General features: G+C 33.5%; 17 protein-coding genes and 1 long non-coding RNA gene across 29 annotated transcripts in view; 8 read left to right on the top strand and 10 right to left on the bottom strand.

Annotated features, from left to right (window-relative positions):
* Positions 1-1617, bottom strand: part of LOC7481750 (flavin-containing monooxygenase FMO GS-OX-like 4) — a 4209-nt gene extending 2592 nt beyond the window's left edge. Inside the window, exons 1-3 of the mRNA XM_002318967.4 lie at positions 893-1617; positions 666-736; positions 1-73 (exon numbers count right to left, since the gene is read on the bottom strand). The exon at positions 1-73 is cut by the window's left edge and continues 83 nt beyond it. Coding sequence (XP_002319003.4) covers positions 1-73; positions 666-736; positions 893-1460 — 712 coding nt within the window. The 5' untranslated portion in view covers positions 1461-1617. The remainder of the gene's footprint in view (positions 74-665; positions 737-892) is intronic.
* Positions 1618-5032: 3415 nt separating this feature from the next.
* On the bottom strand, positions 5033-11611 carry LOC7481749 (probable cellulose synthase A catalytic subunit 3 [UDP-forming]). 2 transcript variants are annotated; one of them, XM_052446368.1, is made up of 14 exons: positions 11204-11611; positions 10612-10814; positions 10131-10514; positions 9939-10050; positions 9675-9837; positions 8945-9211; positions 8511-8856; positions 8257-8394; positions 8048-8173; positions 7731-7943; positions 7369-7645; positions 6689-6885; positions 6231-6581; positions 5033-6136 (listed from the first exon to the last, which is right to left on the bottom strand). In XM_052446368.1, the coding sequence occupies exons 2-14, from the start codon at positions 10690-10692 to the stop codon at positions 5552-5554; spliced, it is 3240 nt and encodes a 1079-aa protein (XP_052302328.1). In that variant the 5' UTR covers positions 10693-10814; positions 11204-11611; the 3' UTR covers positions 5033-5551. The 2 variants fall into 2 exon arrangements, with proteins under 2 accessions (XP_052302328.1, XP_024439473.2); XM_024583705.2 differs by having other exon boundaries at positions 11292-11611.
* Positions 11612-15013: 3402 nt separating this feature from the next.
* Positions 15014-16805, top strand: LOC18104024 (uncharacterized). Its single transcript, XR_002977318.2, has 3 exons — positions 15014-15180; positions 16141-16201; positions 16571-16805. It is a non-coding gene; the product is annotated as an uncharacterized LOC18104024 (long non-coding RNA).
* Positions 16806-19550: 2745 nt separating this feature from the next.
* On the bottom strand, positions 19551-20429 carry LOC7473276 (nuclear transcription factor Y subunit B-4). The gene has a single exon (XM_002318965.3). The coding sequence runs from the start codon at positions 20355-20357 to the stop codon at positions 19908-19910; it is 450 nt and encodes a 149-aa protein (XP_002319001.1). The 5' UTR covers positions 20358-20429; the 3' UTR covers positions 19551-19907.
* Positions 20430-27938: 7509 nt separating this feature from the next.
* On the bottom strand, positions 27939-28771 carry LOC7473275 (nuclear transcription factor Y subunit B-4). Its single transcript, XM_002318964.3, has one exon. The coding sequence runs from the start codon at positions 28709-28711 to the stop codon at positions 28280-28282; it is 432 nt and encodes a 143-aa protein (XP_002319000.1). The 5' UTR covers positions 28712-28771; the 3' UTR covers positions 27939-28279.
* Positions 28772-34698: 5927 nt separating this feature from the next.
* LOC7481748 (probable methyltransferase At1g29790) lies at positions 34699-37143 on the bottom strand. 2 transcript variants are annotated; one of them, XM_002318963.4, is made up of 2 exons: positions 36828-37143; positions 34699-36436 (listed from the first exon to the last, which is right to left on the bottom strand). In XM_002318963.4, exon 2 carries the CDS (start codon positions 36348-36350, stop codon positions 34944-34946), a length of 1407 nt encoding a protein of 468 aa, XP_002318999.3. In that variant the 5' UTR covers positions 36351-36436; positions 36828-37143; the 3' UTR covers positions 34699-34943. The 2 variants fall into 2 exon arrangements, with proteins under 2 accessions (XP_002318999.3, XP_024439257.2); XM_024583489.2 differs by having other exon boundaries at positions 36776-36838.
* A 5017-nt stretch (positions 37144-42160) lies between these two features.
* Positions 42161-47635, top strand: LOC7481747 (uncharacterized). Of its 2 annotated transcripts, none has more exons than XM_024583184.2 (4): positions 42161-42321; positions 42444-42491; positions 43860-44630; positions 45431-47635. In XM_024583184.2, the coding sequence occupies exons 2-4, from the start codon at positions 42486-42488 to the stop codon at positions 47366-47368; spliced, it is 2715 nt and encodes a 904-aa protein (XP_024438952.2). In that variant the 5' UTR covers positions 42161-42321; positions 42444-42485; the 3' UTR covers positions 47369-47635. The 2 variants fall into 2 exon arrangements, with proteins under 2 accessions (XP_024438952.2, XP_002319531.4); XM_002319495.4 differs by having other exon boundaries at positions 43800-44630.
* Positions 47636-57753: 10118 nt separating this feature from the next.
* LOC18104023 (zinc finger protein GAI-ASSOCIATED FACTOR 1) lies at positions 57754-61353 on the top strand. The gene is made up of 3 exons (XM_024583993.2): positions 57754-58234; positions 59248-59644; positions 60160-61353. The coding sequence occupies exons 1-3, from the start codon at positions 58066-58068 to the stop codon at positions 61115-61117; spliced, it is 1524 nt and encodes a 507-aa protein (XP_024439761.1). The 5' UTR covers positions 57754-58065; the 3' UTR covers positions 61118-61353.
* Positions 61354-63562: 2209 nt separating this feature from the next.
* On the bottom strand, positions 63563-70397 carry LOC7473273 (E3 ubiquitin-protein ligase JMJ24). 7 transcript variants are annotated; one of them, XM_052446236.1, is made up of 14 exons: positions 70137-70397; positions 68897-69652; positions 68647-68789; positions 68466-68565; positions 68213-68345; positions 68060-68114; positions 67180-67870; positions 66725-67054; positions 65830-66294; positions 65656-65728; positions 65191-65276; positions 64370-64489; positions 64144-64214; positions 63563-63858 (listed from the first exon to the last, which is right to left on the bottom strand). In XM_052446236.1, the coding sequence occupies exons 2-14, from the start codon at positions 69449-69451 to the stop codon at positions 63759-63761; spliced, it is 2922 nt and encodes a 973-aa protein (XP_052302196.1). In that variant the 5' UTR covers positions 69452-69652; positions 70137-70397; the 3' UTR covers positions 63563-63758. The 7 variants fall into 7 exon arrangements, with proteins under 7 accessions (XP_052302196.1, XP_024439755.2, XP_002318998.4 ...); XM_024583987.2 differs by having other exon boundaries at positions 68472-68565; positions 68897-69523; XM_002318962.4 differs by having other exon boundaries at positions 68897-69523; positions 70137-70396.
* Positions 70398-79279: 8882 nt separating this feature from the next.
* On the top strand, positions 79280-87020 carry LOC7481745 (acyl-CoA-binding domain-containing protein 4). The gene is made up of 18 exons (XM_006375687.3): positions 79280-79583; positions 80019-80089; positions 80712-80775; positions 80862-80942; positions 81921-82115; positions 82228-82305; positions 82589-82699; positions 82847-82913; positions 82994-83055; positions 83265-83404; positions 83763-83889; positions 83970-84084; positions 84406-84494; positions 85076-85159; positions 85243-85431; positions 85542-85691; positions 85878-85937; positions 86490-87020. The coding sequence occupies exons 1-18, from the start codon at positions 79425-79427 to the stop codon at positions 86673-86675; spliced, it is 2028 nt and encodes a 675-aa protein (XP_006375749.1). The 5' UTR covers positions 79280-79424; the 3' UTR covers positions 86676-87020.
* A 1310-nt stretch (positions 87021-88330) lies between these two features.
* On the top strand, positions 88331-93349 carry LOC7481744 (PWWP domain-containing protein 1). Its single transcript, XM_024583818.2, has 2 exons — positions 88331-89473; positions 90620-93349. Exons 1-2 carry the CDS (start codon positions 88504-88506, stop codon positions 92983-92985), a joined length of 3336 nt encoding a protein of 1111 aa, XP_024439586.2. The 5' UTR covers positions 88331-88503; the 3' UTR covers positions 92986-93349.
* Positions 93350-94720: 1371 nt separating this feature from the next.
* On the top strand, positions 94721-95881 carry LOC7481743 (protein SRC2 homolog). The gene has a single exon (XM_002319492.4). It carries the CDS (start codon positions 94904-94906, stop codon positions 95771-95773), a length of 870 nt encoding a protein of 289 aa, XP_002319528.1. The 5' UTR covers positions 94721-94903; the 3' UTR covers positions 95774-95881.
* Positions 95882-104783: 8902 nt separating this feature from the next.
* On the top strand, positions 104784-107778 carry LOC7473272 (autophagy-related protein 18a). Of its 2 annotated transcripts, none has more exons than XM_002319490.4 (4): positions 104784-105571; positions 106189-106396; positions 106734-106860; positions 107559-107778. In XM_002319490.4, exons 1-4 carry the CDS (start codon positions 104849-104851, stop codon positions 107644-107646), a joined length of 1146 nt encoding a protein of 381 aa, XP_002319526.2. In that variant the 5' UTR covers positions 104784-104848; the 3' UTR covers positions 107647-107778. The 2 variants fall into 2 exon arrangements, with proteins under 2 accessions (XP_002319526.2, XP_052302481.1); XM_052446521.1 differs by having other exon boundaries at positions 104784-105576; positions 106194-106396.
* Positions 107779-108743: 965 nt separating this feature from the next.
* Positions 108744-113160, bottom strand: LOC7473270 (putative protease Do-like 14). 2 transcript variants are annotated; one of them, XM_024583876.2, is made up of 11 exons: positions 113020-113160; positions 112810-112924; positions 112627-112728; positions 112345-112533; positions 112048-112175; positions 111120-111331; positions 110847-110928; positions 110505-110647; positions 110019-110139; positions 109420-109512; positions 108744-109147 (listed from the first exon to the last, which is right to left on the bottom strand). In XM_024583876.2, the coding sequence occupies exons 1-11, from the start codon at positions 113035-113037 to the stop codon at positions 109031-109033; spliced, it is 1320 nt and encodes a 439-aa protein (XP_024439644.2). In that variant the 5' UTR covers positions 113038-113160; the 3' UTR covers positions 108744-109030. The 2 variants fall into 2 exon arrangements, with proteins under 2 accessions (XP_024439644.2, XP_002318995.4); XM_002318959.4 differs by having other exon boundaries at positions 112345-112524.
* A 425-nt stretch (positions 113161-113585) lies between these two features.
* On the bottom strand, positions 113586-114678 carry LOC7481741 (probable histone H2A.5). The gene is made up of 2 exons (XM_002318958.4): positions 114365-114678; positions 113586-114027 (listed from the first exon to the last, which is right to left on the bottom strand). The coding sequence occupies exons 1-2, from the start codon at positions 114569-114571 to the stop codon at positions 113797-113799; spliced, it is 438 nt and encodes a 145-aa protein (XP_002318994.2). The 5' UTR covers positions 114572-114678; the 3' UTR covers positions 113586-113796.
* Positions 114679-119302: 4624 nt separating this feature from the next.
* Positions 119303-120764, top strand: LOC7473269 (agamous-like MADS-box protein AGL80). The gene has a single exon (XM_024583006.2). The coding sequence runs from the start codon at positions 119450-119452 to the stop codon at positions 120143-120145; it is 696 nt and encodes a 231-aa protein (XP_024438774.2). The 5' UTR covers positions 119303-119449; the 3' UTR covers positions 120146-120764.
* A 5772-nt stretch (positions 120765-126536) lies between these two features.
* Positions 126537-129599, bottom strand: LOC7473268 (luminal-binding protein 4). The gene is made up of 7 exons (XM_002318957.4): positions 129466-129599; positions 128792-129062; positions 128468-128679; positions 127657-128379; positions 127389-127543; positions 127225-127307; positions 126537-127077 (listed from the first exon to the last, which is right to left on the bottom strand). The coding sequence occupies exons 1-7, from the start codon at positions 129515-129517 to the stop codon at positions 126591-126593; spliced, it is 1983 nt and encodes a 660-aa protein (XP_002318993.4). The 5' UTR covers positions 129518-129599; the 3' UTR covers positions 126537-126590.
* A 1207-nt stretch (positions 129600-130806) lies between these two features.
* Positions 130807-135618, bottom strand: LOC7481740 (formin-like protein 11). Its single transcript, XM_024583322.2, has 4 exons — positions 132899-135618; positions 132616-132806; positions 131854-132089; positions 130807-131759 (listed from the first exon to the last, which is right to left on the bottom strand). Exons 1-4 carry the CDS (start codon positions 134602-134604, stop codon positions 131031-131033), a joined length of 2862 nt encoding a protein of 953 aa, XP_024439090.2. The 5' UTR covers positions 134605-135618; the 3' UTR covers positions 130807-131030.
* Between the last annotated feature and the right edge of the window lie 6748 nt (positions 135619-142366).

The raw sequence follows: 142366 nt of genomic DNA, 5'->3' as shown, positions 1-142366 counted from the left end.
CCTCTTTGGCAAGTCCAGCAATTTCCACGGATATATCAGCAGCGCTCGCAGAAGCTCCTATCAAAATTATGATCTGACAATGGAGGAGCATTGTTTAATAAAAGAGAGCACGACGCAAACAAAGATAACAGACTAACAGGTTAGGCCAAGAAAAGGCGTAAAATGTGACATACATTCACAGACAGGAACAAAAAATTTACACAAAGTTTGCTGAGAGTTGCATCAACAAGAACCAAATACAACAAACCAGTTACATTCAGAATTATTCTTGGAACTTCTGACACCCCCTTGACAATCTAAGCATCCATAACACAAGATTGTACGCCAAATATTTCAAAGTACACAACTTGACTTCCCAAAATTTCACAAGAGATTGCCTTTTACGTACAAACATGTACGTAGATGACTTTTCTAGAAAACTCTCATTGCCTGCAATTATGAAACTCATTCCTTTATGAAAAGCCTACACATCTGATAAGCTTGCAAACAGTATCGATCACACCGATATGCAAGTGTTCACGTTAGATTTTTCCAGCAGAAAATATTGCGCCACAAATACATGAACCAACCAGTGCTTGAAAACACCATAATGTTTAGCCAGTATCATTCTAGAATTAAAATAGATGTATTATGAGATAAAGAGAAGTACAAGATGCCATACATACTTGATCCCTGAAAGGCTCAGGAATACGATAGTTGTGGCTGTGTATCTGCTTCCCCGGCCACAAATTGATGCCTGAAACCATATCAATGGTAGTAACGAATAAGAATTAAGAAGACTAGTAAAGAGTGAAGGCACCCTCACACAAGTAAGAACAGGAAGGCAATAAATAAGTAATCATAGTACACAAAGCGCAATAAAGTACTGCAGAATCATACTACTGCTAAATACCAGGAATTTCAGCGATACGAGGTTGGGTGTAATGTCCAACGCAAACAACAACAGCATCAAAATCCTCATGATCAGCAAAATCATCACCTCTATCATTATCATCAAGTCTCTTCCTTTTTGACTTCACTTTCCATTTCCCACTATCAATCATCTCTACATTCACCACCTCACACCCAAACCTCACCATCTCTTCAATCCCAAATTCCCTGGCATAATCCTGCAAATACATCAACACTTCTCTATGACCCGGAAACCTTCTCGGGTCTCTTCCCTCACCCTCTCGGGTCACAAACGGGTAGTCCATAAAACCCATCGTCTCCCTTGGCAAGTTGGTCCTGAGAGACTCGTAGAGACTTGAGTGAACAACAGGTCGGGTTAGGTCAAGCCCGAGAGGGTCGGGTTCTACACGGGGATCGTACATCCAGAGACCACCAACTTGGTCATCTTTCTCAAAGACCACCACTTTGTGACCCTCTCGGTGGAGCTCACGTGCAGCCACCAGACCGGCGGCTCCTGCCCCGATCACGGCGACGTGGTGGGAGGAGAGCGAATTCGGTGATGCTTGCATTTTCTTTCTCCAGCTCAGGGAAGGGGCACGCCACGCTACAAATCCATAGTTGCATCGCAGCACACTGTTTTGATGCTCCCTCAAAAAAAGTCAACGTCTGAGTGAATAATTGGCTGTCTGCCTGTCCTTTTCAATTTCTTTCCGTCAATGGTGAGCGGAGACGGGAGAACGCAATGAAATATCTGCATATTTATTTGGATAAACTGTAAATTAGTATTACTGTTCTATTAAGAACATTTTCGCTTTATTAGCATGTGTTTTTTTCAAAAAAAAAAAAAAACTTGGCAATTTTTTTATAATCAAAATAGCACGTTTTTTCTCTTTTTATATCTCCTAATTTGTGTTATTTATCTAACAATTTATTTAAAAAACCATGCTTTTAATAGCTACAAGCCTACAAATTTAAAAGTCGTGTTTTTTTATTACAATATATATAAATTATAGTTTATAATTTCCATGGAAGCCACCAGGTCCATGGCTTGTTTATTTCCATTGAAGCCGACGACCCAGTCAAACATTCTTTAGCATGACACAAGGTAGTTATCAGGTCATAAACACTCATGAGATGCGTGCGTGTTCCGATGGGTGGTTGGTTCTAGCGGATGACAGCCAGATTCAGATGATTGCTTTATTTTGATCCCCCTGTCGTGCAAAAATATTTAGAAAAATAAAATGATTTAAAGAGTCACATATGACATTGTCATTCTTAAGTTGCGGCTGTCATTTGAAATTCTCTAAAATTATAAATTTGTTAGACACAAAATTTAATAATAAAGAAAAGAGAAAAAAAAATCGATAATAATATCATCAATATTATTAGAAAGATTTTAATAAAATAAATCTAATAATATCAATAAAAATCATTAACAATTATCATAGTATGTTATACAAGCAATTTAAAAAGACAAGTGAACTCTAATATTTTAGAACAGCTTGTACAATCCATTTTATTTATTGATTATGATATTGTTTAATGTTATTAAATTTATTTTGTGAAGATTTTTCTAATGGTATTGGTAATAACGTAATCAAGGATTCTTTAACATCATTTGTTTTATTTGTTTTTTTTTTCTTTGTTTTCTTTATATTTTGTGAAGAGATAAAATAAAATAGTTCTGAAGTCACACCAAATCTTCAAATACGATATCATTGGTGCCGAAATAAAATAAAATAACATCAAAGGTCACAATCGGGGAAGATAGTGGGTCACAATCAAGACTTTGAGTTCCATCAAGAAGTGTACGAATATAATTTAATGAGATCTGGTAGTGTTTACAATTCTCACAGGCTGTGAAAAGCTCTTGTTGCTAAATGTTGAGGACTCACAGCTAAAGGATTCGGAAGTCGATGCATCTCTTGTCAAAAATATAGGAAATACTAGTCATGTGACCTGTACTATGTAACTGAGGAATAATTGTTTTTAGTAAAAAGAATAAAAATAATTGTGTTTTTAATTTTTTTCATAAAAAACCAAATAATAAATTATACAAATATCTAATTAAATAAGTTGTTAATCTGCGCCTTGTTAAAGGTTATGGTTTTTTTATTAGAAAAAACAGGAGTGCATATTTTTTATCGTTTTTTTAATAAAAAAAAATCATAATTATAAATCAAGAAGTTTATTATGTGCAAGTGCTCATACCGATGAAATTATAGAAAACAAAATGAAAATTTTTCGGTAAAAATAAAATATAGATGAGCTTGATATCCAAAAATAAAATTGTCTAATGCAAATGTATTTTTCTTTGTTACAAAGCTTATATTTTACCACAAAATAAGTTTTTTTATCCCTGAAAATAAAATTAATCTATATAAAGCGCAAAACAAAATCATGGAAGATGAAATTATACCTCACAATCACGTTCAAAATATAATGAAGTTAGAATCTTATGCCCATGTTATCGATTAAATGTGTCGCCGTTTTAATATATCCTCCCATATGTTTTAGTTTTAATATTTAAAAAGTGTTTTTTTCCAGTAAACATCAAATTTTAGACTTCCTAACACGTCAATAATTTTTTTTTAGTTAGGAAAAAAATTTATCTGACCTATGGCATCGGTGAGCTTATTTTTTTTCTAAACTTAAAAAAAATATTAAGAACAAATATGAAGATGGTGGTATGTTGGACTATATATTTTTTAAAAAAAAAAACAAAGCAACTAATTTAATTTAATTTAAAATCAAACTCCCTTTAAAAAAAGAAGCATAAATTTAACAAATATGATGAATTTAAAAATTTGTGATAGCTTGGGTTATTTTCAAAATTAGTAAAAAATAACAGAGCATAATCCCCAAAACAATAAAGGATAAAAAACCAGGCAAATCTTCAAAACTCGGGTTAATCGCTACATCATGGGTGCACAAAAATTATCCATAAGGCAAAAAAATAATCCATATGACACTAGTAAAGAACTCAAAAAAAACTTGAGACAGATCATCAAGCCGATTGGGTTGAAAATTTTCAAATAACTTAGACCAAATTTAAAATGTAAAGAATAGACACCTAATATGATATATATATAACAAAAAAAAATCTCAACAAACCCAGTAGCCAAGTCAGGTCAACAAATCAAACACGTGATCTAGTACATGAAATTGAGATAACCCTATAAATAGAAAGAGAAAAAAATTAACATTTAAAAAAAATGCTTTTAAAAAAATTGAAGTCAACTCAGGTTAATCTTTTTAATCTTTCAAATTCATGACCCGAGTCATGAGACTGGAGTGACATCATTAAAAGCAAACTAAAAAAAAAAAAACATAATTCTTAATCAAACATATTTTGAGGGAAGGAATTGAGAAAGAAAATCAATAAAAAACACAATGCAAAACAAAAACAAATAGCAATTAAAAGAATTAGGACTAAATCCAACATAAAAATTAACCAAAATTAAACTTATAGGGAAAAATTAAATGAAATTAAATGTTTAGGGATGTAATTGAAAAAAAAATTAATTAAAAAAATGATTAAAAAAATAGAAATTAAAAGAATTAGGACTAAATTTGACATAAAAATTAAATAAAAATAAATATTTAGAGATGAAATTGAAAAAAAAAAACAAATCAATCAAAAAAACAATTCAAAACAAAACAAATAGCAATTAAAATAATAAAATGACCAAGGATAAAATTAAAAATAAAATTCAAATAAAAATAATTAATATAATTAAAACAATTACAATTAAAAAAAAGAGATTGAATAAAAATAATTGAAAGGCTAGTAAAGTATAACCTGCATGCCATCCAAAAAAAAAAAAAAATGAAAAAAAAAAATGAATTAATGTCAAATCAGGCCGAACCTAGACGCACTAGATAGGAGAAAAACACCACCCAGAAAGAAAAAAAACACTGATATGTTATACATTAAATAGTAATTTCACTATTATAATCCAAGGCATGTCTATAGTGGTTTTCCCACGGGATTTAGTTTCGGTTAATAAAGGAATCGAAAGTGTTTTTCCTTGAATTACGTGGCAGGATTTTTCACAGTTCAAATATGATTGCCATTATCTTTGTGAAAGACCTGAACTGAAATGAATATGATACTAGAAATGCTGTAAACATTGATGTCTGAAACAAAGGGGTGAACAACAAGCCCCATGAAATCATATGAACACTATACTTTGCTTCTGTAGTTTTACACCTTTTACAGCAGGACAAATCCCACTTTGTTTCATTATTATAAAGGAAATGAATTTGAGGAAATGGGAGAGACTCGTGAGGGTAACAATTCAGAGTATACAGTTGCTGTTCACCATACCTCCTCTTCCCTGTATAAATAAATTGAACTAAAGAAGAATCAAAGAGTATTTTGTAGTTTCTGCACGACTAGTTGCATGACACCAGATGAAAGCTTTGGCACTGAGGCACCACCACAGCCGGCTAATCTTCTTGACCCCTTTGGAATTCATTGGCCGAGGAGGAGGAATGAGATGTTCAAAAAAAAGATCCACGTGAAAACACACATTCAATCTACAGCTTGCAGGCTTCACCCCACCCTGCGTGTTCTGATTGAAGATTATCAATTCAGATATTCGTTATCAACATTGCTGGCCAATTGCCTGATGAGCAAATCCTGGTGCATGCTAGTTTAATTACAGTCCAGTCCACATTCCTCCAGAAGTGGACCGTTGGACTTGGCCAAGAACGGATCGATTCGAACCCACAGAAGCGAAAAGATGGAAGCAAGCAAAATTGACCACACAATGATGATTGTGGGAGTTCTGTTCTGTCGGCCGAGTAAACCTTTCAGGAAAGGATAAAGGTGAACTATCACCCAGAATGCAAAGAAAAGCTTACCAAACAGAGGCCCCCATGACTCATACCCATTATTTATAGCATTCGAGACACCAGCCACGACTCCAACCAGGTTTATTATCAGCAATGTTGTTGGTGGGATGAGCAACGTGGTCCACTTAAATGCATACAGCTCTGAGAACTCATCGTCGTCTCCTCCTTTAGACGTAACAGTGAAGTTCGTATCAACACCAGCTAGAACCTTTAAAAGCCCCTGGAACACTGCAAATAGATGTGCTGATACCCCTCCAATCACCCAAAATTGTTCGTTTCTCCACCATTCATCAATACCAACCCCACTCCATCTCATTTCCAGTATACTTGTTGCGAAAATACAAATGAAAAGAGACAAAAACCACAGGCTGGCAGCATTGCTGAGCTGCAAGTTGAACCAAAAAAAAAAGATTAATAAATAAATCTTGAATAGTTTATACCATATTTTAAGCAGAATTTAAACAAAACCAAATCAATACCTCCGGAGTGATAAATTTCCCAGTAAGCAAGCACACTGCAGGAAGAGTACAGTACGCCAGTAGAGGAATGGATGTCAAAGGATAAACAGTAGCATTTATGTAAGACAGACGCTCCAACCACTTCAAACCCCCTCCATATCCGTACCAAAGAGGACAGTGCCGGCTCAAAAATATCTCAACTGATCCAAGAGCCCATCTAAGGACCTGGTGTAGACGATCAGAAAGATTAATGGGTGCCGAACCTTTAAATGCTGGCCTAGAAGGAATACAGTATATTGATCTCCATCCATGACAGTGCATTTTAAAGCCTGTCAATATATCCTCTGTAACAGAACCATAAATCCACCCTACCTGGAGACGGAAAACAAATTAATGCTGAGCTAAACCTGGCCGTCATAAAGATTATATCGAGTGCAAGGTCTGAATATCCAACAAATAAATCTACACATTCTTTTTACCTCTTTGCCCCATTCTGTTTTATCTTCATAGCCACAGCTAATGACATGGATGGCTTCTTTAAGCAGAGATGCAGGGCTGGCACTTTTCAGCGTGCCACCATCCTCTAGCAGGGTAGACGCTACAAACACAGAAGATTGTCCAAACTTCTTTTCCAATTTCTGCTCAGATGTTACATCAACACTTTCACTTTCAATTCCTGAATTCAAGCTTTTTGAGTTTAGAAGACAAAATTATTGATCCAGCAGGACAATCAGTAAGGACCAGGACCGCAAGCAGAGAAAAGAAGCAAAATGAATCCTCCAACAAAAACTATGTGCTTAAGAAAATCTTGCAGACTATCACATCAAACTTTCTTCAACAAACAAATGAGGAGTCACATAGAACTTAGTTTAAAATCGCCCTGCAAACACTGAACACTTCCTAAAAAATTACATGTCTGAATTGTCCTTTGGTTGCATTCTAGAATCAGCCTTTGCCAACAAGAAACTGGCAATCTTAAAGAAAAAGATCAGCAAAAACATATTGATGTGGGAAATCATAATCTAGCTTCGTTAACATAGGATATCTAGATGCTGTTTTTTAGCTCAATTTTTAAACCTATTAGTAACCATAAACAGTGGAGGATTTTGAAGCTATAATTAGGCCAGGATTTGAAGTGTAAATTAGTTACAAATGTTACCTTCAATTCCCTCTTCAATACCCTCCAAAGCACCCACAGGTTCAAATGTCTTAGAGTTCCTCTTCTTTAACTCGGACTTAGGTTTGTTTGTCTTCTTCTTCTTTTTCCTTCCCGAACAGAAGCATCCACAGCACCACTTAGGCAAGCAGTTGCATGTCCTCGTTGGTGGTTTCTTTGTTTTAGGAGCATCATAACCATAAAGCGCGTGCCTTCTGAAAACACATCCAGTCCCGACATATATAGGTCCTTGAATGCCATCCAAACCTCTCATATTGATCTGTAGTGATGGAGGAATTGTGCATTAGACAGACAAATTTCAGAAGCAATGAACAATCCAGAAGTTCTGATACACGAATGCTTACATCAAAGAATACAGTGTTCCGGTTGGCATATCGATCACTCCTGTCAATGCCATCAAACCTCTGTGGGAACTGGACATAGCACACTCTCTTTCCAAGTAATGGATCCACCATGAAACACATTGCTTCTCTAAGAGCCTTACTGTTATTGATGTAGTGATCACAATCCAAATTCAAAAGATAAGGAGCATTTGTTAGCACGGCAGAGACTCTGACCTGTTTGACAGATGAGCACATGAATTTAAATAAACATCACATCCCGATTAACTTCACATGAACATGTGAAAAATCCAACGTCTTTTCCCTTTTGAGTTACTCACCAAAGCATTCATAGCTCCAGCCTTTTTGTGGTGATTAAATCCAGGTCTCTTTTCTCTGGAAACGTATACCAGACGTGGTAATTCATTTCCATCAGTGTCATGCCCTCCACTTTGGCCAAGGAAAACCTATGAAGCATTGAGAAAAATTGTCTATTCAAGAATGGAATCACTATCAGAAGTGCATTAAATGACGATAGATATTCACATACCTGAATCATTCCAGGGTGATCACGAACATTATTCCCAGGCCATGGAGTACCATCCTGCATTGTCCATCCATCTTCTGGGACCTTATGAGCCTTGGAAACCAAAGCATTGATCCGAACTTTAAACTCTTCATACTCTCTCTGCAATTGGAACAAGTACAAGGGTTACTTTACAAACTGGCCAACAAAGGAGAAAAGGGGAGGGGGAGAGAGAGAGAGAGAGACAAAAGAAAAAACTTTGGTTGAAGCCTAATCACCTTCATTGCTCTTCGTTCCTTGACAAATGAAGCCTGCACCTTATCTTTCAGATAATCTATCTTTTGAGCAAAATAAAACTCCGGTGCCCGAGGTTCAATGCTAAATTTCTTACAGAAAGGGACCCATTTCTTTGCAAATTCAGATGTTTCTGACAATGCCTCAAATGTCAGCATAGCAGCACCATCATCAGAAACGTAACACGAAACCTTGTCAACAGGGTAATCCACTGCAAGAATGGACAGAACCGTGTTTGCGGTCACCAGAGGGGGCTCTTTCAATGGATCAACGGTACTAACATATATGTCAACTGGACAAAGCTGAGAAGCCTGGCCTTCCTTTTCATACCTGACAAACAAGTTACGGCCATAAGTTCAACTAATGTCTCGCCAGTGGTTTAGTTGCAGGAACCAAAAGCAAATGACGGATTTCTTACCTCAGAGACAATCTATCGAGATAAGTTTCCCTGTCAATAGGGAGCCACTTTGGGAATTGATCAAGAATCCATGAAACAGCGAACCAAATCTCACAGATCACAGATATAAGCCATAAAGCAAATGCATCATTCACAGGATGTGTGACTCGATAGTGGAAGAAGAACCCAACAACAACAAGTCGAACAATGATGATCATTCGGTAAGGATTGATTTGGCTGGACGGAAGAGGTGTTTTTCGTGATAGTGGTTGCCTTGCCTCATCCATTCTGATCAACAAGGAATAAATTTTATTTCCATAATCAGTAGTGCTTAAGATAATTGACATTTAATAAGCTAGGAGTAGGAATTTGAGAAGGCAAAGAAAAAGAAGAAACTAAGAGCAATTGCCACTGATATTCTTCTACAGTCTATAATAATTGCCAGCATTTTAGCAAGAAGACTCAAGTTTAAAACACAAAAGAATGCAGAGTTTGTTATTATTTTAAATATAATTAAATTTCCATTAAAAACTAGATTAAAACTCTTAGGATAAAGAGAGACATACAAAAAAAAAATTATGGTTGAGTACTTGAGTCATATAGTGGAATGCAGAAGCTAAGTTAAGAATAACAATCACCAAACCATGCCAACTAATCTGGAACGAAGAAGAATAAAAAAGCTTAGAGACAGTTAATTATGCAAGGAATTATAAATAAGTGAGGCTTCATGTAAGTTGGTGCTAAGGCTTACAATGGGAGATCGGGATCATCACCATCATAGTCCCCGTTTTCACTCTTCATCATCTGCAGATTGTCCTGTTTTTGCTTCCAGCTCTCCATCCTCTCCTTCCATGCAATACTTCCATATCCATAAGCAGCCAAGTCCTTGGAAGGATCCATGGATCTTGGTTGCACTGCAGCAGCCAATTGGCTTTCAATTATAAAAAAAGAAAAGCCAGGATCCCCCAATTTGACTAAACAAGCAATAAACAATCGGCAATGTAGAAATGATTACCAGGAACGGCAGAATCTGAAAAGGGGAGGGGGTGGATCCTTTTTCCACTGCCACCAATAGGAGCCATGTATGAAGGGACCAAAGCATGTTGTTCAGGAGGAATGTCATCAACCTGCAAGTCATGAAGGATCATTTTTTTAGTACAATATTTTTGGAAAACCTTAAGACAGGACAGGAAGCAGAGCTAGGTACCATTTGACCATTAGTAAGGAGAGGGACTTGGGGCAGATCGGGATCATAGTGACGCATAGATTCAGGTCCTCCAAGACCACCATGGTGCTGCATATCGTGTCTGTTGCTATTCCTTCCATCGAAATTGAACTCGTTTTCCAAATCATCAATGCCATCTTCTTCTTCATCCCCATGGACTCTCGCACATCCTTTGAGACGCTTGAATCTAGTCTTGCATTGAGGGCAGACTTGATTTCCTTCTCTACGCTCATACTCGTAACAAGTTCTACAAATGGGGAAGGCACACTCGTTGCAGGCCACAAAAAGCTCCCCGTCCACCGTAAGCCCCACATCATCTCCACATATCTGGCATATTTGCCTGCTCACTCTCTCTAGCGATCTCGGCTGCAACCAAAAATTAACAAGCAAAATGTGGAGTTGAGACAGGATCAATTGAAGGAGAAGAAAAGGAAGATGTAGGGAAAGAGAAATAGCTGCTTACAGCAGATTCTCCATCTCGACGGATAACAACAAGCTCATTTCTATTGTGAGAGCCGGCCACCAAACCTGCACTCACTTCCATTGCGGAATATTCCTCGGTAGCAATCTGTTTTTTTTTTTCCTTTTCTGTTCTTGTTATTTATGATGGGATCGGTGCCAAAAGAAAGGCAGATAAACAACTATTCATCTTGCTTGCTAGCCCTTCTGTTTTCAATTAACAATCAAGCATTTAATTAAAAGCTCAGCCATTAATCAAATCACGATCAAGTCTCCAAATCATTTATCTTTATTTTAATCCATACATATAAATAATTCCATCCACTTCATTTGATTAATTACAAGTCCTCCTCGTACATGCCAAACCACACAAAGGAGCAACAATATCTTAGCTCGAACTAATTCAAAAACATACGTCAGCTTAAAAGCAAAAACCCACATTCAGAAACTGATTAACTTACAAGAACACGTTGAATCATGTCAAGATTTTGATGATCATGTCTTTACTAAAACAGCATAGTTTTAAGCAGTAAGATTTTGAAATTCTGTTTTGCGAAAACTGGAAACTTGGAGGGAAATCAAGGTTTGTCAGCTACCTTTTCTTCTACTTAAAAGAGTACAATTCCCAGTGCTGTATTTAGAGATTCAAAGACAAAGACAAGGCAAGGTAAAGGCGAGGCTAACCTTGTTGGCCCTCTAGCTCCTCTTCATTTTTCAGAAGAGGGGAGATTTAAAAGCAAAGAGACAGCAGTAAAGTGGGAGCTTTCAGAAGAGATGTCGTCGGTAAGGAGATGTGGTTGGTTTTTTTTTGGGTGTAGAAAAGAGTAGGAGTCAGCAACGGTAAACAACCACTTGCAGGGGTGAGAGACAGAGATGTGGTACCATGCAGTACGCTAAAGACATGCACCGACAGTCCCTCTCTAAAGTAAAACTTAGAACATGGCCACTGGTTTGGTTTGGATCTACCTTAAGCTAAACTAAATCATCTTCCTCGTAGAATAAATAGTTCCAAGGAGACTTTTTTCTTTAATCCTGCGATGAACTATTCCTAAAACCACATCAATCAATCATTGGGGTAATTATAGATCAGTCCCTAGTTTATATGCTCATGAACAGGTTAGTTCTTGATCTTCAAATTCTTGCTAATTTCTCCCTATACTTACTTTGGTTTCCCTTCATGAAATTAAATTTATTACGCTTTCTTTTATGTAAAAAAAAAATTCAATTTTTTTATAGAATATGCTCAATGATGATGTCAAAACTAGTTTTAATTGAAATGAAAATTTTCAATATGTTTGAGTCAATTAAAATGCTTTTAATGTAATGATAAAGTCAATAGTTTTTACTTATTTTCTTAACTAATAAAGCAAAATACGGACAAATACGTCTAACAGAGAGAGATATTGAGGAGAAATTAACAAGACTTTAAATGAAAGGGACTTATTTATGACTAATTACATAATTCAGGGACTGGATAAAAAGATTTATATTCCCCGGATCATTTAATCCCCTCCAGCTCACAAGATGGGTCCGCCTGTCTCTCAATAATATCGGAGGAACTGCTATGACATATTTAAACGACAAAATAAATAAATAAATAAATTCACTACGGTCCATCTCATGGCATTTGGTGGCTCGATAGGCTCAGACGACCTAATGCCCTGCCGTGGGTATCTTTAGCCGATCTTATATTATATATTTTTAGTTAGAAAAAAATAAAATAAGAGGTTGGATGGAAACTTAGTTCAAGGGAGAAGAAGCAGCCTCCGGGATCTGTGCTCTCACTGGTGGGCTGACCGAAGAAGACACTTCACTGGTATTTTTTAGGGTAAAATGGTTTGTCTTTTTTCACCTCATTTATCACATTTATCTGTGTTTGGTAGAATGGTAGAATTTTTAATGTCTTGGAGTTTGTGTAGTGAAGAAGGTTTAAAATATTTTTTATTTTAAAAAAATTATTTTTAATATAGTATATTAAAATAATTTGAAAATATCAAAAAAAAATTAAAAATAATAATTAAAATTTGAGGGAACACGTCCTAAACACACAATAAATAGTGTTCGAGCTGCATTTCGATGATTTCTATTTAAAAATATATTAAAATATTATTTTTTTATTTTTATTTTTATATTAACATATCAAAAAAATAAAAAAAATACTAAAAAAATATTAATTTTAAGTTAAAAAAAAATTACTAGTAATATTTAACTCTAAAAATAGGAGTAACCGTTAAGTGTGAGTGTTATATTTTTTTTTTAAAAAAAAGAATCAAAATATATCATCGACGTAGCTTGGTTTTGATTAATTTGGTTAAATTAGTTAAATTATTTTTAAATTTAAATACATAAGCAAGAAAAACAAAACAAAACATTATTATTTTAATAAAAATAATTGATCTGAATAAGCATTCCTTGTGAATAACTTTGTCACACAAATATAAAATTCATCATAACAATTATGTATGATTGTACTTAAATATAATATTAAAGTATCTAATAATCTTTTTTGCGACAATTTGCATTGCAATGGGCTATGTGTATTTTTGTTTATAGAGCCCATATATATTTGGACCTGTTTAGGGCTTTTATCACGCATATGTTATCTATCACTTGGGCTTGGTCTTGGGCTTGGGCTTGGCCCTCTCATCAACGAAACCAATTCACGACTTTGACCACCGAGGGAAAGAGACGAAGAGGTGGGAGAGGAGAGATAGTTCTCTCTCTTGCTGCGTGCAATTTTATGTGCAAGTATCAGACTCAATGCTGCCACGTAATAACATTTTCCACGAAGGAATTATTCGCAAATTTCCTTCTTATCATTTAAATTATTTTTATAGAAAGTGTTATTTTCATGTGAAAAGGTGAAATATAAATTCTAACATTATAATTATAAAATTATGGGTCGTGGGTTTGCCCTAATGTTATTTAGAGTTTTATTTCTTAAAAACAATTAATACGTTATAACATGTTTGGAATCATTTAAATTAAATTAAATTATAAAATTTTAATATAATTTTATGTTTGAAATTTTTTATGGGTTTAGAATTGAATTCTAAATAAAACTCAATCTCTAAAAATGTTATAAAAATAAATTAGATATCAACTTCTTTTATTTACGAATTTTAAAGTGAAGAAATTTAATATTAAAATTAACTCTTCTACAATATTTAATTAGCTTTTTTTTGAATTTTTTTTTTTAAAGAAGTAAGATGAAGGTAATGAAAATAATATAGGAAACATAATAAATTTAATTTAATCTTTTTTAAACATATAAATTTAATTTATTTAATAATTAAATTCGAATCAAAGACAATAATTGACTTTTCTTCTCCAGACGTTGGCACATGGATATATTGATTAAGAAAAAAATAAATAAATCAAAGAATAAGAAAAAAGCACCATTATCCCAAGAAAGTGATGGCTAATTTGAAAACAGCTAAAATAATTATAAGGCTTATGTGGCCCAATAGTTGGGCATGCGACTGTTAATTTGAACAGAAGGCCTGACCCGAGCCCAACTGAATTGTAGTCTAACCATTGGAAGTTAGAGACTTGAATTTGGACCCCGTGGCCTTAGCTAAGGCTTCAATATGAAGCTCAAATCTCATATTTTTTTTTTAATTTTAATTTTAATTTTAATTTCTTATCCACGAATTTCTATTACCTACAGCTTTGTCACTTCCCTTTCCCTTTACTTTATCCTATAAAAATGATGCAAGGATCCACAATAAAGAAATAATAATAAAAAAAAACTTTATAAATGGAAATATTAACTAATAAAACTAAAAAAAATCATTAAATTACATTGAATAGATCAAATTATAGTTGTGAAGCAAATTGCGTTTTAAAAATATTTTTTTGACTTGAAAAATATTTGTTTTTAATATCAACAAATCAAAATTATCATAAATTATTAAAATAATCATAAATTTAATATTTTTTTAAACTAAATGTAATTTTAAAATACAATTAAATATAATTTTAAATATAAAAATAAACGGTGTAGAAAACATAAAAATTATGCTTAAAAATAATAATATTTAAGTGGATGATAAGAAAAAATTAGGAGTTTATAATAGAGTGTGTGTGTGTTATATATATCATGTTATCTAAAAATATCCATCATATTGTTTTTTTTAGATTAGAAGTAATTTTTTTCTAATAGAATTTTATGTAATCCATGTTTAAAAAATTATTTTTTTACTGTTTTTCTAATGCGTGAAACACATAAGGTAAAACCTTAAAAATATATTAAATTATTGTAATGAACAAAAAAAATTTATTCTATTATTTCTTGTTAAATTGTTAATAAGTGCAAATCCAATTTTTTAACCAAGAAAAAAAAGATAAAAAAATAGCGATGCTCCCTGTAGTTCGAGAATTCTAATTGTGTCTACTAAACGATGCCGTTGCTACTTTCTCCTTGGAAATAACACTTTCCTTGACCCCTCCAAAAACCACAAAACCCAGAAATTTACCTTTTCACTTACACTGGAAAAGAGCTTCAATGGCATCCTTGTTGGTCTCCATCAACTTCTCTATGCCTCTCTCCGCCCCTAAATTCTCATTCAGGGTAAAAAATCAGTCATGCCCATCTTTTTAAAGCCAACAATTCTTATGTTTAACTTATTCTTCTTGAGTTTAATTTCATTTTAGTGATGAAAGAATTGGGATTTCATAGTTGAAAGGATCTCCCTTTTGTGACTGTGAATTTTTGTTGCTTATTCTTATGATATCATTGAATAATTAAGTGGGTTTTGTTTTGTTTTCTACTTTGTTTTTTCGAAGAGTGGTTTTTGTCATAAAGGAACGAACTTTATGGTGGAAAACAGTGCTAGAGACAGTATAATGAGGTTGAGGTGCTTATGAATTTGTTGGGTCGTGTTGTTTTTTTTTATTTAGTTGGTGTTTTGGATGTGATTGAGGAAAAATTAAGGGTTGTTATCTTGTAGGATTTGGAGTTTGATCGCCCTTCTGTTTCCTTTAAAGATATGGATAAGTTACCTGAAAATGTAGAGAAAACTATAATCCTGATGGCTCTTTCGAAGGAAACTATGAATGCATATTGTGTGAAAAGAGATGAACCATTGTAGATTACTTCTCATTTTGAAATTTTGAATACAACATTGCAAACCACTGGATGTAAGTATTAGTTCGTTGTTGGAAATGATGAAATAGCTAGCATTGAAAGAGCAAAATTTATGAGAGGGGAGCATGTAGAAAATCTGTTTGGGTACAGTAATCATCCATCTCCAAGAGATTTGAGATTGAAGTTTAGAGAGGAGAAATGTTTTCACATTAGAAGCCAGTTAAAAGATTTGAGATTGAACAACTTTAAGCACAATATTAAGTAAAATTGTAGTTTTGTTACAGAAGCTGATTGGTGGGTTAATTACGAAGTCTGTGCTTGTCATTTGTTTCTAGCTATTGAGTACTGGGCGGCATGAAAATTAATTATCAATTCTCTTATTGAAAACTAACAATTGGGTGAATGAGTTTGCGCTTTGTGATTTTTATGTGATTTTCCTTCCAGGAATTACAACAAAGGAAATCAGCTTTTACTTGACTATCAAGCCAAGCAACAACCAGGACAGGTATCTTAGTTTCACGCCAGCTACCAAAAAGAGTTGAAGAAAGATGATTTATCATTTTCAGTTGATAGTTTAAATCATTTTTGCATGTCATGGTAACACAAACTTCGAAAATAAGTAACTTTTATAACATGATATGTTGATTTCAGTTAGTTAACTATTATAACATGATATGTTGATTTCAATTAGAGGTGCACCATGGAGTGAGGTATGTAAGAGTTTAACTGAGTAAGGAAAACTTCTTGTTAAAATAAAAAAGGAAAGGAAAGAAAAAGGAAAACGGTCATTGGAAATGCTAATAGATAATGCATAAGAAACATTTAGGCCTGCCCTTAACTTGCTCTCTTATATGTCTTCAAATTTTGTTTACAGCAACCAACCGATTGGTCCCTTGCAACTCAATTAGAGAGATACTTTCTGTGAATCAGAGCTTCCGTGGATATCGAACAACACCCACCAACCTTTATTACGAACTTGTTTCTAGTTGTATGCATGTAAGTTCTTATACTCACAAAACAGTAACTGGTTATTGGGTGGGACCAGATATAGATGATGGTTGAGGATTTGTAGAAGCTTTCGTTAATCAAATTTCTTGATTTTTTTAAAATCATGAATGCTCTGAATGGCTCATTACTTAATTCTCTTACTGTAGAATTGATGTTGAATGTGAAATATCAGAAATATCAGAGAATAATGAATTGCTTTTGATAATTAGACCAAAGTACTATAATTATGAAACCGTCCCTTTGCTTTAATGAAAAAAATTTCATTATATATATGAATCTCCTCTGAAATTTTATGATGGTGTGTTGGAATTAGGAGCCATGTACTTCAGCCCAAACCACAAGAAAGAACAAAAGCTTGCTTACACACCTACCAAGATATTCTGTTTTATGTTCTTGATGATGTTGATGGTGGAGATTTTTTATGAAATTCAATTTGAAGTGATTATATCTGTTTGTTTCAGTCAGAGCTATGTTATAACAGCATCATTTTCTTGGTACTAATATTGCAAAAGTTTTGGCATGTTCATGCTGTGGATGGAATACTTGATTTTTGTTTATACCCATTGTCATTGCTGAATGACACTGGTGTATTTTATCTTGCATCAATTTAGTTCCTGGGACCATTGAGGATCAAGGTGAGGATTTTGTTTTCAAACTTGAAATACGAATGCAGCTCTTGAATTTGTGTCGTAGGGCTCGCAACAATTTGCAATAATGCTGCACTTGCTTATGGCAAAGCTGCTGCATTGCACATGGACAACCCATGATCATATTATCCTGTCCTGTAAAATTGGTGCACAAAATGTGGTCCAACGCTTGTTCGGTTTGGTTTAATTCGGATTCACTGTTGCCAAGTGCTTTCCAACAAGCAATGTGGTGCAACCAGGTTGTGAAACTCAATGCCGTGATTCACGGTCGGAGCCCATGGAAGCAGCATTGATTGAAATCATTCTATCATGAATGTCATTACCTAATACTGCATTGACATATAGTTGGTCCCAGAGTCTCGAGGTTATCAAATAATTCATTGTATCAAGAAAACCCTTAATGATGTTATTTGCGTTGGTATAGTTGGCACTTAGAATGTTTTCAAGTTTCATCCTTTGTCTCTCACATTTTCTCATACCATGTATGATTTCTCTCATTTTATTGGGAAACAACTTTAAGTGGGACGTCTGTCCTTTCCTCTCCCTTTTCTATTAAGAACAACTAAGATTCCATCTTTTGTTGAAACAGATGATAGTTGAGAAGTGGTCCCAAAGAATTTAATGAAGCCCTTGGTTGTATACTGAAGCTTGAAACCCTAACTCAATTTCTAACATTAATTTATCAGGGTTCTATCAATCATCTTTTTATGGGGAGATTACCGATCCATTTACTGGTATAGTTAAAAATAAGCATGCTTCAGATTTTGATAGGATTTTCTCGACAAAACACGTTATGTAAAGCCTCAATATTAGTGGTCCCGATTCTAGGGCTATGCAAACTCTGAATCTAGTACATATGTAATCTTTTTTAGCCTTAAGTTGACTAAATAATTATGCATCTGGTAACTTCACTTGTATTCCAGAGGAAGAATAAAAAAACAGGTTACAGCTACTTCTCTTTCAGGAAAGTGCGGTGCATAAATGAGCGAGAGGATTCAAGTACGTATTTACAAGAAGGAAATTCTTTAAAATAATGTTACTGTACATATGACTTGGTCAATCGTCTCCTTTTCTCCCCTCATTCATAGTACATGTAAGTAGAAGGGGAGAGATAAGGGTGCACAACAGGACTGCTCAAAGAGCAAATCTGAACTCAGTAAGAACAACAATGGGAGGTGCAATCATTATTTGCTAATTTCTTGAACTACATCTGGTTAATGCTGGAGAACAATTGAAATGTATACAATCTCCGTTTAGGTTCTTGAATTCCATCTCTAGATGCGGTTTCGGTTCGAAGGTTAATGGAGCTGCCTTATAGGTCGGCATATTGCTTGATTAGCATGCTTTAACATCAGGATTTATGGAATAGATGAACAAATATTAATGAACGCAACAGCTGGTTCTAGCAAGCTGCTGTAGCTGTCTTTTGGTCCGATATTCTTCATGATGAAAATCATCAAGATTGAATTAGATAAAAGGGATCAAGATTACACAGAGATATTCCATTTACAGAATGGCGGAAGCAAAACAAGCGAGAGCTAGCATTAAAGCCAAGCAAAAAATTTCTGCGATCTGCAAATGGCACTTATAGCTAAACTATCAGTCACTGAGCTTACTTCTCCATCTGTTAATGTGCACAAAACTAGTACTGTTTGGTTCAAGGCAGTGCTTGAATTTTTGGCTGGCTTTGTGTCATGTATATGTATAATCATGTATAATCAAGGTATACTAGTAATAAAACCAGTACCGAGTGACATAATACACAAGCTATAAACAAGAACAGCACTGTTCTTCACCCATGCACAACAAACAGATAGATGTGGGTGTGGATGTGTCTGTGAGAGAGTGGGAAAGGAGGAGAACGCTGGACTGATGCTATAAATTAAGAACAAAGAAGAAACATAATTTCATTTTGATTAATGGTAGGAGTTAAAAAGAAAATTAGCTTCCATTATATATTCACTGAAAACAATTTTTTTACTGCAATCTGAAGTACTCACCTTCGTATCTGAAATCAATGAACAGAAAATTAGAGGTGTTCTTACTCAAAAGCAACAAAAAATAGTTTATTATAGTTTGATTAGCCTTATAGTCCTGATTTCTAAAATCTAATTAGATGTACAGTACTTATGAACAAGCCAACTTGTAAATGGTTTGAGTGTATTCAGCAATCACCATCACATGCATCAAGCTAAGAGATTATGTGAAAATTAATACTAGAAGCAAAATCTATGGTAATTAAGTGGAGTATGCCATCTAAAGCATAATATAGCTAAAATTTTACAGATTTTTCTCCTTGAGGAAATAAGAAAGAAACCCTAAACTCATGACAAAGATTAAACATTATACCTCAGAGGAGTTACTCATGAATTCACACAAGAGTGAGTCAAAGCTTTTGCAAGTCAAGAACTTCAACTATTGCATTTTGTCAAGAGATCCAAATCTTTATCAAGCAGGCAAATCTCCAAATTCCTTTATCTTTTTTGTTCATCAGTATCTTCATCTTCTTCTACCTCGTTATCTTCAATATTCATAAAGAAAACTGAGCAATATTTCTCAGGATGGATTTGTGAAAGAGCTGCCGTTGCCCTTATCAAGAATCCTAAATTCTATTCCGTTAGGAGCTTCAATTTGCTGCTGTGGTTGGAAACTTATATGGTTGGATTCTTCAATGTCTTGTTCAGTGCCAGAAGCTTTGTGTTGATTAGCTGATCTCTCCCTTTCAACTTCTCTATATCTATGCAAGTACCTTACTATAGCCTCGGCATAGTCATCAAACCCTAGAGAACCTAGAGCCCAACAGATGTCATCTCCGTTCACTGTCTTGCGATTCTCCTTATGACACTTGTCGGATGCCTCACCGGTTACGAAACTTATAAATTCCGTTGCACATTCTTGCATTGTTTGTTTTGCTTCTTTGGAAATCTTGGCAGTTGGGGGCAGGATTTGCTTCATAATCCGACCCACGTTGGCAATAGGCAACAATTTATCTTGCTCCTCCTCCATTTCTTTTTGGTTTGCTTATGAATTTCTTCTTTTCTTTGCAAACTCTCATGTGTATATAGATGCATAAACACATGTGTATCGCTAAATAAGCACATGGCCATGCATCACATACCATGTGATACACAACATATTGATGCTACATACCCATGTTGTCTTTTTAATATAGTCATATATATTATTAATTCATAGATACGGTTTAAACCAACAAAAATTAAATAATAAATTGTTAATATCATAAAAAATTAAATTAAATTAGAAACATTCTTATAGTCTTTATAGATAATCATTTTTTGAATGAATCACTGATTTTTTTAATCTATTTTTGAATTGAACGGTGAGTCATGTTTCTCGATATCTGTAAATAAATAATTCCATAGTGTTTATAGATAAAATATTATCGAAATAGCCATCATCAAATTATGAATCCATGATTCTCGAGATTTTAAAATTAAATTTAGAATTGATCTCTTTGTTATTATAAAAACTATCATAACCAAAACAACTTACTTTACCAATTGAATCTGAGAAAATATAACATGATACAACTTAAAGGGTTGTCTTCATATACTCTCCAATTATTAAGTAACCTAATTATAATTTTGGAAGAAAAAACAACACGAACAAAAGAAACGAAAACTCTATTCGTTGATCAGCAGCGTCTTCTTTGCCAGCTAAATTTGAGAACATGGCTTGGTGAACATAAACATTATAGTAACCCTAGCTAGCAAATTAACCTAGCAAGTCCCCAAGCTGCAAAGCTTATTTTATGGTCCCCCCCTGTAGAACCTCTATTTTAAACTCCATAAAATCTGCAACCATTTCTGCTTTGCAGTGTCTTAGGATTGTTCATATAATACTATTTTCTACTATCCAAATGAGTGGACTCCGTTTGTGCACGTTTGCATTTTGGGGATTAACCTAAACACAGTACCTAAAAATAGAACTGATTGGAGCCCTAGCTAGTGCCAGGGTCTCTGATTACCTCAAGCTTAGGTTAGTTTTAGGTTTTGTCTCTCTATCTTGCGGCAAAGCATTTGCATTATGAGTATATATGAACAGTTTGGTCGGTCAAATTAGTGGGAATTCAAAGTTTCAGATATTGATTTTTGCAGAACTGAAATTAGGTCTCCAAAGGGACTTCTAAAAATTGAGATTCTTAAATCTCTGGAAGGCTGATCGGCACTGCCAAATCTTGAAATGGGGAGGGATGTTTTTTTCATGGCTAGCTATAGTACTGCCTAAATAATCCAACGATATTGCACATTCTGTTTTCTTAATTAATGGTTAATTTGCACTAAATTAAAATTAAAAAGATGTGCATGGAAAATATAAAAACGTGCTCAGATGAATATATAAAAATAAATCGGTATTTTAGATAATTTCAAAATAAATTTCTATATTTTCAAAGCTAATTTATGTTTTTTGTGAACAAATTAATTAACTCTGATCAAATTTTCTTAATAAATAATTTAATTTGTAGGCATAGTATATATGGAATCGAATCAAGCTCATTTCTTTTTTTTTAGGCATAATGGTACAATAATTGATAAACTATATATATTCAACAGATATTGCACTAATTAATGTAATTAATTAAATCTTTGGACGTGCTTCTTTAATATATAATAAGGTGAAATATTGGTGGGGCATGTAATCTAGATTTTCGGCACGATATATCTTTGAATAAAATCCAGTACGGTCGATTAACAACCGTCCAATTGGATAAATTAATACTTAGTTTCTTTCATATTCTTGTAATCTGATTTGATCATCATCCTTTATCACTAATGCGTTAGACCAAAGTAGTAACATTGGGGTCGTCAGCCATTAATTAATAATCCAATAAATTCTTCAAGTTCATGATCATTCAAACATGCATGTTAACTTTAATCATTATTTCGGCAAACTTTTTAAAATCTTCATAGCTTTGAACATATCTCTTGTTGTATAGGTTTATTTCTCATTATATTAATTTCTCATAAATATAATGGGTAGCTAGTCAACCTTTTAAGCTGATTAAATAGAAATTAACTTAATCTTAATACATGAAAAATAACTTAAGAAAATATTTTTGGGTTCAATCAAGCCTAGACTTATTAATTTGGCTCGAGACTAATCCTTAATTTTTTAGGCAGAAAACATGAAGGTCAGAGCTCTTTCGATAATCATGTTTTTTGAAAGATTGAAATTGTATTCTCACTCTTTCTAGGATAAAGACCACTTTTACCTGGTAATCACTTGATCAATCACTTGTTGGTAACCTAAGAATACATGTCTAACCGTTGAAAGACATTAAAGCAGTATTTAAGAACGCGATTGAAACCGTGTTTTATAAAAAATTAAATTTTTTTTGTTTTCAATTATTTTTTTATATTTTTATATTGTTTTGATGTGCTGATGTAAAAAATAATTTTTAAAAAATAAAAAATATATTATTTTAATAGATTTCAAATGAAAAACACTTTAAATTTAACCGTTAACACATTCTCAAGCCCAAAAAAAATACATAGCGAATGCAGGTGCGCATGCTCTCAACGGCTTAATTTCAATGGTCAACCTATGAGCAGTAACCATTTGAACATAGCCATTGAAGCTAATTAATGGAAAATTTGGTGAATAGTATAGATAGGTACAGCTCTTGTCGAATAAAGACTGCTTTTTGATACGTACTATTTGAGGTTTTGTTCACTTAAATTAAGTTTGGCTCGAGTTGATGACGTGTTACTGGAAGAACACTGGCGGAGTTATAGAAAACTCGTTCGAGGACCCATTTCTAGGGTTTATGACATGTTTAGGGTTTCTCACAAGGGACAAGAGAAATGGATAAACAAATGGTTAGACGCACTAAATATATATCTCACAAACCCTAGCTAGCTAGATCTTTGGAAGTCATCTTTTAGGGACCTGGAATTGAATACCTTTTATGCTGGCCATAAACTTTGCTGAGATTCCTTTCTTTTTTAGCACCTGATTACTCAAATGGGCATCTAATGTGGTCTAGTTTCCTTTGTCTATGCCTTCTTTATAGTTTAAAGAAAGAAACGACTTTTTCACTGATAAAATATTTCTGCTCTCTTGGCGAATCAGGATCCTTTCTTTCATCCTCACTCTCCCGTAAAAGCTCGAGAAAATACCAGTGAACTAAATGCTAGTGGGTAGGAATAATCTTTTTTTATATTTTCCAGAGTTTATTATATTAAATCTCCTATCAAAGTTGAAGGCAAGAACTTGTTTCAGACAGCATTATTCTTTTTGCCCAATTTCTTTCGTTAAAGTTAGCTTGCATATATCCATATCTGCGATTGCATTGATCAAGACAATTCATCCTCGTTAAAATTAGGGTTTGTATGATTTGAACTTCCATGCCTATAGCTAGCTAGCTAGCTAGCCCAGCTCATGCATCTTTTTTTACTTGGAAAATAACTTGGGAGAATATTATCGTCAGTGCCATGCCTTCGATGTGTGGCATGCATGAATTAAATTGTTTTTCTTCCTGTCGTTGATTAAAACTATTTCAGTGAATGGAGAATATGTTGTCACTAATAGGAAATATGAAGCCAACATTGTGTTTGGTATGGTATTTTATTATTTTAGGTTAATTTATAATAATATAATCGGGTTAGCATGGGATCCAATCCTAATATACATTGAGGGTAAACAAAAATTAAATTTAAAATTCATCTAGTTTAACCTACTCAACAAATCAACTCGCAATTCATGGATTCAATCAAAATTTATATTAAATTTTAAAAAAAATAATATTATTCTGATAACTCATGTCAACTAATCTACCTTGTAACTCAAACTTTAAGTTGAGTGGAATAATAAGATTTATTTTTAAATGAGATTAAGATTAGCAAGAGTATCAAGTTATTAGTTTATGCGCAGTGACATTAAATTCTTCAATCAAGTCTTCATAATTATTCTCTCGAGCTAGGGTTTTTTTTTTTTCCTTTCATACATGGAACAATATTTGGACCTCGATCGGCTCATTTCAAATTGTTAAAGGGCTCTTATATTGAAGCTATTTTTTGGACCAAAGACAAGTCGTCGTATAATTATTGAGTGCTCACACATCGAAGCCCGAATGCTGTCTTGAATGCAGAAACCCGTTATGGTAAATAAGCAAGTCGATGGCTTTTCTCTGCTCTTCAACAGAGCAAGAAGTAGTTGGGCCATCAAAGCCCAAAGATCAATTGCTTTAATTATGGGCTTCATGGGACTTTTATATAAATGAGCATTTTTTTTTTTGTTTGGCAAAGAGGAAATGGTTAGATTGCCTCTAAACAAATGCTGTCTGGAAATATTTTCTTTTTATCTTATGATTAAAACTAAGCTTATATTTTAGAGCCAAGAAATCATTATTTTGATAATAATTTTTTTTAACTTCTTCGTTGAGAACAATATTTAAAAAAATCTATGAATTTTGAATGCCATATACACTTTTTTTATTATTATTTATTAACGTAAGTGTTCGGATCAGCTTTTCCGCACCTCGATTAATTCCACGGGTTCTGATTCATGACCATATAAGTCTTCAGTAGCCATCATATTAACAATTACAGGGAACAAACCCTTTAATTTCAAGTCTATATTATTGGACATCTAGTATTATTAGAGAAGAGACTATATTTTTTTGAAGAAACTTATCCTAGGTAGACGTGTAAACTACTTTAAAAATATCCTTAGCGTAATTATTATTATTTTTTTAAAAAAAAGAGCCTAATCTGCCAAATAAAAATAAGATAAAGTCAGCATTATATATATTTACAGATACAGACTTGCTTACGATTTACGATTTCCAAAAGGATTATATAACTTTATTATGATTTTTAAAACTACAAGATTAACCTATTTTCTTTAAGAAAATACAGGGACTGACTTTGCAAAATTCACCAGAGTCGGTCAAATACAAACCTTCGCAGCACGGGCAAACTTATAAAATCAATTTTAATATCTTAATATTCTTATTAATCCAAGTAAATCAAAATCAAAATCAATTTCGGATATTTTTCTTATTTAATATGTAATTTTTTTCTTTTTATTTAACATAACGTGTGTTTTTATTTTTGTATTTTGCATTGGTATAATTAATTAATTTCAAATATTGATTTTGATTATTTGAGATCTAATTATAAATTAATTTACATAGAGAAAATGATGAGATCAAACGATAAATTATTTGATGTGTCTATGCATGCCACCTCAAAAGAATAAATGATCATATTTTAAGGCATGTTGAACAATTATGATCGACTTTAAAGTGAAACACAATCAGTTAAAAACATCGCCGAATCTTTTTTCTTTAGAAGAAAGATCGATGTTATACACTCCATTTCAGTGCATCATTTGAAAACTATGCGTATAAGATTGGTTAATTATTAATTATTATTATTATTATTATTTTTTGTAAAAAACTGTCATTTATTTTCTTAAGGTTGTATGGAGAATCATAGTGATTACTTATGATAATAATTCTTGAAAAACAAACATTAAAAAAGAGAGAAATTGTGGAAAATAGCCATTAAATTAATTTCTTTTTTAAAAAGCAAAAATCCATGTGGAGAATAAGAATGTTGTAATTAATCTTATTCTTTATCAATAAAATGTTAGTTTAGCGGTTAAGACACTGTTATATTCATGCAATGGTGAGAATACAAATTTGATCCCCAAGAAGCGTATTTATTGAAAAGAGCAGCCACGAACTCCGAATGTGACTAGTCTCACCTTTTAAAAGAGTGTGAAGATAACTAGGTAAAAACAAAAAAAAAACTTATTCTTTACTTTGTTTAATTTGACTATTTAGTTTCTTTAACCAACAAATTATATTCTGAATACGTATGCACTAAACTATAATCAATGGAAAAATCCCTATTTTGCATATATATGTGTGTGTATGTGTGTATTATATATGAACTACAGATTAATTATAATATAATTAACATATGACAAAAATTAGTGAAAAAGATTTTAAATAGAAAACATATTTGATAAAAATGACTGAAATCAATATTTTTAAAGAAATAATGCAGTACTTAGACGTTCATATATATCCATGTCTACGTACGTATTACATTTACTTCCTGTAGATCTGCTTGTAATTTATCCATCCTATCAGGCACTCCAGCTCAGTCTCTTATATGATCAAGCCTGGCCTGTCTCGTAAACATCAGTAACAAGATTAAAGTTATCGAAGGTCAGATCATAAGGACTACAAATGATTAGAAAATTTCCCAGAATCACAACTGATCATCAATACATTATTATGATCTATGCTCATGCATGACAGAAAGAGGTAAAGGTCTTGTTTGGATGCCAATTATACACACACACACACACAATGAATGCAAACTAAGAGATTTTTCTTCATTTTTGCTGATCTTCTGCATATTGTTTATATATATAAGCAATGGCTTGCATATAAACATAAACGTATCTACACAATCTATGAGTCAAAAGAATAATTTGAACCAATTAGAAAGATTGTGTAACTAAGAAGATCACCACAAAGTCACAACTTGTAGTAACATTTTATTTTGCAAAACCATATAGTTAGTATCGCGCGAAACATGAGATTAGAAAGACATTGAGTCCAAATGCTAAGAAAATTTAGATGCAAAGATCATGAAATACTCATGAAAACTTCATGGTTTATGATTAAATGACTTGTTCATCCGATTAATAACAATAACATAATCAAATTCAAAGATGAACTCTACTTCAATAAAATCATTTCATGAAGAAAAAAATAGTTCAATAACTTTAATCACAACTAGCAGCTAGCGACTCAGCTTCATTTCTTTAATTCCAACAGGAATTGAGGAAAAAAAACAAGAACCAAGCCTTCATAATTGCTAACAATCCCTCAACATTTCATTTTAGCATATCAGATCACTCACCCTTAACCGGTGAACTAAAATATTTGATTAGCTAGTTAACTTGCTATAAGACCTGCAGATTTGCCGTTTTCCACGGAGTCAGAATTACAATAGATCATAGCAATATCAGGTTCTGGTTCATCCATTTTCCTAATTCAGCAACCAGTAACAGGGAAAAAATCCCTTAACACAAAACTATATAAGAGCAAAAGAGTATTTTGTGTAAGCAGGAGCAAAGCATACCCCACACAAGAATTTTCCAAAACAAGAGTGAAGACTGAGCTGAATGATCTCTCTCCCTGTCCGATTTGGATGTGCTACCCAAGATTACTCCCTCTTCTTCACCAGAAGACAATCTACATCTAGTTCTCACTAAAACCTTGCAAAATCAAGGAGCTTTAGGACTGGAAAATGATAAACGTCCTTAGAATTATATATGGGATTGCTTGTGATCAATCACAAAAAAGGCTATTTTAACTGTTATATGAACTACAAGCTAATTAATTAATCACTTGTTAGTGGTTGATATAGGGAATAAAAAGCCATATATATACAAGGTAGAAATTATCCTCTAAACTTTAATTTTCTATTCAAGCAAATCCAAAATCCAAAGCCTAATTAATCAACATCTAAGATTATATACAGATTTTTCTCCTTCTTCAATGAAAAAAGAACAAAAAAAAAAGTAAGAAAGAAGAACAGATTTAAGTTTACCTCAGAGAGTAGCAACCGGATTCATATAGAAGAAAATTAAAGCCCTTTATTTCATACAGCTAGATATATATGTATTACACCAAATTATGTCACAAGTTATTAAAAAACTCTGATCTCCTCCATATATATGTAATATTGCCTACGTTTTGATCTTCCACACTTCATCTCCATCATAATTAAGAAGTAGGCCTTAGTATTTCTCAAGATTGGTTTCTGAGAGAACTTCCATTTGATCTTCTACTTCATCCCCATCATACGAAGTAGGCCCTAGTATTTCTCAAGATTGGTTTCTGAGAGAACTTCCATTAATTAATTAATTGCAGTAGCTTCTTAAAGAAACCTAAACTCTAATATTGTTGGTTCAGGAATCTGGTCAGTTTGCTGCTGTACTGCTTGGCAACTTGTATGGTTGGATTCTTCATCTTTGTTGACCTTTTCAGTGTCAGTAGCTTTCTTTTGGTCAGCCTTTTCCCTTTCAGCCTCCCTGTATTTGTGCAAATACCTTACTGTAGTGTCAGCATAGTCATCAAACCCTAAAGAACTGAGAGCCCAACAGACATCATCTCCGTTCAAAGCCTTGCGATTCTCCTTTCGACACTTGTTAGAAGCCTCGCTAGTGACAAAGCTTATAAACTCTGTTGCACATTCTTGCATTCTTTGCTTAGCTTCTTTCGAAACCCTTGCTGTTGGTGGCAGGTGCTGCTTCATTACCCGACCCACATTGGCAATAGGCAACAACTGATCTTGCTTATCATCATCCATTTCTGTTTTCAGTCAGAAATATTATTTACTCTTTGTTTTTGCATTCTAGCTACTTATAAATAGACGTGCCAATGAATGCAAGTTTATGTGTAATGCATACACACGCACAAGCATGTATATATGAATGCACACAAGTGTGGCATTCCCCCATCACATGACAATGTGACATAGAGTTTTTATATATATTTTAGAAGTTGTGTCTAATTTATCTTAATTTAAAAAGTTTTTGTGTTTTCAATTTAAATAAATTTTGACGTTATATTTTCAGTGTCAAACTAATTTAAACACATCGAACTTCATGTATCTAAATTACTATTCATTAAAAAAAATCTAAGAAAAAATAAATGCTAACAATTTTTTTTATAAAAAAAACTTTATCATATAGATATATGAAATAGCTTATACATGCAACATATATCCATATCTTAATTTATGTTAAAAATATTTTAAAAAACAACCGCTATCATAATTTCAAACATTTTCTACATTTATATATACATGTATATCATATTATGAGTTACGATTCTCGATACTTTTACATGTGTATTATAATCATAGAGTAAGTATTGCATGTGTCATATAATATAATATAACATACCCTTCATCAAATAACGAGTTACTGTTCTTGATATTTTAAAAAAAGTCAAATTTAAAATTGATTTTGATGAATAAACTAAAGATTATATAACAAAAAAATAAGACAATTTGCTTAAATCACCAACGCAAATATTTCTAAATATAATAATTTGAGTTACATGACAAATTTTATACTCGTTGCATTTATTTACATTTGCCAAATTAGAATCCTAGCAAGCTTGATTCCGAGCTACAAAAAAATAAAATTGTTGTGGGCCCCCCTGGAGTCTATTCCACATGCATATATATATAATATGGAAATTCTGTGTGCTCGCAGTACTGTACAAGAAATGCTTATATAATTCAGTTTCTTCTATGAAAATGAGTGGACTTCGTTTGTGCACGTTTGCCTGTTTAGGGCCCAAGACGAAGAAAATAAAAAAGAAATTTGTTCTAAAAAGCATTAGTGTTTGATTACCTCAAATTGAGGTTAGTTTTTAGGCTTTGGTTATCTATCATGGCAACACAACATTTCCATTATGAGTTTAGACTGTTTCGTTGGTCGAATTGATGTAACATCGAAAGCTTTAGAGCTATGCTAAGTACGACTCAAGTTAGAATTTCCTTTCAAGGGTTATCTATATCCCTACAAAAATAAAAATACAAGTTCTTACTTATTGAAAAGAGTAGCCACGAACCCCGAACAAGACTAGCCTCATCCTTTAAAAGGGTATGAGAATATCCTGGTAAGAACAAAAAAAATCTCGTTATTAAATTTATTCTAATGAATTAATCTTGAATATTGAATTGCTAGTGCCATTGAGTTGATGACAAACCACCAGAGAAACTGGAATAGATCACTCGACTATCTAATCTGGATTTAAAATTAAACCATATAAGAATTGTTCTGATATGATCTAATTGATTTGGACGATCCAAAACAAGTCAGATAACTAATAAAAAATATGGTGTGATTTTAAAAAAAAATTAAGATGATTTTTTTTTAATATTAAGACGATGATGTATTGAATTAATATGGACTTCACAGCTTAACTTGCTAAATTTAATATCCGAGTGGATTCTACTGGATTTAAAAGTTTTGTTATTTTAAACTATTTTCTAATTAATTATATAATAAAAAAAGATATTCATAAAATTAAACTAAAATCAAGTATAGAGTAAATATCAAATATTTATTTAAAAATATGATATCCTCATTTAAAGAATATGGGACAACTTCCATTATGTAATCTATGGTACTGTAGTCTTTCGGTAAATGAATGGGGAATAACATGATGACTGAAAAGAAGGTTGGTAAGAAGGAATGTTTCCAGTGACTATTGGTTTCTCTTGAGAAAAAAACGAAAAGAAAGAAGAAGCTTAGTTCCACAATTATTAGATGTGATGTAAAGTAATATAAAATTATTTTCACTTTTATGTTTTTTTGGTTAAAATATATATATTTTTAATATATATGTTTGGTAAGATGGAAGTCGAGCTAATCCTAGACAAGCATATAGCTACCTAGCTAGCTAGTTAGTTTAGTATGATTCCTTGGATACGTTATTTATGCATAGCCGGAAGCCAAATATTTTTTTTAATATAGAGAATATCAGCTTAAAAAAAAACAAAAAACAAGTTAAATTTTAGCGAACCTTCTAAACCTAGTTCAATTTAAAAAATTATAACTTATTAAATTATGGACCCGAGTTCAACAAAGAAAATTAAATGTCATTTAATTTAATTTTAAATGATGAAATAATTGAAAAAAATTTATTAATAAAAAAATAACAAAACAAAAGTTAGAAAAGAGAGAATAAAAAATAAGACAACATCAATTTAGAAAAAGTGGAAAAAACAGGGCAAACCTCTTAAACTTGGTATAATATTTAAAAGTCACATCCCGTGAAAATTTTTACCCAGATTTAATCAAGAAGAATAATTCTTAACCAATTTAATTTTTAAGGATGAGATCGGTAAAAAATATATTAATAAAAGAACATGCAAAAGCAACAAAAAGAACGGGGATAAAATTTGATAGGAAAAACCCAAGGAAGATGCAATTTAATGAAAAAAATAAAATACATATCAATTAAAAGAACAACAACCAAATTTTAAAGATTAAAAAAATCATAGGGGGTGAAATTGAAAACATCTGTAAAAACCATGCAAATCCAGACAAATATTTTAAACATAGTCAAATCTTAAAAAGCTCGAAACCTATGAAACTCTGGATCCAGGTCCTATCAAGAAGATTACTATAAGCCAATTTAAAAATATAAATTTAAAAAACTTGTCAATGCATAAAAAAAATATAACAAAAAAAGCCTCGAGAGAACCCAACAACTAATCTGGGTCAATAAGTCAAACACGTGACCTATAACATGAAATTGGGATGTCTCTAAAAATAAAAAAGCAAAAAAAAAAAAAACACTGCCACATTTTAAAAAAAATGCTTTAAAAAAAAGACAGAAGTTAACTTGAACTAATCATTCAGATTTATTATCCAGATCATGAGACTGAGGTTACTCCATTAAGGCAAACTTGAAACAATAAAGAAGCAAGATTCTTAATCAAACAAATATTGAGGGATGAAATTGATAAAAAAAAATCAATGCAAAACAAAAAAAAATAAGAATTAAAAGAATTAGAACTGAACTTGATATAAAAATTAAATGAAATTAAATTTCTAGAAAAAAAATCAAATGAAATTAAATGTCCATTAATAAAATGATTAAAATAATAAGAATTAAAAGAATTAAGATCAAACTTTACATAAAAATTAAATGAAAATAAATGCCTAGGTGTGGAATTGGAAAAAAAAAACTAATCAATAAAAAAACTAATGGAAATTAAAAGAATGAGAACCAAATTTGAAAACAAATTAAAAAAATCAAATTATCATGGATGAAATCAAAAATAAAATTCAATTAGAAACAATCAATGTAAATAAGAGAAAAAGACTAAATCAAAAAAAAAAATGAAGGGATTGTATGAATTTTTGCATAGCTAGCATACGATCCGAGAGATGATGAGAATGGAAAGAAATAAAGAAAAGAAAAGAAATTTTAGGCCAAACCACGCCGAAACAACATACACGTGTCATCTATAGTGGAAAAGGATGTCGGGACAAATCAAATGATGTGGCGGCGTCACAGTTACAACCGCCAAAGCTAGCAACACACACTGCCATAAGTCAACAGAGTGGCTGACGCGTGCGAGGCATGCATCAACAGCTTTTTTGTTTTGTAAAAATCAAAAATGTCTTTAGGATTAAATAATATTAACAAACAAAATATGATGAAATTACAATCAAACTCTTGAAGTTAAGGCTAAGAAATTCAAATTATAAGGGTAATGTAGTAGTTCAACTGTTCTATAAAATTTAAAAATACAAAAACACCTTTATCCAGAACACAAACTACTATTCTATATATATATATATATATATATATATATATATATAATATTTTTATTATTTTTCTTTATAGGTATAATTTGTGCATGACCTTGTTTATATAAAGTATTTGATTGTTGAATAATTTATTACGACACGTAAACGGGATAACTAAAGTTTTTGGATTTGTAAAAGTAATTATCAAGATTTAATGTTAAATTATGGTGTTTGATTTTCGTGAGATATTGAGACTTCTATTTTTATATTTGAACAACTTGTTTTTTTTTTTTATATTGTAACCATTTATTTGATTATCATATTATACACCAATACATTTTTAAAATACATAGGTATTTTAGAACTTTGGTTGTTGTTAATAATACAAGTTATATGTTATTTAATAATGTTTTGGCGTGTGTGTGTATATATATATATATTATCTATTATAATTTCTAATTATTTTTAAAGGTGCTTGGCACAACTTCTATTTTTTTTTTAGTTTTTTTAAAAGTGTTTTTAGTTTGAAAATATATTAAATTAATATTTTATATAGTTTTAATGACACTGATGTTAAAAATAAAAAAATTATTTTAATATTTTTTTAAAAACAATTATTTTAAAAAAAAACATTACACTGCAATTTCAAAGATTCTTATGAAGCGTTTGGGAACGCGGTTCAACCCGCGTTCCCAAAAAATTTAAATTTTTTTTTTTACTAAAATTTAATATGATTTATACGTTTTGGATCGTTTTGATGTGCTGATGTCAAAAATAATTTTTAAAAAATAAAAAAAATCATTGACATGTATTTTAACACGAAAAGTTATTTAAAAAGTACCCACAACCACACTGCCAAACACACTATTAGTCGATCACCATCTTAAAGGTTATCTCTACCTTTGTTTTGTCATAATAGTTCTGCCATAGCCTCATAGGACATGCCTCCACTCTTTCTTCCTAAATAAATAGGTACGAATCAATATTCTCACCTTTTTTAGTTCATTTTACGATGACCATATATGGTTGAAAAATTATTCAATATATTAGTATTAATGAACTTGTAGTAAATTATATTTTGCACGTGCTCATTAATTGAGCTTGTATGGTATGGTGGATCTTGTCATCTAGAATATTGGGAAAATCTTGGAATAAAATGCAGCACGGATGATTTAACATCAGTCCACCTAAATAATAGAAAATTTCTTTTTATATTCTTTAACAAAAATAAGATTATTCTCAGATTATTTTATATATAAATCATCACGATTATATCTTAAGAAAATACTTTATATTGATTTAGTATATTTTAAAAAACAAATTTTCTCGAATGCTTGTCTTAAAATTTAAACAAATTATATATTAGCAAGTGTAAAAAATAAAATTTAAACAAATCATTTTGTGAGTAGATACAAATTTTTTTGCTAGAGATGTGCTGATGTTTTCCAGGAAACATATGAACATATAGAATTCAGTGGATTGTTTATAACTAATATATTTTATATCTAGATTGTTTCCAACCTAATAATATATATTTTTAATCTGTTTTACCCTTTTACACAGGAAACAAAAGATGGTAACAATGAAGATCAGAGCAATAAGGGTTGTGTTTGTACGATACTTTGACATCTATTTCATAGCATCCTTCTTGTGCAAGTTTCAATATGAGTGAGTTATAGGGTTAATTTGATAAGTTATCGTGACAGGGATTCGATTCGGAAGGGGACATGCGTCATTGTATCACCACACGAGGCACCTAGCTCCGCTGCTATCCTCGCCTCGAGCAGAGCACCTGAGGAATCAACATTGGTGGAGTATGATTCTAGAGTGAGAGTCCCCGTCCTGAATCTATCGATTGAGTTCGATTCCGTTACCCCTCTTGCTTGGTTGTTTGAAATGGAATCTCGGCGAGCGAGAGCAAGGGCGAGGTTGGGAGAAAAAGCCGAGGATTTTTAGTGCCACGAGCAACATCGGTTGCCATGGAAGACAATCCCGGAGGCCAATAAATTGACAAACATTAATAAAAACACCAAGATAAAAATAAATAATTAGCACAGATACAAAGAATGCAAGTTTTAACTCAAAGCCCTCGAAGTTCAATAACTTAGCTATGGTGATTAAAGATGATGCTGTGGCAGTTATTATCAAGTGTAGTGTGCTTTCACTCTAAAATGCAAGCCGAGCCAGTCACATGAGAAGGCATTGTCAGTAATATGATCGAAGAATGTTTATCAACTGTAGATCATAAGCTTCATACTGCTATCAAATACCTCTTGGAGGTTTCTCTAACAGTGCAGAAAGATAGACCTCGTCCTTTGATTTAGGAGAGATTGCCCACCTGTGTTTCTTGTACCTGAACTGAAGAAACATGTACATATAATCATCCAAGTCCTTCCTGTTGCAAAAGAACCTGTCAATCCATAACAATCCGCCTGGCCTTAAAATCCGATCCCAGTCAAACAAGATGAAATCTATCAACATCAGGTCAATCCAGCCATCCATAAATCCAGTGGTATGAATCAAGTCCATTGTGTTATCGAAGAACGGAAGGCGTTGGTTCAATGTCACATACAAAGGAACCAAACCTCTAAGTGCAATCATCTCGCTGAATGGTGCCCCGAGGTTAAGTGCAGTTGAGACAACTGTGACATTCTGCTCTTTCATCCTGGCAGCAAAAGTTCCTGTTCCAACTCCGAAATCCAGACCGATTCGTATTTCTCCAGGCTTGATTGCCAAAACATCTTTGATCAGAAAATCGACAGGGAGTGAGCTATTAGTGACCCACTTCAGCTTTTCCTTGTCCATTTCGAAACAACCAGTGCATTTTGAATAGCCCCTCTTCGGATTCTTGCTTGATAAGCATTGAAAATTCCTGCATTGGTAAGTGCTCCACCTCACATTTCTATCATCTGGCAGTCTCCACAAAGACTCATTGATGGGGTATGGCTTCTGATAGACCTTGGAGGCCCTTGTCAGGCACCGTCTTCGTGGCAAGGGATCACATCCATTGACCATGAGCTTCTGAGACAAGCTCCAATCATCTTTACAGTAAGATCCAATGTCGTAGTCCATGTACTCTTCCAATTCTTTCTTCATCAAAACACAGGCATGCCCTATCGTGTTATATATCCTCTCTGTCCCGTATATGTTTGTATTCCCGACTCTATTTTCTTTCGGAGTAATGTACTTACGAATCTCCTCAACAACAAAAGTGTTAATCAAAGGCTCCTCCTTCATTGTTGAGTTTCTAATCCCCTCTGCTTGAGGTAGTCGAATCTGCCGAAGAGCAATGTGAGCACCATAAAGAGGCCTAATCACCTCCTGCTCCAAAAACCTCTTGTGCTCCAGTCTTGTCATTGTAGTCTTTCCCAGATCAACCTTGTTCTTCTCCATTTCTTGCACTGTTTTCTCCAGCTTTTCTTGCAATTTATCCATCCTATCAAGCACTTCTCCAACTCGATCGTTCAACGCTCTTATATCAAACCCATCATAAGCATCACCGACATGATAGAAGTGCTGGCATATATCTTCATGGTGAAGGAAAAACCCTGCATTATAGAACTTAAAGAGACTGGCTATGCTTACAACAATAACAAGACCTCCCAACATGATTTGAAGCCATCCCATTATCCTTGCCAGTCTACATTTTGGAGAACATAACCTCCCCATCCTTGATCATACAAGATCTAGCTAGCAACTATGGTCTTGTTTTCACCAAACGCTACTTCTTCCTCTCCTTCCTTTGGATCGGCAACCTATATTTAAAATCTAATTTCTTAGGATCAATTATAGAATCAAAACTAATATATATATATAAAGATTTAGATTTCAAATCTAAAATATTTGCCATCATTTTAGAACATGAAAGATCTCCACTCACCTTAGCTGAAATCAAGTGTTTGACTGGCTATTTAACTTGCTATCTTACCACATTGTCATTTAACAAAGAATGAAAATAACATGGTTTAGTACATTTTCCTTCATATTCTCAGCAACCAAACAGGAAAAAATTAAAATAATCTAAATCAAGAAGCTTAACACCAAACTTTTTAAGAAGTCCTAATAAAAGCAAAGGAAACAGAAATAAGACATACCCAGAAAAGAATTTGCAAGGACAAGAGAGAACACAGAGCTAAATCTCTTTACCTTCAGCAGATATTCAAACCTTCTCTTCCCTCACTGGAGGCAATCTTTCTCTCACTAAAATTTGATTAGCATCTCCAAGTTGAGCTTAAAAATATATCTACGCAATGTAGCTTGAACCGTTACTAAAGGAGCTTTTGAGCTGGAAAATCGTAAAGCTTAAGCATGTAAGAATTCCAAAGTTGCTTGTTAAGCACCTGAGGCTATAAGAAAGCACGAATCTCGTTATCGTCATGAAATTCTAGGGAAGATCAACCTGCATAATTTTATTTCCTTCTACGTAGTTGTATAGTTTAATAATTAATATTATATTTTTATTTATATACGGTCCACAAACGACTAGAACTAATGCTTTGACTATCATGTTTTTGGTTTTCTATTTACATGGCCAGCTCCCATTGCGGCAACTTGATTACAGTTGCATTGTTTTTTCGTGTTCCACTGCCAACTAACTATAGGGATGGCAATATCACAACCAGCCAGGGTCAGACCATGTTTAGGATATGAGTTATTGAGTTGCCGCGTCGATTTCGAGTCAATTATTTTATTAAAAAACTATTATTTTATTTTTTAATAAAAATATTTTACAGTTAATGTGTCCTTGTATATCTAGATCAATATATCAACACATCAAATCAAATAATCATGGTTTGACAAAATAAATATTTAAAATAGTTTAAAATAAAACTCAATTCAAGTTAATTTAATTTTAAATTACTAGGCAGACTCACCAAACTATACATAGTTTAATAATTATTAGTAATGTATGGCGTTGACATGATAAAAAAAAAAAAAAGAGTTTTATCTTAATATTATAACATGTTTGGAAATGTGGTTCGGATTGTTTTTTATTTGGAAATGCATTAAAATAATATTTTTTTTATTTTTTAAAAATTATTTTTAATTTTAGCACATCAAAATGATTTGAAAACACCAAAAAATATAAATTTTAAATAAAAAAAATATAAATTTTAAATTTTTTCAAAAACATTTTTAAAATGGAAAAACAAACAGGATCTAAAAATAGAGATTTGGGAATGGATTTTTACACCACCAATGTCTTCAATTACATAAAAATTTATTTTTTAAAAAAGAAATTTTATAAAGAATAAAAACAAAGATCTAATATGATAAATTGAACAAAACTTATCTAATAACTATAACTCTCTAAAATAATATATTTCTTAAACTCCATTTTACCTTAAAAAAATTAAAGATTCTGTCCCAAAGTTGAAAGTGATTTGGGCTCGACGAGTTTATAAAAGGGACAAGGCCACACACAGCAGGTGGCACCAATGCTGACTTTGTCAGTAGACTAGAATCTAGTTTTAATATCCATAATCGACGCACCGTCGACCAATAAGGCGCTGTTTGGCTTCGTCACTGGTCGCATGTTTATAAAAAAAAACAAAATTAATTTAAAAAACTATAAAAATAATATTTTAATATACTTTCAAATAAAAAAAATAATCACCGTGAAAAACTCAAACACCTGCCAAAGACTCTCTGTCATGGAGCATTGCCATCATACAATATCTTCCAAAGCAGATATGCAAACACGGAAGAAAAAAAAAAAAAATCAATTAGTGATTGATGCCAAATAAATCACAGCAATAGCGTTGCGAGGACAATGTCCAAACAGGGTTTGGTGTCCTGTCCTGCAGTAAATGGCAGCAAAATCTGGTGTGATCTGGTTCGTCCACCGCTGTTCTTCTAAGATATATATCTATGAGTAGCTTTTTGATTAATTGATAATGGTCGATTTAATTGGTTCTGATATAATTAATTAATTTTAAAAAAAATCAGAAAAGTTATAAAATTATAATTTTTATTAATAAAGATTTTTTATAAAAAATTCAGTGATGCCTATATAAAATCAACGATTAACATTGGTGATTGACCGCCTTTTGATAAATAATTAAAGTAAAATGCAACTTTTAATTATAAAAATAAACAAAACACATAAGATAATATTTTTTAAAATGTTTGTTATTGTAATAATGATTTTTTTATAGTATTATTTAAAAAATATATCTAAATAATATAAAAAAAATTAGAGCACGTGGCCAGCCGTGTTCCAAGAAAGCTCGAATTGAATTCTACTTGAGGCAGCAGATATTTCCTTCCCTGGTATTGTTTGCTTGTGTGCAATTGTGAGAGATTTGTTTTTTTGGGCACCCATTTTTGCTCTTGAGTGGGAGCTCGATGAAGAAAACTACAACTTTTGAAGATAAAAATCTTGCTTTACTCTCTCTCCCTTGAAAAAATAATTAAAAAAAAGTTTTACTATGTCCCATCATGAAAGAAAAACAAAAAGTTAAATGGCAAATGGGTTTAAATTGGATTTTTTTTCCTTTTTTTTAATATAAGTGATATTTTCCAACCGGTTTAAACATTTTTGTAATGTAATTAAATTATTTTTTTATATCAAGATGTATTCAGAGAATAAATTTTTAAAAAAATATTAATTTTGAATTTAATAAAGTAAAGAAACGGATCCATTTTTCTCAAGAAAAGAATGATATGGGCTCTCGTAAATTACAGCATCCAAGACTAAATTACTCCTAATTTCCCATCATACAATTCAATTACTATGTTAAACAGAACTATTTCAGTATTATCTCCAAAAAAGAATATATATATATATATATATATATATATATATAGCGATAACACGCAATCGACCCAGTCCCCACGTTATAAATTAATTCAGAGTCAACTCACGTGTAGTCTCTCCTTTTTTTTTTTGTTTTTTTTTTTTTTAAATCATGCTGGCTAGGCTAGGTTTAGTCACACCAAAAAAGAACCAAAATTCCCTTTTTAAATTAAAAATAAAATAAAATAAAATTCACATTTGACAGACTGATGAAACTTTCCAAATTGGACAGCTCAGCAGCCAGCAACATATGCATTGATCAAATTAATGGGTCTTAGGTAAGGTTCATATAAACCCCATGAATCTGACTTGTTGAAGGGGTGGATGCCAAGCTTTTCAAACATAATAATTCGACTAAAATAAGGACATTTTTTCCGTTTAATATATATTTTAAATAATCAATATTCATGAGATTTTGATTGTATTAAATATTCATAAGCAATTTATTATTTATTATTTTTTCATACTAGATACATTAAAAAACAATTATTAACAATTTTATACAAACCTATTATGATGTAACTTAAATATCATGTTAAGCTTTCTTGACAATCCAAAAAATTTTGGAAAAAAAAAACAAAAAGGGCTAGGGGCTTGGACCAAAGTGATGGGCCCACACACATGTCCTTTAATTTTCTTTGCTCAAGCTCGGATAATATATTATCCACCCTTTTATTTCTTAAAAAATAAAGCAAGCGATACGTCATTTGTTTGTCCTGGTTTTGGCCATCGAAGAGATTGCTAGAAAAATGAGCTGGAATTTTTTGGACCTAAAAAGTTTTTTTCAATTTATTTTCACCTAGAAACAACTAATGAACATTCTTCAAACCTTAATAAAGTAATTTATTAATTTAAAACACTCCTAAATCGATTCGATAAAAACAAAATAAAACAAAAATCCAATCTTAATCCACTTTATCGAGCAATATGGAAGCTTAAAAATACATTAATGACACCCCTCTCATTAAGAGAAATATATTGCCATCAAATTTATCTTTTTTTTTCTCATAAAATCTAGGCAACCGATCTTTTCTCACTTATCTATTATTTTTTAGTGATTTTTTTTCTCATATCTCAAATTCAAGGATTAAAATATAAATAAAATAAAGTTTTGAATCAAAATATAAAAAATTTAAAATAAAAGGACCAAAATGAAATTAAGAAAATTATGTATGGAAAATTTGTTAGAAATGCACATGATGAATAATAGTAAAATAAAAAAACTCCATGTTTTTGCCTCATTGTCAATTGCAGTCCTAAATTTTTATTTTTTCTCAAGAAATAAAACCAAGTTTTTTTTATGCAAAATTAAGCATCAACTAATTATTGAAGTGTTTTTTTTTTTTCATGACAACTCTATAAGAAAACAAATTAAAACAAATTACTAGTCCAATTATCAGCCAATACAATGTAAAATGATAAAATTAAAAATAAAATGATAATCTAAATAAAATAGAAATTAAAAGATAAATTAAAAGCATAACATTGTTCTAATTCACAATAATTTATAATAACATATATAATTTTTTTTTGTCTTTTTTTTATATTTTCTTGTAATGGTAATGTAATTAAAATGTCAAATTTAAAGAGAACAAATCTCTCCCATAAAAATTATGTTTTTCACTAATTTAGCTAATTTAACAGTTGCTTATTTAAAATTATTTAAATCTTATAATTCTAAGATGTGTGTCATATATATGAGCAGTCGCATGTCATAGGCTCATAAACTATTGTCTGTCTGAAATATGCTAAAGGTTAATTTCTTTAGAATTAATTACAACGTAAATAACCTATCTTTAACTAAATTTGAAAGTCACTATAACTATAATTAAGGTATATTTAATTGCATGTTTTTGACTCCATAATACCACCTATAATATTATAAAAAAGAAAAAGCCACTTGATAATTAATCACACAATTTCACTCCTCATTATTTAGCTTAAGTTGAATGAAGCTTTGGATAAGATTATAACTGATTTTTTTTTAAATATATATATATATATATACAATAAGTAAAGCTTATAACAATCTTTATTTGATACTTGAAGTCTTTCATTAAGCAGGCAATTTTCATTTCAAAAATATAATTAATAAATATATATTATTTATTTATAGGAATTTTTTTTTATTATTAAGAAGGGCTTTAGATCATTGCTCAAATAATATTAATTTGAAGTAAAAAAAATAAAAAATTTTAATTTTTTTAAAATATTTTTGAAATACAAAAACAAACAGTTTGATCAACTATGATTCGAGTAAAAAATAAGATTTATCACAAAGATATCAATTCGAAAATAACTAGTTAGCTTAGAATCATTTGATCGATAATTAAAAATGATCCAAAATCTTTATAACACATTAAAATAAAAATAAAAATGCAAGAAAAAATTAGATACTTAATAAATTAGATAGGTGGTTAAAAAGGTTTATTTTATTTTTTAATATTTAAATATTGAGATTGGTATTAAAAAGAATATTAAATTTTCTCTTCTTTAAGACATAAAATGATTCGAATATATCCTTATCATAAAAAAAAAAAAAGACAATAGATCTATTAGAAAAAGGGAAGAAAAAGGAATTGATGACCGAAGGTTTGCTTGATGCAAAATATTTATCGTGTGCCATTAAGTCTTTTCTTTAATCGCTCTCCCTTTATTTAATGCTGCTAAAGCCAAAAAAAATAAAAACTTGTTAGAGAACGCAACACTATTTTCTCTCCTCCCTCTCGACCCCTTCTCCATTCCCATACCATGACGAACTACTTGCTTCTCCTCTCTCTCTCTTGATTCTTCCCTAAAGAACAACAACCCTTTAAAGCAAAAGCCACCACCATCAACAAGGTAAGGCACCCTCTCTCTTCTCTTCTTTCCTTTTCTCTTTTTGGTACTTTTTTTTTGTTTTATTTTGATGTCATTAGTTAAATCATATAGAGCATATATAACATGATAACCCTTTTGTCCAGGTTGTGCATTTCACGCTAGGATTTGACATTCCAGGCAGTTCCATGGAGGTTAGTTAGCACTGTCATTAAGAAACTTTGCTATTTACTTGGTTTGCTTTTTGCGTGGATAAATGGTCTTTTTTTAATGTTAATGTGGTGTATCTTTATGTGCTGTTGTTGATTTGCTTTGCGTTGATACAAGTTAAATGTTTGTGGGATCACATTAGAATTGTGTGCATAGAGTTTGAAGTTGTCGAGCTTTACTGTTATGAGGTTTTTTGATATGGGTTTGGAGACTTTGAGATGAGAAGCTGCTTTGGTTTCTTGGATTATTTGTTACTGTTTCTTGTTGATTCCTCTTTCGGTTTGGAGATGTCTAGTTAGTTCTTGATGTTGTCGAACCCATAATTTATCCGAAAAGATTTGCTGAATGTTTATGAAAAATGATCTGTTGATGCTCAATTTCATCTGGGTTGGTGACATTGAAGTCATCTTCTTTGTCTATGTTTGGTACATTTGGTATGTGTATTTTGCTAGTGATCGGATGAGCAAGTGCTTGTTTTGGACGAACCATGTTAATAGATTGCGGCATTGAACTTGTTGGCTGGGTGAGAGGAGAAATTTTGATTTCTTGTACGTGAAAGATGAGCATTGTCCGTCTGTTAACAATCTGGTTTGTGGTTTTATCGAGAGATGAAAGTGCTTTTGTTTTGTTATATTAGTGGTGGTTATAGATCGAGTATTTCCTTTAATTGACATGAAACATGGGATTCCTTTCTTTTAGGTTTTACATTCTGAGTCGGGAATTGCTAGTTGATGAGAAATACTTTTTTCCCCAAGCGGATTCGAATGCTTGATGAATTCTTTTTGTTTGTTAACATTTAGCTGGTTCAAATGTAAAATCCGGGACTTATAATTAAGGCGATCCTGATGCGTTGCTCTGCAATAAATTTGTAGCCAATGTTGGCATTTTTGTCTACATTAGCATGCACATGTGTGGACATGCAATCTCTTAAACAGTGTCTGGGTTTGTGTTGTTGGATATCCATCTCCAATGCTTTCACAACCATGGGTGCATCCTTATAGATGAAGGTGCTGGTGAGCCCCCTTCAAGCAAAAATGCAGGTTACCTAAAGAGGAAGACCGCAAGTGCTTGCCATTCCTTGACTGCTGATGGCAACCATTTTCTATGACATGTCAGCTTATATCAATTGTTTTTCTACAGTCTGCATATACAATGAATAGAAGTCCCAATTTTATTTTTAATTTAAATATCACAAAACTTCTTCTGAATGTGCACTTGAATCTGTGCTCTATGTCCTTTTTTCTTTTTTAGTTTATTGCTCTTTAGTTTCTTAGTCCCTACCATTTTTGCAGATAGAATCAAATCAACTGGATCACGATTGCAATTCCACTGAAGAATCATCTGTTATGCAGATAGTTCCTCCAAGATCTCCTGAGATAAGTGGTGTGTGTGGGCATCCGATAGAGAACCCTCGAGTTGGTGATGAGTATCAGGCAGAGGTTCCATCCATGATATCGCAATCAAAGCATCTGCAGCTTCTAACAATTCCTTCTGGTTCAGATGGAATATTTGAGGCTTCCCATTCCTTTCTAATAGGTTTACCTGTCCCAGTTATGTGGGTGGATAATAATAAGGTAAACAATGGAGAGGATAGAGGGTGTGGATCTCTGAGCCACCCTGGGGATGCAGTTCTTACAGATGAGTCCAGCAAATCTAGAAAAAGCAAAAAGCATTGTACTATGAAGAAGGAAGATTCAGAGCTCAATGCTGAATTATTGGATGATGGAAAGGAATTGAAACCAGCAACCTTTCAATCGAATGTGTCAGGTGAAGATAACTTAGATCAGCCGTGTAAAAGAGAAAGCTATATCCCTCTTCCTGGTTTACTGCATAACCCTTGGAAAGATGCTGATGTAGATGGTTTTATTCTTGGTTTATATATATTTGGAAAAAATCTTGTCCAGATAAAGAGATTCATAGACAAGGAGATGGGGGAAATACTGTCATTTTATTATGGGAAATTTTACAAGTCTGATGCATATCGTAGATGGTCAGATACCCGAAAGACAAAAAGAAAGAAATGTGTATGTGGACATAGAATTTTTACAGGGTGGAGGCAACAGGAACTGTTCTCTCGTCTGGATCCGCATGTCCCAGTGCATTTTCGAAATACTTTCCAAGAGGTACGTCACAGGTCACTGCTATTAATGCTGGATGTGATTTTTTTCTCCATTATTAAAATTCTTTTCTCTCTGACTACATTTATACATCTGGTTAGATATCTATAAATGAAAAGCAGGAACATTTAGCTGAAGCTACAGACCTAGAGTTGGCCAGAAATTTAGAATTTCTTCCTGCTAAATAGCAAAGTGGTTAAAAGTAGTTTCAAGATGGTCTTTTTAATTGTTTCTAGTCATACTTCAAACCTTATTGAAGTTAAAAAGTTCTTCCAGTTCCTTAAGGATAGCCGGCGTGAACTCATTTTTTGACATATTAAAATGTTATAAAAAACCCATGCTGTGAAGCCTCATATATGGAGTTCAACTCCTCTAAGGTTTTTCCTCCTGATGTTTTTGCGAACACAAGGGATATTACCTTCTCTAACTGGCTTATACTTAGGAAAGAATTCCATGACGGGATGATCAAACACATTGAGTTGATTTTCCATTACAACTATCTAGCATTGCCTCTCCTTTTAATAACTCGTGGCTTAGAGCTAGACATTTGTATTCTCTTTTTCTTAAGACTAGAAGTTCTTAAAACTTGCATTGTGAATTTCATGCTTAATCATCTTCTTGCATAACTGATACATTCCTTGGTCTCTATTTTTTATTTCCGCATAAGAAAATATTAGAAACTTCATAAGGGATGGAGTGTGTTCTGGTTACCATTTTCCAGCTGTGGGAACTCATCTAGATTTACTTTCTAGTTTTTGACAGAAAATTGTTGTGTCATTGCTGTTTTATGTGTTTTCTGTTATCAGGTCTCTTTGGAATTTACAAAGGGTAAAATTTCACTAGAAGATTATGTATTCAATTTAAAGGCCATTGTTGGCATCCAAGTTTTTGTAGAAGCTGTTGGTATTGGTAAGGGGAAAGATGATCTCACAGGTCTTGCCATGGAACCTGTAAAGGGCAATCCATTGTTTCCTGATTGTCCAGTAGGCAAAGATTGCTCCTCCCTTACAGCCAGTGACATAATCAAGCTTTTGACTGGGGGCTTTCGTTTGAGCAAAGGTCGTTGCAATGACATTTTTTGGGAAGCTGTTTGGCCCCGTTTGCTGGCAAGAGGGTGGCACTCTGAACAACCGAAGAATCAGGGTTATGTTGATACCAGTCACTCTCTTGTTTTTCTCATTCCTGGCATTAAGAAGTTCTCAAGAAGGAAACTTGTGAAAGGTAATCACTACTTTGACTCTGTCAGTGATGTTTTGAGCAAAGTTGCATCAGAACCAACACTTATTGAGCTTGAAGCTGAAGAAACTAGAGGCAGCATCTGCAATGAGGAGGATGGCTGGGATATAGGAGTACCGTCAAGCCTGGATGATCAATCCATTTGTCAGCCCCGTCATTATCTTAAACCTCAGGTTTCTAAACGCAATCTGAACCATGTGAAGTTCACTGTTGTGGATTCTAGTTTGGGTGGAGGGAAAAAATTATCCAAGGTGAAAGAAATGAGATATTCATTAGATGATTTGAAAGTTATGTCCTTGTTCACCACTCTTTCAAGTAGAACTCCGAGGATTTTTTCAGAGAGCTCACCGGATAAAAATGATCTGGATGCTCTTGGTATGTCATTGGATGGTGAAAAGAAAATGAATAACGTAGACTGCAATGAGGGTAGTACATCTCATGCATGCAGCTCAAACTCTACAAAGTTCACCATTGTGGATACCAGTTTGGTCCATGGAGGAATATCAGTAAGGCCAAGAGAACTAAGATGTTTACCAGTTGAGTATGGCCCTGCTTCTGAAATGACCAATTCAACTGAGAATGAAGCGGATTCCTCTGACAATTCACCGGTTCAGCATGCACCAGATGCAGCAAATAGATCCGACCATAGAAAGGGTATAATTGACAGGAGCATCCATGACAAAAGCTCTGAATTGAAAGGACACCGGTCAAGGGGAACTTTAAAGCACCAATCAAGTCGAAGAGCAAAATCCAGACAGTCAAATAACTTAGTCCCTCTGGTGAAACGACGGAGACTAACTGCTTGTTCCGATACAGAGATAAGCAATGTCATTGAGAATTTCTCTGGAGGCATTCGGTCAAAACAAGTGGGAATTTGTTGTGCTTTGAAAGCACCAAGTGCTGGTGGTAATGCCTTTAAAGCCCGTGGTCACCGAAAGAAGTTGTCATCAACTAAACCCTCGGTAAGAGGTGGTCCAGAAGAGGCGAATGGTGGAGGGATGTTGAGTGCAAATTGTTTTGGTATGAGAAAGTCTCGTAGAGAAAATGTGGAACATCAATCCCCGCTTTTGATTGATCTGAATCTACCTCAAATTGCTTTAGCCTCTGATAATGGGGATGTGGTGCCGATGGAGGTGGAAAACATCCAAAGAATAAATGCCAATGATACAAGTTTTCCATCTCCATTGGATAATCCTAACGCCGACGCATTGAGCACCTCTGTTGATCTTGCTTCTGCAGCAGAGGAACCTGATATGAACTCCAGAAGACACAGCACAAGAAGCCGACCAATGACCATTAAAGCATTGGCAGCTCTTGAATATGGGTTCTTGGAAGTGAAGAAGACGCCAAAGTGCACTGGAGTTCGTACACACAAGAAATCCCATTTTAAAGTCCTATCTCAGGTCCCACAACAAAGTCAAAGTAAAATAAAGTCATGCAATGTCGGCATTGGTACTGGGGATCCGAATGAAGAAAGGGATGCTAGTGGAGCCTTCATTGTTGAATGAGAATTCCTGAAAGGATGGAAGTTATATTCTCTCACATACGTACCTACAGGTCAAATACCTTACAGCACCATCTCATTACAAATCATTCTGCACCACCACCACAATCCATTACTAAGTTTTACCAAGAATAGGATTGAAGTTTAATTAGTCTATATGTTTTGTGATTTTGAGCTCAAGCATTTCTGAGGTTTTTAACGGTGCTTTAACATGGCTATACCATACGTTTAATCAGTTTCACAGTAAAGAATTATTGAGAGGGCAACAAAAGCACGTGTTGTAGATTCTTTCAATCAATTATTTCGTAACTATATAAGGTGCAGAGAGAAAGACATTGTTAACGTGATGACCCACTTCCTGTCTCGAAGTCACATTTCTTGTGACAATCCGAAAGGGGATAACAGGGTTGCAGCCAAAGAAGACATGTCTTCAATCTTGTTTTGCATGATTGTTGTTTTTTGAAAAACAGCAGTACATGTGGACAAATATAGTCAGCATCACTTATTACTCTGACTTCTCAGCATTGAGCTGCAGTACTACAAGCTACTGTTTCAATAGGAAGCCTATTATTCTTGTGTTCTCACCTTTTGCTATCCAATAATAGAATCTTTGTGAGCTTAGGATTAGTTTCGCCTAGCGATGAAAATCTCGCAGGATAAGAACTAAAACATATCCTTTATTAACATGATCTTAGGCTTATCTTTCGTGTCAGACTGTATTTTTGTGAGTTGTTGTATGATGAGATTCTGGTTTGCGAATTCTTCAAAAATATATCGATTCCTTCTATAGTAAAAAATATTTCTCTTCGCTTATGGACATAGGTATAACCGAACCATGCAAAATCGTAGTGTTACTTCAATTTTTTTACTCCTGTAATGTTCTCTGCATTCATGTGTTTGATCACAAATATTGCTCGAGGATGTAGGTGGTAGAAAATGATGGCCTTTTTCTCACCTACAAAGAGAGGCTCGCATCCTATAGAGCTTTTAGGGGAGAAGATGAATGCTTACTCTGGTAATTGCCATTGAAAAATGATGGGTTGCCATTGACAATTGATCGATTACATCTACTTCACGGTGGCTAGTTGATAACAAAATCATTTCTCCTGTCACGGAGAAAGATGATCGTCTGAGTACATTGCTACTACCCTTTTATTTCTTTGCCATGAAACTCGTTGTTTCATTTTTTGCCTCATCCTCGTGTCTTCGTGGATCACCACTAAGATGAACAAGACAAAATATATATATTTCTCTTTAAATGGATATCTTGAAACAACAAGATAAAGATATTGTTTGCCCTAGGAAAATAAATTTATTCTAAAAATAAATTTGTTTTATATCTTTTTTTTTCCTATTTTCGGGCTCCCAAAAGAAAAGGTTGTTTATCTTTACTTATTGGGTACCGTGCTTCTTTATTTTGAAAAAGAAAGTATATAGGCAAATCACTATGACCCCAATTTTGGTTTTGAAATTTTATGGACACTTGAGAGATCTTTGTGATTTCCTTTTTCATTGTCATTTCATATCAAAATTCAGGACAGATCTTACTTTTCTTTCCATGTTCAACATTTCCACGAAATTTCAGCGAGTTATAAAGGAGAGGAGTGCTAAAAGGGTGTTGAACTCTCTCTTTTACTACTGCTAGTGCTCGCTACACCATAACAAGGTGGATGCCATACAAGAGTTTAGATCCAGCGGATTGCGCGACAAATCTTTTTTTTTTCAATATTAATAAATCCCCAATATTAAAAATAAGAACTTAATGTTGATTGACGTGTGTGTGTTTATATATATTTCATTAGAAGGTTGCATCACACTCCATGGCAATTTCTTAGCTCTTTTTGTGCAAGGGATTTCCAAGTGAGAGAGGAAGTGTGCGAGTGACATTGATGGACCTACTTGTATAATTCTTTTTCTATATTAATGTATATAATTAGATCAGTTTATGTATATTTTATGAAGTTTTATGTATATTTCGATTATTTTTATAAATTATAAAGTTTTGTGTATATTTTGATTAATTTTATAAACCATAAAGTATAAACAATAAAAAGATGATCATTGAAAGAAACTTGAATAATTCTTGAACTCATGCGAGTTGATTATTGCTATCATGATGGATTCTTTAAAGCATATTGACTTTTAGTACCATTATTTTTTGAAATTGAAAGTGCCCGTTCTACGAGCATCGCTTTGTGAAACAATAGAATCTAGGGCCTTGCTTGAAACTTGCCTTTCCACTTATCAACTTGAAATCAGTCGAGGCCGACCTTAAAGCTCCCAGGTAAAGTGAAAGCTCACCAAACTTTTCAGCAAGTGTGTGTGTGTGTATATATATATATCCTATTTATTTCCCTAGGTAAAAACCAGTTTTCTTGTTGTTTTAATTAATGATATCAAAAATTAAAAAATATATATTTTAATATGTTTTTAATGGTTATAATATAAGGATATGTGAATCATTTAATGAGACATGTCATTTCTCAGGAAGTATATATTAATCCTGTTTATTTCCGTAGATCATTTGGTCAATTCGTTTTGATATTTAGAAGAAAGCTCTAAGCAATGGTTAAAATAGAGAGGGGGAAATGCATAATATCAAGCTATGTGAATAATTTAATGAAAATTGTCACCTCAATCATTTAGGGACAAGAATGCATGCCTTGGTACGGACGATGTATTCGAATTAATCGTGTTTCTACAATTATGGAGGCAGGCTTTTCTTCTAGTGATTATTTCTTGTCATAAAGAAACCACGAGAAAAATAAATAATTTAAATTCCATGTCACACTTAAATGGAAAGTTAATTATGAAATATGAGCCATTTCCACTATTTAGAAGCGTTCAAAAAAAAAAAAAAGCTAATATGTAATACTTGTATTATCTAACTTAATCTACTCCGTTAAAATTAAATAATATACATATTATAGATGATGGTAGGTCGAAAAAATCTAATAAATATATATCACGAGTTGAGTGTAGATTGAGATTTTTAAAACGCGTTCAACATGACCCAACTTGTATAACTAACTCGAGTTTCTTGGTATAAATAATATTTTTCCTTCTCCTTTTCTATTTTTTTTTCCTTTCTTGCCTTCACATTTATAGCCAAGTCTCATTCTCTTAATCTTTTTCCCTTCTCTCTATTCTATAATTTCACATAAATTATAATTGTTTATTTTAAAATTTGATACGATGATGTGACAATACATTTTACAATTCTAATATATTTTTTTGTTTGGTAATTTCAAAAATCCATATTAATTTTTTATTTTCTTATTCAAATCACAAACTCAAAAGCACTTTATAATCTATCTATGTTAATCTATTTTTTGTATCATATTATACTCTAACTGCTTGCTAAAATGTTCGGCTATGATTTTTATTTTGTTTTTATATAGAAATTATAATAGTTTTTATGTTAGTCATATCTAGTTTCAAAAGTCGTAATCTGGTATTCTTTTTAGGATCGTCAAAGAATAAGATAATTAATATACACAACTCGTTGATATATGTAATATTCATAAAAATCCCAACCCGATATATTCAATTCATATGAATCCAAAATAAAAATCAAATCAATTAGATTTATATCTTATAAAATATAAAAAATTATAATGGATATAATTATAGGTGAAAACTCGACCTACTTTATCTGATTTTAAAGTCTATCCTCCTCTGTTTTTATGGAAAAAAATTATAAATATGCAATTTTTAATTATAAATATGCAATTCTTTTTCAAACTTAGATCCTATCATGATAAAGAACAAACAAAAAAAAACAAAAAGTTCAACCTTAGAATGATTGTAGGAGAAAAAAATTGTACTCTCCCTCGTTGAAATTGGTGTCGAACATTTCTGTTCCATATGCATCGCTGTGTCTTGATGCATTGCATGCTTTAATAATCTCATAAGATCGTTATAAATATTTGAGATTGGAGTGTATATACGTACACATATACACACACGTACACACGCATGTATGCATGTACGTATATAATCTAGCTAGTGTCTGTAAACATATAGGGCTTAATTCTTACCCTCTCGATAAATTATTCCACCAAGAGCCATGATTAATTAATCCATTAAAGCAAAAGCTTCTTTATGTGTGATGATGAAGATGTATCTTTTTCTTTAGGGGCTAAAAATGATTGAACCTTTTACTTAAGTAATCGAAGTTGATCTTCATTGTCGTGTCCTTCGATTTATATGCAAACCCATGTGACTCAGACGGAGAGACACTCCACCAAACTAGAGTTTTTAAATTTGATCTAGTTGTAGATCTGGTTTGAAACCCTGGTTATTGATTTTACCAGGTTATTGGGTTTTAATCGGTCATTTGATTATCCAAATTAACTTTAATTTTTTTTACAAATCAAAATAACATTGTTTTGGTTAAAAAATAAATAAATAGTTAACAGGTTGTAACCAGGTTTTTTACAAGATCACCCCATCGGGTTAGCCGAGTTATCCGGGTTTTTAACTTTCTTTGTTTTTTTCTTAAATCCAGTCCAGTTTCAATCCCGAGTCTTCCAGATCGCAGGTCGACCTATCAAGCCAGACTGAATTTTAAAACTATACACCAAAAACAAATACTATACATGATAGATTTTATTTTTTTTGGTATCTCAAAATAATTTTGTAAGTGATCTCAAATGGAAATTGGGATTTTTGTCAAATCCACCATCTATCTATATCTAGATAGATAGATAGATAGATAGATAGATGTGTGGGTGTGAACTTAATTTCTGGATGGAATGTTTACGTACATCCTTTTCCACAATCCGAGCTGAAAAATCAAACTAGAAATCAGTGATATGAAGAAGATGTGCATGATATCTAATATATAGAGATGACTGCTAGGAGAAAGACAGGAACACGATAAGTGGTCACGCTCTCATTTGTTTTCCACTCATCGAATTATCAATATGTTTTTATTGATTGGTAGAATTCTACCTTTGTAGAATAGTTTTATTAATTATAACTCTATGTAATTCCCTTGAACCATTTAAAACTAATAAAAGAATAGACATATTTTCTATTAAAAAATAATATAAATTTATTTTTAAAACTTCACATAACCCCTTTAGTTTTTAGATTAAAAAGATTTTTTTTATGTTATAAAAAATCACTGAGATGAAAAATAATTGATTAGAATAAGAAAATTAAAATCAGATGAAGAAAAAATTGATATTTATAAATTTATAAATTCACATGTAAAAGAAATTAACTACTTCACATAAAATAAAATAAAAAAAGAAAAGAAAAGAAAAGAAGTGTGCGCCTGCTCCCTTTTACAGAAACAAAATGGTAGCAAGCTAGCCAAATTGCTAACCTCATCTTTACCCTTTTTGGAAAATGACATTAATGCCATGACAGCTATCTCTTGGGATTTGGATGTATGCTAGGAATTAATTTGTTCATGTAAGCAAGCAATTGGCTCCAATTGAATATTATTATTTATGATATCAATGGATAAAAATGAAAAATTCATTTTCAGCCTTTTCTTTTCAATATAAAAACTTGATTAATTCATACACGTCAATTAATGTCGATCATCGATCGATACTATCCATGCAATTCTTTGTCGTGATTCAATTAACAGATTAATTATAGTAATTAAACATTAAAAAAATATTAACAAATAATTAAGGTCATTAGTCACTATAGAACTGTATATTGTAACCAAATTAATTTTTAGAGGTTAACCCCCAGCTGCTTGATTGTCCCAGGTTCTGTCTCCTTGTAGTCTCCCATTTGATTCCCTTTCTGTAACTCTTAGCCCGTGTTTCAAATGGTTAATTATATATTTAATATATAAATGCAAGTGGAAGGCATGGTTTTTATTTATTTTTTAAAAGTAATTTAGTTTAATTAGAGGATATATACCGTGAAACTAATATTTGAATAAACATAATTAAAAATTGAGGAGCATATATGGAGACTGAGCCTGACCATCATGGAGGCAAGAAATCTGGGAATCTTTTATTATTATTATTATTATTATTATTTAGCTGCCAATTACGATGATTTTATTTCCTCTCTCCCCCTTTGTTTTTTTTTTCTTTCTAATTGCTTTTGAATCATCAAGCTTTTGAAATATTGACTACGATGTTGGATGCAAGAGAGTGTATTGAATGCAAGAACAATATTAAATCAATGGCGAAGAAAAAGACGTGTATAGTAATTTAAGTAATGAAAATGAATAAATTTGTAAACAAATGATCTAGACAAGGTGGAAATGGCACGCAACACTAACTATCATGTATAAAAGTATAGTCTATAATAATTGGTGCCTGCAGACTATATGCTATGTTAAAATTTAGATATATTTATTTTATTGGGAAATCTAGAGATATTTTATTTTGTTGAAAGCTTGAATCACCCAGTAATTAATAAACTTTTATGTGAGGAAAAGATAACGAAACCTGAACGTGTTATTAAACTCAGATTTGATCATGGGTCAATCTACAATCCAATTGACCCAGTTAAAACATAAATAAAATGTAATTTGATTTTTTTTTTTAAATCAAAACAGAAATGTTGGAACAATATCATTTTAAAATATTGATATAATTAATTTATCATTAACTTATCATCTAGATCATGAACCCGGTCATGATATTTTATAACTATATATGAATGAGGCCATACACAAAAATTAAGGTGCAAGCTAGCTGAGTACGATCATTGAATGTTGAATCCAACTATATTAATTAATAGTGTTCTAAAAAAGTGAGTATCACCTTATGTCCAAAAGGGACAGCTACAGCCAAAAGCTGATTCTACAAGTTGTTGTCCCAAATGAATTTGTCCAAAGAATAGCTAGAGCTAGAGAAATTGTTGCTGTCTGTGGAGGACTGATCCTAGCATTTCTTAAATAGTGGATGACGGTGATCCTGCCTGAAAACTATGTATTAAATTGAAATTAAACGCTCAGCTATACCATTTTAGCCTTGGATTTTTCTGCTTCTTGATGCTTCCATATATATATATATATATATTCATGCATGTAATGTTGCTAGGTTATTATCGATGGAGCCTATGAATATTCCTTCAAAGTACTCACCTGCTCGATTAATTAAATCAAGCTCTCAAGGCTTCTTTAATATTTATCATCTCTTTCTCAACCGCCCATTGCATATTAATAATCCATAATCTATCCTCTTTTTGGAGTTCTTTTTATCTTTTTCTCAACTGCCCTTCACGAAATTTCCTTGCAGCAATTCTTGGGGATCGAGTTAGCTCGATGCTTGTGTTCTTGACTAATTGAGTCTTCGGATGTGTTTTTACGGGTCTAATTATCTTTTGAATTCAACTTATGATTTTATTTTGTTTTTTTTTTATATATCTACATTGATAGATATACTTTTACTTGAGAAACTAAAAATCCCACTTGGTTAATTAAGAAAACAAATATGAAAAAGATCAAATTCACTAACTTTTTTTTTTAAAAGTACTTTTCATGTGAATCAAGTTGGGTTTAAGTTTGGATTTTTCATATGAAAGTGTTAATTTTTTTATTAGTTTAAATAATATAGAACAAATTAGAATTCATATCTAATTCGTTTTTTTTTCCAAGTAATTTTTATGTAAATCAAGTTTCGTGAATGATGAATCAAGTCGGATTTAAGTTCGGAGATTTCTTACTTGAAGGTGTTAATTTTTTATATTCATGAAAGAACCTAAAAATACAAAATCAAGTTGAGTTGATTTCCCAACATTTCCTTGCGAAATTAAATTTCCTACCATGTCAACACCACAATATTGCTTGTAGATATAGACACATACCAACCAATATTCCTCATGTTTACAATACCAAATAGTCAGCCATGCACAAGTCCCATCACCATGCACATTGCTTTAATTTGTTACGTACAATAATACTCCAGGTTAAAACCGAGAGATGAAGGAGGGTTAAAAATAGTTACTGTTCTTCTGCCGCAGGCTGCACAAAAGGAAGCCATTGTAGAGTCCAAGAGGCAAGGCAACTGTAATTTATGACCAGCTAGCTAGTTTCAGATCTGCATATGCACGCATCAGTACTGCAAACAATATTCAACACAGAGCCTAGCCATAGGATGGTGACTAAACATTGTTTGAATGAGACTGGGTTATTTCTATATATGTTTACCCATATATATATATATATATATATATATATATATATATATATATATATATATATATATATATATATATTTAACCCTTGATTTTCTGTATTTTTTTTCCACGATCGAATAACATTCCTTCCATGCAAAACTCGATCTCTCTCTTTTATATAAATTTCTAGTGTATGTATGCATGTAATATATGTATCTTACTTGTCCTGATTATGATTTTAATTTTACCATAGACAAAACTCTCTCTCTCTCTCTCTCTCTCTCTCTCTCTCTCTCTCTCTCTCTCTCATGCATACACAATGACACATATTTACATCACTAAACTCAAGAGATAACATTAATAAATTAAACTAGTTAAATCTAAATAAGTTGCAACTAGCTTAAGGATAATATTTAGATTTAGTTCAGGGATTAACTAAAAAAAATCTTGTCATAAGGTCACCGAGTCAACTGAAAATTATTAAATTAAATTGAAGCAATTATTTTTATTAAAATAGTATCATTAATTTTTAAAAAATATTAGGGTTAACTAGTTAAATTTAATAAAATCAACTAGGTTGCTAAAATTTTAGTAATTAAATTTTAAATTATGAGTTTTTTAAACTAATTAATTCATCGATCGGATGAATCTAGGGTAATATATAGCTATGAAGTTTAAGTTCACGCACGAATCAAAATCTCACAATATTTTGGAAGCAAAACCATTAATCATCATCATCATCATCATCATCGTGGAGGTTCGTTATCAAAATACTTTCCCTGCAAGCATTATTAATTATAGTAATTTTGATGACTTTTTAATAAACACCCTTTCTCTCTCTCTCTAATTAATAAAATCTCCCTTAATTAATTACCCGTCTGAATTTCCAAGCCATATGAGGCACGTCTCACCATCCCATCATCCTCTTGATAAAGACATTTTCTTGGACAAAATTTACCCTTACTTTTGCAAGAAACATCATCTAAGTACCCATGCACGTGAAGAAGGAGAATTTTTTGAATCGTTGTTGGGTCCTTTTCGAGAAGGATTTTGATCAGTGCCTATTGCCCACCCGTGACGGACGAGGCTACTTTGGTGATTTCACTGCTCTTGGCGGCTACTTCCATAGTGGCTTTTCTGTTGTTTTTAATGCATGGAGTGGCATTTTCGGAACAAAATTACTTTCAGAGAAATATCAACACAAGCAGACAAGGTTTCAATCGGAAGCCGTAATGATGTCCAAAAATAAATTAGTTAGGGGGACATGGACACCTCAAAATACCTTAATTGCCCCCGAGATTGATAAGAATTTCAGAAACTAATTAATCTCTGATTATACAATATAAGCAGTTTTTTTTTTTATATTAACGTTTAATATGTTTAAATTGGTTTTTAATCTCAGGTCATATATATTTTGCATGTTAAAATTAATTTTGATCACGTTTCGAGCATATGATCTATATATATTCAAACTAATATATTAATAAAATATATTTCTCATAACCTTTCTGTGAATTCAAATTTAAAATAATATAGCATAAAATAGACATTTTTAGCACTTATCAGTATCTAAATGTTACATAATTAAATAGCCTTTTTTGAATCATGGAATTCTATTTTTTAATAAATAAATAAAAACATTACGTGCGGTTTCGAAAAATTGGAAGAATTGCATTTCCCTCTTTTAAGTTTATTTTTAATGGATTTTTAAGTAGTTTGATTCGTATTTAGACTATTTTATTTCACATAAAATTTATTTTTTGTAAAATATTTTAGAATTAAACTTAACATGGTAATATGCATGAGAAATACAAACTTAAAATACTTCTTACCATGTTGATTATTCTGAATAATTAAGTACATTAAAACTTTAATTGCACTCATTGCGTTAAATCTATCTAGCTATCCATTCCTTTCATTTGTCACTTTATATAAGTTTGATATAAATCTATTTATGAAACATGGTATTATAATATAAAGAATTAAAAAAAAATCCACTCACATATCTAATTAAGAAATTAAAATAAAATTCCATTCACATATCTAATTAAGAAATTAAAAAAAAAAAAGCTTCAAGGAATAGATATTTGTCCCATAGTATACTCATCCATCGAGGAAGAATAGTAGCTAGAAAAGAATAATATTTCTGTGGATGTGTTTGACTTGATCTTGTATATAAGATTTAAATCTTGAAAGCAAGGGCAATACCTTAATACTCAACAAAACCAGGGGCAAGAGAAATAGTATTTCAAAAAAAAATATTAATATATATTTATAAGATGCCTCCAAAGATGACCTGATCCTTCTTATGTTCTCTCCTAGTGACAAAGGCTGATCACTATCTCTTCTTTTTTACCAGAAATGAAGGAGAATTTCCTGGTTTTTGTCTTCCTCTAAGTTACAAACAAATCCCCAACTTCCATGTTTTTGTTTTTGTTTTGTTTTAAGCGCTAAACAACACATCTTCTACCTAAACAAGGAAGTTGTAAGAGAGAAAGAAAACAAGAAAGTTTGGTGAGCAAAAGAGAAAGAAAGACAAAAAGGGTTAAATCTTCAATAAAAATCCTACTACTTCTTATCGTATTTCTCTCCACTTCAATGTCAAATACCACAGGTGATGGCACTGGCAGCTTCTCTTCTGGGGGTACTGGTGGAGATGAAGTTCACTTGAACTCAAGTGCTGCTGCTGCTGCTGCTAACAGCAATGGCTCCACAATCACTCAACAACCTCCGCTCAAGAGGAAAAGAAATCTCCCAGGAAATCCAGGTGTGTATTCACCTCAACCATATATTATTTCCTTGAAGTAGTTAGAGATGATTAATTTAAAGAAGATAATATGTTTTGTTTCTTGATTTTGAATCTCTTAGTTTTAACTTTGTTCTTGGTTAACTTTTGCTGTCTTGTACTATAGCAGTCTTGATGATCTGATGAGTTCTCAGAGCATTGGAGACTTGTTGTTGTTGTTTTTTGTTGTTTTTGTACTATATATGAGATTGTTTTTTATAGTTCATAGCTACTTTTTATTTATCTTTTTGGATGATAACAAAAAGGGAAACTGAGTGGCTTATTGCAGATTCAGCTCCTCACAAGAGATCCACACAAAAAATGGTCTTTTCCCTTTCTTTTTAGGTTTTCTTTATTGGTTTTTTCTTATCTTGGTGGTGGGGAGAGAGGGTTTTTTTTATGGCTATTTGGCTTACAAAAAAATGGAGAATTATTGGTGTGTATAAGTGGTTGATGGGGTTCAATTATTGGCTAGGATCTCAATCATTGCATTGGACTGTTGGTTTGCCTAGCTACCTCCCTTTCCTGTCTTGTTTATTTTTAACTGTTTCAGACAAGGGCAAGCATATATTCCTTCATGGAATATCTTTGGTTTCATCACTCTTTATCTCACTTGGTTTTGCTGCACTCATGTTTCTTGCAGTTAATTTCTCATGTTTTATGATTGTCTTATCTGTAATGTTGTCCAAGAATCAAGAATCTAACCAAAAAATACATAGGTTAATCATCGTATGCAGTGTGCCAAGAAACCTGCTAGCTCCCCTTTTTGTGCCTGTTAGGATTGGATTAACCATAGCACTAGTGAAAAACACGATATGAGCAATAATTATGCTTAAGTTAATTCAATTAGTTTGTTGAAAATACTATCCTTCTTCTAATTGTTCATTTGGTAAAAATATTTTCATCAAGAACTTGGAGTATATATCCGAAGGAAATTCATGTAAAATTGGCCTAACAGTTTTTTTTTTTTTTTTCAAACATGAAATATGCGGCAGATCCCAGTGCTGAAGTTATTGCTCTATCACCAAACACTCTTATGGCTACAAATCGATTTGTATGTGAGATTTGCAACAAAGGATTCCAAAGGGACCAGAATCTTCAATTGCATCGGCGAGGCCATAATCTACCATGGAAGCTAAAGCAAAGAACAACTGCTGAAATCCGAAAAAGGGTTTATGTTTGTCCAGAACCTTCATGTGTCCATCACAATCCGGCTCGAGCATTAGGCGATCTTACAGGGATTAAGAAGCATTTTTGTCGAAAACATGGAGAAAAGAAGTGGAAATGCGATAAATGCTCAAAGAAATATGCAGTGCAGTCGGATTGGAAAGCTCATGTAAAGACTTGTGGCACTAAGGAATACAAATGTGATTGTGGCACCATATTCTCCAGGTTTATAAACTTTGCATTGATCACTAATTCCTTACTTAATCTTAATTAATTGCCAAAATAACGAATTAGTCAGAGACTCATACACCAGTACTTACCTGTGCATGAATAATTAAGGATTACAACATTGGTTAATTAATGGTCTCTTGGTTTAGCACATTGATTGGTCATCATATGGGTCCACATTGTTTTATATATGAATTTAGTTGCTATGGCTTGACAACACTCCTAGCTTTGCTTGAAGTCTTTGTTTGACTATATATATGCAATTATGAAATCATTATTTCACCCTAAAGTCTTAATCATACCTTAAATTAAGCTCTCGTTCGGCTTAATTATTTATCATAAATGTAGTTGCCATGATCGTATTAATATATTTAAAAGACTAATTCAATATTTGCATGACCATAGAGTCTCTCTCGCACAGCAATTAATTTCATATGTAAAAATACTTGGTTTCTTTTTTAGTACTGATAGCGAGGCTTGACTTAATAGGGTCTGGTTGTTTTACCATGCAGGAGGGATAGTTTCATTACTCATAGGGCTTTCTGCGATGCCCTAGCTGAAGAAAATACCAAAGCAAATCAAGGATTGATGCCCAACATGGAACCAAACTTACAAGGCCAAGTCTCCAACCTCATACCCTCCATGGCCATCAACAATAATCCAAACCAATCCACCATGATGTCTAGTTTTAACCATCTAGACGCTAAGAACCCACTGTCATTACCTCAAGAACTCATGCCGACACCACCTAAACCCTCATCGGGAAGCATGTTTTCAAATGGCACCACGGGCCTTTTTGGTGGTTCAAGAAGCATGTCACCATCCCTTCAGTTGAATGCAAATTCATCAACAATCTTTGAAGGAAACGGCCTTCATAATTTATCTGGCTCGGCATCAATGTCAGCGACAGCATTGTTGCAAAAAGCAGCTCAGATGGGTGCGACTGCAAGTAGTAATAATGTGAGCTCTCCCATGATGCAAAAGAGCTTTGTCACAAGCATGGCACCCCCAACTTTTGGTACAATGCATACCCAAAATGACCAATCTCATGTGATAGGTGGTGACGATGGATATGCTAACCAGTTTTTCAGTGCGAATGGTGGGGTTGAGAACTCAGTATTGAATGACATGGGGATTTTCAGTGCAGTTTTAGATCAAAACAATTCATTATTTAAGACTATGGAGCATGCTAGTAGCAACAATGAGAATGTTTTTCAAGGTGCAAATTCAAATCCTGGTTTAAGTAGTCCAACAAGTGGAGCTAATCCAAGTGGTTTATCAAGATTTAGTACTGGGGATGTAATGACTGTTGATTTCTTGGGGTTGGGAGGATCTAGACAAAGGAATCTGCATCAACAGCATAATCATCAAGAAATGGAGTTTACTAGAGGAATTAGTCATCCAAGAATGCAAGGGCTGAACCACTTTGAGCAAGCAACAGCACTAAAGAAACCCATGTGGGATGTTTGAAAAAGAATATACAAAATTTCTTTTTCTCCTACAGGCTACATCTAGGTACTACTTGTAATGATTTCTATCTTCACTTCTTTAATTAGCTCTCTCTCTCTCTCTCTTCAAGTTACTGCTTCAAGCAAGGGAAGAACCTCAAGTGTTTCGCTAAAGAGCAAGCAAGGTGTTGAGGATTTTTGGCCCAACATTAGCAACTTTGATATGAGTAGAAGATCAAATAGATTTTCTTTCCAAAACTCTTATTTATCCTGTGAATTCTGTAGGTTACTGAAATTAATGCCTGGCCTAATTATTATATTTATACTCTAAACATTATTATATTAACAAGGTATAGTAGGTAGGTGCTCCTAACAAAAATAGATATGAATTGGTCTAATCATGGACGTCTAGCTAGAAGAATAAGAAAATTTTTGTTCGGTTCTGAAAATTGAGCTGTAGACACCCACTAATATATTGGCCTCTGAAATCCCCAATTACCTGTTCATCACATTTTCATATACACATTCTTTTTTGGATTTAGGAATCACAGAGTCAAAAGTGTAGAATTTGTTTATTTTTAGCCATTAGATTTGAAACTCAAGCTGTTAGCAAGAAAAAAAAATGAAATCCAATGGCTAAAAAAACTATAGATGTGTATATAAAAAGGTGGTGATTTTAGTCAAATCCTCGAAGGTAAGGCATCCAATCCAATTGGATAGTTGAAAAGGTCAGCAGAACTGGAGTGGGAGCCCAGATCAACTTTTAGACCATCAAATATTCAAATTAAGGGAGCCCACAAAAGGGTTTCAGCTTTTTTCCATGACCAGAAGAGGTATACTTTATGCATGGACCAGCGCGCCACCACAGGTCCATACTCCATAGCATTTTCCACACATCAGAGGCTGGACCGGGAAATTTGTATGGCTCTGGAGTATTTCCTTGTAAGCATGTAAAATGGAAACCACCAAAAATTTGATGGCATCATCACTGTCAACGGGCAAGTCCTCCTTCGTCTCCCACTCTCTCCAAGCCTCAACTTGCACTACTCCCAATCAAACAATACCTGGTACGTCCAAAAAGGTGATGGGAACAACCTTAAAAGTTAATGAGCTAGCTACGGTGCTGCACAGCTGGAAAAGCATAGACAATGGCATTGGAGCGTTACTTTCTAGCATGCAAAAAGATCTCCATCCTCAAGATTTACATGACTCGAACATCTGGGGATAGGAAAGAGAGTGTTTTCGAGGGGTGCCTAGGCCTCCAGCCAATTTACACCTTTGGCATTGACATCTCAGAGGCCGCTACTAGTTGGTGTTGGTTCAGCTTCTCTGGTAGCAGTTCGTGCAAATTTTGGTGGGATTACAAGTTTTCTTCTCGGATCATCATTGCCGCAAAGTGGTCGAACTCTTGCTTTGCTTTATCAATTGGAGGGTATAACCGATGGATCGAAAAAAATGAAGGATTTGGTTGGGAGGTTCTGTTATATGAATTTATCACTGAAGCTTTTTTGTTTAACATGATTTCTCGCTTACCTGTAAGATTGATGTGTTCTTCTAACACTATGAATGATTTTTTTAACGTAATTCATATACCCAGAAACTTAGGTTGGAGATCAAAGGCTACTTTATCGAGCAGCTGAGGAAACGAGAATATGAGAGAGATCATTTGATCCACCTCCACTGATTAGTGGGAAATCTGGTGATTGTCAGCGCAAGAATGTGAATGAACCGGTTGGGCCCCCAGGTTCATGAGGTGAAGTCAATGTTAGTGTCATTGTTTCACCGGCCCCTCTGGGCTGTTTCAACCTATAGATAAGTGATGCCAATATCCAAGCTTTCAAAATTAGAGGTCGCATATTATGCTTTCTAGCGAGCAATAACCTCAATCAGTGTGCAAGGAAGATTCGTCTTTGACTGTGTAGGATTTAAGCATTTGGAGGGCCAGAGGAGGTGGGAGAAGCTGTTGTTCGGACAATCACCACACCCAGACATGAAAGGAACTTTGACAGAATCAAGTTTACGAGAGGATTCTATCAAGGCAGGTTAATTACTACAGGCTGGAATTCAGAGTTGAGAGCCCCACATTTTGGCGGCATAAAGTAGCAGTTCGTTGTGCTCGTGATGGTAGATTATACACCCTAAATGCACAAACACCAGAATCAGCATGGCCAATTGTGAAAACAGACTCCTATAGGATCGCAGATTCATTTCAAGGCAGCTAGTCCTGGAGCATTATCAAACGTGTTAACAGAGGAACATGAGGTCATCCTTTGTGCGATTGGCTTCAAAAGTACACAGGCTATTCTACATTACTGTTGCAACAAGTTAAAGCTTTTGTTTATACTGAATTCATCTGCTGGTTCGGTAAAGAAAAGGAGGAAAACGCTAAGACCAGAGGAACTTGAATTTCAAGATCATTTATTGAAAAGAGTGAACAGCTTGCAATTCAACATCAATCAAACAGAAATGACTTAAAACTAGTTAGCTTTCACTCAAACTTTGCATATTACAACTGCCATGATATGTCAAACACTGAGGCACTAATCATAATGACTAAGATTACATACAAATACATTTATGCATTTAAATTCCCTTCGGCAGCATGTCGGCCACCTAAACAAAATAATTTTTCTATATCTAAATTACAAGTAATGTACACCAATTTAAGAACAACTTATCTGTCTTGGCTTAGCACCTTTCTCCAAGTTCTCAGCAACTGCTGCAGTTAAATTGCGATCCTCGAATCCAATTTCAGCACCAAGTCTGCAAAAAAACTTGTATGATTCTTAACGTTCAAAGTAAAGAGAGAAGGGTGGGAGAAGGCAGCCATTCTATAAATGTCCAAGAAACTCCAGAAAAATACAGCAAGAATCATGTAAGATTAATATTAGGGAAAATTTGAGCACACTCCACTGTCTTGTCTCAAACCTTGATCCAAATGTCAACCCACAAATGCTAATTTCACTTTCATTTGTCTTCAGAAAGATATGAAATTTCAAAACAATGACAATAAGTAAGCAATATAAAAATTTAAGCTGTTTTGCTTACTTAGGATCAAGCACCAATTTCTGGACTTCTTTAATGGCTGAACTAGCAGCATAGAGTGACATCTTACCCACCTGTATGAAAACCCAATAGAAGATTAAGAAATTCACTGACAGGAGAACCAAAGAATTGGTGGCTGGATTACAAAAGAACAAGAAAAAAAATAGTGAAAGAATTTCAAGGAAAAAAAAGCATTGAATGTTATTGAAGAAAGATTCCAGAGCCTGACCTCCAAAACTTGAAGTTTTGCTTCATGGTCATTTGGAAGACAGCGAATTTCTTCTGCCAATCTAGCAGACACCCCCAGACTTTCAGGAGATAAGAAATCAAGGCCCAACTGAACATTGGACTGCAAATTTACAAGAAGAAAAAAAGAAACAATTATAATGCATAATTTTACTTAATTCAAGCAAGTAATTTTCGAACCACTCTAAATATAAATATCTTTGGTTCAGGAAACTTTTAGTTTTATAAAATTTTGAAAATCAGCAACACTTGACTTTAAAAATTGGGGAAGAAAGAACGAAAGAAAACCAACTATACTACTGGCTGTTGGCGGGTGTTGTTTTTTCTAGCATGTGCCTTTCCCCCAAACTACTAAAGCACCCTTTTTATCACATTGTTCGATGATAAATATATCCCTAACCTGAAGAGGGCCTAAAACATTCCTTTGTAGAGGAAAGAAGCAGCCCTATCGCAACAACATTAGTTGGAACCCACAATTAAAATCATCTCCTCAAGGATGAACTTTTTTTTCCTTTTTGAGTTTCAATGGATAAGGATGAATTTATTGCAACTTTGGACTTTGGAAACAGACCAATACTGGTTCCAAGAAAAATAGTGTTAATGAAACTTGATCTAATTAGGGCAAAATCATAGACCATACATTCACACTATCAGTTAACATCCCAACCATTTGAAAATCAAATTAAAAAAAAAAAATGTTTTCATCATTGTAGTCTAAATGTTTTAACATTGTCTTTACAATTAGAAGTTCTGGAGACATGTATTTATCCAACTTTGAAATCTAATTAATCACAACAAGCTTACCTGAAGATTCCTCGCTTGGAAAGGGCATCCAGCTGGGACGAATACAGCTTGCCCCAAATGTTGTTCAAATGACCATGGTTCAACTCCTGAGGAGAAAAATAATTTTCATCTTAGAAATGCATATAAAGAAAGCATAAAAAAGGAAATATACAATTTAAGTGCACTCCCCACCAAAGCAGTATTCCTGGTGTCTCTTGGGATATGCAAAAGGGGATAAGATCAAATACAGTCAGAGAGAACTAATTAATAGCATATGAATACACATGCAAATCAAGGAGGAAAGTCGGATACACCGTACATTAACAAAATAAACAGTAGAAAGGTCTATGAAGACAAAAAAAAATGGTTAGAAGCTCAGATGCCTCACTATGTTAACAGAAAAACCATAAACAAGCAGGAAGATCAAAGAACTGACTCCTAAATCTGTTCTATTTTAAAAACTAAGGAAATGCTAATGTTACTCACCAAACTCTTCCTTCAATTGTCTCTTATGAAACGCATTTAGGAAAACTGTTCCGTCATAAAGGGGATCTGTGACCTGAGATCCCAATAATAAGATCAGCAGCATGCAAGTTACAGAAGCCATTTGGCTTAACTAAAATATAAGGTAGATTTCCAAAGCTCAGTAGGTGAACTTACAAAATCATTCACTATGTTGTCAGGCTTCCAAAGGTCCTTATAGCATGTTCTCAAATAATCAATTAACTTTGGAATATCCTGCCGACGAAAGACATCCCAACTAACTCCTGGACAAACCTCTACAGGGATATCTTCACTATCTTTCTTAAACTGCTGATCCTCCATTCCCTCAACCTCTTCCACTCTGGTGGTTTCCATTCTTTCAACCTCTTGAACACCTGTGGTTCTTTCAGCCCCATGATCTTCAATTCTGTCAATCTCTTCAATACTAGTGGTATTAGCAACCTCTTGATCCTCCATTTTCTCATCCTTATCTGCAGCTGTCTTCACTTCATCTTGTATATCATGCCCATCGAGTGATATATCAGGCAACCTTCCATCATCCAAGCTTTTTTCTGGGTCAATTGAGCTACTCTCCTGGCTACCTTTTGTCTTTGCTTCGCATGTATGTACCAATAGATACACCTGCATGTGCCTCAGCAATGTCAATCCATATTAATTCCTGTCACCTTGGACAAGTGAAATTGCAGAGAATATAACAAACAACCACTAAATAATCCATGTGGGCTCTCTATACAAGGCATGGCCACAGCAGCACTTGGGCACTGAAAGCCAGCTGAATTTGTAAAATAATTGCTTCGAAAAAATGTTAGAAATACAAATAATTTATTTGTGAACCATATATATTGAATTTAGGATATCAATGAGATTAAGAAGATATCTGTTCTAAAGACACCTCGCATGCAATATTTTAATTCAAAGCTTGAATACCATAAATGCTAAATTACAAAAGAGGAGCCAGATTTTAAATCTCCAATATGAATTTCAAGAAGGAACAGCAGTACCATGCAAGTTGAAGTGTTACAATACCTATCTAATAACAAATAAAACTTACCATGTCACGCGTTTTGAAATGAAGTTTGATTACAGAATCACCCACACCGAGATCCTCATGGCTCCCATAAGATATACAAATCTTGGGTCCTACATCATTCTGCAAAGAGTAATGAGGCAACTTTGCAGCAACATTTAGAACACCCACCCTTGAATGGATAAATTCAAGGAAAGGCAGTTTACTGATAGATTCAGGTCTCTGGTATAATAAGAACTCTTCAGAAGCACTAGGGGAAGGCCAATCCTTCAACTTCAACATCTCTGGTGAACCATTTTCCCTGATTCGTCCCTCTGAGTATCCTCGGATAAACTGATCAAGATCAATATCAACCTGCCACACAGAAAACCACTTGTCAAGACAATCAAAGAGATTAACACAACATCAAATTATTTACTGATGTTAAGAAGAAAGAAGAGCCATACACCTGATATAAGCAAAAGTTAAGGAAAACACACCTCAGACCAGTGTAAGCAATCTATGGCCTTCACCATTCTGTTTTCACCTTTCTTTTTCTCATCTGATGTTTCCCGGATCCCCCTCCAAATAGCCATTGGATCCCAGCTTGATATGGATGAGCTGTCAAATACCTGCTTCACAATAACAGGTTCACCTCGAACCCAGTGTTTTCTAAACTTGTTTATCCCATCAGCTTTTACATCTTCAGATAAGGGGCAATATAAGAAATTATCATCACTGTCCTCTCTGTGAGCATACTGGCAGAGTGTGGAATCATTCAACCCGGATTTCTGTGGGGTGCCAGCATCATAAACCTTACAGCCACTGACCATTTCCTCCACATTTTTCACAAGTTTTGCTGCCCAATTCATCTTGAAAATACGGCTTAGGTTCAATGATGAGTAATTACAACCACCGTGCTCCTTCGGAGGGCATGGAATACTGCCATCATTGTTTGCCTTCCAGCCTTGGTACTTATCTGATAACTTTAGTCTTACTTGTGGTTCTCTCACTGGTTCTAATGGAGTCTCATTGTCTTGACTTCTCCCATCAATCTGATTATCATCCACTTCATTTTCAACACCATGTTTAGATGCTCCTCGAAGATCTTGACAGCAATGAAGGCACAGATCATACGAGCAATTTGCACAATGCCGATGATAATCAATAATGGGTATCCTACATATATTGCTGCAAAAGGACAAATAAATTACAATGAACAACAATTCTTGAAATGAAGAAGCGTGTGTTGTGGCTCGTCAAATTGCAAGACTTGTTTTTAAAACAAATAAAGACCAAGGTCCTGACTTCATTTCATATACAAAGTAAAGAAGAAAGTGACAGAAACTGGTTAAGCAGAGCATAAGTTTTCTAATATACCAGCACATCTGCTCATCTGCATTCAATTTGGCCCGGACAAGATCTATATCAGTTCCTGGATAATTAATATCCCAATTAGTCACAGAACAGGGAAAAAGTCATATACAGAAAGTTTAAATTCTGGATGCCACTAAATCATCAAAAGCATCTTACCACGCAGCCTTTGTTCAAGCTCTACTTCAAAGCATTGTTCTTGATGGATCTGCTTAACTATAGGAAGCACTGAAGATAATAGGCAGTGGAGATATTGCAACTTGTCAAGAACAGGTATTTCCCGTATTCTTACCTAAAACATAGGGGGGAAATCATCATTGAATAAGGCAATCCCAACACAATTTGTTCATGAAACATAAGAAACTTAACAGTGTAACAAAAACAAGGTCCCTTCAATCCATGAGTGAAATACCTTTACCATATTATCTCCTCGTAAGCAACCCCTGCAATTGCAGATCCCGCGACATGCAGGACAAACCTTCTCAATTTCTTCTAATGGAATGTCTGAGTACCTAGAAGTAAAGAATACATCATTGACTAAGCTTATAAGTTGGAAATATAACTACACTTTCCCCACAGAGCTCAACCCTCACCATTCTGAGATACAGCTATCACAAAAACCTCTCTTGTCACATTTGAGACACCAAGTAACACTATTTCTGTCATTCCTCCGGCACTGATGACAAGTTTGCCCACCAGTGTCTTCAGAAGCATCGGTGCTTGCATCTGAGTATTCCTGAAAACAAGGTGTTCTTTTCAATATCTACATATTGAAGCAGAAGAGAAAGCAACCATACAAAATATAACTGAACAATATAGTAATAGCAACAACACTTCACGTACTGTGACAGTTTCACTCACTGTCATAGCACTGGCATCAAAACTCCTTTGTGATCTACTCCTGGATGATTCCATTGTTGAACGAGGTGTCGTCTTATATGACCTCCAATTCTCTTCAAACTCGAAATCTCTTTGGGAATCATCGTTTAGTTTTAGAGAATTCTGACCACGCAAGCTCCTTATAAGTGTTTCTGGAGAATAGCGAGACTGACTTTTAGGTACTTTCTCCTTGTACCTCTTTGATGAGACCGAAAGTGGCTGATCCTCCTCAACTTTCATGTTCCTGAGTGGCATGTCAAAATCATCACTCTTACTCTCCAAGTAAAAATCGCTTTCACCTATTGATTTCCTTTTGGCTTTCTTCAGACTGGCTCTTAACGCAGAATTAGCTGCCCTCTTCTTTGCCTGGATATAATGCTTCTCACAAACAGTTTTATCTGGCATAGACATGGCAGTACATCTCCACTGCTTCCCATCTGACCTCTTGCAGCGCAAGTCATCAGGAATCCCACCACCATTTTCCTCACCATTCGCTGAGGATGATCTTAGGTGATCCATTATAGTTGTGTCACAGAGAAATTCAACAGGAACAAGACACTCAACTCACAAGCATATGCTCATAACACCAATCTGGAATAGGACATTACAAACCAAAAGATCCACAAAAAGTCAACAACATATCACCATAAAGTCATTGAAAATACACAGGTTGTGATGCTCCAGCACATGACATTCATATGCAATCCACATGTGGAAACCCTAACACAGTAGAACAGAGTATTACACTGGATGTACTAAAAATTATAAAGTTTTCCCATAAAAGATATGCCAAAAAAACTACAATGCTCAGTATCAAAATTTAACTTAATTAATCAAACAAATTGCAAGACGCGGAAAAAATAGTGAATCAATCGACATCCCATGAGCCAAACTTTCAATCCAAACACAAACAACACATTGAAGAAACACAGCAACAATAATAACATAAACGCTTACAAGTGAGAAATTGTTAACAGGAAGAGAAAGTAAAATTCAATAAAAGAATCAGAAACCACAATTAAGTCAGGAAAGGAAAACATAATACACTATTATAAAAAAAAGAATTCAAGAATTGGGTAGTTCTTAGAGAAAAAACAAGCCACGAAATCACACATTGCAAGCAAACCCAGATCAGCAAAAACGATCAGGAACCCATGTCAAGAGAGAGAAAAAAAAAGCGAGTGAGGGGGAGAGGAAAGGGTACCTGAGGGAGACTAGGGTTTTTGGTGAGGAAATAATAATGTATTGAAAGACAGGAAAAGCAAGTTAGAAGTCGTAGAAGTACTGGTCCTGGTCTTCATGTTTTTTTTTAATTATTTTAGGAATTATAGTAAAAGGCTAAGGAAGAGTTAGTATAGCAGATTTTAATGGACGGCCTGTGTTGCTCTGTTTTTAATAGTTTTGCTTTCACAGTCCAGACCAGACACAACAGTGCCACTGTTTTGCCTTGCTGGTTTTTTTTTTTTTTTTCCTCTCTTTCTGGTTCTGTTTTTAAGGTTCAGACAACTGTGTTTGTGAAGTTTACCAGAACTGGAACTCAAACCGGTTAAGCGTTAACTCTGATATTGACTTTTTTTAAGACTTTTTTTAATTACATTTTTTAATAAATAAATAGATTTTTTTATAATATAATTACTTTTCGAATTTTTATTTTACATGCTGTCGATCTTTTTTCCTGTTCGACCATGATTTTGGTGTAGAAAAAAAATAGAGATAGGAATGATAGTGTGAATCATAGTTCACACCGATGTGGATTAATGAGCTATTTAGTCAACTCTTAGATTATTAAGTTTGTTCGAAGTAATTAATTGTATTAAAATAATATTATTTTATTATCTTTTAAAAAAAATCTCGAAATTAACTTGATGTAAATCAATTGAACTTAATCATTATAAATTAATTAAATTAAATTTTACAAATTTAATATTTAAAAAGAAAAATTTAAAACTCAAGTTAGATTTTGGAACTGAATTATATTTAATTTAATATTTTATGATATAGATTGGAGTTAAATCAATTGGTATAAAAATTCTAATGTCCGTTTCAACATGATTTTTTATTATTATTGAATGATGTTATAGGATAAATCCCATTGGTTTTTTATTTTTATTTTTTCACTTGATATAAAAAAATTTAATTAATTTCTTACAAAAATTTTGCAAAAAAAACAGGTTTTATAATGGATTGCAGTGATATTATTAATAAGAAGTAAATAATTTATATATTGATCATTTTCGGATTAATGTGGTTGTTACTTATTCGTCGTGGTAAATATAAGACGTCACAACTCAAAATCGAATCCTAATTTATAAGTTACATAAATAAATTCAATAAAATGTCGCAAATTATATGGTCCTTGGTCAGTAATCGGATCGGACCGCCTCCATGCTTAGGCCTGTGTTTTTGTTGTCTCCAGTACGGGCTAAATGCCCATGATGTCCAGCCTTAGACGATGAATATGGGCCTTATACCCATTTATCTCCTATATTATCATGCGAGTTTTATTTTTTCTCCCCACATTTTTTTTTATCATGTTTAGAGGAGAAAGTTCACATGCTATATATATATATATATATATATATATATATATATATATGTTAACATACGTCTCTTTAAGAGACATAAGATGACTTAAATCCCACATGATTTTTTTAATTCAAATATATTAAATATTTATCTTGTTTAAAATTATCAAGAAGTATTTGTAACTACTTAAAAATTTCAAGTTGAAATATTCCACTAGTAGTTTCAAGTTGAAACTACGAGTCGAATAACTTAAAAAGTTATACTCGCTTTTTTGGTGGAATGAAAATGATTAAGATTCCTAAATTAATATGGGTCGCATGTTTATAGATATTATTGTAATTATCCATTAAATCATTAACTTACATTAAAAAAAAAGGCTAAAAACTATATCATTGCCTCTTTTTATTATTAAAGGAAATTAGTTTTTTGGGTTTTGAATATAGACCAACAACAAGGTTTTGCACAAAAATAAAGAAAAGGCTACCATTATGAGTTTAAGATACGCTTTCTTAATTCACTATTTTTATTGTATTTATTGAATGTGAAAAGCATATTGTTAAAGATTATGAATTACATATTAAATTAAATTAATTTTTTCATGTGATATCAAAGTTGATTTAAACTTTCATGTTCTGTCAATATTCGAATCATGACATGATAAGAAACATCTATAAAAAAATATTATTGGTAATTTTTCTTCTCAAGAAAAATAATTTGACCTAATGAATTCAACAATTTTTCTTTTATTTCTTTGTTGTCCCACGAGTCAAACTGTAAGTTAATTTTATCTATTATAAAAACAATTATATTTGTTGCACTTTTATGAATATTAAATATGTGGTATATTTTATTATGAATATTATTTTAAGGGATGAATAATAACCAAATAAAGACATGAACATCATTGTGTATTGAGAATAGCCACAACATCTTATGACATGTAGATGTTTTCAGAGTATTTAGAAAATTAACCAGGTTAATTATTAGGTAATAAACAAATCTTGTCATTGAAGTAACCTATAAACCCATATGAAGGTTTAGACTTTGCAATTAAATATGATATTGGTTAATTCATATTACAATATTGATTCAAAACATTGATTATATTTTTTGGCTGTTACAGTTGTTTTTAATACTTTTAAGAATATTGATTCTTGTACTTTTATTTTGAATAGTGAAATTTCTTTGGAGTGGAAAGACAAAATCCTCTTGGCATTAGGGTGTACATATCTAGACCTTACACTCCATGTGGATAAGTCACTTGTGCCAATGAAATCAAGTTCCATTATACATAGAATAGCCTATAAACAGTAGAAGCGATCCAACTGTCTAAGTTTAATGCTCATAAAGTCACATGGCAGTAAGAGCATTGGAGGCTTAAATTTAGAGTGTGATAAGGTAAAGGACTATATAAAGACTATTGAAGAGCAATTTATTATTTGCGATAAGGCATTAGCCAGTACCCTGATGAATAAGTTGTTTGTGATGAAACATCACAAATCAAGAAGTGTTTGTGAACAGATAATGAAAATAAAGGACATTATAGCTTAAGTATCTAAAAATTGATATTTTAGAGTCATTCCTTGTCTATCTAATACTCAACTATCTCATTGTAGGATATGGACTACTTAAGATCTTTTACAGCATATATAAGGGAAAATGGTTCATAAATGAATTTTTGACTATGTGTGTATAAGAAAATAAGAGGTTGAAGCATGAAAATCAGGTCAATGCCAACTTTATCAGTCACAAAGTCAAAATGAGGCAAGATAAGAAGGATACAAATGCTAGCAATTTACAATGGAGGAAGAAGGAAAAGGTTTCATTCAAGAGACCTAAATATACGAGACCTAACAATACAATTGCATGCTTCTTTTGCAACAAAAAAGGACACGTAAAGGATGATTTATGAAAATTACAAGTGTTTGGCTTGCAAAAAAATATAATATAAATGTCATTATGTGTTATGAATCTAACTTCATACACTATTGACAAAATACTTGATGGATTGATTCAAGTGATACATTTCATTTGTTAATAATATGCAAGACTCTCCAAGCATGAGAAAGTCGATTGAGAGTGAATAATGCATCTATTTAGGAATAGAATGCGTTCGCTCATCAAAGTTATTAGGATTTTTAGATTTATCTTGGAAAATGAATTTGTTTCAGGCATTGTAAACATTTTTTATATTTTTTTATTTTCTAGAAATTTGATTTCAATTTTTAGGTTGGAACATTTTGGATATTTGTTTTAATTTCATCGGTTTAAAACTTTTTATTTTTAAAAATTCAATTGCCATAGGATCTGGAAATTTACTTAATGGTTTATACAAACTAAAACCCAATCAACCCATGAGCAAATTCTTTTGACTATGCATAAAGATGTTTGTTCTAAGCGTATCATTGTTTATAAGTCCTCATCTACTTTGTGGCACAAGATATTGGGTTATATCTCCATTAAGAGGATTAAAAGATTAGTTAGTGATGAAGTCCTTAAGACTCTTGATTATTTTTTTTGTACTTGTATGGATTGCATAAAGAGAAAATAAACCAATAAGACCAATAGAGGTGTAACTTTAAGTGGTAATGAAGCACTTGGAATCATACATACTGACATACATGGTCCATTTAATGCCTCTTATTTAAATGGTTAAAGATATTTTATCTCACTCATTAATGACTACACACATTATATGTAACTTTACATTTTACTTGATAAAAGTGAAACACTTGATGCGTTCAATGCATATAAAGAAGGAAGTAGAGGGGCAATAAAAAAAAGATCTTTAAGATTTATTAGGTTGGTGAATATTATAGGAAAAACATAAAGTTAAGGCGGAGAACGAGTTCATTTGCAAATTTTATTAAGAAACAGGGTATCGTTACATAATATACTATGTCGGGATCACCTCACCAAAATTATATTATTGAAAGGAAAAATTATACCCTCATGGCTGTTAAGTGGCAATTATCTTCCTTTTTTTTTTTGGTGGAGTGAGGCCTTAAAAACAACATTATATATCTTGAATAAAGTTTCATTAAAAATGGTTCTTAAAACACCGTTTGAATTATGGAAACCAAGTTTAAGACATTACTTATATAGGATTGTTTAGTTGAGGTTAGAGTCTAAAACTCATAACAAAAAGGATTGGACCCTAGAATAATCAGTGGATATTTTATTGGTTATGCAGAAAAATCTAGAGACTATAATTTTACTATCCCTTACTCATTCTTAAAATTGTTGATGCCTTAAATGAAAAGGTCATTAAAAATGATGACACTAGTGAGAGTACTATTATTCAAAAGATAAAGTGAGAGGAAACATGAAGTCAAGATAATATATTTATGGATGAAGGAGATTTGATCATTAAAAAAAAATCAACATAATATCTTAAAGGAATAATCAATTCAAGAACCACCACTACAAGAAGAATGAATTGTCATGAAATCTAAAGTACAAAATATGTCAGGTATGAGTAAGACTGAAGGTGTTAGGAGATCTTTAAGGAAAATAAGATTTATCATTTATAATGATTATAGTGTATACATATTGGAATTTGAATTTGATATTAGACTTGAGGATGATCATATTCACAATCCATAAGTGAGGAAGACTAAAAAATTTGGCATAATACGGTGAAAGAAGAAATGGACTCTATGGCTAAAAATCAAGTTTGGGAAATTGTCAAGTTATTGGAGGGAGTTAAAGCTGTAGGTTGTAAATGGGTATATAAAACCAAATTATACTCAAATCATAATATTGGGAAGCATAATGCCAAATTGATAACCAAGGGTTTCACATAAATAAGTCATTAATTGCCATGATACTTATTCCCTGGTTTCTAAAAAAGATTCATCCAAAATTATAATCACATTAGCAGCTCATTTTGATATAAGGTTAAATCAAATGGATATAAAAACAATCTTTTTAAATGGTGATCTTAAAGAAGAGGTGTACATGAAACAACTAAAGGGATTTTGTTATGATCAAAGTAATCAATTACTTTCCAAGTTAAACAAGTCTATATATGGACTAAAACAAGCCTCCAATCAATGGTATTTAAAGCTTCATGATGTTATTAGTTTTTATGGTTTCATGGACAACATTATGAATGTATACACCTCAAGGTTAATGGGAGTAAGTTCATTCTCTTAGTCTTGTATGTTGATGATATCCTACTTGCAACTAATAAACCAATGATAGGGATATGCTATATGACACTTAGCAATCTATTTCAAAGAACTTTGAAATAAAGGATTTGGGTGAAGCCTTTTATGTTATTGACATCGAGATTTACAGAGACAGGTCTTAAGGAACATTAGGATTGTCTCATAAAGCCTACATTAAAAGAATTCTAGAGAAATTCAGGATGGGTGAATGTAAAGCAAATGCAATGCCTATTTTGAGGAATGACATTCAATTTTAAGTCAATGTTCGAAAAATACTTTAAAAATGAAAGAATTGAAAAAGATTCATTTTGCAATTGCAGTTAGTAGTTTGATACATGTTCAGGTTTATACAAGGTTTGACATAGCATTTACAGTATGAATTCTTGGTAAATATTAAAGTAATCTAAGGATTAATCATTAGAAAGTCACTAAAGAGGTTATGAGATATCTATAAGGAACCAAGAATTATATGCTTTCTTATAAGCATGGTGACAATCTAGAAGTAGTTGAATATTCAAATTCAAATTTTTTTAGATATCAAGATTTTAGAAAATCCACTTTAGGCTATGTCTTTATGCTAGCTAATGGTGCAATATCATAGAAGAGTACCAAATATATGATAGTTGCATCATCCATAATAAAAGCATAATATACTGCATGATTTGAAGGAACTTCACATGTAAAATGATTAAAAAATTCACCACATAGCTCCAAGTTATAAATTCTATAGCAAAGCCATTGGTGATTTACTATAATAACTCGACAACCATTTTCTTTTCAAAGAACAATAAAATTGGAAGCCACAATAAACATATTGATATATATACTTGCATGTTTGATAAAAAAACAAGGATCAAGAAGTGTTTTCAAAACACACTGAGAGTATGAGATTCGCCGAGTACATGTGGTTATTGATTTCTTATTTTACAATACTAGTTAATTGTCAATTTAATGTGTGCATTTATAGTTTTTGTTTCTAAGACGTCCATTGGGACATTTAGACCTAAAATGAATTACCACATAAAGTTTTAAACTATGAGATCATGCATTATAAGTGGAAGGAAATGTGATTTTTGCATTAACAAAACAATTATAATTCATGTATTGTCCTTCGATTCAAGTAATTGTTTTTGGCCATATTCGGTCTTGAATTCCTCAACTTATATGATGAAGTGTCATGTGAGTTAGGTGAAAGAATGTTAATGTTAATTCACATTCTATATGAGTTTTTTTTATTTAAATATATTAAATAATATAAATATTAATCTTGTTTAAAATTATTAAGAAGATTGATATTTGTAATTATTGGTTAGATAACTTAAACAATTACACCCATTTTGATAAAAGGAAAGTGATTAAGATTCTACGAGCAAATATAGATCGTGACCGATATATTTAGTTAAGACAAAGTGCGTTTTTCTTAAAAAAAATAGAAAAACAATCTCTAAAAACTATAGTTGTGAAACTTAATCCAGGATAAGGTTTGGATTATAATTCGAAAGGTCGACTCCAATTTTTTTTCAAAAAAAATTAAAACAATATTATTTTAATACATATTTTTTAAAAATTAACAAGTTAATGATTAAATTTTGACATAATCAAGCATGAATTGACCTAAATAGTAGGTTGATTTGAGTTTTTAAGATCAACTGAGTTTTTTTTTTAATCTTTCTTGAATCCAGATTGATTCAAAGGGTTTAGCTGGATCTTAGGTAGATTGTGGCTGAATTTTACAACTATACTCGAAACAATAATAATAATAAAAAAGCACACCAGGTAATCCAAAACAAGATAAAAAAATAAAACCAAATTATTACAAAACCCCACCAAACATGCCTCTTACACTACAAGCATAGTTTTGAAACCCGACCCGGTCGTTGACCCGGTCTAATGATCGGGTCACGGGTCAGATGGGTTGACCCGGGTCAATCCAAAAAAAAAAGTTATTGCAACAATGTTTACATCAACTTACTAATGGAGTAGCTGTTCTTGGTAAGAAATCATCCTGGATAAGAGCAATATGTTTACATCAAGGTATTGCCTTTAACACTGAAATAGAGTGATCTAAGTAAATTACAACATTATTACAACGCAAATTCAAAGAATAACATGAAACATCTAGTACTGGCATCCTAATTATTTTCACAAAAATATGGTTGATTATACATGCACACACTCAAAGAACGTTGATTTGTTTCATTTCATTTAGCTGGGAGGCAAGGTACTAATTGCACCATTCATCAACTTATTACGTTCTAAATTCTGCGCATCATACAATACGAAACACAGATCAATTAGATTCTGCAGCAACCAGGCATTGAAACTGTGAAAACAGCCTTTAAAATGAAATATCCAACAGCTCTTTAAACTATAGTTAACTGCAAAGTCCTACAATTGCCTTAAAAAAAAATTCAAACCCGAAAGATCTTATCAGAAAATTCAACATAAATCAAATGACTTGTTTGAGAACTGATTGCCATTTTCCGGAGTAGTCTTGTTGGCAGCAAAACCAGAGGCAATCACGGATTTTAAAAGCTCAGGATTTATTTTCGAAATGGCACTCTGAATATCTACAAAACCCAAAAAAAAATAGCAAAAATCAGTTTTAACCCATAAACAGAAGAGCAGCAAAAAGGAATTATAATAAAGAAAAACCCAAAGGAACGGAAAACAGACCTCGAAAGCTTCTTTGGCGATTAAGAAACTTGGATTTGGAATTCAACATAAATCAAACTTTTGATCAATCAGCATCAGAGAAAAATACACAAGATAGTCAAAACTAGTAGCCTTTATTGGCATCACAGATCAAACAAAATTACAGAACCAAATAAATCAATAAATACCAAACAACCAAATAACACAATCCATCGACAAAACTAACCTGCAAGATAACAGAGTGAATAACATCAGCATACTTAACAGCCAAATTAAGAGACATGCACCTTGTCGTTCACCACATAATCAAGATCAGTATTAACAAGTGAAAGAGTGAAAAGTTAATTCCCATGATAGACATCAATCAACAGTTAAACATTCTGCTAGAATCATTCACAAGCAAATTAGTCAGTAAATCAACCTTATTCGAAGAAAAGAGATCAAGAAAAGAACGTGCTTGTTGAATCAAGAAAAATGAGGCAGAGATCAAGAAAAGAACAGAGAAACATACCCGTGGGTGTGAACTGTGAATGAATCGTTGCAGAGATCAAGAACTGCAAATTGATGCCAGATCAAGAACTGCAAGTTAAAAAAAAGGCAAAGAATAAAGAAAAGAGAGAGTGAAAGAAGAAGATTCGTGAAGAGAAACAAGAATCTAACTTTATTTGCAGATTTGAAACAGTGATCAAGAGTCTTCTGCTCCTCTGCTCTTCACGATTGAAATTGTTTTTCCTTAATTAGGTTTTATCTCTGTTTGCAATTGCAACAATTATGCATCGTTCATCTTCGTCGTTTGACGTCTTTGTATATATAAAAAAAGGAGGTCGGGTCTCAGCCGGGTTTGCCCGGGTCGCCCGGGTTCCGGGTCGACCCTCCGGGTCGACCGGGTTTCACCGGGCCAACTCTCAAACGGGTTTTTGCTTAGACCCGGACCGGTCTCAGGCCCAGGTCAACCCGCCGGGCCGGTCCGGGTTTCAAAACACTGACTACAAGCACTCCCCCTCCAAAACCGATCCCAAACATTTTTTTTTCCTCCTTTCTTAATATTTCTCTCATTCATTCATTCCCTTCCAATCTCACTCAAAATAAATTCAAATTTTACAACAACACACACACGCAGAGAGTAATTATCGTAAGAAATGGCGATGGCGAGGGCAAGCTCTGGCCCCGCATACCCCGAGCGATTCTATGCAGCTGCAGCATACGCTGGATTTGATGGATCTCACAATTCCACCAGTACCGTCTCTTCTAAATTCCAAAACGACACCGCTTTGCTCCTCTACGCTCTCTACCAACAGGTTCCCTCTCCAATTCTCCATTTCCATTCCCCGATCCAATGCCTTTCTTTCTAATTGAATTGAATTCACCATATTATTCTCTCTGATTCGTGGCTGCATTGTTCTGGCGCCAATTTTAATTTCATTTTCTATTATTTTTATTAATTGTTAGGCACAATTTTGCATTATAATTTGTGTGCTTGACTTGTTTTTATGCGATTTATGAGTTTTCTAGTGCTAATTTTTCTGTCTTTGGAGATGTTGTGCGTTTTGTGTGTGTAATTTTGGTGGATCTAGCGTGAGTTTGAAATTATTGAAGGTGATTTAAGTCGATACTGTATTTTTGCCATGCTAATTTTGTACTGCAATTTTTCTTATGATGACTATGACTGTCAAGCGGATCGAGACAGTGTAAATATGTTAGTGAATTTGTTTTTCTTTGGAATGTGATTGCAGGCGACAGTTGGACCGTGTAATGTGCCGAAACCTAGCAGTTGGAAGGCTGTGGAACAAAGCAAATGGAAAAGGTTTGTTTGGTTATCATCGGCCTTACCTTTTCTTTTCGATCCTTCTCTCATGTGATTGTCTATGTATTTAATCCAGCATAGGTGCATCATTGATGAAATATGAAGTTTTGTGAACTTGGAGCAAATGATGTGAAGAAATTGGGAATGAAACTTGTTAGGATAAAGCAACTTGTAACACGGAGAATCTGACTGTGTTGGTGGAGATCAGGATAGATTTAGAACTTAGGTGGAATGTAGAGGAACGTTTTTGGTTTATTGCATAATGAGGAGGATAGTGTTCAGTTCCTGAACTCCTATGTGATTGATCCACCATGCGGGGTAGGATGCTATTATAGTATATATGCTTGTTGCAAACATGTGATATGGAGAACCGGGCAATATTGTTTTGGTTTGTTTTGTTTTGTGTATACATGTTTGTATATGTGTCTAGATTGGTTTCTTTTCATTTTCTTGTTTCAAGCAAGAAGCTTCCAGAATCCCAGAAGCAATGCCGTTGGATGATATAGATAGTGCACTGTCTTCATTTTATTACTCAGTTGCTAGTTATGTATTCTCTTTTTATTATAATAAATCTGTTTAAATGAATGGATGGAACCGCTCTTCTAATTTTTTATTTGTGCAGCTGGCAGGGGCTTGGAAATATGGCCTCTACAGAAGCAATGCGTCTCTTTGTGAAAATATTGGAGGTAATTGCAATGGGATTTCAGGTTCATGTCTCATGAATGATTTTGAAGTTGAGTTAATTATTATTATTTTTTATTCTCTTGGGCAGGAAGATGATCCAAGTTGGTACTATAGAGCATCTAACTCTATTTCAGAAATCTCAGAGTCTGTTGTAGACACACATGTGAATGTGAGTCCATTAAGAATTACAGGGTGGAGTTTATTTTCATTTCTTCCATGCTGCATATTTTATCTTCGAACAATGAATTATTTCTATATGGTTTTAGTGACATTGATGTTTTTTGCTGGTAACATAATATCAAAGTATATATCTGAACTAATGTCTTTGTTAATAGTCCCAAAGGATCTGTTGTTTAGTTTGGTGTGTGCATGGCCTTTGCTGCACAATGTGAATTATTTCTGTGGAATTCGCATACGATACCAGTGTCACATGACATAAGTGACACCTTTTAGGACTTTAGTGGTGATCTATTTAAGGTTTCCGAATTCAAGTTTAGCATGATAAAGTATTGCTTGGCAATTAATTTGTGTCCCTCGAACGCGTCATCAATGATTCTTTAAGGAAACAGAAATGAAGCAAAGGATAAAATAAGTGGAATTTTGAACATCCTAAAAAAATTGGTTATTTGAAAGGAAAATGTTGATGCAACAACCAACTAGCCATCTGAAGCATCATTACAGCTGCTGTCATTATGTACCACCACCTACCTCTATCCAAGCCATCCTGCACCATAATCTATTGCTGCTGCTCCGCTACCTCAATGTCATCATGTACCACAAGCACCTCCACTCAACAACTTTCAAATTGCATAACTAATTCCACCTCTGCACTCACTTAAGTACACTTTTACTTGAACAGATCCAATGAAAGTGTACACTTATGTCTTGTTTGTAGGCAGAGGCTTGTTCATGCATCTCTTGCTTGTATGTGTATGTGTGTGATAGTTTCAAGTGAGTTGCATTTGTTTGTTCAGGAAACTTTCTTTTTCCTCAATTCTACTTTAAATCCAAAATGGGAGAGAGAAAGAACTGAAGGAGACAATGCTCATCATGGCCTTGAATGTGATAATTGTCCCCTGGTTCTGCATTTTTTCTCATTAATTTCTTCTCCCCAAATCTTGTACTCACTAAATATTGCTTGCTGTAGCATTACTCAAAAGATGAGCCTATCATCAAGAATGGGAACTCTTTCCCAGAGACAAAGACCATTTCTACTGAGAATGGGACTCTTGTAGAAACACAGGATAAAGATGTTGTCTCAGAAGATGTCGGTACAGTTGCTGTCTATGATCAATGGATTGCACCTTCAATAACTGGCCAATCCCCAAAAGCCCGATATGAGGTACAACTACCTTTTAAAATTTCAATTGCACTCATTCCTTTTTTTCTTTTGTTTATTCTTATTTTCACTGCTTTCCTATCATTTTCTGAATGAAATCTTTCTTATTTTTCAGCATGGAGCAGCAATTGTTCAAGATAAGATGTATGTATATGGGGGAAATCACAATGGCCGCTATCTCAATGATCTTCATGTAAGCAAACCATAGATGGGAATGTTAGTTTGGAAAATGGAACTGAACTAATACCGAAAATATTTATTGTTTCTGTGTACGTGGAATTCAATTTTTTTCTGGAACATTCTAAATATCAAATTTCATGGCCCTGTGTTTTTTAAACTATTTTTTTTTGTCTCTTATATGGTATACTATATTTGTATTTTTCTTTTACGTTTAATTGATAACCGTTGAAAATGGCTATCAGCTATGTTATTGTAACTTTTTACAATCCTTTCTCAAAACTCGTTGCACAATGCAGGTGCTGGATTTGAGAAGCTGGGCCTGGTCAAAGGTCAATTTTAAGGTTGAGAATGAGTCACAGGAGGGACAGTCTCCAGCTAAATTAACTCCCTGTGCTGGCCATTCCTTGGTTAGTATAAAACCAAATTTCCTTTCATGCAATTTCTAAATCAAGTTTCTTGCAAATCCATGCTGATCTATCTGCAGACAAGCGTGCAGTGGTATTGGATATCCTCACATTTTGATGAATAGGACAATGTATATTCTGTTTCTGCAGATACCATGGGAGAATAAGCTTCTATCAGTTGCTGGACATACAAAGGATCCTTCTGAAACTATCCAGAGTATATAATATATTATCATTAATGTGGTTTTGTGATTTAAACCCACATTGCTTTCATAGTTGATTTATTTTCTTTTACAGTCAAGGTATTTCATCTTCAATCTTGTACTTGGTCAACCTTAAAGACTTATGGGAAAGGACCGGTATGTACTTTTCTCTCTCTCGCATCTACTGCATTTCCTACAAAACAGAAGTACTTAATCACTGTATTATTTAACATTCAAAGCAGGAGTCTGCTGAGTCCCAGCACAAAGAAAGGAATGCTTGTGCTCAATGGTGTTCCATCCTGACTCTTTAATGATATCGATTACTTATACAATGTATAAACTGTTATATATTTTATGCATTGCAGGTCTCACGTGGTGGTCAATCAGTCACCCTTGTTGGGACAAGCTTAGTGATTTTTGGTGGACAAGATGCAAAGAGATCTCTCTTGAATGATCTGCATATTCTTGACCTAGAAACCATGACCTGGGATGAAATTGATGCCGTGTAAGATCAATTCTTGCAATTTAGAAGCTAGCCTCTTTGTTTATCTATTTATCTTATTGGTCATTTTTTATGGTTGTGGAATATGGAGGATTTAATAGCTGTTTGTTAATTGACAATCTCTCAGTTTGCCAGGAATTAGAGCAATTTGATGTTTGTTTCTTACCTCCAAAGATATCAAGAACTATATATGAAAAATTTGAATTCTCTCCATTTTAGCACCCGTAGATACAATGCCACTTTGAGCCACTTATGATTTTCATTACTGACCACGACAATATCTCATGTTTCTAGCTCATGTCCAATTTCTGAGATTTGAGCATTTGTGGTCGAGGATTGACTTATTTTTACAATTTTACAGTGGTGTGCCTCCTTCTCCAAGATCTGATCACGCAGCTGCAGTACATGCTGAGCGTTACCTTCTTATTTTTGGTGGAGGCTCGCATGCTACTTGTTTCAATGATCTGCATGTGCTTGATTTGCAAACTGTAAGATAACTAATCTCAATGTTTTTTGTTCTTGCACAATAGGACTGTTAGTAATATCTTCCATGTTCATGGATTTTTAGATGGAATGGACTAGACCCACACAACAGGGTGAGATACCAACTCCCCGGGCTGGACATGCAGGTGTAACAGTTGGTGAGAATTGGTTTATCGTTGGTGGTGGCGACAACAAGTCTGGTATATATTTTACAACTTGGAGCTTATGCATTTAGCATTACCTACAAAATCCATTTATATTTTCCATTAAACCTAACAAAGTAAACTTGCAAACAGAAAGAAAAAAGGGAAATATTTTTGCCTGGAAATTCCTTGTTTATTTTAGTGAAAAATGACTTAAAGTGACCAACCTATGTATTGGTTCCGGTAAGAATGAGTTTTTCCATTCAATTAGTCAAATAGTTTTAATTGGAAAAAATTAGGCAGGATTCTTAATTTGATTTAAATTCTTCTCCGGCTTCATAAACTTCTCATATATTCCTTTCTGTCAACTTTGTGTAGGGGTCTCTGAAACTGCAGTCCTGAACATGTCTACACTTGTCTGGTCTGTCGTAACTTCTGTTCAAGGGCGTGTTCCTCTTGCCAGTGAGGTATTATACTTAACATAATTGTGAACTTTATTAAGCCGCACGTAATTTTATTGGAAAGTTGTACTATTCCTTGAGCTGTGTAAATTTTATTGCAACTATCAAAATCTATGTGGAGTGCAAAAGTTTGACCAGGCATCTTGAAATTTTAACATTTTTGCTCTGGATTTTTTTAATCTGAATAGAGTTTTAATAAGGAGCAGCATTTATAAATTATCAACAGTTCAGTTGTTATGACCAATCAAAGAATATGTACCTGAGTGCTGTAGATATCGCGGTGCTGTGATGTAATTAAGGCAACTGGGAAGGAATGTGGTTTAAATGCATCTAAACTGTTGAGTTTATTTCTGCCTTTGTAATCGAGTTTGAAATTATCAAGCTACTATTATTATTGTAAATTTTTATTATTTGATGTTGTTTTCTTTCTCAAGTATTCATAGTTAGCCTAGAATTGGTCTTATCAATTCCATCATAACTACAGAGAGGGTGACATGCTGTTGAAGATAGTCTTGGTTTTCTTTGACTGTCTGATTTTTTTCTGCAGGAATCCATATTAGAATCAGTCTGACTGTCTTTTATTGCAGGGTTTGAGTTTAGTCTTGAGCTCTTATAATGGTGAAGATGTTCTTGTATCTTTTGGAGGATATAATGGGCATTACAGCAATGAAGTTAGTACCAATTTTAACTTACTTTCTTGTAGGTTCACCCTCCTTTGCTCCTTCTCCCCTTTCTGATTTTGTTCTGTTGTCAGGTCAATGTTCTAAAACCAAGCCACAAATCAACCTTGCAATCGAAAATAACAGAGACCCCTGTGCCAGACAGTGTTTCTGCTGTCCATAATGTCACAAACCCCACCAGAGATGTGGACTCTGAGTTGGAAGTGGGGCAAGAAGGCAAAATCAGGGAAATTGTTATGGATAACATTGACCGAGAGTCCTGGGTATGGAAAATTTCAAAACGGGTTCCTTCTGGACAGAATATGTAGAAATTCACATTCTTTCGCTGTATTGTTGTCTTGGATTCACCCTTGAGATTTTGAATTCCATGCAGAAATCTAGAGGTGAGGGAACTAGTCTTATAGCCACTTTAAAGGCTGAGAGAGAAGAACTGGATTCTTCACTTAGCAAGGAGAAGTTGCAGACTCTCCATTTAAAGCAAGAGTTAGCTGATGCCGAGACTCGTAACACTGACCTTTACAAGGTAATCACTTGACATACAGGTTTAGTTGTCTTTTGAGCACATCTTCTGATGTACGTTGTACAAGAGGTGCATGCTATCTCAAAATATACCCTATGATAGTTTTCCCCTTGTCAAATTTCTTTTAGCTCATAAGATGCCCTTTCTTTCCATCAAATTCCCTTTAATTTTGTTTTATTGGCATCGTAGGAGCTCCAATCTGTACGTGGTCAACTTGCTGCTGAGCAGTCAAGATGTTTCAAACTAGAGGTATTTCCTAGTTACTTTCTCTTAATATTCTTTTTACCCATTCATGGTTGTTGAGCGGGTGCAATTATTTGATGATGCTTGGAACTTCCATGAAGAACAATCTTTTTCTGTTGATTTCTCATATTAGCATGCTGGCTACTTTGAAGTTTATTTTTATTTTTTGGTTAAAGCCATAAATTGTCACTAGTTCAATAACCCAACCTAGAAATGAAGATACGGATACTATGATCTTATGTCTACATATCAGGGAAAAGAAACTCTGTTTGGTTTGTCACAACTAAAGTAGAAAAAAATAGATTGAAGAATTTCCAGATAAAATATTCTAACTCGTTGCTACAAGAAGTAAGGTGATTTATGTTAATTGAAAGCCTCTAGCTTCTTTTACTCTCACCTCTCCCCACCCTGCAAAAAGAAAGAAAGAGAAAAAAAATGAAAATCTCCACCCGCCTCCTATGTACAGGTATAGTAATGAGCAAAATCTCCCAAAATAGCACCAGTTCTTTCTCCATATCAAATAGTTTTATGCGAGTTAATCACTCCTTGAGCTAACAGGTTGATGTTGCGGAACTACGACAAAAGCTTCAAACAATGGAGACTCTGCAAAAAGAACTTGAACTCCTGCAACGACAGAAGGCTGCCTCTGAACAGGCCTTAGATGCAAATCATAGGCAGGGATCAGGTGGTGTGTGGGGCTGGCTTGCTGGAACGCCTGGCGGCCAGAAAGGAGACGATGCCTAAATTTTTGTCGAATCCTCGTTAAGTAGTGATTGCTTAGATTTGTTTCTCATTGATCCACTACCTATCATATATTTTCTTTTCGCAACGGGAAGAAAGATATCGAGTTATTGTTGGTCACCGTGAAACCCCTTCCGGGTTTTTGAAGGAATACAACCTGTAGTTTGCAGTTTCATATGGTCATTATATATTTTTATGTCTTCAGATTTTTACAGGGTTTGTATTGGAAGTAAAAAAACTGTTACTGCTTGAAGTATAGAATTCATTATTTGCCAACAAAATTGGCCAACATTCTTTTGTTATAGTAATTTTAAGCTTCAATACTTGAGCTATTATTATCCACAGAAATTGTTGCTTTCGTGAGCTGCTACAATTTTGAACATGGATTTTGCTGTGAAGAATAGGCCCTTCCTCTCCCTCAAATCTACCCAAATCTTTTTTATTATGGCTGATGCTAATAAAACCCTGTGGAGGACAAATGCAATTTGCACGGGAGTTTCTCAAGGCCAATCAAATTCGTCGGGCTAACAGAATATGCTCGGAAGATGCATTTCTTATGCTCTTGCTTTTATCTTTCATGTGAAGCTTGTTAATGAAAATTATCCTCAAGATTTCACATGTAACGCGAGAGTTTATTTTATTTTATTTTTTTGTGTGGTTTTTGATTGTTTGGAATTCTTGGGCTAATTTATGCATGCTAAAACTATACGAACCATTCATATTCTTCTACCATCACTAAAATTCTCTCTTGCTACTATAGTTTTTAAACTTGGTCCGGTCCAAGGTTCGGGTTCCGGGTTTTAACCAAATCGGCCGGATCAATTCCTATTTTAAAAAAATTCAAAATAGCGTAGTTTCAGTAAAAAAACAAAAGTCAATGGATTGCAACCGGGTTTTGCCGGATCAACCCGCCGGTCAGCCGGCTCACACCGGGTCATGACTTTTTCTATTTTTTCTTAATCCGATCTGGTTCCAGCTCCGGATCGGCCGGATCCCGGATCAATCTGCCGGGCCGGACCAAATTTCAAAACTTTGCTTGCTACCTCTAAAATCAACACGCTAGATGTAATAAAAATAAAAATATGGAGAATGATTAGCTCCGAAAAATAATAATCAACTTCATTTCACATATTTCTCATCTTTTTATATGCTTATTTATTTATTATCATAAAACACTCCGGAACACACATTCTGGATTTATTTAAAAATAAAATTTAGTTATATCAACTTGAAAATTTAAATTAACTCATTTTTTTTTAGCGTTTTAAATGAAATAATTTTTTTAAATCTAATTTAAAGTAAAATCCAATCCAATCATGCCAAAAAATCAAATAAAAAAGTCACTAGATTGATTGACAAGTTGTGACAAGTTTCATCACTCCCAAACAATCAAACAACTTGATTTCCCAATCCACGCATTTCTCTTATTTTTTATATCTCCCTCAAAATTCCCTTTTAATGAAGAAAAAACGTTGACGGGGACATGGCAAAATTTCTTCAAATATTAATAACATCATGATTTCCATCAGACGGTCAGAATCCACTTTAAGAAAAGGCTCCACATTAGAGTGGCACCATCGAAAACCTTCGACAACCCCGCTCTTCACGACCCGCCCAGTTCCATCAGATAAAAATCCCTAATTACTATAAAATCCCTCCTTATTTTCTCTCCATCCAAACACGCCCTTATCTCCTTTCCTACAAAAAAACCCAAAGTTTTACACGAACCAAACAGACCCCTAATCTCTCTCAATAGAAAGGATAACTATTTTAGCCTTCAATCAAGATTCCATCTTTCCAGTGTTCACTCTTTCAATTTCACCTCTTGCAAATGATATATGCTGAATTACACACAAAAAATTCGAATGGAGAGGAAGAAGAACCTAGGGTTTCATCAATCGAGAGTGAACAACAAGAAGCTAAGAATGCTAGGGTTTCTAAGATTGAAGAAGAGGAAGAACCAGAAGAAGAAGAATCTAGGGTTTCTGAAGTGAGAAGTGAAAGAAGTTTTGATTTTGCTGTTAAAGATGAAGAGAGGCAAGATAGGTTAGCGTTAGGAGATTATAGATCTTTATGGAGTGAATTTGATGATTTTGTTGCTAACGAGGATAATGGAGCAATGACTGGTACGTCTAGGGCATTGATTTATGGTTTTGAAGTCGGTGATATGGTTTGGGGGAAAGTGAAATCGCATCCGCGGTGGCCGGGGCATATATTTAATGAGGCGTTTGCTTCCTCGTCAGTAAGGCGGACGAGGAGGGAAGGTCATGTGTTGGTTGCTTTTTTCGGGGATAGTAGTTATGGTTGGTTTGATCCGGCGGAGCTTATTCAGTTTGATGTGAATTTCGCAGAGAAATCGCAGCAAACAAATTCCAGGACTTTCATTAAGGCAGTGGAGGAGGCAACGGATGAGGCGAGTAGGAGGAGTGCACTTGGCTTGGCTTGTAAGTGTAGGAATAAGTATAATTTTAGGCCTGCAAATGTGCCAGGGTATTATGTGGTGGATGTGTCGGATTATGAGCCTGGAGGGGTTTATTCGGCGAGTCAGATTATGAAGGCAAGAGATGGGTTTAAGCCGGGGGAGACTCTTGCTTTTGTGAAGCAGTTGGCTGTCGGGCCTCATGGATGTGATCAGGAGAGTTTTGAATTTATTAAGAATAAGGCGAGGGCTTTTGCTTTTCGCAATGCTGTTTTTGAAGAGTTTGATGAGACCTATGCACAGGCATTTGCAGTTCAGAGTTCACGGCCTTCTAATGATACCGCTAAGGTACCAAATCAGCTTGCTAAAGAGCCAACTCGAGGTATTGTTTTCTTGGTAAATGTTTTGTGCTTGTTTGCAATGTTCGGTTTGCTTAGGTCTTAGATAGTGTCTTGATGTTATTGCCCCATGATGTTGGATGCCCATGCTTCTTCCTGTACTCCTTTTTGTTTCTATTAGATGCCTTATCACATTGCTTCTTGAATAATGACAAGTAGTTTGAATTATCTCGCTATGTTTTTACTTGTGCACTGACTGCTTTCACTTCTCTAATGCAACACAAGCATTTCCCTTGAGATTTATAGTGAAGGTATAAGAGTTAAGGTCTTGCTCTGTTTTATAATATAAGATAGAGCATACATGGTTATCAAATGGTTAAATCTTCAACTCATTGAGAATAGTTTCTTTATGCTTGCGCCATGCACTTGGAGGGATAAATAAAGTGTAAGGTAGTCGATGCATCACCAGAAGTTTTGAGGATGCATGCGCAACCTTGTTGAAACTCTTAATATAGCAAACATTCACATTTCTTTTATGTATTTTTTAAAAAAATTTAATATGCGTGTATTTCTGAGTATCGCCTCAGAGCATGTTTGCTAGCATCCTTTTATTTGGCTCAATCTTTTTTCCAAATAGAGGTTGCTAATCTTTGTGCCTTGTCTGCCTTTGAGAACTAATTGGCCCCTTTTATCTATTTGCATGTTATTGAATTTGAAATATGATTCACAGGGCAGTTTCCAAATAAATTACTACACCAAAATTGAATTTGTCCAATTTCATGTCTAATAAATGTTGTCTTAAGAGTTCTAGCCTGAATTTTTGAAAGCTAAAATTTTTTGCTTTAATTGAAAGTGAAATATATGTAAGAAACTTGGCACATTTTTTGAGTAAGATTCATTGCACCAAGTAATTCTATATATTGTAATTTCAGAGATTTTATAGAACATGATGAGTTTTTTCATCTGAAAAATTCTTAGCACCTCTAATCTCTTGCATATGTGGTATAAGATTTGGTTCTTTTATTATCACAGATCATAGGCGAGAGCCTGCACTTTCTTCCTTTAATAGTTTGTGTTTCATAAATTTGCCTGGATAGACCTTTCATTTTTTTCTCCTTTCTGTTGGCTATTTTTTATTCTATGTTTGAACACGTTTTCTTTCTATTCTCATTTGGTTGGCTCTCCCCCAGCTCCTTTGAGTGGTCCATTGGTGATAGCTGAAGCTCCGGGTGGCGAGAAGAGCTCAAAAAAACCTATAAAAGTCAAGGACCATTCAAAAAAAGGCAATTATCTCCTTAAGCGAAGAGATGAGCCAAGTGAGCTGAGAGCTTTTGAAATTGTCCAAAGGCAAGCAGGTTCCTCATCCCTAGCAGTTTATGTGGAGGCTGGTTCATCAGCAGTGGAAGCTGGTGATTTTGTGTTGCAGAAAAGAGCTTCAACCCCCCATATTTCAGCAAAACATGAGCAGTCTGTGCTTATAACCAAAGAAGATGTGGATTCTAGTGAAGATGGAGCTGGCAAAGCAGCGTTAGTCTTAGATCATGCTCCAGGAGATGCAAATGTGTCTCTTGATAAGAAGGGTGCTATGCAAGAAATAGAAGGTGAACCAGGATCAGATGTGGCTGTGGGTCTGATGAGTACAGGGTGGTCTGACTTACCTGGGAAGGAGCAGCTTAAGGGTGTGTCAGATTGTACATATGAAGAGAGTGCAAAAGCATCAGGATCAAATCAAGTTTCTCAGCAAAATGAACTGAGCTTTTCTGCAAGAGCAGAGGTAGACAGTGGATTGAGTAAACTTCAGGATGGTGAGCCAGGTTCACTTCTTTCACCACTTAATGCCACACAATCTGTTGGAACAAGTACAGGTAGTGGAGTAAAAAAGGTCAAAGTCATTAAACGGCCTGTTGGGGACACCAGTTCGCAGAAGTCTATTATGGGGGGGAAAAGGAAGAAAGAGATACGAGCAGAAACTAATCCTGATCGTCCAAAGAAGCGATTGGCCACTGGAAAAGGTGAGGAAGTGAGAATCTCATTAGGAAAATCCACCCATATCAGTTTTTCTCCTGGAGAGGATTCTCAGCTTAACAGTCAAAAGAAAGATGGTATTGAGTTCGAGCTACCACAGCTACTTAGTGATTTCCTTGCTCTAGCTCTCGATCCTTTCCATGTTGCAGAAAGAAATAGCCATTCAGTTACAATGCATTTCTTCTTGCGATTCCGGTCCCTCGTTTTCCAGAAAAGCTTGGTTTTGTCACCACCATCCGAGACTGAGGTTGTTGAAGTTCGTGGCACTAAATCCTTGTCCAGTATTGGGGCTTCTGACTATTCTGCCAGTGAGGACACCAGAGGTTTGATACCTTCAAAACCAGCAAAACTCCTTGTCAGACCTAATGATCCAACAAAAGCTGGACGGAAGCGTTTGCCATCTGATCGCCAGGAAGAAATTGCAGCAAAAAGGCAAAAAAAAATTATTCAGTTGAAGTCATTGGCTGCAGAGAAGAAGGCTCAGAGAACTTTGGATACGCTTGGAGCTGAAGGGAAAGAAACAGTGGCTAGGCAGCGAGCAGAAGGGAAACAGACTGCTGCTACCCAACGGGTGGAAGGAAAACAGCCAGTGGCGCAACCTCCACGAAAGTCAGTCAAACCAGATTCTTTCAAAAAAATGGAGCCTCCAGTTAGAGCTATTGAGCCCACTATGTTGGTGCTGAGGTTCCCTCCTGAGACATCTCTTCCATCTGCCGCGCAGCTGAAGGCAAGGTTTGCTCGATTTGGGTCAATAGATCAGTCTGCAATCCGTGTCTTTTGGAAGTCATCACAATGCCGTGTTGTGTTTCGTCGAAAGCTTGATGCACAGGCAGCTCTTAAATATGCTCTTGGGAACAAATCCTTGTTTGGCGATGTGAATGTAAGGTACAACATTCGTGAAGTAGGAGCTCCTGCTTCAGAGGCACCCGAATCTGACAAGAGCAGAGATGACACTTTTGTTGATGCAGCACAGGCTGAGGATCCTCTTGCTGATTGGCAAGCTGTAGCATTTGCACACCAACCTCCTTCACAGTCAACAGTACAGCTGAAATCTATATTGAAGAGACCAAACGGTGATGAAGCAGCACCAGTAACTGGTGGTAATGGTAGTAGAGGAAATCGTGTAAAATTCATGTTGGGTGGGGAGGAAACTAATAGTGGAGAGCAAATGATGGTTGGTAATAGAAACAACTTCAACAACAATGCTAGTTTTGCTGATGGTGATGCACCCACTACTTCTGTTGCTATGGGTTTTAGTAGTAAGAACATTCAAAAGGTTTTTCCTCCATCTCCATTGCCTATTCTTCCCCTCCCTACTCAATTTGCAAAAGCCCCACTTAATTATTCACAACATCATACCGAAGTAGCACCCAGAAACTCGCACAATTTCAACACCCCTCCTCCAAGTGCCGGACCCAGTACACCAAGCATAGATATTTCGCAGCAGATGCTGAGCCTTTTGACCACTTGCAACGATGTTGTCACCTCCGTGTCAGGCTTGTTAGGCTATGTGCCTTACCACCCTCTTTGACAACCAATATGGGCCAATACACAAAACCCTCATCGAAGGATTGGACTACATGAATTGGGACAAAAAAGCCAGCCAACTCCTCCAAGGCTGCTCTTGGGTGTGCACTGTGCATCGATTGGGACACAATCAATATGGCTGCAAAAAATATTTCTCGTGAAAAGGCAGCAACTGATATAAACACAAGGACACGGGGTCTTCCTTGCCGGGCGTCAATGTCAATCCAGCAAATCCATCATGACTAAGTTTGGTGTAAAATTATGAAGCATGGGAGTGGATTACTCCAAAAATGTACCCATAAGATAGCACCATCCTCTTCTTTCCTCCATTTCCATTAGTTATACCTACTCATGGCGTTTCCATTCCATCTTGTGCTTGGTCTGAATGTGGTGAGAAAATTTGCTCATACCATATATTTTACTAGTTTCCTGTTGGATTAGCAAAACTCATGAAGACCCATCAATGGCATCACGTCTATATATATGTATGTATGTATGTATAGTAGGTGGTCCACCATGACTGGAAAGCAGGGCCCAAGAATTTTTTATTTTTATCGTGGTTGTATGGTTGTGATTACTTTTCAAAGTGTTTTTCGTCTGAAATATATAAAAAAAATTTTATTTTTAAAAAATTATTTTTAAAATTAGCGCATCAAAATAATTTAAAATATAATAAAAAATTAATTTTTAATAAAAAAAATTTAAATTTTAAAAAACATGGTTGCTTTTAAAATTTTAACCTAGGCATTGCTTGTATTTACTATTATGTCCTCAGTCGTGGACCCTTTAAAGCCGGCAAATTGACGTGATTGATGATGGCAATGCTACACGTGCAGCTTCAAGGAAATGGGTAGCTCCACGTGTCAACGTCATTCCTACCCCATCCCGAAGAAGGCAAATATCAATAATTATTAAGTTTTACTAGGCAAAAAGTTTACTTTTCATATATTTAAATACAAACACGCCTTCTACGCGTATTTCATTTATTTATCCGAGACCAAAATAATAATACATACATTACACGCTGTATACACGGATTTACTACTAGTAATAATAATCACAAGTCATTATTTAGCTAATGCATTTTTTTTAAATACTTGTTAAGAGTTATTTACTATTTTTAATCAATTATAATATTTTTAATTTTTATTCTTTTTTAAATACAAATGAATAATAAATAATAATTAATGTATATGTATTCGTTAGATTTTTTTTCATAAATCAATTTGTAGATTTGAATTTTAAACTTTATTATATAATTTGTTAAAAAATATTTTAATATTTTTATCGATTATGAAAATTTATCAAATTTCATAATTTAACTTTGTAGGGAATGATTTTGTTAAAAATGAAATTTAATGAATACCAAATGAATAAACAAATCTACTTGATCTAATCCAATTGGATTCCCAATTGTTGTATGTTGTTCAAATTAAATGAGGATATGTGATAATTTTTTTTAGATATTTTTTTAAATATATTTATTTTAAAAAAATAAATTAATATTTTTAATAATTTTAATATTAAATTAAAAAATCTAAAAAAAAGTCGGCACACAACATCACTATACCAAACAAGTACTACATCTCCTCTATATCCCTCTTGTAAAAATAAGCTATAATAGAAAAAAAAATCAATCTATTATAAATAACTACTATTCCTTTTTTTTTTTTCTAAAAACGAAAGGAAAACGCGTGGGGCCCTATTCAAATTCCTAAAGAATCTAAATTCGGTTGATCACAGCTCACGAATTTTCCTACCACTTTCCTTGAAATCAAACAAAAACTATCCTTTAGTATATATATTTATAGCCATCGTTTTCTCAGCGAAACCCCAAAAAGACAATCTTTCTTTCAAAAAATTTAGTTCTCTCTCGTAACTCTTCATAACAATTTTCTTGATTGATCAGAGCTTTCATCATTATGGAGTGCAGGCCATTAGAGATCACGGTTGCCTCAGGCAAAGATCTCAAAGATGTGAACGTTTTCGGCAAGATGGATCTCTATTGTGTTGTTTCCATCAAGGGAGATCCACACAAGTCTAAGCAGAAACAGAAAACCCACGTTCATAAAGATTGTGGGCCTAACCCTCTTTGGAATTTCCCCATGAAATTCAACATCGACGAAGCCGCTGCTCAACAAAATCGCTTGCAAATCAAGTTCAAGCTTCTAGCTGAGCGAATGATGGGAGATAAAGAAGTTGGGGTGGTTTCTGTGCCTGTCAAGGAATTACTGGATTCAAAAGATGGAAAAGGTGGTCTCATGAGCTATGCTGTCAAGACCCCATCTGGGAAGATGAAAGGAACGTTGAGTTTCTCCTTTAATTTTGGTGAGAAAGTCAGTGCTCCTGCGCCGGAGAAGGCGAAAAAGACGGGCGAGCATGTTGCTGCTGCTGCTTCTCCTGCAAAGGGATATCATGAGCCCGTCACTGCCTACCCTGCAACGGGATATCAGGGTGCTCCTGGTTCAAGTTCTGCCTACCCAGCGCCACCGCCTCAAGCGGCTCCTTATCCATATCCTTATCCTTATCAGTATCCTCCACCACCCCAACATGGTTATGGTGGATACCCACCTGCACCCGGACATGGGTATCCCGGTTATCCACCACAACCCGGTTATGGTGGGTATCCACCAGTGATGCAACAACAGAAGCCCAAGAAAAGTGGTAAAGGAAATATGGCTTTGGGATTGGGAGCTGGATTGCTTGGTGGATTGCTGGTTGGTGATATGATTTCCGATGTTGGTGAGATGGCTGCCTATGACGATGGCTTTTCTGATGGACTTGATTTTTAGGGTTTTTTTATTTTATTGGCATTGTAATAATTTCTTTCCTTTGGTATGTAATTAACCATGGATTTGAGTGACTATTTTATATGAATAAATAAGCTTCTTTATATTAAATTGATGGATTTTTGTTTGGATTTTACCTTTTGTTTTAAGAATATATTCTTTTTGAGAAAACTGGGGAAATAATTGATTTATTTTTGTTTGGAACTTATTTTTGCAGAAATTATTTTTAAAAATATATTATTTTATTTTTTAAAAATTAATTTTAGCATGTTCGTACCACTATTTGGGAGTGTGGTTGCGGTTGCTTTTCAAAGAAATTTTTATCTCGAAATGCATCAAAATAATATATTTTTTTATTTTTTTAAAATTATTTTTGAGATCAGTAAATTATCAAAATGATCCCAAATATAAAAAAAAAAAATTAAGTTTTTATAATTTTATATATATATATATATATATATATATATATATATATATAGAAGTTGACAAATGAGATTACCTGCTAATACAGCTTTCATGATCATGCACAAACGGGGATGTCAAAGTAGACATTGTTTAATTAAGGAATTGAGCGACTTTTTATATGAATATTTTACCTTTTTTTATAATGTTATATATTGTTTAATTGTGATTAATAGTGTTGGTGTGAAGTGTGCTTGGAATTTACTTCATAATCAAGGTGTTCCTTGATGACACAATATAAAATTTTATACAATTCAATAAGAAATTAGTGGTATATTAATAGTTAATTCTTAGATCCATTTTAAACACAAAAAAAAGATATAAAAATGAGAGAAAATTGTATATTTATCTTGAATTTATTTATTTATTTTTAAATAAATCCAAAAAATAATGAGAGCGGAGTGGGCGCGCGGGCTTATCTCCACTGATCACCATAAAAATTTTACAAGAAAACGTGGAAAAATGTAAATAAATATGCTTGACTTTTTCTTAAAATAATATTGTTGAATAAAATTAATTAGTATTGGGGAATATTCCTATATATATATTTTTTCAATGAACTAGTGGGCCATTATTTAATTCCCTTTTCAGCACAAATTCAACTCTTGCAAATTGACCCTTTGCATAAATCATGGGCCACCACGACTCAAGTTGTGTGGGGCCGGGAATAAAATGGATGGAGACACCACCAAGGAGCAGTTCTCTAGGAACATGGCCTTCACTCATTTTAATTTTGTTGACTCATTGGGGAGTGGTGCCTTCTTCTGTCAAGTAATGCAACTTTTAGGAATATCCTCTCTCTGCGGGTTGACCATCCAAATTCTTATCAGAATTGAATTTTAATTTGAATTAATCTCTTACAATGACTTAGGCAAAACCAGTTGATTTAGTTAAACACAGTCTAAACCTAACTAGGTTAATACCAAGAATTTTTTTTTAAAAAAATATTATTTTAATAAATAAAAAAAAATTCATAAAGGTTGATTTTGGATCTAATAATTATGCTCACCAAGATAAAGGTGGTTGGTTGATCATGAAGTATGATTTTTATTGGCTAAGCATAATTAAGGATTGTATTGGTTATGCAATCCAGCATGCTGTAACTTCCAATGAGATTAATTAATATAATAGTCAAATCATAGCCTTTTAGGGATTGAACAATATTAAATATTATTTGTAAGATACACTATCAATCCATGGTCAAAAACGTAATATTACGAGGGTATTTGGTAGTGTGGTAATGGTTGCTTTTCAAATAATTTTTTATGTTAAAATGCATGTCAATGATATTTTTTTATTTTTAAAAAATTATTTTTGATATCAGCACATCAAAACGATCCAAAACATACAAATTATATTAAATTTTAGCAAAAAAAAAAAATTTAGAAACACGGGTTTGCACCGAGTTCCCAAACATGTTTACTTCTTTGCTGTAATAAATTAGTTTATCAAGTAGGTACAATTTATTTCTTATTGAGTGATCAATAATAATAATAATAAAACAATGATAAAGTTCTTTAAGAAACCAATCATCCGTAAATTTGGAATCCTAAAAATTGTCACCATTGATCAAGAACATGTATTCACTAGTAAAGAAATGAAGGAAATCACTAGCTCCAAGCAGATTCACAGGTCAGAGACAGCTGCAAGTCTCAAGTCTTGCGTGTATTAGAGCTTGAGCTTGACGCCATCTCTGAAGAAGTCAGTACTCTCCATCACCCTACAACTGAGTAAAAAACGACAGCATTAAAGAAGTCATCACTTCATACATTTGAGTTGACATACAAACAACTGCATTGGTAAGAAAATGATCTTTTCTCATTGTATTTTAGGCAATACCAAAAGCAAAGTGATTTTAATCTTAAGGTTTAACTTGTTAGGCTCTGGTTTTACTCCTCAGAGATCACCAGTTCGAATTTCATAAATTTCAGGGCTACTGAAACTTATATGATCGTTAATTTTAAGGCTCGTGGGATTAGTCGAGTTGCGCACAAGTTAGCACAAGTTAGCCTGAACACCCATGTTAATCTAAAAAAAAAAAAAAAAAAAAGAAAATAAGCCTAAGGAAACAATACATACCATCTCCTCGAACAATTACTTTTGTACAGTGGAATAAAGGTCGTCCTCCCAGTATCCATGACTGGCCTCCACGTCTTCTGTTAGTACAATATCCAGCTTTGGTGTGAATATGACTGCGTGCGAAAAGATTTTCATTTCTGGGCATTTATTTATGACTACCACCTCCGAAGATGGAGATGAAAAGGCATGATTCCCCGAGTAGCTAGAGGGTTTAGGCTTATGAACACAGGAGAATATGAATCCTTTTTGTCCTTCAGTTTCCTTGTTCACCACTATTTCTTTGATGTTTCTACATTCTGTTGTGCTCAATCTCATGAGTTGCACGAGATGTTTAGCAGCAGAGATCAGGAAGCTATCGAGCTTATTAGTCCATCACATGCATTTGACACTCCTAGGTTATGAAAAATTAATCCGTGAATCTTGCAGTGATATATGGATGAGTTCAGGAAATTCAAATTTGTTTTTTAATTTTATCATTTAATATTTTATTTATTATTTGAGAATTAAACTTTATAATTATATTTTATTCATTAATTGCATATGAAATAAGCATAATGATACGTTAATTGGCAATTATTATCTATGTCATAGATTAAGATTGAGCTAGATTGTTTTACTAATAACCAAGTAATAAAAATCTTAATTTTCAAATATCTTAATAAATAAAAACTATGTATTCCTACAATACCCGCGATGATCATTACATTTAAGAGACGAGGAAAATAATCTTTTAAAAAGAGAATTTAAACTTTTGAACATGTTTAAGGAACTGGTAAACACAGAGATGCTATAATAAAAAAAATCAAAAGAATTCTGAACCATTAAATTTTTCTAAAAAAATATTTTTTTGTGAGAAAATACGAATTTTCAAAATGCTCAATAAATAAAAAAGCAATTCAAATAAGGAAATAAAAAGATTCCAAAATTCGCAGCTATTAAATCTTTTATCAAAATAAAATATTAAAATTACAAAAACATCCAAGATAAAAAAAAACTTGGAAATTTATTGATAATTAAAATTTTAAAAACCATATTATTAATAAAATTATAATTTTTAAAAATATAAAAAAACCATTTCAAATAATTTTGATTCCTATTATTTCTTTGGTTTTTTTCAAAACTTTCAATGTTTGGGAATTTTTCAAATGTTTATATTTATAAAAAAAAACTAGCCTTCTTATCTCATAAATATTTTCAAAATCCTAAGTTTTTTTTTAAAAAAAATTGTATTTCAAGACACTTTAGCTGGTAAAAAATAAAATGCGATGAACAAGGACACTTTTTACGTGGTCCTGACCTTGATATTAATGAGTTTAGGCAGGAAAATAAACTATCATTTTATCTGCATTAATATTTGGTGTGAAAAATGAAATAAAACTATTTTCCACATTTTCAAGTGTTTAGTGATTTTTTTAAAAAAATAAAATAACAAAAAATAATTCCAATTTCTTGAATATCGTTTTTTTTATATATAAAGGATTCATTTTTTTGACAAGCAAAAAGGCTTTAATATGTTCACAATCAATCAACACTTCGAGCACCTTGTGTGGTTGCAGTAAACTATTAAGATGCTGTTTGGTAATGTGGTTGCGGGTGAGGTTCATGCAATCATATATTTGAATATTTGGTAACAAAGAAAAAAGTGATTTTTATTGGTGGGACCCACCAATTTTAACTGTTGCACCACAGGTTTGCTTCTCGTTGTGATTTCCTCTTAACAGTGGAGCATGGCTCCACTGTTGCACTATTCACGCGAACAGTGCGTCGCACTGTTCACGTGAACAGTTGTTGTTTTTTTTTTTGAAAATCAGTGCAGTTAATTTATTTCACTCGCACTGTTCACGTGAACATGAATTTCTAATTTTTTTTTGTTTTTTTTTTAAAATTAGTTTAAGGTGAATTAAATTTACTCGTACTGTAATCTCAATTTTATTCCTGCTAATATGTTACCTAATTTTATTGCACGCTCAAAAAATCATGAAAACTGTAGTTCTTGTCGAATAAATTTTGGACGTAATGAAATTGTAAATTTTTTTTAAAAAAATTGAGTTTTACTTGAAAAACTAGTATTTAATATTATTTAATAACACTATATAAATTAGAAGGATATCGCATGATGACGTAGCATTTGTGAAATTTGATCGCAATTCCAATTATGTTCTTGCCGGGTCCGACCCAATTAAAAAAAATTCAGTTTTTATTTTTATTTTAATTGTGTTTTATTCATTAAATTAGAAGGATATCGCTTGATGACGTAACAAAAAATTCAGTTTTTGTTGTTGCGCGCTTAAGAAACCATGAAAAATATAGTCATTGTTGGATAGATTTCGTATGTGATGACATTGCATGTAGTTTAATGGAATAATAAATAAATTTTGATATCAATATTATTTATTTCATGATGTAATAATAGTAGTTAAATCTACAATATTTAAATTAAAAATATTTTTAATTATTTTATAACCTCAATTTGAAAAGCATTTTTTTAACCAAACACATTAAACTACTTTTTCTTCGATCTTAATTTCAACCACAGTTTTAACCAAACATCTATTTTTTCAAATCAACCTCAATTAAAAATATTTTTTTATAAAACAATATTTTTCAAATCACAACCAGAACAGTAACCACCGCAATACTAAACACACTGTAAAAGTTGATGCCATGAAATTGCCGAAAGAATAGAGCTTCTCTGGGACTCATTCAAACGGATTCCCCTTGTTTCATTTACTTATATGCCCTTCTCTCTCAATTCTCGTACACAGATAGAGGCATGGAGCTATAGTAAAGAGGTAGAACTGGGCCAAGAGGCAATGCATTTCCCTTTAGATTATTCGTGTTGGAAGTCGCAATTAAAAGCCCAAATTTAACCAGTCGAAAGCCCATTTTCATAACGAAGAAGAATGATTTGCTATTAAAGTATATATGCATATAATCACGTGCTAATGCTGTACCAAAGAGCATAACAATTGTATTTTCTCGTAGTTATTAAACCCGGTTTAAAAGCTAATCCAGACCTAAGTTATAAGATATCCTAGGTTAATTTAATTTTAATTACTGGAATTATAAATTTATCATTACTAGTTTTTTTTTAATCTTATTTTTAGCACCTAAATATTATTTTTTACATAAAAAAATAGTTTATCCTTGTGATGAAATGCGAACACCAAGGACAATATGCACATATATATATATATATATATCAAAATGGAATTTCGTACTCTAGAACTTGACATCGTCTCCGCCGAGGGTCTCAAAAATGTTAATTTCTTCTATGCTGCAAATGTTTATGCCATGGTTTCACGTAATACTTCACCATCTGCAAAGCTAAAAACGTGCACCAGTTGTCAACGCAGCGATGCAGAATGGCAGGCACCTACGTACCAGATGGTTAGCAAACAAACTCACTAATTGAGATATAATGAAGGAATTCGAACTTGAGTTCTTGAGCTTGGCATTGTCTCATTACTTTTCGGTGATTAATCTAGTGTTAATTATTTGGATAATCCATATTATATTACGAGGATTCCTCTTTCATTTTCATATCATCACATAGCACTTAAGAACCCTAATTCTTTTGGGCACGCAAAACCAAATTTCTCCCATCAAATAACTCCAAAAAACAAAACAAAAAAACAAAAAACTTTCTCGACCACACCTTCTTTTCCTTCAAAAGTCACAACGATGGATTGCAGAACTCTTGACATGCTTGGAAGGCCTTAAACTGTCAAAATTGTTCTCCAAAACCCGTGCTGTGGTCTCCATCGTGGGTGATTCTTTGATCTCTGGGCAAGAAACAACGTACGGTCTGAATATACAAAGGAAACAACCCAACTTGGGATTATCCGATGAGATCTTACCTAGAAGATTCAATGTTACAACAAAATCATTTGACTCTGTTGTGTTTCAAATCTGGTGCACCCCAATATTATCAAGTCCCTTTTGGATAATTGGACAAAGGACAAGCAAACAAAAGAGGGTTCTTATCGAGTAGTGATCACTCCATCAGGAAAGCAACGAGGTTGCTTCGTTTTGAGGTATAATTTTGGGCATGATACTATAAGGGGTGCTCCTAGGAAGGATATATGACGAGAATCTCATCAGGACTTGCTCAACATGGTCATGGCAATTGCTACAATCTAGACCTCCATATATCAAGACAGCACCATGGAGAATGTCTTGGATAAGGGTGTGTTGGGAAACGCGGTGCAAACCGTATTCTCTCAAATTTTGAATTTTGTTTTGCTTAAAATAAAAAAAATATATGTTTTCAGATCGTTTTGATGTGCTAATATCAAAAATAATTTTTAAAAAATAAAAAAAAATTATTTTAATATATTTCTAAATGAAAAATACTTTGAACCGTTACCGCTATCATAATCTCAAACACACCCTAAGTGCACCCAAGTCACTACCGTGTAATCCAGCTTATTATCGACCGCTATTATCAGTACCGCCAATTGATTTTGTATGGTTAAACTTGTAACAATTATTGGACTCTATTGAACATATAAATTTTTTAATGTTTTATCAGTGATTTTGACGTTCATGTGTCAAGAATTTTAAAAATAAATTAAAAAAATATATTTCAATATATTTAAAAAATAAAACACTTCAAAAAATTAATATCTTGCATGGGAACAGATAGTGAAATTTTAAAATCTAGCCTGATATGAAACGGCAAAAGGATATCTATCTTCCAAGACAAACTGTCTCTGCTTTTTTCAAAGAGCACGAACTTCTAATCGGGTGTTGTGTGATTTGATAGTAAATTTCCCAGTAGCGCCCAAGAGTCATTATAAGCCATGCTGATTCCTCGAAGCTTCGCAAGTCATACTAAAATACAGCACTCTTTTGTTGCTTTTCTCTTCGATTTCGACACTTTACCAAAAGGTTAGGTACATGTAAATTTCCTTTAACAAGATCATCAAATCCGTTCTCCGTTTGCAAGAAAAAACCTGGCAAAACATAGAAATTAGACCCGACCCGGTTCAGCTCGGGTAATGATCTCGTTAGAATCACGGTTTGAACGAGTTAATTATAATTGATTTAGCTCATTTAAAATAATATAAAATTAAAAATCAATTTAAATCTTGACCGATAGTTCATTTATCAATATTAATTTTGTTTTAGCATGTGACTCGAATTATAAGATAGACCGATCGGGTCGTGAACTATATGAACAACAAAATAGGGTTTGATAACCGTTGGCAGAAGGGCTAGATGAAGCGGTTGAACTTGAAAAATTGCTAGAAAATGAATAGAAGGAGACGATGGACGAGGAGTATACTCCACTGCGTTGAGACCTGTAAACATCATGACGTGGCAACACTTACCAGCCAATGGCATAATTGTATAGAAGGAATCAAGCAATAACCAAGTCAAAGACTCGAAGTAATATATATAGTTCTTGTCCACTACATATTATTACCTTGTAATAGAAGAATCTCCTTTTTCTTTCTCCTACTAAAATTATTCGTTTAGGGGGGATTTGCCCTTGAAAGCCTCTCCTCCAAAACACGTGTATATTTTTTTTTGGATGAAAAATATTAAATTTACACTTTTTAAATATTTTTTAATATTTTTATCATGATAATATCAAAAATTAAAATAATATATAAAAAATATCTTAATATATTTTAAGTTAAAAAACATTCTTATAAAAATAGACATTACAAAACATATATTATTTTGACGATGGTAATTACTTTTTAAAATATTTTTTATTTAAAAATATATTTAAATAATTTAATTATTTATATTAACATATTAAAATAAATTAAAAATATTTTTAAAAAATTCAATATTTTTAAAAACTCACGGCCTGCGCTTTCCCGGACAATAGCCATAAAGTAGCCATTTCACGGGCAAAGATGGATGTAGGGCACGGCAGAAGCAAAAGTGTCATGATGCCTATGATCCATTTTTCAAATAAAAAACAAAAAGACATAATAAAAACTCCTATTTTTATTAATTGATGTTTGATTAATAAAAAAAAATGTTTGATTTTTTCTTTAATTCAAACTCCTATTTTTTATTCATTGATGTTAAGGACTTGACCTAAAACATAAAAAGAATTTAAGATTCAAAGGCTACATTTTTATGCTTAATATTTAAATTTTATTAATTATTAAACATATAATCTTCTCTAAAACTCTCGATTTAATATAGCATAACAGGTTTTAAACTATGATTATTTTTTTTATTAATAAAAAATCCAAGCTAATACTATGAGATTAAATAGTGAGAAAATTAACATCTCCAATTTTTACTTAGCAACTAACGGCTTTAAACCGCATTTACTTTTATATATATATTCTTATATTTTCAAAAGTAAAAGAATGAAAGTGTACTTTATCTTAATTTATAAGGACTAACATATACTTTACCATCCTAGTGGGACCCTAACTCTCACACAAATCCACAAGCCAAGTGTCATCATCAACTATATAATGTATAAACCCAACAGAAAACTATCTCCTCCCAAAACTCCTCTCTCTCGCAAGTTCTACTCCAAACCTCAACCCCTCCTCTCTCATGGCGACCCGAACCGAATCCGACTCTGGACCCGATAACCACACCACAACCACCACCACCATAACCAACAACCCAACCCAAGTAGCAACCCCTCCAACCTATCACCTGTCCTTTAACCAAAACCACACCTGCTTCTCAGTTGGACTCCAAAACGGGTTCCGGGTCTTTGACACGGACCCATTCAAACCCTCGTTCCGCCGCGAATTAGACACACACGGCGGCATCGGATTGGTCGCCATGCTTTACCGCTGCAACCTCTTCTGCCTAGTTGGTGGCGGACCCGACCCGATTTACCCCAGCAACAAAGTGATGATTTGGGACGACCATGTTTCCCGGTGTATAGGAGAATTATCATTCAGGTCAGAGGTCAGGAACGTAAAACTTCGCCGCGATATGATCGTAGTTGTATTGAACCAAAAGATATTTGTTTACAATTTCTTGGACTTGAAGTTATTGCTTCAAATAGAGACGGTTTTGAACCCTAATGGGTTGTGTGAGATTTCGCAGAATTCTTCGCCAATGGTTTTGGTTAGTCTAGGGTTGCAAAAGGGTCAAATTAGGGTGGAGAATTTTGGGTCGAAGAAGAGTAAGTTTGTTATGGCTCATGATTCAAGAGTTGTTTGCATGAGTTTAACTCAAGATGGGGGGAGGTTAGCGACCGCGAGCTCTAAAGGGACTTTGATTAGAGTATTTAATACTTTGGATGGGACTTTGTTACAAGAGGTATGGTAATCAGTAAGCTGATTAGTGTGATCCTAGTTTTTTATTCTGTAAATCTTAATGTGTGGTGATTCTGGTGTTTTTGGAGCCTGTTATGATCCTAATTGGTGTCAAAATTTTGTTGAGTTAATTTAATGTGACTGGAAGTAGGAAAGGATTTTACTTTTTGTGTGCGGGCATGTGTCTGTTTAGCAAGGTGATTTTCTCAGTGTTTTTGTTAATGGATATGTTATAGCCAAATTGATCGTGTTGGACAAGTGAGTGTCTGTTCATGCAAGCACTCCTGTCGATTGAAAGATTTAGCTTTTCTCTTTTATAAGGAAAGGCGCCGTCTTGTGTAAATTGAAGGATTGTGAAGAGATTGATAACAGGGTTTTTAAGCAAAGAGCATAATAACATCTTGAGGTTTAAAGAAAAAAGACAAAAGGATCTTTAAGTTTAACTGCTTTATGAGATCGAATTTCAAATTTGTTTCTTGATGCATAATGAACATTTTGTGTGCAATTTTCAATTTTCTTTGGTTAAGCTTGTTTTTGTGTAGCTAGAAAAACTTAATTTCCTGTCTGTGGTTTGTTGATGCTATTTGCTGATGTTGAATGATTTCTTGTGTCCCATGCTAGGTTAGGAGAGGTGCAGATAGAGCAGATATCTACAGCCTAGTATTTTCATCCAATGCTCAGTTCCTAGCTGTCTCAAGCGATAAGGGAACTGTACATATCTTTAGTCTCAAGGTTGATTCAGGGTCCTTGGCCTCACTGACAAATGACAGATCTCACATTGCATCTGAACCAATTCATTCTAGACTTTCATCTCTTTGCCTATTCAAAGGTAATTTCCCTACTCATTGTCACTTAGTCTTTGAACTATAAATACTACTATGCTAGTTTGTTGCCTCAATGAAATCTTGAGGAGTTAGTGTTAGCAGTTATTGGAAGGCTATAGGATCCGGTAAATTTTAATATTTAGTGGCTGAGCATGTTGAAAATAAGTTTATAACCTTGCATAGGTTAAGATATGACTTCTAAGTTCTAACTCTAGTTCATTAGCTTGCATAGGTCAGAGAACTGATTGTCATTGGTTAGTGTACAAGCCTGCTAGATAATGCCCCTTTAGGAGTTCACTGTTTTAAAGCGAAGCTTGTCTTGGGTTTCTCTCATTATTGCAGGTGTGTTGCCAAAGTATTTCAGCTCAGAGTGGTCAGTAGCCCAGTTTCGATTACCTGAAGGTTTGCAGTACTTTGTTGGGTTTGGCCAGCAGAAGAACACTATTGTCATCATCGGCATGGATGGAAGGTAATGAAAAGTCAGATCATGCTGGTTGTTTTTTACTTGTCATTTTGTTACGTTATGGGTTGAGGCAATTGAATCAAATCCCTAATGCATGATGAGTTAGCCTCTGGCATGTTTTCTTCCCAGCACTTGCATGATTCCCTGGGCCACCAAGGTGTGCTAGTAGGCCATTCCTAAGGCCGATAGGGAAACTGTCTTTGGAAAAATAACAAAAATCATAAGACTGCAGTTATGTTCAATCTCATTATGCTTAGTTCTTATGCCTCGTTTAGTGGCTCCTTGGCTTCCATGGGAATATGCTTTAGATTTGTCTGATCCCTGCTTCTAGTAAAAGCCATTATTGGTTTTTGCTACGCTGAGCAGTAGATGAACAATCTCTTAGAAGCAGAAGTGTTGCTGATATCATTGTCATTCCATATGCATAACAAGTTGAGCTGTTTTTTCTCGGTGTTGGGTTTGGATTCCCATCAAACTTGGACTCTGCAAATTAGTTGATGGATTCAGGAGTTAATGATAAATTATCCTTGGCAATCATATAAACCACTTACCATATGCCCATTATTGCTTGTATGTACATGTTTTGATCATGATTATATTATTGAAGTTCATGGATGGATCATTTTTGAATACATGGTGCACAGTTTTTTTTTCTAATGATCATGGAGAATCTTAATGGATTTGTTTATTGGATGGTTTTGCAGCTTCTATAGATGTGAGTTTGATCCAGTGGCTGGTGGGGAGATGATCCAGCTTGAATATCACAATTTTCTAAACGCGGAGAATTTCTGATACTTGTCTGAATCCAATGTAAATAGATTATTTTCAGTTTTGTGTGGTAAATATTGTTAATATTATTACTTGCTCAGGAGACTGGAATTAGTTCTACTTCTACATATTAACACGAGTACTTAATTTCAGCCAGTTGTTTATCCCATTGCATTCGGCTGTTTGTAAAAAGAGTTTTGTCTGTTGCAAGCTGTTTGTTAAAATTGGTACCCTGTACATTCATGTTAATAATAACCTTGACGGTGAACATGAACATGATGAAAAAGGACAGGAGCATTTCTTGAGTGTTCAATTGGCAAATCAATGAAGGTTAGAATGGTTTTGTACGTTGATGTTGGGTTTCTTGGCGACTGGAAAGTTCGGTAATGACACGAGTAGCAATTGTTGCTTCTGGTGATTGTAAATGGTTGCACTCTTCTCGAACCACTCGCTGGGCTTGGGGATCTCTGCGTGATCTTCCCATGGAATGTTCCCATCTTGGTTATTAAGAAAACAATACATGATAGAAACAACAACACTGTAACCTTAGAGACGAGTCCTTAATCAGTCCTCCAATGTTGTCATAACCTGAACCTTTTTGACGGTAGACACATCGAAGAAACATCCACGGTCAAAGTCCGAAGAATACATCTCTGATCTTTTCAAATGTAGGGGAGTTTTCGATGGCTGAAAATGGATTTAGAGGCTCTATTCCTTCTTTGTTTGGAAATATGAGCTCTATAGGCTATTTGGATTTAGCCTACAATTGTTTGGAGCAATACCAGAACAGTCAGTTGACCTCATCGTTGCTGTTTCTTAAGCTGTCAAATATAGACTGCCCTCTTGTTTTGCCAATTTAACTTTCAAGGCAACTGATGAGAAAACTTTTCTTCCCTAATTGTTCTTTCGTTTAAATACATCAATAAAGCAAAATTCTTATCAATGGGTTTGGCAGAAGTAGATGATCAGTAATATGATGCCAAACATGAGCACTGGGAAATCATTGTAGACTATGAAGTTGTGCACTGTACAGTCAAAGACAAAATAGAAACTCCTACACTTTCAAAGGTGATATTCTAAATTTTTCATGTCTGGTATGGTCCTATCTTGCAACAGATTCATAGGTGCAATCCCCCCAGAAACTGGAAACTTAATTTAATTGGATTAAATACCGTGACATCCAAAACAAGGTTTTCTATTCTATATTTCTATTTCTATTTCACAAACTGCAAGTTCATATTTGGAAGATTTTTGTACAGAAAAAGATGAATTTAAACACTTGGTTAATTTGAGAAGGGGTTTCTATTACATCAAGATGTTGCGAACGGATTGATTCTCAGGTATGCTTATTTCCTATTTGAGATTCAATATGAAGAGAAGATATCTTCACCAAAATAATTAATGTCTTTCACATATCTGGATTTGCCTCCTCTGGAATAACAGTCAAATTCACCACCACATCATTTGGTCTTTTCAGAACTACCTCCAAGGGTTTGCCAACTCTGTCTCCCATAATTTCAATGATCTGCCATGCGTTCATGAATTATATGGAACATCAGCACATAGAAGAACAACGACACATCAAAAATTGTAATGAAACTTTGATTTTCCAAGATTTATTTCTAAGTAAATACAGGAACCAGTCACTAACGACCAGCATCATTTTTACAAATCATTGGGTACTCAAAGTGGCAGCCCTTAAGTATTTTGCTGTGTAATGTTTCACGGCTGCAAATATGCACCTGACAAACCTCCTTCATAGAACCCACCCCAAAAGAAAGAGAGAGTCAAACATACCTCCTTGATGCTTCGAACAGGCTTCCCATCAAATTTGATGACAACATCACCAGGGTGGAATCCAGCACGATCAGCTGGAGAGCCTGGAGTTACCTGGAGAAAAAATTAAGAAAACCATCAAACATGGAAAAGAAAAGGGAAACTAACGGAAAAGGCTAACACCTTATATTTACACCAAGATTATTACTTGTGTATCACATGTGCCTATTACCAAGGGGCATTTTTTTTATGATAGCTTATTTCTAAATTCATCTATGACAGTATATTCTTCGAAGGTTAGAATGGTTTCTAAATAAAAAGTGTTAGATACAAAATTTCCAAATAACAAAACCTCTAAGAGATCTTCTTTCTGACAATAGCCACATTTCCTAACTCGATATCTTCTTTTCCATTCAAGAGGGAAATAAAAGCATTTCATTATAAAGTTAATATCCAGGATTAAATCATTTTTGTAGACAATATGCATCAACTACAATTGCAAATACACAATTTTACATGCAAGCATCTCAGAAGACGTGGAAGAAAAGTGTCAATAACATGCAAATTATATGATATTACGAATGCAAAAGGAAAGCGGAATGAGCATTTAGGTTACTTACCATAGGTACAAGAACACCTTCTTTAACATTAGGGAATTTGGGATCTCTCTCTTTAAGTTGAGTAATGATCATCTCATTAAGATCAATCATTTTCAAGCCAAGCCAAGGCCGAATGACTCTCCTGCAAAATATCACCTCCTATTTAAATTGCATGCACATGGATAATTAGCAAGGGTCATTGTGATCTTTATTGTTCTTCTTTGACCTCAAATAGGCATTGTTAATTAATTTATTTTTCACTGTCATGGTACACGAAATATTTGTCTTGCCTAAATTGAGTTTTATGTATCCCTTCTGTTACCCTCCAAAAATTGTAAATTAAACTTCCTTTTAACAATAAAGCATATCAATCTTAACAAACAGAAACTAAACCTTCATAAGCTTACTCTCTCGGTTCATTCTAGAATGGAATGGAAGAAAAATGGTAGAGTAGGCTACAATCACATCTACTTCTATGTACTGATTGCCAAAAAAACAATTGCTTACCCACTCCTTTTGAAATGCTCCATAATTTTGGCAATTGAATCAATTGGTACAGCAAAACTTAATCCATCTGCAGCCAGTACTTTCATGATATTAACACCAACAACTTCTCCATCAACATTAATGAGCGGCCCACCAGAATTTCCCTATGCCATTAAAGTAGAAAACATATACTTAAATATAGCCACAGGTAAAACACACATGCAAAAGCAGATGAATGAACAAAACATGTTTGTGCTACTTGAGCATGAGCATGTTTACCCCTTCATAAATGAAGGCATTATCAGCAGTATAGGAGGGGTCAAAAAACTATGTTTCTGGGGTGAGTTGGAGAGAAAGAACTACCATATTGATTGCACAATCTGTCTGTAAATACTCTCTTCGCATTCCTCCAAGACCCAAGTCACTGCTTTTACGATCAACACAGCTACATCCCAAGGGGATAGTCATTTAAACAGCAACGAGAAATTCAATAATCAAACAGGAACTATATTCTACTAGTGTGATGAAAAATTATAACTGAAAGAACATACACAAAATCAATACTAAAACAAGTTTCTATTTTTATGGCAGCCAAAAATAAAAGGTTTCTCTGTTAATCTTAAGTATTCTTGATACCTAACAATGCCAGCTGTCACGGTATTTTGAAGGGAAAGTGGACAGCCCATAGCTACCACCCAGTCCCCTGGGCGAAGCTTGCTTGATGAACCAAGTTTTGCAGTTGGCAGTGGGGTTTTAGACTTTATCTTTACAATAGCAATATCAGAATGTAAATCAGCATTGACCACTGTACCCTCAAACGTCCGACCATCTTGCAAAGTCACATCAACCTGCAAGGGTTCATTACACATCAGATCATCAGGAGTTAAAGATCAAATAGATCAGAGGGAATTGATACGCTAAAGTATAAACGGGCTTGCATTTATGAACATCATAACCACTAATTGAAGAGGGAAATAATTTTCTACAGCAAAAGCAGGTAATTATGACCATCATAACAACAATGAGAAAAAAAAAACTCAGAACTTTGTTTCCCTAGATATGATAATTCTGCATCAACCAAATTAATCAATACGAGACATTCACTACTGAAGGCATTCATTCTAGCATGCCATTATCAAAGAGCAAAGAATTAATGACATTCGAGTTAACACCTGAGTTAAAGAGCATGCAAAGCCTAAAGATGACAAAAGCTTCGTTTGCAAATTAAGCTCAGTTAAACCGAAGAACAGCACATGTTTCAGAAATACTGAGCCTAGCTTTCAAAATCTGTCATCTGGAAAATTAACAGAAAAAAATTTAAATAATTGATCATGAGCACACAATTATGGAAATTCACACCACTTGACACACTATTAACTCATTTTACAATGCCTTCATTATATACAACCACATTCCAGTGGATCTCATCCCATTGAAAGAGACACTTTTAGGGTGGCCAAGGAAAGTTTTTGCACAAATTTAATTTTCCTTGAAACAAAAATGAAATTAGTATACGAACACATTACTATAAGCTTAATATTTAAGTGCCTCCATAATCACTAACCTTTCCTTTGGATGAATCTCTCATGTCTTGAAAATCGACCACAACATGAGCACAAGTCAAGATCGTACCATTTGAATCAATGATAGTGCCAGACCCTATACTCTTTCCAGTAGTAATCCCATAGAATCCTACAAAACAAAAGGGAAAACTTCACCAATACCTACCTATCAATATATCAAGTCCCTTTATCCCCAAAAAAGGGCTCGTGCTCGACTCCTTAATTGTTTATCAGTTAAATAGTATTTTATGGCCAGACAATGCGTTGAGGGTAGTTCTAACCAAGCCAAACACACCTACCCTTTGGAACAGATAGATTAACAACAGCAGGACCAACCCTAGCAGCCGCATTTGCGATGGTATCTCTGCCTAAACATCCACAACTGGGTTTTGGACTCTCTCCAACAACCCCTGGATTTTCATTCTTTATATCACCAGATGGAACAGGACTGATTCTAGAAGAGAATAACGGGAGATTTCCTACAAAATCTAGCTTAAATCAATAACCCCATAACATAAAATAACAATCATTAAACCATCCAATTAATTCAGAAATGGGCAATAAAAAAGAGTGCTACAAACCAAAGTGCCAACTATGCTGGGTCAAGTCCAGTGGTGTTCGCCATGGAAGTAGCAAAGATTCATGCAAAGATTCAGCACGAAATGAAAGTGATATCCTTGTATCTGAAAAGTTGCAAACATGTCATCAACAATTCCTTAACGTGCCAAATCAAAAGGAGTGTCTTCCAAAAACGGAAATCTCACCGGAATCACGGTGCTTGCTGTTTGCATACAAGAGACCGGATCCACCAGCAGCAGCAGCAGCAATGGCAATGACTGGAATGCGAATGTATTTACTAGGACATGTTGAAACCTTTCTCTGCCCAGCAGGAAACAACAAATTTTAACTACAAAATTGCGATAACAAGTGATTTAAAAGAAAACAATAACAGCCGGAGACGGTAGTGTCATTACCAGTAAATAATCCATCATAGGATCATAGGTAAGATTGAATTTTTTGGGAGTCTCTTAAATTCCTAAAACCCTCCTTGTTAGTCAACTTTTTACAACTTGCTGGGGCTTTCCTTTTAGTCCTGTTCATATTACTTTGCTGGGCTTACTACATATCTAATTGAGTGATAGACCAGCTAGCCAGAACCCGAAGCCCGTCTCCCCTTTTATTCACGATCTAGGCCCAAATGGACAACTCAATTGATCATCCATGAACCAATACACAAAGGTCACCATCTCAGTTCTTTTATGGATCTTATCTGTGATTTGCATTTGCAATTATTCATTAAAATCAAACAACATTTGCATCACCAAATTCAGTTTCATAATATCAAATAGAACGAGCCTATTTGAAAAATTATAGTTGTTATATTCAACAGTTGCCCAAATCAACCCAAACTCTTTTCCCATAGTAGATGTGATAAAATTATGATTTTAAGGTATTCTCTTGAGCAAAGCTTTGAATCTAAAACTCAAATCCCTTTGGAGAAATCAAATCCTCGATGAATTGACCAGTCTTTTTACACAAATTTAGCAGGAAGGTAACAAAACAAGCAGCAGCTTGCTTTCCATTATAGATCGATCAACATGAGAGAGCTACAACCATTTTTTGTGCAAAACATAAGACAACTATTTCCTTAAAAACAAAATCTAAACTGCGTATCTAAACTCCTACTACATTGGATGATACCTCCTAGACTTTTTTTACAACAAAATAAAAAAAAAAAAAGAGCCAATGGCTTAGGCCTTTTTAGGAGATTTGGGCTCGGATCCAGAAGATTTCTCACTGCTTGCACTTTTCTTGGGTAAAAGAACTGGGTTAATGTTAGGCAACACTCCTCCGCTTGCGATTGTAACGCCCTGCAGCAATTTTCCCAGTTCTTCATCGTTTCTTATAGCCAACAAGACGTGTCTTGGGTTTATTCTGTTTTTCTTGTTGTCTCTTGCTGCGTTTCCGGCCAATTCCAACACCTTAAAACACACAGATATAAATCAAAACAAATCAAATCAGGGTCTAAATAAAAAACAATAGGAAACAAAACAAAAACTAAACAAAAAATCCTAATCCCAGATTAATCGGGGGGGGAAACAAGGGGTTATTTTGTGGATCAAAATTAACTAATTAATAAAAAAAAAGGAGATTAATTTTTTTTTTTAAATCCCCATAAAAATCCAGATACAAAATTTAAAGAGCAATAGGATATAAACAAAGGAAAAAAAATCTCAAAATATTTTAACGTTGTAAATTATAAGACATTTTTCTTTTTAAAGAAAAGAAACAAGATGTAAAAGACCACAACTGTTATACCTCAGCAGCGAGATATTCAAGAACAGCTGCCATGTAAATAGGAGCACCAGAACCAACACGTTGAGCGTAACGACCTTTCTTCAAGAACCTAGCGATACGACCCACAGGGAACTGAAGACCAGCTTTGGTTGACTTCGAAACTGACTTCTTTCGTTCTCCTCCTCTCCTTCCTCCTGCACCTTTCGTTGCCTTTGTTGTTGCCTCCATTGTTACACAGATTCAATAACCAAAAGATCTTAAGATTTGTTGAAGGTGATTGCGTTTTTTTAGAGGGAAATGAAAATTGAGAGAGGGCGGGATTTGACAGGTATGGTGTGGTGGTTATGGTTTTTTATAGCGGTGAGTGACACGTTGGCGATCCGTGTACGATTTGTTTTTTTTACATTTGAATGGAGGGCAGGAGTTGTGACAGGTTGGCGATTTTGAGTTTTTGAAATTGGCCAATGAGAGAGGGGAGTTTGTTTTGTGGAGAAAAAATCAATATTTTAATAACATTACTCTTGTGGTTTTTTAAAGAAAAAAATAATTAAGATATTTTTGAAACAAAACATCTGTAAAAAAAAAAATTAGTTTTTTTATATTATTGGTTGAAAAGTGAATCGTTTGACTAATAAAAAAATAAAAATAGAATTGAGAAAAAAAATCAATTTAATTTCTTATCTAATCTAAATTTAAAATAAATCATATAAAAATTATATCAACCAACCAATTATGACATTATGGCATGACATATCATTTTAAAAATCTAATAAATATAGTAAAAAAAAAATGTTTCTTGATCCTGTCGATTAGGAGCAGCATTGAAAGTTATAGAAAACTACAGGACTAACATTTAAATATTTTAAACTTGTGTTTTGTTGGGCAGAGGACTGGTTGGTTTTTTTTTTAATTCACGTGGGATGTTCGGGCAAACTTACGAGTATCTCGACTAATTTTTACGGGTTCTGAAATTAACAATCAGATAAGTCTCCAGTAGCCATTCATATTGGCAATCACATGGTTCGAATCTAAAATCACAAGAGAAACAAACTTATTGATCCCAAATTTTTACCACTAAACCACCTAGTAGAGATAGTAGAACATGTTACTTTTATATTTTTAATGATAAAAAATCAATTTAATATTGTAGTAAAGATATATTTAATTATATATATTTATCTTTTTTTAACTAAATATATTTATGTTTTTTTTATATTAAAAAAAAACACAATTGTAAAGTCACGGTACACTCTAAAATCAACACCGAAAAACCAATTACACCGCAACACAATTCATGTTGCTTAAGAGTGTGTTTGGTATTGCGGTAGCTGTTGTGGTTGTGATTTGAAAAAAATTGTTTTATAAAAAGTACTTTTAGTTGAGGTTGGTTTGAAAAAATAGGTGTTTGGTTAAAACTGTGGTTGAAATTGAGGTTGAAGAAAAAATAGTTTAATGTGTTTGATTAAGAATGCTTTTGAAATTGAGGTTATAAAATAATTTTTTTTAAATATATATATATATATATATATATATATATATATATATATATATATTAATATTGATGGTTTTAAATTTAAATAGAGTAGAATTAACTACTCTTATTACATCATGAAATAAATAATACCTGATATAAAATATTTTTTATTATTCCATTAAACTATTTATAATTCCATTACATACAGAATTCAGCTGATAAGAACTACAGTTTTCATAATTTTGTGAGCGTGTAATAAAATCAGATAAAATATTATCAGGTATAAAATTGATATTACAATGCGAGTGAATTTAATTTACTCTATACTAGTTTTTCAGGAAAAAAAATATTGTTCACATCACAATGCGAGTGAATTTAATTCACTCTAAACTAGTTTTTTTAAAAAAAGAAATTGTTAAATTTTTTTTTAAAAAAATGCACGTGAACAGTGCAATTTACTGAATAGTGTGTGTTTCATAGGTTGTAAAAAAACAGTATTTTACTGCTTCTGAAAAATCATGGTCCTGCCGCATATAAATGGCGGGACCCATGTGTTTTGATTGTTTCAGTATTTATAACCAAACGGTCATTTCATACGTTCTTGAAAAAACATGAACACTAACGCGTTGCCAAACGAGCTCTAACTGTAATAATACCATGCATACCTTTGATGCGTTTAGATTTCAGAATTGTTAAGGTATCGTGATGAATATATAATTTGAAGTTGTTAGGATAAATCAAACAATTATATTAATATTTTGAAGATAAACAAGGTCTGTATTGAAAAAATAGGATATGCTATTGTTCACATAATAATAATAATAATAAATAGTAAAAACGATAGCTCTTCTAATAATACTGTGTTTTATTTATAAGATTCAAACTCAGAACTTTGTTTAAAAAAGATAAATGATGAACCACTTGAATCAATCATGGTTTGTAGGTTTGTATCTAGATCCGCTAAATAAGAACAATTAAACGACAGAAAATATAAAAATTTATTTCAAAGGGAATAAAACCCATCTGAAAAATTAAAAACTATTATTATTAAATATATAAGAAAATAGAATAATCCACACACGTTGATATCCTTGCAAATTTTATTTTTTTCTTGGATAAACTAAAAAATTATTATTATTATTATTATCTAAATTTTAATTTGGTTTTAGACTTTTCAAAGGGAATATTTACTCTCACTAACATGACATCTGCTAGTCCTGATTATTATCCTTGGTCTTGGTGCCTATGTCTTCATTTAACATACATTATAGCATTCAACTAATATATATCTGATAAGAGATTGAAATTAAAAAGTTTGTTTTTCCTGTAATTTTAGATTCGAGTCCTATGATTATTAATATTAATGGTCATTATAAACTTACCTGGTCGTTAATTTCAGGATCCGTAGGGATTAGTTGAGGTGCGCGTAAACTGACCCGGATACCCCACATGAATTAAAAAAAACTAATATAAACTCAATTATCAAAAAATTAAACTCACATACTCAAAATCAGTTTTTTTCTTTTAGATATTGATTCATATTTCATCATAATTTTTATTTTTTTTGTAATTTTTACCTTAGATTCAACTTAACATATTTTATATTTAACAAATTTAGTAGTGTAAACTAAAATGTTTTGCATTTAATTTCTCTACTAAAAAATCCATTTTATTAAAATAATGAATGGTTGTTCAATTTCATAGATTGGTGCGAACAAGTTCGCAAGGTCATCAAACGTGATAAAACCTATGAATTAACCGTGGTGTACTTGCATGAAATTTCTTGTTGAAGGTCCATGCATCTCCGAGATTAGTCAGGTCTTGGCCTGGATACTTAGAATTAATTAAAAATAAATAAATAGAAGTATTAGATGCATACAAGAAAAAGAAGAAAGATCTCATATTTTTTTAAAAAATATAAAATGACCATAAACTACCGTGAAAATTACCGTCCACTCTCAGAAAATATCTTTGAGATGTGAGAGGTGTTGATTGAGATTTTTTAAAATACATCAAAATTGATTTAATAAAAATAATTTTTTTGAAGAAATCGATGATGGACTTAAAACTAAAAAAAAAATATGAAATTTACACTCTGAGACATGATTAATATTTTTGGAGTAATATGTTCATCATTACCATTCCGATAAAAAAAAAAATGACTACTGAGTTTGTTCTAATACCTATGCTATAATTTTAAAAGTCAAAAAAATAATTGTTCTTCTCATCATGATTTATTTCCTGAACAAGACAAGAACCATTAAAAATTCAAAATTATGCTGTTTCTGATTTTAATGTGGCCTTTGCCACTCCCATCTCCTTGCAATGGCAATCTCCATATTTATTTTTTCAAGTGACCTTGCATGGATGATTGGATTTGCAGACCTGTGCCATTGTATTCCAAGTATTTGTAAGAATGTCTGAGTGAACCATCATATAAGAACGTACACCATACACCTACTTGATTTAATTTTTAACAATCTTTTCTTTATTTCTTTTGATCTTGAAAGAACCCTTTAAGATTTTGGTTCTGGAACACAATGTAGGTAGTGTAAAATGGTCCGAGGATGGTGCAGTGACAAGGAGAAAAGATGCACTTATGATAAAGTGTAAGACGACAGTGAGCAGGGAGAGATATCTGGTCGACTGCACATTAAATTTGGTTGATTGTATTTGCTTAATTAAGAAAATCATCTAATATTACATAATCAGAATTATTCATCAACATTGAAGTTATATAATGTCTGTAAAAATGGAATCACATGCACTAAGTTTTCTCATTTTCTTGCTCATGAATGCTCGAGCAATGCATGATCTTCTCAGCAATGCATTTGTTGAACCTGAAATTTATGGTATATTTTTCATAAGATTTTTCTTGAATAGAATATCCCGTTACCTCTTGACAGTAGACTTGCTGAAATGTTTACCTGAATAACGCAGAACAAGTATCACTGGGCACTTGACAGAATATAGCATTAGGTTTGGGGTTCTACCAGGAAATGGGACGGAAACAATCGGATTATACCTTATTTGAAAAGGATGAACCGGTGTGTTACGACAATTTTAAATGCTATTGTCTAGCATATTTGGATCCTGTTGACTTTGCTGCCAGAAGAAGTAATAGAAATCCATCTGCGGTCAGCCGTTAGCAAAGAATTCAATGCTCAGGGGGTGTCTGGTTGGTGCTTCCCATATAAATCCACGCCATATCTTGAACGAGGATTTAACAACTCTGTATTCTTACTGTCTTGTAAACATCGGTATCTGGCCTGATCTGGATTGAACTTCTCCCACTGCAACACCTAAGATGATGAATGGTGTCAGTGAAATCTAGGACCATAATTGGCTTAATTCTTTTCGTATCAATGGTCATTAATTACTGATAAGAAGTGACATTTTGGATTGTAGACCATAATTTATTACTGACGAGGTGGTGCCAAATCAACGGTTTGGATATGTAAATGTGTGGTGGTGATGGTATAAGATTAGATTTTATGAATCCGGCCAGTTGCGTTAGGTAGAAACATGAAAAGAGCCTAATTCGTCCAGGCCTATGCAGTATATATAGCCTATAGACTGGAACAAAAATACTCACCCATCCTTCAATTTCTGTTCTTGCTTTCTTAGCCACCATGACTAGAAAGAAGGTTAAGCTTGCATACATTACTAATGATTCTGCAAGAAAAGCAACCTTCAAAAAAAGGAAGAAGGGTCTAATGAAGAAGGTAAGTGAGCTAAGCACCCTTTGTGGGATTGAAGCTTGTGCGATAATTTGTAGCCCATATGACACTCAACCTGAGGTTTGGCCCTCTCCTCTGGGGGTCCAGCGTGTGCTAAGCCAGTTCCAGAGATTGCCTGAGATGGAACAATGCAAGAAGATGGTGAATCAGGAAAGTTTCCTTAGGCAAAGAATCACAAAAGCCAATGGGCATCTCAAGAAACAGCGAAAGGACAACCGTGAGAAGGAAGTGACGCATGCCATGTTCCAGTGCTTGACTGGGAAGAGCTTGCAAAACCTGAACCTGATGGATTTGAATGATCTGGGATGGATGGTTGACCGAAACTTGAAGGAAATTAACAAGAGGTCTGACTCACTTAAGAATGTGACCAATTCCCAAATGGCAGCAGGACCTAGTGGGGAGCATCCATCACAGAGGGCAGAAGTGCCGGTTTTTGAGGTGAACAATGATAACATGCAGAGGCAGCAGTGGTTCATGGATTTGCTGACCCCACAAGAGCCTCTGGGATTTGGTGGGTCGGATGAGATGATGCTGCCATTCGTGGATAACAACCAAAATCCTCCTTGGTCTAATACCTTTTTCCCTTGAGGTTTGGCTTATTTACGAATCATGGTGTTTTAGCTGGCTGGAGTTGGAGCACGGTATTGCTATAACCCTCCTAGAATCCATTTCGGTATTTTAGCTTGCTGCTGGAGTTGGAACACATATTTCTATACCCCTCCTAGAATCCATTGTACCTAAATAAGTCCTCCTCGGTTAAGCTTTATCATGTTCAAGATATTTCGCTTAGTTTGCATTCTCTGATTTTCAAATATTTCATTTTTATGTATCTGATGTCGATGGGCATCACTGTCTGTTGTTTAATAAAAGTGAATGAGATATTTGCCAATTGCTTCATTTAAATTCTTCAGTTATTACAGTCATGGTGTCTCTTGTTTGGTCCCAACGCATAATCTAGCAATTTCTCAACCGGATACGACGATTTACCTGTGGACTTCTCCGACGACATTTTCCACATCAGATTGAAACCACTGCCTTGCTTTTGATGCTTATGGCAATTTAGTATTATAGCGGTTTCTTTTTTCTTGTTTCATTCCATAACACTTATCGTAAAACTGCTTCATTTCCTGAGAAATTCTGGCACTTCTTTTTATTTTTTAACTGTAGATGAAGATTGGAAGAATAATGTTCGAATCACAGTGTCATCTCCAAGAGAAGGTCTAAATTTCATAGATAGAATTGCTCAAATACTACTATCAAGCATAAATGTCTTTGGTGGTCTTGGAGCCAGTGTAAGCAAGTGTGCATGTTCTGGCTATAGACCAAAAGGATATTGCTGGATTAACTGGGGCTGATATAAACTGGAAATGTGCTGATCTGCTTGTTGAATAACATATATCACCTTGCATTAACTGGATGCTTAGCTAATGATCATGGATGATTTCTTATAGACAATGATGATGACTTTAGCCAAGTTTTAGTGTCGAGTCGTTAGCCATTCTGGAGAAGGCTTCCGAATATTTGTTTCTTTCTGCACTACAAAATCGAAGTCTGGTATCTTAATATGTTCGCTAGGTGCATTGGCTTGTTGCAGATCCCTCCTTTTAGGCATTCTGCTATGAGTTGAGGCCCTTCATTACCTCAAATAACACGTAGCTTGTTACTAGCTTGGATGGACAAAACTTTTTATCTCAACCTTAGCTGTCAATTTATTTATCAGATCATTTCTTTGTGGAACTGTTCCTCTCTGCTGCAAAGTGGGTCTAAATTTACAATCCAAATTCAAACCAATGTTCGAAGCCATAGAAGTTAAGAGATGGACAAGAGCTCAGTATTAAAGTCTGAAAGATATCTTGAAGATTCCAAGCCTCGAGAGGCCAAAACAACTTGACAAGAAAGTGGGTTCAGGTCTGGTCCGGAAGATAGTAGTTCGCAGAGTCCTTCAATGAGTAAATATAATAGATGCTGGAGTATCTTTCTTTGAAAAAAGAGATTGTGATAATCATTGCCCTCGATTAAGAAGGTTTATTCCCTTTCTTGATTTTCTAAATTCAAATCTTGGTGTCGACAGCTAGAAACAATTATTAAAAATCTTCGAAGTATTGTCTTTAAAATAGTATGGAGAGAAAGCCAAATTAATACAAAGATACTGTAATACAGGAGATTTATTACAAATATGTATTTTTTATTATCACGCTTTTATAGTTTTTTTTTAAAGAATATTTTATGTAGTTTATTTTTTAATATTCGATATTATTAGGGTTTTGTAGTTTTTTTTTATGCAAAGGTTTATAATATTTTTTTTTTTGGCAAGTGAAGACTTTGAAAAATAAATATTAAATAATTTGGTTGTATCCTTATACTTATGATATATATATATATTTTTTTTTTTATCGTAGATGGTTTTACCAATAAGAAACTTCTTTATTCTTTACTTTCACATTCGTCAAATGGTATTAGATTCCAATAATTTTTTATGGTTATTTTATTTTGTTGTGTACTACATAATAACCATGGCTAGAAAGAGTCCAACGATCTTTAATGATTGTTTTGGTTTGTTATGTGCTATAAAATATCCATAACTAAAAAAATTTACAGAACATAACTTTAATTGAAGGACGAGTTCCTTTCAACTTGGGTTTACAAAAAAATAGATATTTTTTATTTTTATTTTTCTATTTTTTATTATGATGCTTTTCTATTTTTTTTTTCTATTTAAAGGAAATATTTTTCATAGTTTTTTTTTCTATCAAGTATAATTAGGGTTTTCTAGTTTTTTTTTTCTGTATAAAAGTTATATTAGTCTTTTGACAAGAAGATACATATTATTATTATTATTATTATTATTATTATTATTATTATTTATACATGCCCTGAAGTATAAATTAGTTTTTATTATTTTATTAAACTAGTTGCAATCACATCATGAACATCATTATTTAAGATGGTATGGTTTGCATGACTTTATGAACATGACATGACATCAATTAAAACCTCATTATAAAAAAAATTTGAATAACGATTAAATTCTACAAATATGTGATCATCTTGAGAATCTTGAGAATTTCTATTTATGTAGCTATGTAATGTCATTGATGTAACTGCAATTTAAACTTGTATTTTGTAACGATAAGCGAACATGTTTTGCAAAATTATTCATCTCTTTTTCCACACGTCAAATGTAGTTCCATCACATTGTGTATTGATAAGTATGCATGTTTGAATACTTCTTCTCGACTTTTTGGTTATCTTCAACGTCAAAAATCTAGTAATCGATATCTTTTATCTTTATATAGACCGAAAAATTCATATTTATTTTGATATTCAGAATCTAACAATAATATTTTTCTACGACAACAAGTAATGCATTTGCAAGTTATTACACAAAGAAAGATTATCCATAAAAATAGTAAAAATAACCAGTTTAGTTTTCTCATTCAATTATCTTTAAGTGATTCTGAAAATTTATACGGGGATTGTCAATTGTTTCTAGAAAAATAAGTGTTTCATGTTTATATTTGACCAAAATCTTTTAAATAACAAAACTGGTTAAGCACGTGAGACTCATATAATAAAATCATGCTTAGATTTTCTTAAGTTAAATAACACAAGTATTCATTCTTTAAGTTAAATAAGGAAAAAATACCTTTAAATAAAAAACAATAAAAAAGAGAGAGAAAATATTTTATTTTTTCAAATTACATGGGAAAAAATGCATTAAATAAAATAAAAACAACAAGCTAGGAGCTTAGGCCTACTAGCTAAGGCCCAGTGCGCCTAAGCCTTAACAAAAAAAAAAAAAAAATCAGGCATGTGGCCCATCAAATCCAAGCCCTTACGCTTCGACTTATTTCTTAAAAAAAATCCGTGAACGATATTGTCTACAATAGTAGATTTTAGCAACTAGATGGTCGTTGAAAAATCTAGTCAATGATGTTTTATACCCAAAAACTATTTTCTAGGTTTTTTTACTTAAAAATACCTAAAAAACAACTTAAAGACCTAGGTGAATCCATATATTCCCTCAAGCAACTCAAAATTCGGTCAAAAAACAAGAAAAAAAAATTGAAATAATTTTTTTTTTATAACTGGTCTACTTTTTCAGACAATTTCAAGGTGAAAGAACATAATAAGACTCATCTCGTCTATTGGAACCTGTTGACACCAAAATCTATTATTTTGGTGGTTAAGATTAATGTTAGCTGAGATTTTTTATTTTTATAACTGGAATTTGACAACTCTTTCTCTTTTCTATCTCAAATTATGAACTAAAAAAATAAAAAATAAAATAAAAAGAACTTTTGAACCAAGATTAAATTTTAGAAAACCATAGAAACTAAAAATCAATCAATAGAAAAGTAAGAAAATCAAAGTTAATATTTCGTGTGAATTTTGAGAAAGCCACTTAGTTTCTCAGTTTTTTTTCCTCACTTCATTTCCCTAACTTTCAATCCCGCCCATCATCAACAAGTTAGAAGTTATTGGTCTTCAACTTGGACATAAAAAGATCAAATTCTAAAAAAAAATTCTATTACCGAAATGAAAAAAAAAATCACCATGTAAATTCAGTGAAATGTTAGAGGCTACACTGCATTCATGTAGAGTATGAATCCCAGTCCTCAATTCTTCTATTTCATGGGCTGAAGCCTCTGAACCAGTTTTTCTATGAATGAAATGAAATATTTTCATTATGTTAAAAAAATTAACCAAATCCGCCAAAGATATTATCTGCAATAGATCACATAATATATATTTTTTTATGAGGATCACACAATATCCTCCTTAAGGATATACACAATTAATATTGTAATTATAAAAAATTAATAATGCAATCTCCAAATTAAGAAATTTTACAATATACTGTCACCATGATGCTGTTTTAATTTTCCCATGAAAATGTACCAAAGAAAATATCCTCTAACAAGGCTTTTTTTTTTTTGTTCCTCAAGGGGACAGTGAAAACACTTATGAGAATATTAAAATCTTGCAAATGTAATCTTGAAAAAAAATCTTTTAATATAAAAGCCAATTATGTTTCTGTAAAAATTAAAATTAATTTGCCCATGTATATAAACTCAGAATATGCACCACATTTTTTAACTAAAGTCTGATTTCCTTAAAACCTGGTCTGGTAATAGAAAAATAATGGGTCTAAGTTGTCTATGAACTAATCACATCCTCCAAATTTGGAATAGGTTGTTGTTCATGGCATTTCAGAAAGTGATCATTCCTCGGATCATTCCTTTGGCAAGGTAAGATTTTAAGACATGAAACACTTTTACATCTTTATTTTGTCAGAATGGATAGATTTGCTTAATGCTTTAAAATTAATACGTTGATTCAACTACTCTTAACAATGATACTTTTTTTTTTTTTCATAATTGTTTTGGTACCTTAGTTATACCACCTAACTCGAAAATCAACTCATAAGTTTTTTATTTTTTTTGATATGGATGTTCGGACTAGTTTGTGTGTATCTCGACTAATTCTACGGGCCTTAAAGTTAATGATCATATAAGTCTCCAGTGATCTTAATGTTTGTAGGACTCAAACTAGTGACCTCTAGAAAACAAACCTAGAATCTGACCAGTTGAGCTAAATCTCTAAGGAAGTTTTGATGAGATAACATGTACTCAGTAAATCAATTAAAGTTACGATTTTTTTTAAAATAATATTATTTTGATAAAAAAAAAAATAATTCGAAGTAAAACATGATACGAGCCAAACTCTAAATCGGTTACCAAAGTTTTTTATTTATTTTTGACATGTCCTATATTTTCAGCAACAATCATCCTTTGACCTGCAAGCCAGTCGCAAGCTTTTCTTTTTATTTTCTTGCATTTCTTCTATGGATATTGCAAGTTCTTGATCACAAATACATGACACCACCCAATTTGCTTTTGTTAATTTATCTTAATCCATCCAAATACAACGTTAAAAAAAACATATTTAATATATTTCCATATAATTTCCTTTTTAAAATTTGTATTTGGCCAAAATAAAATTATTTCCTTACGGTGTTTTCCTTCTTATTTTTATATTTCCACAACTGTTACACATCCCCCAACCATGTCTAAATGTTTTTCTCGATCTAGTGATCGAGAATTTTCCATTACTGTCAAATCTCTTCTCCATTTCTCTTCAATATTGTATAAACTCCATGCAATTCCCTCTTTTCATTCGCACATATTCCTTAATAAACTTTCCTTGACAATATATATCTGAGTTAAAGAAAGCAAATTATAGCATCAAAGGTAGAGAAATGCTGTGACTGTTTCTGGTGGATGGTGTAATTACTTCTCTGTTAATAATGCTGCTATTTGTCTTGCTGCCATAATCTTCTGTTTTTTTCCTTCAAAATCTTCTTCACACATGCAGCACATTACTGCGTCCACTTTTGATATATTTTTTTCTTTTTCTTAGGCCTCATGCGATAAGATGCACGAGACTTGAAGATGTTAGGAGAGGAAGTAGAACACTTGAAAAAATTGCTGTTGAGATGGACATCACAAACGCATCCGAAGAGGTTGTTGATGTTCCTCTTAAGGAAGAGGGGCGATAAGAAGCTGGAAAATTCTAAGAGAGTGGAGGGCCCTGCATACAACAGCCTATCGTTACTTCTTTCTTCGATGAGGGATTTATCATCAATGTGTAGACCTTCAAAAAAAAAGGTTACCTCAATTGAAGAAACAAAGTCATGGTGGCTTGTAAAAGCATTTGACATTTTCATCGTTGGATATGGTGACAGACTCTATGAAATTAGACACATGTATTTTAATGCGTTTGATTTTAAAAGATATCAAATTAATAATGTTTTTTTTTAGTAATTTCTGATAATTTTAATATGTCAATATCAAAAATAAAAAAATATTATAGTTACAGTCCTCTTCATTAGCAACAAAGGCTAACTAACACCAAATTGTTTTCATAGATGGTGGGAAGAGGAGGTATGGATGTGTTTCATAAACCTGCTGCAAAATGTTTGGCATTGTGATGAAATTTTGATAAACTAGTAGCAAACTTTGAAGCGGATTTACAATTCATCATTTGGTTCCTCGTATTCAGAATCAGCTGAACTTCCACTCTTTTCATAAACTTGTTTTATGACAGGATCACAAACTTCTTCCACCTCCTTCAACTTCTCTTCATAATCATCCTTCTCTGCATTTTGGTTATCGTCCAACCATTCAAGTGCTTCCTTCAATGCAGTTTCGATCCTCTCTTTATCATCCGAATCGATCTTATCAGCAAGCTTGTCTTTATCATTGATTGTACTTCTCATGTTGTATATGTAAGTCTCCAATTTGTTCCTAGCATCAATCTTCTCCCTAACCTTCTTATCCTCCTCAGCCATTTCTTCAGCCTCCTTCACCATCCTATCAATCTCTTCTTGGCTTAGACGCCCTTTATCGTTGGTGATGGTTATAGATTGAGACTTCTTTGCTGCTTTGTCCTCAGCTTTCACATGCAGAATACCATTGGCATCAACCTCAAATGTGACCTCAATCTGGGGCACTCCCCTGCAAAAATATTATAATCAGCAATGAGAGTTGCACACCCTACTTCACTACATTAAACTGTATCAAACTATAAGTCAGTCGTGGGTCGTGAGATTCCAAAATCCCAAAATGTTCATAGTATTCCTCTTGTTTACAATGACAGCTTACCTTGGAGCTGGAGGAATGCCAGATAGATCAAATCTTCCAAGCTCACGGCAATCCTTTGTTAAGCTTCTTTCACCTTCATAAACCTGAAATTTCAAGAACGAATAAGCCCGACGACGTATACACAAGTACAGATAATGGTCAGTAGCATTAGGTATTTCACATACCTTTATAGACACTGTGGTTTGCTGGTCTTGGTAGGTGGTGAAGATTTGGGACTTCTTAGTCGGTATAACAGTGTTCCTTGGGATCAATTTTGTCATTACGCCCCCAACTGTCTCAATACCGAGGCTCAGAGGAGTAACATCAAGTAGAAGAAGGCCTGAAACAAATAAAAAGAATCCTATTAGGCATTTCCTGAACATAAATAGCTTCTTTCATCTGATAGTATCACATCCAAACAGAAGCACAGAAAAATAAGAGCTAAGTAGCAACCTTTGGTTTCCTCTCCGCCTTCGCCACTAAGAATTCCACCTTGAACAGCAGCACCATAGGCAACAGCCTCATCTGGATTCACGCCCTTGTTAGGTTCCTTCCCATCAAAATATTCTTTCAACATTTCTTGCACTTTGGGAATTCTGGTACTTCCACCAACAAGCACAATCTCCTTGATATCAGCCTTCTTTAATCCCGCATCATCCATAGCCTTCTTCACTATCCCCAGTGTCTTCTTAAATAAGTCCATGTTCAACTCTTCGAATCTTGCCCTTGTTATTGGCTCTGAGAAATCAATGCCATCAATGAGTGATTCAATCTCTACTCGAACTTGATGTTGGCTACTCAACGCCCTCTTAGCTCTCTCACATTCCCTTCGAAGCTTCCCAAGAGCCTTCTTATCTTTACTCATGTCTTTGTTGTACTTCTTCTTGACCAAGTTGATGAAATAGTCCATCAATCTCTGATCAAAGTCCTCTCCTCCCAAGTGGGTGTCTCCACTAGTAGAAAGAACCTCAAAAACACCATTATCAATAGTCAAGATGCTAACATCAAATGTACCACCACCAAGATCATAAACCAAAATGTTCATATCTCCTCCTTTCTTGTCCAAGCCATAGGCAATAGCTGCAGCTGTTGGCTCATTGATTATCCGAGGCACATTTAGCCCGGCAATGATGCCTGCATCCTTCGTCGCTTGCCTTTGAGCATCATTGAAGTAAGCTACAACAAAGAACAAAAGGAAACCCCGTCAGACAATATTCAAACATAAAATCTGAATAAGAACCAAAGAAAAAGGTTTGAAATGTACCAGGAACAGTGACAACTGCGTTTTTAATCTTCTTCCCCAAGTAAGACTCAGCTGTTTCTTTCATCTTTCCCAATATCATAGCACTGATTTCCTCGGGGCTAAACACCTTAGTCTCTCCTTTCACCTTCACCTGTATATAAGACTTACCATCCTTGTTCACAACCTTGTAAGGTAAGAACTTTATATCTCTTTGAACTTCTGGATCATCAAACCTACTCCAAACAAAGCGAAATGAGCACCAACGGAGTTCAATTCACTACCGCAATTACAAAATATATTCAAATTACGACAATGTGAAAGACTTTAAGAGTGGCTTCTTCTTACTTTCTTCCAATGAGACGCTTAACACCAAATATTGTGCGTTCAGGATTCATAGGAGCCTGATTCTTTGCAGCCTCTCCAATCAAACGCTCGGTATCGGTGAAGGCCACCCATGAAGGAGTTACTCTATTACCTTGATCATTGGCTATAATCTCTACGTGGCCGTCCCGAGAGACAGCCACGCAAGAGTAAGTAGTCCCAAGATCAATGCCAATCACAGTCCCTAGCTTTGGTCCATCATCTGCTGCCACTACTAATCCTAGAAAGTAGTATTCTTCAAAAGAAGCAAAAAATGGAACCTTTTAAGACAAATTTCAAAGATGAAAGATTGTGTTGAAGTGAATGAAGAACACTCAATATCCTTTCTATCTTACTTTTCAATTCTATAGAAGCAATAGAAATGAAAGCACACATAATATTTCTCACATTTTCTTGCATTTTCTATCTTTGAAACAACTCATATTATTATTCCCTCAAAACCCTGTTTGGTTTCCATGAAAACAACACCCCAACAAAGAAACTACAATGATCAAGTACGTAAACTATCAAATTTTGTTGATTTATCAACCTTCTAAGCTAATTTCTCATCAGCAAAAACAGAGCACTAACCATAAAACCCAACAAGCTTATAACCAAAAAGAAATTCCAAAAACCTTTCCTTTATCATTTCTACTTACCTGAAACAAAGAGAAACAAAAAGGCAAAATCTGCTTGATGCTTGACCCTCATCGTTCTTGCTTTTATTACAGTGAAAATCTATAAAAAAAAACAGAACAAGCTTTCTCTGTTTTCTTGAAGTGAAGCTCTAGAGGCACTACGAAGCTGGTTATTATTTATAAGGGGTTAAAGTAACGGTGGCTGTATAGTTCGATAGTGTTCAAACCAATAGAAATGATCCACGTAAGTCCTTTCTTTTTGTTGATTGTGCCCTTCAAGCTCTAGCACGTTATCGGCCCAATAGAAACCTTACATGTGGATATTCGCGGGTTCCGTCTTGAAGGTTCTTGATTTTTGAAGAGAGTTGTGGCGGGTTTAACTGTTTTAGAGTATTTATATATAAAAAAAGGGGGCTATTTTCTTTTAAAAAACGATGTCTTTATTGATTTTCTCCTGAATTTCCATCTGTATTATTAAGTCAGTCCAGATAATTCAATCTAAAATCTAATCGATTTGTATCCTATCTCAAGCTTGATTTTAAAACAAATTAATCTAAAGTTTGGCTTTTTATAATTAAAATATTAAATTTATTAGGTATGAGACTAAATTAAATTAAAAAATACAGTACAAATATATTTCATGGTTCTTACTTTAACATCCTTCTAACTAATGATATTTTAAGTAATTTTTATATTATTTTTTTAAAATATCATTTAGATAGAAGATATCTAAAATAAATTATACATAAAAAAAAAAACTAAAAGCTAAATATAAATACTTAGAAGTTCTCTAAAAAACAAATCAAATTCATCAAGGAAGCAAATAATCAAAGTCATTCCTTCATCAAATAAAACCAAGAAAAAAATGATCAAAATCTTTTTTTTTTGTCAAATCAAATCAAATTAAGATTTTGCATGGTTAAAAGCTTTTGAATCCATGTGAATACTCTTCACTTTTTATTTTCATCAAATCAAATCAAGTAAATATCTCACATAATTAAAGCTTTCAGCCTTGTGTGAATATTTTTTCGTCCAAAGCAAGATTTAGATCTAACTACTAATTAGAAAACTCATCCACGTGAAGAGCACTTCAAAAGAGTTTTTAATTTTTTTATAATTAAATTTATTATTATAATTTTTATATTATTTTTAGTATATTTTTAATACGTGAAATCTTGCATGTACACATCTCATTTTCTTTTTTTTTTAGTTTTTTTTTTAAAGGAACTTTTAAATCAAATGGGAAATTTAGAGAAAAATTGTATAATTTATGTAGCTGATTTAAGGTTTTCTTGCTTCTTTTATGTCTTAACAATTGTTTAGCACTAAGCATTTTATCTGAAAATCTGATCTGACTTGGGATGATTAATACATTGACTGTCATTGCAAATCCTTTATGCAATCAATTCAGTCTAACTTAGCTCACTTAACAAAGCCTTGATCCCACAGCTACTTGGGATTACAAGGCCAATCAAACTAAACAAGCCAAAACCCTAGATGAAATTCACAAAAAAATAAGGCTACATTCAAGTTGGTGATTGGATGATAATCCTATAAAGTATAAACACACAATGCAATTGTCCAATCTACCTAAATGGAGCAAGAGGGTTTGGAATGCTAGGGACTTTGAGGCTCCTAAGTTCTTTACAGACATGATCTAGCATTCCCAGAAAGTCTCTTACAATCACGAAAATACGAAGTGGGTTGGCTTCATCTTTGCTTACGTTTCCATGGAAGTATTCAGTAATTTCCCTAACGTGCAATAGGACTCTATCTTCGTCTTCGCGCAACTCTTTTAGATTCCTTGCTGCATAATTTAGGAAGGTTTTCATTGTGTGCACAAAGTTTATGCTCTTTTTGTCGGTTGATAAGTCTTTGTTTACTAGATGTTGTAATTTATCAATCCCATCTGAGAGGTTTGAGACTGAACTTGCAAGAACATCTAAGTCAATTGTAGCTGTTTTCTTGACATTGTAGAGTTCTGTGCTTAGACCTGAAACAAGGTCTAGTCCCATTCTTCTGTAATCTTCTTCCCTTTCTTCGACGGTTTTGGTTTTGTTTTTCTGATTGATCATCCCCATAATGCTATCTGATACTCGAATCCCTTCTGACCGGATTATTTCTTGGACAACGAAATGGAGTAAGGTAGTCTTACCATCTGTTCCTTTTACATCAGAAAGTTTAAGGAGTGCATCGAGCTTGAATGCTTTAGCACCTCCTCTGATTGTTCCCACATTCATTCGGTTTCCTGTTTTGAGCACTGCTTCAAGCAACTTTAGGAAGAGTCTGCTTGACCTGAGTTCTTTGCAAGCCTCCTGGCATCAAATAAGAATTAGAAAGAAAGGTATAAGTTGTGTTGAAATATTGTTTAGATGAAAAGTTGCTCTGTTGTATGGTTTTGATGGTTACCTCTAGCATTGAAAAAGAGTTTCTCAGATGAACCACCTCATCTTCAAAAGTTTCTCTATAAAGCATTGCTTCAACTCGTTCAAAGGCAAACGGTATGCTAAGAACTACTCGAACAAACTTCTCTGCAGACCCCAACTCCTTGATGTCTCCTTTATAACCGAATAGCTTAGCCTCTTCTTCCTTAGTAGGTACCATCTTCGCCAGTGCCTCGAGTTGCTGTAAACACAAGCCATCCCCTGATGTCCACAGTATTAGTTGGTTGTTATAGCATGCATGCGCTGTATATAATATTTGTGCATAGCACTCTTTCTAATGTTAAGTATCAAAAGAATTTAGTTATAGTGTCCTTGGACAAAAGGGATGGATACAGAAGGGAATAGAAACGTGAATGGTTGGAGTGATGGAGATAAAGACATGAATTAAATGGACAGTTTTGGAGTAAATTTCAGTCATTTTAAAATAGAAAAGACAGGGAAATATATTTCCTTGGTCGCATTGTTTTTGTCTCTTCTATCTCGAGATGTTAGTTTATTTATAACGTAAGACATCTATCAAGATTTCATTTGCAGGAGGAGATGAATTCTCTTTATTGAAATTTCTAACTTTGATTCTAAAAGGATGTACTTTCTGCATTTGCAATCTTTAAAATTCTGTTCAGCTTTGCTGTTCAAAATTATTCAAGGATGAGACATTTTGGGGTCTTGACCATAACCTCCTAGGAATTAGTGCTTCACATAAATATTCAACTTTACAAAAACGTACCTCTCATTAGTGCTTCACATACTTGCTCAGCAGTTGCATTTATGGCTTTCGAGAGGATAGTGATATTCTGCAGCCTCTTTGGCTCAAGTACATGCTTGCTTGGTGAAGGAGTTTTGCTCTTCGCTTCGTCATTCTTCGTTGTGCTTTGTAAATTGTATCCAAAAAGCGATTCGATCATCTCTTCATCTAATCTGTTAAGAAACCTCATGTTAATAACTCCTAGTAGAAAATTGGAACTATATCGTAAATACAAACACAAAAACTTACTCAAATAAAAACTTACTCAAATGAACTTGATCTTATCTTGTCCCACACCATGCTTTGGTCTGGTGCTGCTCTAACTTTGTCCCAATGAAGTGGCTTCAATTTTGCCAGTGGTACTCCATCTTTTCCTAATGGTGTATATTGAGGAAGTTGAGATGGTGGAGGAGGTGGGCCACTATTTCCTTTCAGAAATGGAGGTGGACATGGTGGAGGAGGTGGGCCTTTGGCAGAGCCATTATTTCCTTTTAGAAATGGAGGTGGGCATGGGGGAGGAGGAATACTCGACAGCGCTCGTAAAGGTTTGGGAGACTTTTGAGGTGAAGGCGGTAAGTCATTTCGAGGTGTTTGGTTTGATCCTGAAGAAGCATCTGACTTCCTAGGAGGTGATAAATTTGGTAATGAAGAAGAACTTGAAGCTTCAGATGTAATTCTGCTTGATCGCGAAGGTGTGCGTGAAGAAGGTATGCACATTCTTGGTGCCAGAGCAGGTGGCGGTGGCGGGGGTGGGGGAGGAGGTGGCGGAGGTGGGGGGGCTGTGAAATTCTTATCCTGAACTTGTGTTGCTTCTAGAATGTCTAAATGTGTAGGAGGTGGTGAAGGAGATGGTATTATCTGTGGCACATTTGAGGGGGGAATTTCTGAAATATCACTAAGACTACCAGCCGAAGCATTAGAAAGCCGAACATTAGATGAATGTGAATCAACAAAAGAGTGAAAAGACTCATCATCTGATGAATGGCATTCAGTGGGAATAATTTTATCCCCAGATGAAGAGTTACCGCCATCAGATTCATATTTTACCGATTCCCCATCACCATGAACAGACGTGATTTCCCTTGTGGAAGAACTACTAGCATTGTCAGAATCTGACTTTACTATCAATTCTTGCTTTGATTCCTGCCTCTCATTCATTGAAGACTTTGGAGTGCTATGATTTGATAATGTGTTTACAGTTTCAGGAGTTTGCTTAAGATAAGTAGTTTGTTGCTCCAAATCCTTTTCTAACGAATTAAGATACAAGAGATCAAGGGCAGGATTTAAGCTCACCTTGCTTGCCGACTTTTGAGAACTAACAAACTTTGATTTACCTCTGGTTCTTCCTTTTTTCCTGTGCACCGACATTATTCTTGCAGATTTTTTCCTATGCTCCCTGAATTTTCCAGAGAACCAAATGAGCCCAAGAGCACAAACCAAGAAGGCAGCTCCTGCAGGCACTAGAACTGCTACAAGAATTCTTTTAAGTCGACTTTTATCTTTGTGCTCTTTCTGAATCTTGTGTGGTGGTGGGGCTAGATGTTTGTGATGCAGAGGAGAATAAGAATGTACATGAATTGGCAACCTTGGAGGAGCAGGAGCAGGAGCAAAAGCAGGAGGCTCAGATTCCATGGTGGCTGATGGAGAAGGTGCTCGTGACACAAACTCAGTTAATGAGCTTCTTGTTTTGGAACTCTTTAGTCCAAGTAAAGCTCTAAACTTCTGAACTATCAGTGTTTCTTTTTCTTCATTCTCATCTTCTCCAGAGACTTTTTCAATCTGCTTCTCATTATTAACATCTCCAGTACTTTCCTTTATGAAATTCACCTTCGGTAGGCCAGGAGCTTGGAAGTACCCTTCTGCATCCACTGAAGCATCATCGGAAATAAAAACGTGGGCACTTTGTAATAATATGAGCATGAATATAGTGATGATGAAGATCATGTGGAGAATCTGAGGAGCACAACCCATGTTCCTCAACTAGAAATCATAAAAGCATAAATTCTAAGCTTCTGCTTATAAATCTAGTACATTGTTTTCTTATATTCTTTTTTTTTTATTGAAAAAACATTTATTTTTGGGTGGTGTAGGTGCTGTAACAGTGAAGAAGATGCAATGCAGCAATGCAGTGTCTTTAATGCTACTCCAAGGAACCCCTGAGCCTTGGCAGTTGTGGTTGTAATGGGCCTTCTTTACTTCTCCCTTCAAAAATTCTTATCTCTGCTCACCTCCATAAATTCCCTGAAAACTTCGTTAAATGTGTGTTACACTTTGTCTTTAGGGCACTGTCATCAATCCTCAATTCTTAATTTGTTTTCCCATTCTCATGTTTAACTTTCTTTTTATTCTCTTTGTTACAGAAAAGCTGACCGTCTGAAATATGTTTTTTGTCCCTGTTCTTCATCAAATCATGACACTTCATCATTTCCTCAGTCTAAAAGTTCTACTAAAATCTTTAGCATCTGAAGTTTAGCCATGAGGTTTTGCAGTTGAGAAGAGCTTTTTAGTTGCTAAAAGCCTCAAAATCAGACCATGAAAAAGTTTCCTAGGTGGGCCCCTGTTTGTAGTTGGAATTGGCTAACCTTCCAAGAGGGTGCTGGTGCAAGTTTTCTCCTCCAACCCCTCATAATTGATGGAAGAGAGAGGGGAGGGGATATAGCTGTGTGGCCCATTACTTTCTTGTGTGAGTGCGTGAGCTTTTCTTCGAGAGGCTAAAAAACAACAACTTAGGTTGAACAATCTCTTAATGTTGAATTATGGGATGCTAAAAGGGTTGCTGCCATCAAGCAGGAGTCCCTTTCCCACACTTTCCAATGGCTCTACTAGCAGGTAGGTTATTGCTGCTGCTCTCAGGCTCACGATGTGGTGCCATGGTTTGGTAGGACAGAAGCTGATTTCTAAGATATCTCAAGGTTATTTGCTTCCAGTTGCCTGTCTCTGACCTAACCACAGAAGAGAGAGGGAGAGGTCCAGCACCAACTACATCGTCAGCATGTAATAGCAGAAACTGGCTTGGAAGTCTTAAGCTGGTTGTCACTTGAACCAATATGCCATCCACCATGAGGGATCGATCTCTTTGTGAAATCATTTGAAAATTAGGGTTAATAAAGGTTTTTTTAGCCCAGATAAGGCAGAAATCAAGTTTCTTGTTTCTACTCTAGAAAAGGGGTACCAGACTGTTTTGTTTGCCACTAAACCATACATGAAATAAACAAAGTGTCGAGCCACACCCCAAAAAGCAGATGAAAACAAACCGGCCTGGCTACATAACAAAAAGTCGTAAAGAACAATCCTTTCCATTCATAATTTAAGGGTATGAGGTTCGTAGTAAAAGTTGTTTTTTTAAATAGTTTTTTGAATGGAAATATATTAAAATAAAAGAAATTTCTAGTTTTTTATTTTATTTTTAATATCAATAAGTTAAAAAATGTTATAAAAATCTTTAATTAAATATTTTTTTAAATTAAAAGTATTTTTAAAAAGTTATTAAAATATAAGTAGAACATCCCTTTTTAAAATCATTATCATTGCATTTACAGCGAACATAAAACGACATGAATATATTTTTATAGAGGATATTTTTATTTTCAATCATTTTTATCTTTTTTCTGTCTCTGAAATAATAATTGAACGTGAGTAGCAGATAATATTTGCTTTACTTAATTCAACCTCAAGCAATAGCCTCTACTCCAAGTCAATTAAGGGATGTGTTTCATTTTAACAACTATTTTGGATTCTGGCTTCAAATAATCAAGCCAAACAAAATCTTTTTATTTTTTTATTTTATTTTTTTCTTTCTTGAGGAAAGACTTCTGCAGCAATGCTTCCCCAGATCAAGAAGCATGGATGACATTGTTGGGCATTAGCCAAATACACAAAAAAGACAAAGGCTTTTAATGTCACTGATGAAATCATTATTTTATTTTTTTTTCAACCAAATTCATGAAAATGGATTTTCCAAGAAAGGGTATTGGTGGACAAAATCTTATTGTATAAAGAAATATATTATCTGGGCACAAATGATTCTGATTTTAAAGGCTTTGGAGAAGGAATATGTCCACACCCCAACTCCATAAAAGTCCAAACAAGATGCTGGTGGCCATCTTATAGTACTGTCAGTTCTTCGCCACAAGAGCACAAGAATTACTTATATTGAATGCATTTCACCATTTTGGTGGTAAAAAGCAGGAGGCAAGCATCTTATGTCATGTGTCCTAAAGGGAAAACATGGAGGCAAAATTACACGGGGGAGAGACAAAAGCATCCTTGTCCAAAATTTCATTTCAATTAAACCTAGGAAAAAAAAATACTTGTCAAAAAACACCATGTATGGATCTTGATTGTTTTTTATATAGAATTTTGATACAATATATGGAGCAATATACTCTAAAACTCTTCTGTTTTTTCTTGAGAAATCAATCATTTATCATTTATAAAATTCAGATCTTACCACTAATCAATTCATACATTAGTTTATGTAAGAATTACGAGGGAAAAAAAATCTTATAAATCATTTTTCCCACTAAGACATTTGTTAAGAAACTTGCTTGGGTTTTTTTTTCATTAACCTGTTCAGTATATGGATAACAAATTCACTTATCAACTAGCTGGATTTTTTTTTTCCTGCTATGTCTATTGGGCTTTTAGAAGTGCTGGCCCAATGAAATTTAGATGTTTTTTAACGTCAAACGATGATGGATTTTTAAGGGCCACGCATGCGTTTGTCGAGACAGCTATGTAGTAATGGATAGGCCTTTAATGGGCTTTGGCCTGTATTGTATAAGAAAGGTCTACATGCCGAACCCTTGTAGTTACTATCATCTTAGCATTCCTAGATTTGGGATCGGGTGCAAACCGTTTTTATTAAATTTTTTATAAAAAATTATTTAAATTTATTTTTTTATATTTTCAGATCGTTTTAACATGCTAATATCAAAAATAATTGTTTAAAAATAAAAATATTATTTTAATATATTTCTAAACGAAAAATATGTTGAAAAGCAATCTTACTACATTTACAAACACATTTTAAAAGATAGGTCCAGTGGTCAAGAAAATTTAATCCATCTCTTAAGGAGTTGGGTTGCTGGTGCACATCTTGCATGTGACTTTCCCAGATTACTACAGGCTACTGATGACGAGTACGAGCCAAAGGAGCCATTCTTCGGTGAAGAACAGCCAGATGACTAGTGATGGTTCGTGAAAGGGACCGGTGTGGTGTGGTGGTGCTTATCGGCATAGTCTATGAAGTAGTCCAACCTTGGTTCCAAAGGAATAGACTAAACCCCCCTTAAACCCTAAAGAACCTAACAGGACTCAATGCCTTCTGAGTATAATGAAGCAGAATATATATGGCTGTGTGCATTTCAGGCATCCATTTTTTATTGCTTGATCATGTTGATCAGAGGGCTGGTAAGTAAATATATATTGCCTTAATCTTCTAGCCTTATGCTAACAAAAAAGTGCACTACACTAATGAATTCAGCTAATTGTGGTCTGTTCTTGTTACAGGAGTGTCTTATTGTAGGGCACCTGGATTGACTGGAGAAGCAAGAAGATTATAAGCTCAGGATTTCTCCAGGAAAACTACAACCAGGTTTGATTTTTACGAAGAGAATTTTTAATTTTGTTTTCAAATTACCTCAACGATTTTCTCTTCTTCTTCCCAAGTGTAAGATTAATCTTGTTCTTTGTAAGATATAGATATCATGTTTAGGTTTTCTCTAGCCCTTCCCTGTTGAAAATTGAAAATTTTCATGTTTGGTTGGTGGATATTGGCATTTATGGTACATATAAAAAATATATGTAGCAGTTCAAGAATTCAATCTCTTATGATCTAGCACAACCAATCCTAAGCAGTTTTGAAATTAAAAAAAAAAAATCTCAAATCTATTAGGGAAAATTAACTAATCAACTTGAGAAAATCGGAAGACATCCTTGTGTTTTGTCTATCTCTAGAGACTGATATTTGTTTTTATGTTTCAAAATCGTTTTTGAAAAAATTTAAATTTTTTTATATTTTTCTTTATTTCAAATTAATATTTTTTTTGTATTTTTAAATCATTTTGATGCGCTGATATCTAAAATGATTTTTAAAAAATAAAAATATATATTATTTTGATACATTTTTAAAATGAAGAGTACTTTAAAAAACAATCACAATCACACTCCCAAACAGACAGATTTAGTGTTTTTTAAAGTATTTTTTTATTTTAAAATATATTAAAATAATTTTTTCAAAGTTTTTTTATTTTTAATATTAGTATATTAAAATTATTAAAAAATACTAAAAAATACTAAAAACTATTAATTTAATATTTTTTTAAAACCAAACATATTTTTAAAACGTTATCAAACACCAAAACTTTTAGGATTAATCTCTCCACGTAAAATTATTATATGTAGGTTAAATTGAATATCAATTAAGACTCAATCTCTCCACGTGACACGTCGTTAATATTAATCTCTTGATAGTTATAAAATCTAAATTCAAGAAATCAAGAAATGAAATAAATCTCCTTAGCCACCAAACCATCATTTCAAAATGAAAACCCAACTACATATCATTAATGCAATCATTGAAACTTGAGCTACCAAGTTCTTTTTACAAGTATTTGATAGTGTGGTAACGATTACTTTTCAAATAATTTTTTGTACCAAAATATATGTTAATAATGTTTTTTTATTTTTTAAAAATCATTTTTGACATCAGCACATCAAAACAATCCAAAATATACAAACCATATTAAATTTTAACAAAAAAAAATAAATATTTTAAAAACACGGTGCAAACATGGTTTTAATAGCTCAGCCATGAGATGGTGAGCTTTTTTATGTAAAACATAAGGCAATTTGCTTGAGAGTACACGCAAGCAAACAAAAAGGAAATGAAAGAATTGCAGATTTGGGCAAATAACTTCCTTATTGGATATGGTATAAATGAAGAAAACTTGTAAATGCACTTGCCTCTTTTGATGGGCAGATAGAGGTCCTTGGACCAATAAATTGTAGTGTTGGACCCCTCACTTTTCAATAAATAAAAGATGATTTTTATTATTATTATTCTTAATATTAGTGCATTAAAATTATAAAAAAAAACACTAATTTAATACTTTTTCATTTTGACCTCTAACAAAAGGGTGCCTACCTGCCTTTATCCTCAACAATGGTCCCCTGTGAGGTAGGTTCTTCCTGCCTCGCATGGGACCTAGGTAGGCTGAGGATGTAAGAGATTAATGCATTATTTCCTTCGTACTGGGTGCTTGACTAATCGAGAGACTATATAACGAAGAGGGATAATTCATATTTTGACAAATCATATTGTTTTTGAACTTGCCTAGAACAAGCAGAACCACGGTCCCATCCATGGCTGCCTTTGCTATTGCATTTTGACCTTGAGCTTGGAAAATGATGTCAAGAAATTCTTATTGGTGAGGGGAATATATTGTTTGCTTTTCCTGTACAGTTTCAATCCAATAAACGAAGTAGAAGTTTCGTCTTCGTTAGAGCACTCCCTTGTATTGTAGTTTTAGATCTGAATTTAAGATGGAAAAGGTCATAACAAAAGAAACTGTTTTCTAATGTATCAATATTTTTATTAAATATGATCTCTCTTAGTTATATTGATATAAAATTTGGTAATTTAAATTTTAACTCGAATGAAATTTATAATTTTGAGCGAGGTTACAATGAATTTACTATATTGCTATTAAAAAAAAGGGTTTGAGCTAATGGTTAAGGGTAGGGTTATCTTAGTTCTATTTTGGCATTTTTAAAATGAGCGAGGTTACGATGGGTGTTTGCCTTTTAAATTATACAGTAAATTTTATAAATACATTTAAAATTAATATGTTGTTGGATGTTATTGAGGTGTAGATTTGTATTTTTAATTATAAAATGTATAATAAAATAATTAATTTGCCTTTATATACAAAAATATTTTAACTTCATACGATCGGTGCTTTCATCTTATCCTTTTTATTTGCAGAATCAAGTTACATCCTTGCCTCTGAGTTTTAATTTTTTATGCCTTGGACTTGAGAATATTTTTATTATTTCACTATTGGTTTTTTTTCTTGTTATGGGATAAAGTAATGGTTAATTTTTTTTTAATAAATTAAATGTATTTTTTTAAAAAATAGCTAAATAGTGCCCAGCTGCCATTTTTGAACAACACGTGCGGTTAATTCCAGCAACAAAAAAATCATTCTAAGGTGTTTTTAGATTCTCTTACTGTCTTATCCATATAACCACGCCATGTGTAGGGAAAAAAAAAGAGCATTGGTTTTGATCTGGTAGCCATTTTTTTTTTTTTTTTTTCTTTCTTTCCTCGATCTCCCTTGATTTTTACATCTTGCCCTGTAATTTTTCAAATAATCCATTTAGCTTCTCTTTATTTTTTATTCAGTCTCTGATCTTTTGATTTATATTTATTTTATTTCAAATAACTTATGAAAATTAAATTTTGTTTTAATCTTATCTTCATTTGACTTTTTATTTCTCTTTGTCACTGATCTCTAGGTGATAATTATTTTATTTTATATAACTTATAAAAATAAAAATTTGTTTTAATTTCATTCTCATTTGATTTTTTTTTTAATCTTGTCATGCCCCTATTCTTTTAATTTATATTTATGTCATATGAGATATTCTTTGTAATTTAGTTTTTTTAACGAATTCATCGTCGATCATTTTTTTTCTATCAATTTTTATCATTATTTTTTTATTTGTTTGTTTTTTTTAGCTTTGCCAAATTTTTTAATTTGATATTTTTTTTATACTCAATTTCATCCTTTAATATTTAGTTGATTTTGATTTGAGTTTCTTAGTTAAATCCATTTTGAAATTTCATAGGTTACGGTTTGAAAAATTAGCTCAATTTAAGGACATTCGCTAGGGGTTGCTTTGTTTTTTTTTTTTATCATTACTATAAGCTAATATTTTTCAATTTTATCCTTCAATATTTATTTTATTAAAGATTGGGCTATGTGTCTTTTTTTATATGCTTTCTACATCATTTGTTTTATCCTTTGTTTTTTTATTTGGTTGGGTTATTTAAGATCTTTTTATTTCTTATTCTTTGTTAAATATATTTTCTTAATATATTTTTTTCTTAAATTAAATAGAATTAATTAATTAAATACAGACATATACTCACTTTAATGTGTTTTGTTTAATTTGCTCTTTCAAGGCACTACTTTAACAAATCATGTGACTTCTTTCAATGTCGTCCTAAATCATTTTATAATGAAATTTGAACCTTTTCAATAAACTCTTTTCATAAGTGATGTCTATCGTGATTATCAGTCTTTATTGATTTTTACTTTCTTTTATATATATGTATATAAATTGATAACTTATTTTTTTAGTTAATTATTATAGATTTTTTTTACTATTATGATTTTCGATTTAAATGAAATTATTAAATCATTTATTAGATATAGTGAATTTAATGATACGATTACAGGGTTATTGTTCCCTGACTGTTCTTTTTTTATCTTAAAAAAGTTATATCAACCTGAGATGTACCGCGGTTCCGGTCAAGATGACACCTGTCACATGTGTTCTGGCACGTGGCATTATTAGCAGACCCATGTGGTTAGTGGGGCCAGCACAATTATTCCAAACAAACTATTAACCCTCTCCTCTGTGTTTCATGTATCATAACCTAATAATTCAGGTATAAAAGACTTTCAATTTCAATAATGAAAAATCACATAAAAACAAACTTATG

The sequence above is a fragment of the Populus trichocarpa genome, chromosome 13, assembly GCF_000002775.5.
Source record: "Populus trichocarpa isolate Nisqually-1 chromosome 13, P.trichocarpa_v4.1, whole genome shotgun sequence".
Lineage (NCBI taxonomy): Eukaryota > Viridiplantae > Streptophyta > Magnoliopsida > Malpighiales > Salicaceae > Populus > Populus trichocarpa.
Note: the sequence above shows the minus strand (reverse complement) of the source record. Positions and strands in the feature narration are given on the sequence as shown.

Coding starts and splice junctions, on each gene's coding strand:
- LOC7473268 (XM_002318957.4), bottom strand. CDS start 129,517: ATGAGGGTCAAGCATCAAGCAGATTTTGCCTTTTTGTTTCTCTTTGTT. Junction 127,308..127,388: donor AAACCACAGTGTCTATAAAG/GTATGTGAAATA, acceptor TTGAAATTTCAG/GTTTATGAAGGTGAAAGAAG. Junction 127,078..127,224: donor GGCATTCCTCCAGCTCCAAG/GTAAGCTGTCAT, acceptor ATATTTTTGCAG/GGGAGTGCCCCAGATTGAGG.
- LOC18104023 (XM_024583993.2), top strand. CDS start 58,066: ATGTCAAATACCACAGGTGATGGCACTGGCAGCTTCTCTTCTGGGGGT. Junction 58,235..59,247: donor AAATCTCCCAGGAAATCCAG/GTGTGTATTCAC, acceptor AATATGCGGCAG/ATCCCAGTGCTGAAGTTATT. Junction 59,645..60,159: donor TGTGGCACCATATTCTCCAG/GTTTATAAACTT, acceptor TTTACCATGCAG/GAGGGATAGTTTCATTACTC.
- LOC7473276 (XM_002318965.3), bottom strand. CDS start 20,357: ATGGAGGAGGAGCAAGATAAATTGTTGCCTATTGCCAACGTGGGTCGG.
- LOC7481747 (XM_002319495.4), top strand. Junction 44,631..45,430: donor TTCGAAATACTTTCCAAGAG/GTACGTCACAGG, acceptor TTCTGTTATCAG/GTCTCTTTGGAATTTACAAA.
- LOC7473270 (XM_024583876.2), bottom strand. Junction 112,534..112,626: donor CCAGCATAGTTGGCACTTTG/GTTTGTAGCACT, acceptor GATTTAAGCTAG/ATTTTGTAGGAAATCTCCCG. Junction 112,176..112,344: donor TAATCTATCTGTTCCAAAGG/GTAGGTGTGTTT, acceptor TTTGTTTTGTAG/GATTCTATGGGATTACTACT.
- LOC7473269 (XM_024583006.2), top strand. CDS start 119,450: ATGACTAGAAAGAAGGTTAAGCTTGCATACATTACTAATGATTCTGCA.
- LOC7473273 (XM_052446236.1), bottom strand. CDS start 69,451: ATGGATCACCTAAGATCATCCTCAGCGAATGGTGAGGAAAATGGTGGT. Junction 68,115..68,212: donor GCTTGAACAAAGGCTGCGTG/GTAAGATGCTTT, acceptor TTAATTATCCAG/GAACTGATATAGATCTTGTC. Junction 67,055..67,179: donor ATTGCTTACACTGGTCTGAG/GTGTGTTTTCCT, acceptor TCTGTGTGGCAG/GTTGATATTGATCTTGATCA.
- LOC7481743 (XM_002319492.4), top strand. CDS start 94,904: ATGGAGTGCAGGCCATTAGAGATCACGGTTGCCTCAGGCAAAGATCTC.
- LOC7481740 (XM_024583322.2), bottom strand. CDS start 134,604: ATGGGTTGTGCTCCTCAGATTCTCCACATGATCTTCATCATCACTATA. Junction 132,807..132,898: donor ATAAGATCAAGTTCATTTGA/GTAAGTTTTTAT, acceptor GTTTCTTAACAG/ATTAGATGAAGAGATGATCG. Junction 131,760..131,853: donor ACTCTTTTTCAATGCTAGAG/GTAACCATCAAA, acceptor ATTTGATGCCAG/GAGGCTTGCAAAGAACTCAG.
- LOC7481744 (XM_024583818.2), top strand. CDS start 88,504: ATGATATATGCTGAATTACACACAAAAAATTCGAATGGAGAGGAAGAA. Junction 89,474..90,619: donor TGCTAAAGAGCCAACTCGAG/GTATTGTTTTCT, acceptor GCTCTCCCCCAG/CTCCTTTGAGTGGTCCATTG.
- LOC7481741 (XM_002318958.4), bottom strand. CDS start 114,571: ATGGAGGCAACAACAAAGGCAACGAAAGGTGCAGGAGGAAGGAGAGGA. Junction 114,028..114,364: donor TTGAATATCTCGCTGCTGAG/GTATAACAGTTG, acceptor GTGTGTTTTAAG/GTGTTGGAATTGGCCGGAAA.
- LOC7473275 (XM_002318964.3), bottom strand. CDS start 28,711: ATGGATGATGATAAGCAAGATCAGTTGTTGCCTATTGCCAATGTGGGT.
- LOC7481749 (XM_052446368.1), bottom strand. CDS start 10,692: ATGGAAGTGAGTGCAGGTTTGGTGGCCGGCTCTCACAATAGAAATGAG. Junction 8,395..8,510: donor AGGAACGAAGAGCAATGAAG/GTGATTAGGCTT, acceptor TTCCAATTGCAG/AGAGAGTATGAAGAGTTTAA. Junction 6,137..6,230: donor GGAAATTTATCACTCCGGAG/GTATTGATTTGG, acceptor TTCAACTTGCAG/CTCAGCAATGCTGCCAGCCT.
- LOC7481748 (XM_002318963.4), bottom strand. CDS start 36,350: ATGGGGAGGTTATGTTCTCCAAAATGTAGACTGGCAAGGATAATGGGA.
- LOC7473272 (XM_002319490.4), top strand. CDS start 104,849: ATGGCGACCCGAACCGAATCCGACTCTGGACCCGATAACCACACCACA. Junction 106,397..106,733: donor ATCTCTTTGCCTATTCAAAG/GTAATTTCCCTA, acceptor TCATTATTGCAG/GTGTGTTGCCAAAGTATTTC. Junction 106,861..107,558: donor ATCATCGGCATGGATGGAAG/GTAATGAAAAGT, acceptor ATGGTTTTGCAG/CTTCTATAGATGTGAGTTTG.
- LOC7481745 (XM_006375687.3), top strand. CDS start 79,425: ATGGCGATGGCGAGGGCAAGCTCTGGCCCCGCATACCCCGAGCGATTC. Junction 82,306..82,588: donor GCTATCTCAATGATCTTCAT/GTAAGCAAACCA, acceptor TGCACAATGCAG/GTGCTGGATTTGAGAAGCTG. Junction 85,938..86,489: donor CAAGATGTTTCAAACTAGAG/GTATTTCCTAGT, acceptor TTGAGCTAACAG/GTTGATGTTGCGGAACTACG.